The 129,380-nt window shown below is 40.3% G+C and overlaps 2 protein-coding genes across 5 annotated transcripts; one reads left to right on the forward strand and one right to left on the reverse strand.

Moving 5' to 3' along the window:
• Positions 1-28,907: 28,907 nt before the first annotated feature.
• On the reverse strand, positions 28,908-105,588 carry LOC132819728 (BRD4-interacting chromatin-remodeling complex-associated protein-like). Of its 3 annotated transcripts, XM_060831413.1 has the most exons (14): positions 105,463-105,588; positions 104,796-104,918; positions 84,344-84,502; positions 79,957-80,002; positions 70,766-70,814; positions 61,659-61,730; positions 54,654-56,642; positions 47,858-48,065; positions 45,586-45,704; positions 44,379-44,440; positions 42,446-42,594; positions 31,589-31,683; positions 31,192-31,294; positions 28,908-30,199 (listed from the first exon to the last, which is right to left on the reverse strand). In XM_060831413.1, the coding sequence occupies exons 4-14, from the start codon at positions 79,995-79,997 to the stop codon at positions 29,256-29,258; spliced, it is 3,831 nt and encodes a 1,276-aa protein (XP_060687396.1). In that variant the 5' UTR covers positions 79,998-80,002; positions 84,344-84,502; positions 104,796-104,918; positions 105,463-105,588; the 3' UTR covers positions 28,908-29,255. The 3 variants fall into 3 exon arrangements, with proteins under 3 accessions (XP_060687396.1, XP_060687395.1, XP_060687397.1); XM_060831412.1 differs by lacking the exon at positions 84,344-84,502; XM_060831414.1 differs by lacking the exons at positions 61,659-61,730; positions 70,766-70,814; positions 79,957-80,002; ... (1 more) ...; positions 104,796-104,918; positions 105,463-105,588 and adding an exon at positions 60,615-60,671.
• tbcc (tubulin folding cofactor C) lies at positions 105,547-118,828 on the forward strand. 2 transcript variants are annotated; one of them, XM_060831416.1, is made up of 3 exons: positions 105,547-105,764; positions 106,280-106,311; positions 117,518-118,828. In XM_060831416.1, exon 3 carries the CDS (start codon positions 117,665-117,667, stop codon positions 118,709-118,711), a length of 1,047 nt encoding a protein of 348 aa, XP_060687399.1. In that variant the 5' UTR covers positions 105,547-105,764; positions 106,280-106,311; positions 117,518-117,664; the 3' UTR covers positions 118,712-118,828. The 2 variants fall into 2 exon arrangements, with proteins under 2 accessions (XP_060687399.1, XP_060687398.1); XM_060831415.1 differs by lacking the exon at positions 105,547-105,764 and having other exon boundaries at positions 105,777-106,311.
• The last annotated feature ends 10,552 nt before the right edge of the window (positions 118,829-129,380 follow it).

Here is a 129,380-nt window from a genome sequence, read left to right on the forward strand (position 1 = left end):
AGTGAAACATTTCAATGTATGTTGACCTGTACAGTTGGCCTATACTGTAGTCACTGTGTCAGTGAAGTGGCAAAAAGAGTTATCATGCGCTTTGTGTTTCTATGCCTGGAAGAGAAACCCATGGCAGGTACTTTGTTTTAAGTTGGTACTCAGCATCTACTTTCATGATGCTTTACTGGATTTTGTATATGAACTCTTTCCCTGATGGTCAGGAATTATGCAGCTATGCCCATTGTTGTTGTGATCAAGTGTGGATTTAATTGAAGTGTCAGTTTTGTCTGATGTTCAAAAGGTTAATATCTTTGAGGAATATATTCCAGCTTTTATGTTTTGAACAATTTAAAAAGAAAGTTGAAATTAGATTCAGAAGTTCCCGAAGCTGAGGAAGGAGAGGTCAAATTCCAATCATCCTTTGGGAAGATTATGCTCAACCGTCACCATCAAATCCCCTACTCCACCTCTCCCAAATCACATTCCCCTCCCTAACCCTCTACCCCACAACTTCAAATGCGTTGGTCATGTGAGACCTAGAAAGTCCTGAATTTCCTGTTTCATGCCCAGGAATAACTCTAGCATAGGTCCGTCCTCTGGGACTGCCAAAAAGGCAGGAAACTGTGGCATAGCTACAGATTCTGTAGACATTGAGATCTTCTGATTGTAGAAGATTCTGATTCCAAAATGATGATTCCCCAGTGGATTCCTGCAATAGCGAATAATGTTCCACCTGAAGTATCTGCCCATCTCTTGAAGGTCCTTACAGACTCTGCAACTAGCAGGTCAGGAGACAGCCTCACCGATGGAATGCACAGACATGTCGACAAGAGATACATGGGGCAGGAGGTTAAGAACACTCACTCCCACATCATCTATCCCTCTTTCAGTAGGTGCAGCACACAACTTGCTTCCCTACCTACACCTAATCACCAGGAAAACCTGGAAATACCAGAGTACTCTGAATAATTGGCAAGTGGATGATTCAGATCTCAATCACTATTTCCTTAAATTTGCATCCAAAGTATTTAGCATTCTCTAATGGAAAGCAATGGAAAACATCACTTATATTTAATGCTCACTGCTTACAATCACCCTCCATCAAGTTTCTTTGACCTCAGGTGAATAAAGTGGGCTTATGCTTAAAAAAGTACAGGAAGAAATCACAAGAATATCAATTTAGCCTAGCTACAACATCCCTGTGTCTCACTCTCTTAAAATGGCACTTCTGTCTGTTACTCCCATCCATATTCTCCTGACAGAGACTTTCTGCAGAGAATCTTTCATTCTTACTTTTGGTCTGTTTCCTTCACTCCTCACATTAGACGGCTGCTCTTTCTTTCTGACAACATTTACTGCCTTGCCACTAAACATGATGAATGGTCAACAATTAATGCTCATGAAAGTCAACAATGAAAACAGACACCATTCAACAACCGTCAGGCATCACTGCTTCAGTCCATTCCGGCTCACAGTTGTTCTGTATAATTGCAGCAAGGTATGCGTAAGTCACATGTGATACAATATTTAAAAATGCTCAGTTGAGTCAAATAGCATCTTTTGTGAGTTTGCAATCTCCAATACAGGAGAACACACAATCTCCAAATAATTACTTTGTTTCATTATTTATCTCATTACGGTTCCCTTCTTTCAGGAATTCATTCAATTCCTTTCAGCCATCATTTATAATTTGTATTTTGTGGTGAACGTTCGTGCTCAACCTGGTGAAAGCATAAAAACCAAAAGAACTGCAGATGTTGGAAATCAGAAACAGAAACAGAAACAGAAATTGCAATCAATTGTGAGGAATGGCCACTGGACCTGAAAATGTTAACTCTGATTGTTTTCCACAGATGCTGCCAGACCTGAGTTTTTCCAGCAATGTCTGTTGATGGTGAAAGCATGTTTGTCCAATAAATAGGGTTTCTTGTACAGGTGTACACCATTCCATATTGGGAGTCAATGTATACTACACCTTGATGGACAAGTTGTCGCTGTTCTGGATGATTGGTGGCAAATACCTCACAGTCAATCCATCCAGCTGTCAAGACGAGCCTCAGATTGTGTTTGAAGCATCATATTTTTCCTCTACTGGAGTGCTGGCTGCTTGAGGGTGAGGGAACAGAATGTAGCAAGGAGCCATTTTTTCAGCCATCCAGACACAGGGCCTAGTCCATCGTATTTGATTTTGCAGGAGTTTGCCTGGATGCTTCTGGGCATGGATTCCAAAATGACATTAGCATTTGTTGATGATTGGATCTGAGGATGTGGCAGAGGCAATGTTGATAGAATTTCTCTAATGCTCTTTGTCTTCACTGATTCCTATACCTCAGTACAAGAGCATGGTGACTACAACTTCTCTTAACACAAGGACCTGAATTGACTTGACTTTGATTCAAACATCAGTTTGTAGAAGATGAGAAAAGATGTAGAAGTTTACAAAGAATATTTGAACAGATTTGATCTATCTCCATTGGAATTTACAAGAATGATATGTGATTTATTGAAAAATGTAAGATCTTGAGGGGACTGAATTAGGCGATTACCGAGAGGATGTTTCCATTTGTTGGGGAGACTAAAACTGGGGCACAATGTTTAAGAATAAGAGGTTTCTCTTTTAGGACAGGAATGTGGAGGAACTGTTTCCCTCAGTGGGTCATTAATATGTGAAACTCTTGACCATAGAAGGTATTGAGCGTTGCTCTTTAATTGTATTGAAGGCTGACTTAGATATTCAAAGGAGTCAAAACATTGGTGTTGGGGCGTTGGGGGATTTGGGGCAGAAAATTCGAGCTGGCACCATAACCAGATCAGCCATGAACTTATTGAATGGTGGATCAGTCTCAGATAGTCACATGGCCTCCTCCTGCTCCAATGTCCTGTGCACTAAGGCTGACAATTGAACTGATCCAGAATTGGATCTCCTGATCAATGATGACCTTTGAAAGAGGTGGATGCTGAAAGGTGGGAAGTGCTCCACCTCTTCCAGAGCTCCTCCTTCAACATATATGGATAGTGGAGTGTTGTGCTGACCAATCTTCAGCTGATGTGCTCAGTTTTATTTGTGGCAAAGCAGCCGCAGGGAAGGAAAGAATGTAAAGCTGTCTGGATCCCACAATCTCATGCGATAACCTTCCTCTTGTAACGAAGGCGTTTGAGTCGCTAACTTGTGGATGTTGGGCAAAACTCACAACCGTGAGCAGATAGCAACCTGAACTGCAGCCATCTGCTCAGTGCCTTTCCACAGTGGCACCATGGAGATCAGCAGCTAAATGATATGGCTGGTAACAGGCATGAGCCCTTACCCATGAGTTAGTGATGCAACCAGTACAACTTAGAATGGAACATCTTCGGTATGTCGAGTCAACTTAAAAAACCCCAAATCAGGAAACGTACAACTTGATGCAGAGAGAAGTTGCCTCTACTTTGGTGCAACATTATGCTATAAATTTCATTGCACCAATTTTGTCTTTTCTTATATATTCACTTGTGGAACATGGGCTTCGCTGACAGGCCAGCATTTATTGCCCACCCCTAGATGTTCAAGAGAAGGTGACAGCTGCTTTCTCAAACCACTGCAGTTCTATTTCCTACAACTGGGTATCCTTGCAGCTTCTCCAGATATGGGCATGTTCATGGGATGGTTTCTTGAAAACCAGCTTAAAACTTGGTGTACACATTTCTCTCAAGGTCATTTCCAGCAAAGAAAATTCATCAGTCCTAACCTGGTGATGATCAAACATGATGATAATCCATTGTGCAGTTTTCTCCTCTCTATCATATCCTGTACTCTTTCCAGCATTTCAGGGCAATTACTTTTACAGATGTTCCTTGGCTTAGGTTTGCATTTTTATTTGTAATATACAACCAACTTGGGGAAACAACTACACAAAGCTATGTTAAGGCCCAATCTCAAAATGGTTCTGGGATTGTACCCAATGTGCAGCAGGCCATGAAGTGTTGTATAAAATCTATTAACTATAAAGTTTCAGATTTCATACTGATGTGCAATTAATTCTGTTGGATACCTGAGGCCCCCTGTGTATTAAGAAAACCAAATGCAGATTAGGCAACTGCTTTGCTGATCACTTCAGTTTCCCTGCAGGTGCAGAACCTTGTGGTCCTTATCCTACTCCCATGATATCATTGTATTATTACAGAGTTAATCTTTTCCATGCCATATACTTTAATTTTCCTATAATATCACGCTCAGATTCATTGAGTTGAATTTTACACAACTCGCCCTTCCCTGAAGGTGAACTGAGCAGGCTGGGGCAGGGACAAGGGCTGTAAAACCTGCTGTCATGGTGGTATCACTGTCCTATGGCCTATCCACATCTGTTAACAGTGTACAGGTAGCAGGGAAGCACTGAGCAATTACCTGTCCTTGAGCTATTTCAGGTTTCCTGGGCTTCCTCTGACATTAGTAGCACTTTGTGTGGGGTGAGAGCTGTCTACACCATGTGGCTTGTGGGCTTTTTGCTGACTGAGGTGCAGTCCTCCTTGTCCAGGTACCCCTGTGCCTAATGGAGGCATAGCCTCTCCCATCCCCAAGCACAATATACTCAAACCTCACCACTACTCTCTCAATCCTGGGCCTCCATTCACCTCACTGGCAGACTGCTGCAACAGAATTCCCCACATTAACTTCTCAATCATCATTAAGATCTGCTTGCAGTTTCAACAGTGGTCACCAGTTCCTGTGTCTACCATCAACTGGCTGCCAACTCTTGAAATTAAAGCCTGTTTTGTTGAGGCACACACAAGTTCCCCAATATTAATCAGGATAGTCATAGTGTAAAGGGTTTACAGGGGTGGATTTCTTGAAATGCATTTTCATGTCAATGCGGAGAAGATTGAATGTTTCCAGTCCAGTGACTCTTTGTCAGAAGTGAAAGTAGCTGTGAAATGGTAATATTTATGCTGAAGGCTGAGGTGGGGATGGAAAGGAGTAAGTTCAATAGGTGGAGATGGTGGCCAGGAAGTGAGACCATAATAGGAAAAGCAGACAAAGGGATTGCTTATGATAAGCCAGGTAGTAGGTAGATGCTGAATGGGTGCTAACAGAAGAATGAACCAGGGTGTCACAGAGGGCACAGTCCCTGTGTAAAACTGACAAGGAATGGGAAGGATTCCTGCTGGAGGCAGTGGAAACAGCAGCTTATCATCCTATGGATGCAGAGGCTGGTCGGGTGAAAAGTGAGAACAAGGGGGAATTCTGTCATTATTGGATGCTCTCAGGTCACACATTGAGGATGATGTTTTTGAGTTGTAATGGTTGGTTATGAAGTAATTTCCTCAATCTGCTGTGGTTGGTGGCAAAGAAAGTGCATGGAATTGATATAAATACTATTTTCCAGTTCAGATTCAGTAATGTCCGTTTACAGATCTGAAGGAATACCTTTGTTCAATGTGGGGTTTGAAAGAAGGCAACGTACATCAGAGATGGTCACTTGGGAACTTGGCTTGTAATTGTACCCTTTGGATCTTCACAAGTAGACATCGCCCCCTTCAGCCAGAGTTTACATGCGGTCAGTATTGCTGTGGTGATGTGCTCTATTGCAGCCTGGTTGTTCAATTTGTGTTTGTCAGTAAGGATCTCTGCAAAGGCAAGAGGATCTAGCTGTATGCTGATATGCCAATCTAATGCCTACAGTATGTGCCAGCTGCCAGGACTGCAAACACATTGCACAGTTATTCAACCAAATGGTCATATCCAAAATGGGTGGAGGCAAGTCGTCAGTCCTGTCAAAGCCATTGTCAGTCAGGGTCTCCCAGCATCATCAGTCACAGTCACAGATTGCACATAGTCCAGGGGCTTGGCCACAGGCGTTTGTCCATTCACCATTCACAGTCAGGCAATATGTCTGATGACAGTCTGGGGCATGGGCACTGGTCAGGTCCATCACAAGCAATCAAGGGAACACATATTATCAATCCCAGAGCTTTAAAGAAACTGGTCAGGGGCCTGGTCAGTCACGTATTTAAGAAAGGTAGTAAAGAAAAGTCAGGGACCTATAGACCAGTGAGCCTGATATTGGTGATGGGCAAGTTGTTGGAGGGAATCCTGAGGGACCGGATTTATCTGTATTTGGAAAGGCAAGGACTGCTTAGGGATAGTCAACATGGCTTTTTGCATGGGAAATCATGTCTTACTAACGATTGAGTTTTTTTGAAGAAGTAACAAAATGATTGATGAGGGCAGAGTGATGGACGGCATCTATATCGACTTCAGTAAGACATTTGACCAGGTTCCTCATGGTAGACTGGTTAGCAAGGTTAGATCACATGCAATACAGGGAGAACGAGCCATCTGGATACAGAACTGGCTCGAAGGTAGGAGACAGAGGGTGGTGGTGGAAGGTTGTTTTTCAGACGAGGCCTAGAGCCAATGGTGTGCCACAAGGATCGATACTAGATCCACTATTTTCGTCATTTATATAAATGATTTGGATGTAAATATAGGAGGTATGGTTAGTACATTTGCAAATAATACCAAAAGTGGAGGTGTAGTGGACAGTGAAGAAGGTTACCTCAGAATACAAAGGGACCTTGATCAGATGGGCCAATGGGCTGTGGAGTGGCAGATGGAGTTTACTTTAGATAAATATGAGGTGCTGCATTTTGGAAAGGCAAATCAGGGCAGGACTTATACACTTAATGGTAAGGTCCTGGGGAGTGTTGCTGAACAAAGAGACCTTGGAATGCAGGTTCACAGCTCCTTGAAAGCAGAGTTACTGGTGGATAGGATAATGAAGAAGGCATTTGGTATGCTTGCCTTTAATGGCCAATACATTGAGTATAGGAGTTGGAAGTCGAAAAGTGTGTTGCTGGAAAAAGCACAGCTGATCAGGCAGAATCCGAGGAGCAGGAGAGTTGATGTTTCGAGCATAAGCTCTTCACCAGGATGATTCTCCTGCTTCTCGAATGCTGCCTGCCTGGCTGTGCTTTTCCAGCATCATACTTTTCTACTCTGATCTGTAGCATCTGCAGTCCTCACTTTCCCCTAGGAGTTCAGAGGTCATGTTGCAACTGCACTGGACATTGGTTAGGCCACTTTTGGAATACTGCATTGAATTCTGGTCTCCCTGCTGTAGGAAAGATGTTGTGAGACTTGAAAGGGTTCAAAACATTTCTCAACGATGTTGGGGGGTTTGAGGTATAGGGAGGAACTGAACAGACTGGGGCTATTTTCTCAGGAGGGTCGGAGACTGAGGGGTAATTTCAGAGAATTTTATAAAATCAAGAGGGGCATGGATAAGTTGAATAGCCACGGTCTTTACCCCAGGATGGGGCAGTCCAAACCTGGGGGGGGCATAGGTTTAAGATGACAGGGGAAAGATTTTAAAAGGATTTAAAAAGCATCAAACTTTTCATGCAGAGCATGGTGCACGTATGGAACAAGCTGCCAGAGGAAGTGGTGGAGGCTGGCACAATTACAACATTTAAAAGGCCTCTGGATTGCATATGAATAGGAAAGGTTGAGAGAAACATGGGCCAAATGCTGGCAAATGGAACTAGATTAATTTGGGATATCTGATCAGTATGGGTGTGTTGGAGTAAAGGATCCATTTCCATGCTGTGCAGCTCTATGACTCTCTGATTCAAACTCAGTCGAAGATTTGGGATGAATTTAGTCCTGGAGCTCTATGCATTGATCATTCAGTAGGGTGCAATGGGCTTTACTGCAAAATGAGAGGCATAGTCAAAGCTTGGGGAAGAACAGAGGCATGGGTTGAGGTGAAGACAAGATGGTGACAGAGGGATACTCGAGGTATAAAGAGAATAGGCAGGACAGAATTGGAGGGTATGCTAGGCGATTGGAAGAGGGTTATTGGCAGTGACCACCACTGTGGTGAACATAAAAGACTAACGTGAATGTATAATAGCAAGTTTTGAGAAGATTTGTAGCTCAGGTTGAGGTTCTGGATGTAGATTTTCTCGCTGAGCTGTAAGGTTCATTTTCACACATTTTGTAACATCTTCAGTGAGCCTCTGAATGAAGCACTGGTGGTGTAGCCCGCTTTCTATTTATATGTTTGAGTATCCTAGGGTTGGTGATGTTATTCCCTGTGGTAGTGTCATTTCCTGTTCTTTTTCTCAGAGGGTGGTAAATGGGATCCAAGTCAATGTGCTTGTTGATAGAGTTCTGGTTGGAATGCCATGCTTCTAGGAATTCTCGTACGCATCTCTGTTTGGCTTGTCCTAGGATGGATGTGTTGTCCCAGTTGAAGTGGTGTCCTTCCTCATCTGCATGTAAGGATACTAGTGAGAGTGGATCATACCATTTTGGTTCTTTCACCACACATTAAAATGGCAGTTAATGAACTTGAAAGATACAGACAACAAGCAAAACAAATGTCATTTACAAAATACCGTGCAAGAACTGTAACAAACACTACATTGGACAAACAGGCAGAAAACTAGCCACCAGGATACATGAACATTAAGTAGCCACAAAACAACATGACCCTCTCTCACTAGTATTCTTACATATGGATAAGGAAGGGCACCACTTCGACTGGGATAACATATCCATCCTAGGACAAGCCAAACAAAGACATGCATAAGAATTCCTACAAGCCTGGCATTTGAACCAGAACTCTATCAACAAGCACATTGACTTGGATTCCATTTACCACCCCCTGAAAAAAAGGAAATGATGTAACCACAGAAAATTACATCACTAATCCAAGGAAACTCAAACATATAAGTAGAAAGCAGGCTACACCACCAGTGCTTCATTTGGAAGCTCACTGAAGATGTTACCTGGTATGGTGATGAAACGTCTGAAAAACTAACCTTCCAACCCAGCGAGCAAACCTAGATCCATGAATATGTAATGCTGGCACTCAAGAGACATTGAGGATAATTGTGCCACAATTCAGTGTGAGGGGTATTCACAAGGTAGTGTGAGGTAAAAGCAGATATAATGGCTCTGGGTGATACCTGGTGACCAGTCACTACCCAGTGCTGATGGTGTCCATGGTGAGCTGTGCTTCCTGCCAACATTTGCCATTCTTTAGATGCTAAGTACAACTGAAAAATGGCTGAGACAATACCCAAGGTGACAGAGTCACTGGATCTCAGTCTGCTGGATACCAGGCCATTGAAGAGGCAAAGACAAGAAGCAAGCATTTGCAAACTTCTGTTATATTTAATTCCCAAACATTTCATTGCCCGTTTGCAATACATGCAGAGTGATGATGCTGATGGTTTAAATGCTGGTCAAGGTGAATTGCATCATGGTATTATTCTCGCAAATCTAAGATTGTCATCTCAGTGAAGCAAAAGTTAGCAACTACAGTTTACAATCAGACAACTGCTGGCCAGAATTAGCCCAGTACTTGCAAAGCTTCAGGTGTACTGTAGGATGAGAACAACATTACTTTATCATACATCATGTCAGTATCCTAATTGACTGTACTGAATGCAATGAGAAGTTGAGTGGTCGATGTGGCTTTGGGATGGGAAGGGGCTTGGAGTGCATTAGGCCATTCCCTTTTTCATGTAACACATTGATCACTCCTCTGGCACTGATGCTTCACCAGGTTGGTGCACGTGCTGCCATCAGGGCAGTGGAGGGCCAGACAGTGGAGCTGCTGAAGATGCAGTTCCTCTGCTTGGGCACCCTCCAGTATAATTCGGAGAGAGTGTGGGGCATCATCCTGGAGAGATGTGCTGTGCATATGTGGAGCAAGGAATGGGATGATGTGTTGGATATTGAGGAACTGGGAGCAGAATTACAAGGAGAAGGACAGGACACTGGGAAGGAGAGTTTAGCTGCATTGGCTCCAACCAGTCAGCCAGGATCAGATTGATGCCCGATTTCGGTAGATGTAAGCTGAACACAGAAAACCATCGTGGAATGTAAAATATGCTTTGGTCGTATTGCCAGCATTTCATTGGCATTGTGGATGTGAACTTCAGCCTCTGTCGGTTTTGTTGGTGTTTGCTTTTGCTGACTGTCAATAAAAGCTTGTGGTTATTGATTGTTTGCCTGGATGTGATGGCCTCCTACTGGGCAGTAACAAGCTGTGGGTGTCCATTGGCCTTTGGGGGCAGAGTAGCAGTGACGTAAGATGTTTAAACGGGATGTAGCTAAGGGCAGGTAAAGTGTGTGGCATGGCTGTTTAACAGTGACTAGGGTGACAGGATGGGTTGCATGTATGAGGAAATGTCAGCCATGCCCAGCTGTGAGCAGTGATCAATGTGTCTTTGTGGCTGCTATGCCATTGCATTGCTCACGAGTGATATCGCTGGTTTGCACAATTGCATTGTTGGTGAGAGGCATCACTGATTGTCCCATTGCATTGCTGACGAGGAGCATTGCCGGGTTGTACCATTGCACTGCTAGTGAGGACATCGTCCAATTTCACCATTGCATTGCTGGTAAGGGGCGTCACCAGATTGTCATGTATTTGGCTGCACAACAGTCTTGCAATAGGAACATCGAAGATAGGAATAGGAGTAGGCCATTTGACCCCTCGAGCATGCTCTGCCATTTGATAGGGTCATGACTGATTATCAAGCTCAATCAAACTAATCTCACCTGTCCCCATATCTTTTGATCTCTTTAGCCACAAGAGCTAAATCTACCTCCTTCTTAAAAACACATAATGTTTTGGCCTCAACTGCTTTCTGTGGTAGTGAATTTCAAAGGCTTACTACTTTCTGGATGAAGAAATTTTTCCTCATCTCAGTCCTAGATGGTTTATCCCTTACCTTAAGCTATGACCCCTGGTTCTGGACACCCCGATCAGTGTGAACACCTTTCCTCGATCTAACCTGAGTTGTCCTGTTAGAATTTTATAGGTTTCACGAGATTCCCCTCTTAATTCTCCTAAACTCTAATGAATAAAATCCTAACTTACTCAATTTCTCCTCAGGTAGCAGTCCGATAATTCCAGGAATCAATCTGGTAAACCTTTGCCGCACTCCTATAGCGAGAGAATCCTTCCATAGATAAGGAGACTAAATCTGCATATAATATTCCTGATGTGGCCTAACCAACGCCCCATATAATTGCAGCAAGATGTCCTTGTTCCTGTACTCAAATCCTCTCGCTATGAAGGCCAACATACAGTTTACCTTCTTTGCTACATTTGCACCTGCATGTTTACTTTCAGAGACTGGTGCATGAGTACAACTTTGAAATAATAATCTGCCTTCTTATTGTTGCTATCAAAGTGAATAATCTCACATTTATGCACATTATATCACATCTGCCATGTATTACCCACTCAGTCAGCCTGTTCAAACCACCCTGTAACATCTCTGCATCCTCCTCACCCTTCAACCCCAACTTTGTATCATCTGCAAATTTTGAGATATTACAATTAGTTCTGTCATCTAAATCATTAATAGCAAGAGGGACAGAACACCAGTACTTCAGCAGAGGCTCACGGATGATGTTACTTAGCATGGTGACGAAGCGTCTAGAGCAAACTCACCAGTTAAGCGAGCAAACTTACAACCTGATCCACAACCTAAGCTACAAATCTTCTCCAAAATTTCAATCATTAACATCTGTTGTGAATAGCTCGGATCCTAGTATCGATCTGCCTGGTACCCCACTCATCACTGGGATTCCTGAAGAAGGGCTCATGCCCGAAACATCGATTCTCCTGCTCCTTGGGTGCTGCCTGACCTGCTGCGCCTTTCCAGCAACACATTTTCAACCCCACTCGTCACTGCTTGTCATTCAGAATAAAAAAAAGTTATTCCTATTCTTTGTTTCCTGTCTGCTAACCAATTTTCTAACTATCTCAATACACTACACCCAATCCCATGTGATTTAATTTTGCACATTAATCTCTTACGTGGGACTTGGTCGAAATCCTTCTGAAAGACCAAATAAACCATATCCACTGGCTTTGCCAAGCAATTCTACTAGATACAGCCGCAAGGAATTCCAGTAGATTTGTCAAGCATGATTTCCCTTCTCTAAATCCAGGCTGACCATGTCTGATTCTATCTCTATTTTCTAAGTGCTCTTCTACAATATCGTGGATAATAGGCTCTAGCATCTTGCCCCTACCAATATCAGACTCACTGGACTATTGTTCCTTGTTTTCTCTCTACCGCATTTTTTAAATAGTGGGGTTACATTACTGACCCTCCAATTTGTAGGAACTGTTCCTGAGTGTAGACAATCTTGGATGATGATCACCAATGCATCCATTATTTCTTGGGCCATTTCCTTAAGTACTCTAGGATGTAGATTATCAGATCCTGAGGCTTTATCAGCCTTCAATCCCAATAATTTCTCTAATATTTTACTACAAATGCATGTTTGCTTCATTCTCTCCTTCTCATGAAACTCTGTGTCCCCCATCATGCTTGATCTATTATCCTTTGTGTCCTTTTTGTGAAGACAGAAGCAAAGTATGAATCTAGTTGGCACAGTGACGCAGTGGTTAGCACTGCTGCCTCCAAGCGCCAGGGACACAGGTTCAATTCCTGCTCGGGTGACTGTGTGGAGTTTGTACATTCCCCGTGTCTGCGTGGGTTTCCTCCGGGTGCTCCGGTTTCCTCCCACAGTCCAAAAAGATGTGCACATTAGGTGAATTGGCAATGCTAATTTACCCATAGTATTAGGTGCATTAGTTTGGGGTAAATACAGGGTAGGGGAATGGGTGTAGGTGGGTTACTCTTCAGAGGGTCGTTGTGGACTTGTTGGGCCGAAGGGCCTGTTTCCACACTGTAGGGAATCTAATCTAATCTTGTTCATCAGCCATTTCTGCTCCCAATTATAAATTCCCACATTTCTGACTATAAGGGACCTATATTAGTTTTCATCAATGTTTTTCTCTTCACATACCTGTAGAAACATTTACAATAATCCTTATAGTATCTCTCATACACTATTTTCCTGTTCTTAATCAATTCCTTGCGACACCAAGTTGGGGTGGAAGGGTGAGGAGGATGCGGAGTGATTGTATCAAGATGAGCCAGCTGGATATCATAGAATATGAGTTCCCTAATTGGGGCTGTTAATCTGGTCCAATCAGGGAGCACGAGCTGACAGATAAAGGGGGTGGGGCAACATGGGTGCTGGGGAAAAAAATAAAAAAGAAAAAAGAAAGAAAAGGGGAGAAAAAAAGGGGGTGGGGGGGCAAACCGGAGTGGGTGCAGGGGCAGGCTGCCATTGAGTGGTCGGAAGGTGGGAGGGACGGATGCCTTGCTGGAAGGGTCTGTATTCTATGCACTGTTTTTTATTTGATTGGACTGTCATATATGTATTTGTTACTGCTAATTTTGTGATGAATGAAAGTGGGATTTGAGGTTTGTCGTCATTTCCCTGAAAACTGGTTGAACTGTGGGGTTTGGGGTCTATTTTACCGCTCCTTTCCCCTGCAAATTGCTCTTTCTTGTATATAGCTGTTCATGTTAACTGTTGGTTTGTAATTTGTATTGGTTAATAAAATAAAGGAAATAAATAAATGGGGGCTGGGTGTCAGAGATACTGCCACGCTGATAGCTGACTCTGAAAAGGCATTATTAAAGTTAAAGTCTATTCATGTGTAAATGAAGGTTGACTTAGTGATGGGATGTTGAGTTATTTTACCTTGGTTCTACTTTGTTGAATTCAAAACTGTTCCCAATCCTCAGATGTACTGATTTTTCTTGCCAATTTGTTTGTCTGTTCTATGCACCTAATGCTATCTCTAACTTCCCTCCTAAGCCATGGTTTGCCCTGTGTTCCCTGTACTCTTTTTTGTAGATTAGATTAGATTACTTACAGTGTGGAAACAGGTCCTTCGGACCAACAAGTCCACACCGACCCTCCGAAGAGCAACCCACCCCTCTACATTTACCCCTTCACCTAATGCTATGGGCAATTTAGCATGGCCAATTCACCTAACTTGCACATTTTTGGACTGTGAGAGGAAACCCACGCAGACATGGGGAGAATGTGCAAACTTCACACAGACAGTTGCCTGAGGCAGGAATTGAACCTGGGTCTCTGGCGCTGTGAGGCAGCAGTGCTAACCATTGTGCCACCGTACTGCCCATATTGTGTCTTTTAAAGGGTAAACCAAACATAGTGATGTAAGTCTTTCAATGGATATCTGCTGAACAGCAAGTTGTTCCAAGTATGGCATGTGTTAAGATGGAGCTGGAATCAGACAAGAGGGATTCCATAAGGGTGGAGTAGACAGTTAATGAGATATGTCTGAACAGATATGACAAGAGGTCATGTTGGGCCTTGCTGCAGGATACCCTCCAAAAACCTCAATACAATTAACACTTAGCCAAAAGAAACATGAGATTCAGCTTTATAGACTGGTGCCTGTCATGTAACAGACTGACAGAGCACACCAGACGGACTACATGACCCAGACAGAGTGGCTGAGGGAGAGGTGGATGGATACCTTTATTCCAGAACATTTTGCGATGTTACGTAACTGTCTTACAGGTACAGTGCCTGGGTGTCTGGAATCTATGCCATAGTACAACATCCCTAGAGAGAGAGATCAAACAAGATAAAAGAGAGTGAGTAAACATGATGACATTCTGGAGGAATGTGTGGAGTGCGAGTATGTGCACTGGCAGAATCTACAGGGTCAGCACTGGGATGGATGAGTTGAGGAAAGAAATTGGCAAGGACTGTTCCCTGAGGGCATTCTTACCTAAATGTATACATCTGATGCACCATTCTTCCCTGAAATCTAGTAGAGGAATTGCTCCCTGTAAACATCCTAGGCCGATATAGCCTCCTACTGATAACCTTAATTGTTATCTTCTTCCTGCCAACCCCTCCAGCATTTTGTCCTGGCCTCTGTTTATTCTTTAAATTACATTATATTATAAACACTGTGCCTACTAGTACACCCATGTCTGAAAGCTACTGGCTTGCACCAAAGCCTTGAAGTCAGCAAAAAACAAGTTCTTCAGCACTGGCCACACCTGTAGGCTTCTGTACATTGAAACAGCTTTAGAATGAAGAAAATAATTTTTAATCATAGCAATCAGCAGAAATCCAACATCGACCAACTTGTTAATTAGTGATTTTGTAAATAGTGCATGTGTGGTGTTGGTGTAATCCTTCCTGCTGTTGAATGCATCTTCAGTTGCACAATTGAGAGCAGCAGTCAGCTCCAAAATGTCTGCACAAGCAACAGATTTTAGCATTGCATGCTGTACCACAGTACACTGCTCTACATATCTCCAATGGATGCTCACTCACTGTTGCACCATTAGTGTCTGGCACAATTCATTGCACAAACATGCGCGCGTGCACACACACAGACACATACACCATGGACACCATCTTAGAAATCCCAAAGTCACACATAGCAACCACACAGACAAATTTTAAGGATCCCTATTCCTTTTCAGTAACTATCACATCAGTTATGGAAATCTCGAAAAGTTACATGAAGGTGCACTTGCAATCTTACTTTCAGACAGGAACCATCTGCCATCTAGTGGTTGAATCAGAGTAATTTCATAGTGATTTTTTTCAACATCTGAGCCAGTCTTTCTACATTCATTTGTTTATTTAGCAATTCTTTCGTCATGTTAATAACACGAGTGCTCCTCTATACTAAATATATTTGCAAGGGTGTTTTCTATTTTGTTAGGTGTGTTTTATGATTTGTCATCAAAATAACAGCGAGGCTCATGGCATCCACCATTATTTATTTACAGGGAAAGGCAGATGCATGTTTGATTTTGAAATATTGCCATCTGAGTTGCACTGGTAAGGCTGGCACAATCCTAGAGGCCTCAGACAGTCACCACTATCATTAGCTGGTTCCCAAGGCTCCATCAGAGCCAAGAGAAAGTGAGGACTGCAGATGCTGGAGATCAGAGCTGAAAATGTGTTGCTGGAAAAGCGCAGCAGGTCAGGCAGCATCCAAGGAGCAGGAGAGTCGACGTTTCGGGCATGAGCCCTTCTTCAGAAAAGGCTGAAGCCATCAGAGCCAGGCCTCTAGCAGAGGGAATGGTTGCCAGGTCAGGATGGAAATGACAAGGACATTTCCATCTCAAGGCACCCTCTGAACATATATTGAATTTTATAAACAAATGACAATAGCATTCAGACTAGCCCTCTGGAGATGGAATGCTTCCACAGGTTGAGGACGTGGTGGCATAGTTGTTATTATTTGAATGCATTTGCAAATCTTGGCATTGCCGACCAGGTTTCGGTGCCTGTGACTTATCGACTTCAGTCTTATTTCTAGACTTCACATAATTGTTTAACTGAACTGAGTGTCTTGCTCAGACATTCCAGAGGACACTTTTGAGTCAACCACATTTCCTGGGTCTGGGCAGACAAAGTAAGGACGGCACTCCACCCTTATTGTTATTGCCTAGCACTTGTGTGATGCAAATGTTAGTTTCTACTTGTCAACTGTTGGATTTTTGAGGCTCCTAACCACAGTTAACGAATGTTGATCATTTATAAGGAATTTTCACACTGTACTCTCCGCACTCCAGCTGATGAATTAGTGTTCCTTCATGTTGAACTTGAAATGGAAAAGCATTGAGGCTAGCACTTTGTGTGGGGTCATTGATGTCCATCAGCCAATAATGACTCAATAGTACCACCACTGATCAAGCTGAAGAATATGGCAGTTTTGCCAACTTTGCAGCAGATGCTGAGGGAACTAACAAGAGAAAATAACTTACTTGATATCATATTCACCAAACTACCTGTCACAGTCATATCTGTTTATGACAACATTGATAGCAGTGACCACAATACCGTCCAATGGAAATGAGGTCCTATCCATCGCTTTGATTTGTTTTATCATGCTCGATAGGATAGACTTTGAACCAAACTAAAAACTCGAAACTAGACATCAATGAGGAGCCGTGGGTCATTAGCAACAACAGATTTGTATTTAACCATAATATGTAACCTGATAGCCTGGCATATATTCACTGTCATTACAATTAAGCTGGACAACCAATTGAGTTCAATGCAAAGTGCAGGTGGGCATGACAGGAGCAGTACCGTGTGTAATTATTAATGAGGTGCCAACCTCATGAATCTACAATGCAAATAATTTGTATGCCAAACAGCAGAAACAGCAGGCAACAGTCAGAAATAAGGGATTCCATAACCAACATATCAGATCTAACCTCAGCAATGCAGCCTCATCCAATTGTGAATAGTGATGTACAATTAAACGACCAACTGGAGGTAGAAGCTGCACAATTATCTCAACCCAAAATGGAATACATTTTGCATATGACCATCAGACTATTAGGCATCTAAGCAGAATTAGGCCATACAGCCCATTAAGTCTGCTCTAGCATTCAATCATGGCTAATGTGTTTCTCAATCCCATTCTCCTGCCTTCTCCCAGTAAGCTTTGATCCCCTTACTAATCAAGAACCTTTCTCCCCTGTCTTACATACACCAAATGATTTGGCCTTCACAGCCCCCTATAGCAATGAGTTCCATAGATTCACAGCCTCTGGCTGCAGAAATTCCTCCTCATCTCAGCTCTAAAGCATTGTCCTTTCAGTCTGAGGCTGTGCCCTCAGGTCCTAGTCTCTCCTATTACAGTTGAGGAAAAATCTTCTCCACATCCATTCTATACAGGCCTCTCAGTATTCAGTAAGTTTCAATAAGATCCTCCGCGATCCTTCTAAACTCTATCACATGTTGACCTAGAACCTTTACCCGCTCCTCACATGACAACCTCTTCATCCCCAGGATCATTCTTGTAAACCTCTACTGGAACCCTCCAATACCAGCACATCCTTCTGTGGATACAGGGCCCAAAACTCACAATATTCCAAATGCAGTTTGACCAGAACCTTACATAGCCTCAGTAGTACATCTTTGCTCTTAAATTCTAACCTCTTGGAATGAATTCTAACATTGCATTTGCCTTCCTAACTGTCAATTGAACTTGCATTTTAACTTTAAGAGATTCCTGAACAAAGATTCCTAAGTTCCTTTGCACTTCAGATTTCCAAAGCCTTTGCCCATTTAGAAAACAGTCTACACCTCGATCCTTCCTATCAATCTGCATACTCTCATACTTTTCCACATAGTAATCCATCTGCCTCTGCTTTGCCCACTCTCCTCATCAGTCCAAGCCCTTCTGAAACCTTTCTGCTTCCTCAACACTCCTTGTTCCTCCACCTCTCTTTGTGTCAGCTGCAAATGTAGCAACACTGCAGTTCCTTCATCAATATCGTAAATGTATAACATGACTAGTTATAGTCCCAACACTGACACCTGCAGAAGTCCACGAGTGGCCAGCTGCTATTCTGAAAAAGACTCCTTTATCCTCACTCTTGACTGCCAGTCAAGAAGCATGATGCTGGAAAAAGCACAGCCAGTCACGCAGCATCCGAGGAACAGGAGAGCTGACGTTTCGAGCATAAGCTCTTCATCAGGAATGAAGAGCTTATGCTCGAAACGTCGATGCTCCTGCTATTCAGATCCTGCCTGACTGGCTGTGCTTTTCCAGCACCACACATTTTGACTCTGATCTCCAGCATCTGCAGTCCTCACTTTCTCCTTCTGCTAGTCAGATAATCCTCTATCCATGCCAGAGTGCCCCTTATACCATGAGCTCTTATTTTATTTAGCAGCCTCCTGTGCAACACTTTGTCAAAGGCCTCCTGGAAATGCAAATAGATCACACCCACTGGTTCTACTTTATCTAACTTGCTCATTACCTCCTCAAAGAATTCTAATATTTTTGTCAGGAATGACCTCCCTTTGACAAAGCCATGCTGACTCAGCCATTTATACTCTGCATTTCCAGGAACTCCTCAATCTCATCCTTAATAATGGACACTAAAATCTTACCAATGACTGAGGTCAGGCTAACCAATCTACAGTTTCCTGTTTTTTACCTCCCTCCCTTCTTACATAGGGGCATTACATTAGTTATTTTCCAATCCTCTGGGACCCTCCCTGACTCCAGTGTTTTCTGAAATATCACCACCAATGCCTACACAATCTCTTCAGCTATCTCCTTCAGAACTCTGGGGTGAAGTCCATTGGTGCAGGTGCTTTATCCACATTAAGCTTTCCCAGCACCTCCCCCTTAGTGATGGCCATTATACTCACCTCTGCCCCCTGACTCTCTTGAAGTTCTAGTATGCGGCAGTTGTCTTCCACCATGAAGACGGATGCAAGTATCCATTCAGTTCCTTCATTAATTCTCTGTTCCTCATTCCTACCTCTCCAGCTTTATTTCAAGTGGTCCAATGTCTACTCTTGCCTTTTTCTTAGCTTTTATATATCTAATAAATAAAACTCTTGTAATCTTCTTTTATATTATGAGCTTGCCAGCCCTCATATTTCATCTTCTTCCCCCTTGTTATTTTTTTAAATTGTCCTCTGCTGGTATTTAAGGGCTTTCCACTAATCTTCACCATATTGTATTTTTCATTTTCTTTTATGCTGGCCCTGACTTCCCTTGTCAGCCATGCTTGTCTTGTCCTCCCCTTCACATCTTGCTTCTTCCTTGGGATGAATTTCTGTTGTGCCTCTCAAATTACCTCAGAAATTCCAGCCATTGCTCCTCCAACATCTTCCTTGCTGGGCTCCCTTTCCAATCAACTGGCCAGTTCCTCCCTCATGTCTTTGTAGTTACCTTTACTCAATTGTAATGCAGCTCCATCTGATTCCACCTTCTCTCTCTCAAACTGCAGGTTGAATTCAATTATATGATGATCACTGTCCCATAAAACTCCCTAATCAAGTCTGCCTCATTACACATCACCAAATCCAGAAATGTCTGTTCCCTACTTAGTCCACCATAAGCTGCTCCAAAACACCATCACATAGACATGCAATGAATTCCTTTTCTTGGGCCCTGCTACCAACTTGATTTACCCTATCCACCTACATATTGAAATCCACTGTGCATATAATAGTGCTTTATATGCATGCCTTTTCTATCTCCTGATTTATTTTCTGACACACATCCTGATTACTGCTAGGAGGCCTGTACACAACTCCCATCAGGATTTTCTTCCTTTGTGATTCTACCCACACAGATTCTATGCCTTCTGACTCTATATCACGTCTTGCTATTGGTTTAATTTCATCTCTTACTAGCAAGGTAAGCTCCCCCACTCTGCTTATCTGCCTTTTCTTTCAATAGGACATGTATCCTTAGATATTTAGCTCCCAGCCCTGATCCCCTTACAGCCATGTCTCTGTGATACCCACAGTATCACCTCCATCAATTTCAATCCGTGCTATAAGCTCATTTACTTTGTTTTGTATAACATACACGTACATACAACACCCTCAGTACAGAGTTGACCATCGCCCTTCTCACTGTCGTCCCCCTCATCTGCTATGCCTGAAGTTAGATTCCTGACCCTTTCCATACTCTCTGTCCAATTATTTGTTCTAGAAATTTTATTAGCTTCTGCTGAGCTACCCCCATACCCCTTTAACTTTTTCCATGATTTTCCATGTAACTGAACTCACCCCCTCCTACTATTTAGTTTAAAATCTTAGCCACCTCCCTAGTTATGTAGTTTGCAAGGACCCAGCATGATTCAGGTGAAACCCAGCCCATCAGAATAGCTCTCTCCTTCCCCAGTAGTGGTGACAATACTCCATGAATTCAAACTTGTTTCTCCCACACCAATCACTGAGCCACGCGTTTATCTCTTTAATCTTGTTGACCCTGTGCCAATTTGCTCATGGCTCAGATAGTAATTAGGAGATTATTACCTTTCTCATTCTCCTTTTTAACTTAGTCACTGGCTGCTCATATTCCCTTAGCATAACCTCTTTCCTCTTTCTACCTATATTTTTGGTACAGTGGACCATGACAACTGGACCTTTCCCTTCTTACTCCATGTACCTCTGCAGCCCAGATGAGATATCCTGCACCTGAGCACCAGGCAGGCAACACAGCTTTGGGAGATTCAATCCCAGCCACAGAGAACACTGTCCTTCCCCTGGCTATACTATCCCTGATACCAACTACATTTCTCTTTTCTCCCCTTCTTAAATGGCTCCCTGTACCACAGCACTATGGTTAGTTTGCTCATCCACCCATTAGGCCCCACTCTCATCCACACAAGGAGCAAGAGTCTCAAGTTTTTTCAACAGGCTCAAGGGCTGAGCCTCCTTCAGCACTACCTCCTGATCCCTCTACCTGCCTCATTCATAGTCACAGCCGCCCATCCCTGACCACTGACTCGATTCGAGGTAGTTAATCTAGGGGGCATGACTGCCTCCTGAAATACAGTGTCCAGGTAACTCTCACCCTCCCTGATGTGTCACAGTGTTCGAGACTCAGACTCCAGCACATCAACTCTGAGCTGGAGTTCCGCAAGCAAACACTTGCTACAGCTTTGGTGACTGTGAACCACAATGCAGTCCACCTGCTCCAACATCATGCAGTTACAACTCATCACCTGGCCCAACATCTCTATTTCATTTATTTAGTCCTTAGTTTGACTTTTATAAATTTCCTACTGGTCTTTAAGTTTGCAACCTATAAATATTTCCCCTATTTACCTTCGCCTTCTGAAAGTAACTTCTAATAGGGAGTCTAATTAGTAGCTGTCACAAACCAATGAACTTATGGTTTTCATGTTATGGCATTCTCTTTATGTTGGGACCCAATCCTGGGCTTCAGTTTATCCTGTAAAAAGACCTTACAGATTATAACCAAAGAAGCCAGCAAAAACGACCTCTTCCCTTCTACACCAAATTATATACTCACTCGGGCTGTGTCTCACTCTGGATGTGATCTCGCCTTCCAGACTATGTTCAGCTTATTGCTGAAGCATTTTTAACCACCTTCAACCAGAAATAATGATTGGACAATCTATCTCAGCCTCCTCCTGAGGTCCCCAGTGTCATAGATGTCAGTCTTCAGTCATTCTCTTTACCCAACATGACATCACAAAACAGCTGAAGGCACTGGCTATGAGGCCTGTCAACATTGTGACAGTAGTACTGAAGATATCTGCTCTTGGATGTTGTTTTCACCTAACTAAGCTGTTCCAGCACAGCTACAATGCTAGTTGTTTGTCTAACAAGTGGAAAGTTGCTCAAATATGTTCTGCCCACAATATCAGGCCAACGCCAATCTGGCCCATTATCACCCTGTCAGTCTACTACAAATAATCAGCAAAGTCATGGGAGGGGTTGTCAAGAGTACTATCAAGTGTCACATGCACAATACCTGCTCAATTTAGGTTTCAGCTGGGTCACTCAGCTCCTGGCCATAAAAAATACAGTGTGGTTCACATTTAGGCCAACTGAACAGAATTCCAGAGGTCTGACTGGCCGCTTGGCCGAGGGTGGTGTCAAGGAGACCTGACAAAACCAAAGCCAGTGGGAGACAGGGAGAAGCACTCCACTGATTGGAATCTTAGCTGGCACAAAGGAAGACGGTTGCACTTATCAGCGCTCAAAATCAGTCCCAGGACAACATTGCAGGAGCTCCTTAGGATAATATCTTAGCTTCGTCCATCTTGACTGCTCATCAATGTTCTTCCCTCCCTCATAACATCAGAGTTGTTGAACATATTAGTAACATATTTCTGGAAAAGAACCACAACCATGAGACATCAATTTGATTTCCATCTGGCATTAATAACCTGTACATGGGAATCCTCGTTATCCAATATGATTTTTAGGAAGAGACAAATGTTGATCCATTAGTGTTAAATTTATCAACAAGAGCAAAAGTAATTAAATGTGGATGAGCAGGAAGCTTTCAAAAATGTAAAAACCCAGTGGACGGATAACTGATTGCATTGTGAAAACATCCGTGTCACAGATAGGAATAAAATAATTTTCAAGAAAGATACAAAGTGAATTGACTGACTCATAAAAAGAATTATTACAATCTAGCAGGCAGTGTTAGTTATATTTTTAAAAAAGCAAGTTAGAAATAGTGACAAAACAACTGAGAAAAAGTAAATTGATTAAACAATAAAAAGTATTATTATACAACATTTTGAACTTGCAGTAAATAGACCATTCAGTTCAACTGTTCGATAGTACTTATGCTCCACACGAACTTCCTCTTACCCTCCATTATCAAACCCGATCAGGATGTCCTCCTAATCGCTTCTCCCTTATGTACTTATTTAGTTTCTCTGGAGATAGATTTATGTGATTGTCCTCATGTAATCCACTTGGTAGGAAGTTCTATTTTCTAACCATCATTAGAGTAAGTTTTTCCTGAATTTCTTACTGTATTTCTGAACATCCAGTTTTGAATACTTCAACATCTTTTCAATATCTACATTATTACATTGTTTCACTGGCATGTAGGTGTACGTAAATAAAGACTAACAATGGAATATGAACACTGCTATTTTCTGCTTCTGAATCTTAATCGATATATTAAAATCTGAACTGTAAGTATTTGGTTTTCCCTTCCTTTGGCCTATAGCCTATACTGGTTCCTCTATTAAGCATAATGTTATAGTTTTAAGAAGTCTGCAGTGATAAGTACAGGAATTAATCAAAGAGATTATATTGTAAATTCCTTGTTGATACTAGTTTAAGACTTGTGCTGCATGCTACTGTAAGTCTACACAAGTTCAGAATGAGTGGATCATTAATCTTGAAGTATCCCTTTGGCTATTATTGCAGGTCTTTAAGTGAAATTGATGTAACAATATAAATGCAGTGTTCATTCACAGCATTGATGAACAGGTCTTTTAATATTTGTCAATAAATATCTTACTTAATTCTACTCTGAGGAAAACATTACAATCTTTGTTTTTATACTGACAGCTGTCTGAAATACTCGGTTATTATTAGAATATTTAAGTAATAACACATTAATTTTCATATCATGCAACATAAAATAGAATAAAGAATTAAGCTCCTGCTAAAGCCAATTGTGGTATTACGTACTCAAAAGGTGAAAGGTACATCTAATCAGATTACTTACCCTATGTCCAATGACACTGACAATAGAGCAAGGATAGAACTATTAAAGGAAAGTCAGTTATTGTTTCCAAATAATAATGAATAGACCTGCATTTGGGAAAAGAACCAATCTCCAACTCTGATTTAATCTAATTAAACGTGATACTTCATGGTTGGCATTTATTTTATACATCTATGGGGTAAATCTTAATTTTAAGTAAAATGTGTAATACATTTGCAGTTCAATTTTACACAATTGCGTTGAGTCAAGATATGTCCTCAAGCCAAGGTCAAATGAAAACTTCAAGTTCACGACTGATAGATTCGTATTTGGCTAAAATATTAAGCCTTAATAAATAGGGATAGTAGAACCAAAGCAGGGAAATGAAATTAAAGATACAAATCAGCCCATGATTTAATAGTTCAATAGGTTTGAGGACTGAATGGTCTTCTCTTGTCTCTATTTTTACTGGAACTTGCTTTTATTATTCATTGATGGAATGTGAACATCACGGGCCAGACCAGCTTTTACTATCCATCCCTAATTGGTGCTGAGCTGCCTTCTCGAATCGATGCAGGCCGTGGGATGTCAGGACACCCACACTCCTTAATGAGGGAGCTCCACAATGTTGACCGTGCAACAGTGAATGATGATATAGCGAGGATAGTATGTGGCAAGGAGAGGAACTGCCCATCATGTTCCCATGTATCTGCTATCCTTGTCCTTCTAGTTGCTAGAGGTCATGAGCATAAAATGTACTGTTGGAAGAACCTTACTGCTGTGAATAGTGTAGATGGTACACATATCCACGTGCATTAGTAATGAAGGATTGAATATTGAAAGTGGTGGAGAGTGTCAATCAAGGTGACTTTGAGTTGAATTGTGTTGAGCTTTTCAAGTGTTTTTGGAGCCACACCCATCCAGCCAGTTGAGAATATTCCATCACACTTGCACCTTGTGCATTGGAGATGGTAAAGACATTGAGACACAAGCCAAGTTACTTTCTGCAGAATTCCTAGCCTCTGACCCGCTTTTGTAGCCACAGTATTTATATGGATAGTTCAGTTCTATTTCTGGCCAATGGAGTAGTTTGAATTATAAACATTGGCTAAAACTAATTTTATTCATAGTATCACAGGAGTTTTGTGTATCTACCTAAAAATAAAGTTTCAACTCTTCCAAAAGACATCATACAACAGTGCAATACTCCCCTCACCTGAGATGCAGTGACCCTCAGGTTAAGCCACCTCTCCAATGAGACCACATGATTGTTTAGCACTATGGAAACGTTACTTCATTACTCCTTCATTACTTCAGTGCTGCACTGAAGCCTTGGAATCAATGTGGAGCAGAATTTGAACTCATAGCCTTGGAATCAAGAGCCAAGAACATTACTACTGAAACAAATTTGACACCGTGGACTGGATTTATAAATGGATCAGGACAGAAATTAGATGCAAGCAGATTCAAACTACCAACTTCTGTTCTGCTTCCCCACAAACATCCTGATTCCAAGCAATTTCAATGAGCATGGTTTAAGGCCAAATCGACTGCCCACCACATTTCAGTGGACAGCCAATTAATGTTGATTACAAACCTTAATAAAATCCTGTTCTTATGGCAATTCAGATTTTTTGCCAGTTATATGGACAGCCTAAGTCAGGACCAGGTCTAAAGTGGTGGGAAGAAAGTGGAAAGGGAGGGGGGGGGGGAGGGAAATATTTCAAATGAAGGACTCCCATCCTATTTCATAATAAAGGTTAAGCATTTTTGTGCTGCTGGCCATATAATGAAACTGCTGTCTCTCCATGACTGAGAGTCAAAATGTGTGGTGCTGGAAAAGCACTGCAGGTCAGGCAGCATCCGAGGAGCAGGAGAGTCGGCATTTCGGGCATAAGCCTTTCAGTAGGAATGGGGAATCAGGAACCTCCAGATTGTGGCTAGGTGGATGCAAGCATTTTAAAATAAACCAGTCTCCTTTTCGGACATACCCTTTGTTGAGGTGCATTTTTGTACTTTCCATCTTGGCTTGTGGGCTGGCCAATGTGTGAATGCTGGAGGCGTTCCAATTACTCTCCAATTTCAGGAGCACATCTGCTTTTCCTAACTGAAAAATGGGCCCACTTCTTGCCATTAATTGGCTTGCAGTCCCTCAAAGTTCTGGGAGGCATGTCTGGAATATATTGCACAGAGTCGGGATGCAGAATTGAACTGGCTGGCAGTTTCAGACCCAGAAGTAAAAATCCTGGCCAGAATAAACTTCATTCTGTTATTTATAATGCAACACAATTCCTGCTCCTTTAAGCTCCTGTAGATGTTTTGAATTCTACAATGTCACAGAATCCCTTCTGCCCGGAGGTCACCCATATTTTGGATAAATATACTTAGCATTGACACTAGCGTCAGCTCTTGCCTTATTGAGAAAGCAAAAATCCCACAACCATGGTCAATACCCAAATGGAAAATCAGCTATGATTTTTTTTATATATACTGGTTTTATATCTCTTCTCCACTACTGAGCAGTTATACCTTCACTACACCCTCACTTTTTTTTTTACATTTTTTATATAGTGTGCAGATGGTAGACAGCATAATCATTTTAAAGTCTATCATAGCAACTCAAATCGCAGTATCTTAAGTATTTTTCAGAATGTATACTTTATTTGTTAATTGTGCTTATTAAGAACGTAAGAAACAGAAGTAGTAGATCATACACCCTTGCAGCCTGTTCTGCCATTAAATATGATTGTGGCTAATCATGTCCCCAACTCCACTTTGCCACCTACTACTTCCTGGAAGAACTAAAATATATCTATCTCAGTTTTCAATATACTCAACCATTGAGCAACCTTAACCCTTCAATATAAAGAATTCCAAAGATTCACAACTCTCTGAGTGAAAACATGTCTATTTATCTCTGGACAAAACGATTGATTTGTATCTTATGGTCCAATGTTCGCGATTCTCCAGTTAGGGTAAACAACTAAACAGTCCACCTTGTCGAACCCCGTCAGATTCTTACATCTTTCATTTTTTGAAGTTTTCAACATTTTAGGATACTTTACTCAACTATCATCTTAGAAATACCATATCATTCCAGGAACCAAACTAGCTAAGGGTTGACAATGCTGTTGTATAACTTTTAATTTAACTAGCAAGATATTCTGTTGCATTGCTGAATTTGCACTGCTGTTCCATCCCACCATAAATTTGGTTAACATCATTAAACTTTTTACATTAGAACCTCAATCAGCAGAGAAACCTTATTTTTGTCAATGTAACATCAAGGCTTTTAAATTAGTGTTCTGATGTGCTATAATGGTGTTTTAAGTTGATTCTAATATAAAATGATTTTCTCTAGTTACCAAAAAAACAATTTTTCTCCTCTCCTCCTCCAAGGAAGGTGATTCATTCTTCACACATATCCATAAAGATTGGCGTCTCTCCACTCATTAATTTTTGGACTGAACACAAAAAGCGACAATTGAAGGGCTATCATATAGTGAAATGAACTCCGCTTCTACTAGCCCAACATGTTTCGGCAGTAGTCACAATAAGTGCTCTAGAAACTACCTTATTTCATTAATTTTCTTGGCATGGAAGAACTGAACCCAAATGTAATACAGTCAAGAATAATTTCTGATTTGTTTTACATTAAACAAACTTGGGAATTTCTTGGTCTGTTTGGCTCAGGACCACAAATCAAGAACACAATTTATCTACTAAGCCATTAGGCACCTCAGTAGTAGTTATTATTATTCAGATTCAATTTGCTTTCTCAACACTTCTTACATTAAATTCCAAAAATATTTAACATTTTCAAAGTTCACAATCAATGAAACATGCCTTTTTCTTAGTTTATTGTCTTTAAGGCTGGGGATTCAACTCAAGGATTTTTGTTGCTGTGTGTGCATACAAATTTTTCAATTCACTAATCTTAAAAAATACATGACAAAAATTAATTAGGTTTCATCTTTGGCAGGGCAGCAATTAAATAACTATTCACAAAGCATACTTCCTTTCATAAGAAATAAATCCCACATCTCAAAATATTTTGTGCCAATCTTCTGCCATCATTTTAAGAATTCTAAGACTCTTACTGTTACTGTACTATCTAGGTATATCTATCATAGACTCAGTTACTTCTCGTGCAACGAATATCAAAATAAATAATTACAACACAATATTCAAATAAACTGTAATATTGAGAAATGGTGGCCACTAGCCTGCAGTGCTATAAATTTGAATACAGATAATCTTCAATAAATTAAGAGAAGAAAAGATCAACACAAATTGGTATTGTTGAATTCTTTGGCTCATTTGACAAGTTGATTCAGTGTTTTGTTAGCATCCAACTAAAATATTTTTTTAATAATTCATTCAGATCATGTTTTACTATGCTTTATATAGAGGTACTGAACCAACATAACAAAAATAACTTTGACATTTCCTTTTTTCTTTCTTTTTTACAAAAAATCTTTATAAATATTTTAAAAATGTGTACAAAGCATTTCTAAGGAGGACCATAGCTGGACACTACACAAATCAGAGAATTTAAAGCAAAAGGTACTGTACCATTGCGTCCATAAGTGACAGTTTCTTCTTGTGAAGTCAGTTTGTAAGGCCTCACTGATCTAATGGTGTACTTTGTGCTCCTCACTTATGCATGGAAGCTTGCTGTTGCATGTGCAAGACAAAAATAATAAGTCTGCAAACTGGGAATGCAATCGGCATCTCTTAAATCTAGAATCCAAAGGATCACAATATGGATATCCACACTGCACTTTGTACTTAGGTCTTTTAAGACCTAAGGCAGCCTTCCTTAAAAAATATCACACTTAGTGGTATTAAAAATGGAAAATGAATAACGAAGTGGGTTTTCACTTCAAAATCAACAGTTCCAGTTTTAAATTTTGATTTAAATGGGAATGTTGCTCATCAACTATTCAAAAATTAACTTATTGGCACTCGATTCTCAAAACGTCTTACATAAAATGAAAGACAAGAAGAACCAAAAAATAACACTTATACATTAATGTATGAATAAAAACATGAATTACTACCACAAACTTAAAAGCACCCTTGAAATTGAAGAGTACATTTTACACGAAATTAGAGCTTTCAAAACAAAACTCAATAAAATTAAATACCTCTTAACAACTTTAAACAAAAGACTTAATGTGCACCTGGTGCCACCATAATTATTTTCAAAGTACAAACTACAATGGATCTTCCTAAACTCAAACTAATATGCTTCAAAATAAATCTATTTCCTAGTTTCTACTCCATTTATCCTCTTTCCAGGAACTCTATGTGCCTGTTCTCAATACTGAGTAACATGCTACTTTATCCCTATAAGTTGTCAACACAGCTGACAATCTTTGTCATTTCTCTTCCTTCATGGTCACATTATCAACATTCCAAGATGCTATTCACTGCTGCTTCTAAGATGGAGTCTGTTTCTCTGATGCCCTCATTATGATCTGGGATACATTTGTCTATATAGTTCTCCACAGGAGCTAAGGCTGAAAAATGAGGAGTTTCAGGTGAGTTATTTTTGATGACAGTATTGTCAGAAGGTTTCTGAGCTTGTTGTAGATCCAAAATGCTATTAATTGCACTCTCCAAATGTTCATGGAGTGATGTGTCACATTGTGCTTCTTTTGCCTCTTTAGTCTGGACACATGTTAAGTCTTGCTGTTGAAAACTTTTAGCATTTCTGTTTAGTGGCTGGTCATGCCAAGGCAACTGTGAGTCACCCTCATTATGTTCCAATTTAATGGGATCACTAATCTTATTAATAATAGCATCCGGTGCTTTCTTCATTATACCTTCCAAAGTGACTTTATCACAAGAATTATTATGCTTTTCTTCAACATCAGACATACTTTCTTCTCCTTCACATATTTGGATAGCTTCAACAGCAGGTTCACAGACTTTTGTGCTTTGAGTTTGTGTATAACCAGATGTGGAACCAATAGTAACTTTACCATCATGGTTATCTGTGTCTGATCGCCCTTGAGTTTTTGAAGATTTACTTTGCGTTCCAGTTCCATAAGATGTCTCTGGCTTGATTGTTAGTTTTAGTGCTCTACAGCTGCTATAGGATTTACCAGCACATGGACTGCTAGTTGGAGAGTTTGTAGTTGCTTTGACTTCCCTTGTCACAGAAACAACTAAATTAATTAATCGTGAGGAGTCATTTTTCTGGTTGATAGTAGCATTCGCTGGTGAGGACTCGCTGCTACTATTGCCTAAAGATGTATGTGGCATCATATCTGCAGTTAGTGGTTGTGTTTCAGGTACAGATTTTACAGCAACTGAAGAGGAGCAACAGAAGTTTGCCAAATAGCCATCTAAAAGGAAAAAAAAGTAGAACATTAAAGTATAAAATTAAATATCCATCAGACTTTAATGAACAACGTTTTCGACTCACAACTATAGTTACAGCCCTTAAGATTAGTTAATAATAATTTAAAATGTGCATGGCTTCAATTTATAGTAGGCTTTCATCTATTCCTTTGTAATTCCAAAGTCAGATTATCATATCTTTGAAAGTGGTCTCTTTCTTTTTAGACTAAGACAACCTTTAAAAAAAAACTTATGTTACAGTGACTATATTCTTCTCCAATTGATTATTTAGCATGCGTAGCTTTTTAAGTTTTAAATACTATTCTTGCTGTCACAGCAATCCTGGACATCAAGAACACACAAGCATTCCTAGTGTTCAGCATTTTTAGGCAGGAATAATTTCATGTTTTTACATTCTGTCATCTATGTTTAGTACATCTATGTTCACCAATGCTAGTATGCTCATACATGTCCTATCACTCATGGTAAGAAATCTAGAAGTGGTAGACAGAGACAGCAGACCAATTTACTACCTTGGTCTTCTGATATATGATCAACTTTATAACTGAGCTAATCTGTTCACTGAATTTGCATTTCTTTTTATAAATGAAACACACCACGATAATAAATACACAAAACACGTTAACTAGGATGATTACCAAAAAAAATGGTATTCTGTTTGTGAAATCATTTTAATCACATCTCCATTGCTGGCTACTAATGTTATTACAATTAGAACAGCATGGCCTGTTTTGTTAAGTATGAGTTCCTTTGTCCCTCAGCCAGCACAGGACCTTCATTATGACTTTCAACCAGCAAACTTGTGACTGCGGATGAAGAAGAAAGGATGCTTTGCCTCGCTTCAATATTTAAAAAAAAATATTTTACAAATTGATCACTGCAGCAAGGTTTTATTTAAAAATACTGACAGATTTGAGTATGTTAACATACATATTTCAGGTTACTTTACAATAATCAAGACAGCCAAAATATTTACCAGAATCCTCCAAAGCAAAGCGTTTGTCCTGGATAAGGGCTGCTTTCTCATCTTGATTGAACACTCGGTCAATCATAACCATCTCAGAAGAAGGATTTACCCGCTAAAACCAAACAAATAAGGGTTACTACAACTTGTCAAAAATATTGTCACTTCTCCTTTATACATGCATATCAAAAAGTAAGCCTTCTGTATGAATGCATTTATCTCAATGTTAATCACAATGCAATTTACATTTACAATCTATTATCGGCAACATTCATAATTTACAGGTGGTTTGTACATATATCAACATTCAAAATTCTTAAATATATTTTTTTCTGATGTGATTTTCCAACTAGGATAAAATAGAATGTTAATTGCTCACTAAATGATTTCATGTTACAGTACAACTTACCATTGCATCTTCAAATAACAGACTTCTATACTTGCTGAGCATCATCTGAGTACGTTTCAGCAACTGCACTGAGACATCTTCAAATTCATTATCCACTAGTTTAAGAAAAAGATTAAAATTAGCATTCTATGCCAATGTCAATGTTTATTACAGTTTGTAAATAAAATATTGATTGTCTTTAAAAATATGGCAAGAAGTGATCCTCACGTGCTGGCTTTACTTTAGTGTATTAAAGATCTGCAATACCAGATCAACCCGATACATATCATCAATGGGAAATCAATCCTACTCTCCTTTATATATTGCAGAGAAATTCTGCAGTATCACTGGCTGATGGGAGATAACTGGAAAAGGACATACACAGTACTTTACATCACTACTATTGCAGAAAGAACATTAAAAACATTTTATGTTGAGCTGCTTTGTCACTTGTCCACATCATTAAAAATGACCATTTCAGTGTGAGTGAACTATCTGATGTTAATAGATAGATCTCCATAAAATAAATAAGACAATAGTGACCATCTATCACATTTCAACAATGTTTGATCATTTTTTCAAATAAAGGATTTGAACTTTTTTTAAAAACTTATTATGATTTGTTTTAAAGCATTGTGAATTTACACAAGCTTTATGCTAAAGTCTGCAACATCTCAAGTTTAAGACTATACTGTCATGGGAGGAACTATGCATAAATATGACAAAAATATTTTCACTGAACTGAATTGGCTCCCAGAGCAATAAATTCAAAGGAAACATAGATGGCAAGTACTAATTAAATTTCAGATAAGGTGCCTGAACCAGAGTGCTGCAGAGAATAAGTGATAGTCAATCACCAATACTTATAATAATGTTAAATTTGAACTCAAGTTCAAACTTATGGGGCACGGTGGTTCAGCAGTTAGCGCTACTGCCTCACTGCGCCAGGGACTCAGGTTCGATTCCAGCCTCAGGCGACTGTGTGTGTGGAGTTGGTACATTCTCCCCGTGTCTACGTGGATTTCCTCCAGGTGATCCAGTTTCCTTCTGTAGTCCAAAGATGCACAGGTTAGGTGAATTGGCTGTACCAAATTGCCCATAGTGTTCACGGATGTGTAGGTTGGGTGCATTAGTCAGGGGTAAATATAGGGTAGGGAGAATGGGTCTGGGTGGGTTACTCTTTGGAGGGTCAGTGTGAATTTGTTGGGCCAAAGGGCCTGTTTCCACACTGTAGGGATTCTATTCTATTCTAAGTATCACTGCCAGTTTAGGCTAGTTGATTTTTCTCTGTGATGGGATTGGAGAGTGAGGGAGCGATAAGAACTGATATTGAATTTAATGTTGTTTTAAAAACAGAACTATGAAAACTACAGGCAGTCAGGCAACAAAGAATTGCACGAAGAATAGAATTCAAGAGGAGTTCTAATTTATTTTTAAATTCAAGCATGGTTAGAAGTGGTATGGTACACTATATTCGTTGCAAATAATATAGAGACAAAAACAAATCGAATTGATGGAAATAATTAAATCAATCAGAACTGTTATTTATATTCAACTGATAAAAAAATAAAGCAGCTTAACAACTTGTATTAAGTTTCTTTTCACTAACTGTCCAGTCAGCCTTCAGAGGGGTAGGGGGTGAGAGATACAAGAATATCTGGTTCAAATCACATCTTACTAAAGTCAAGCAAACTGACTCACTGCTTGGGAGAATTGCAGCATATTCTTTAGTTTGTATTATTAAGCACAGTTAAATTGCATTGGCCGAATTCACTGTTTCCAATCTGTGTGTTCACTTAATGTGAACTAATGTAGATTATGGATTTGTATCAAACTTCACTTCATTCAGTTGGTTACTTGGTCTGCCTTCAGGGTAACTAAGTGCACATGCTGAAGTCATAAATACACAGTTCAGAATCACACAAAAAAAAAAGTCAAAAATGTAACCAACTCTACTTTCCCATAGTCTGGGATAGCACAAGATAAATCCCTACAAATAAGATCTCAAAGTGTCACTGAACTTGATAAGGTGTCCAAAACAAATTTGAATTTGAAACACTGATGCTAAGATTTATTGAAAGTAATAGGAAGCATTATCTTTCTCTGAACTGTTGACTGTCTGAATTCAACCAATTTGATCTCATACTGGTACTGCTTGTTAGAGAAGAGTTCTCAATCTGCAGATTCTAGATAAACATGAAGTGCTGCATTTTGGAAGGACATATTAGGGCAGGACTTACACATTTAATAGTAAGGTCCCGGGGCCTGTTGCTGAACAAAGATCTTGGAGTGCAGGTTCATAATTCCTTGAAAGTAGAGTTGCAGTTAGATAGGATGGTGAAGAAGGCATTTGGTACAATTTCCTTTATTGGTAAGAGCACTGAGTACACGAGTTGGGAGGTCATGTTATCGACTGTACAGGACATTGGCTAGGTCACTTTTGGAATATCGTGTGCAATTCTGGTCCCCCTCCCATAAGAAGGATGTTGTGAAACTTGAAAGGGTTCAGAAAAGATTTACAAGAATGTTGGCAGGGTGAAGTGTTTAAGCTATATAGAGAGGCTGAAGAGGTTGGGGCTGTTTTCCCTGGAGCATTGCAGGCTGAGGACTGACCTCATAGAGGTTTATAAAATCATGAGGGGCACGGATAGGGTAAATAGACAAGGTCTTTTCCTTGAGGTGAGGGAGTCCAGAACTAGAGGATAAAGGTTTAGGGTGAGAGGGGAAAGATTTAAAGGGACCTAAGGGGCAACGTTTTCTTGGAACGAGTGGTGTGTATGTGGAATGAGCTGCCGGAGGAATGGTGAAGGCTGGTACAATCACAACATTTAAAAGTCACCTGGATGGGTATATGAATAGGCAGGGTTAGAGGGATATGGGCCAAATGCTAGCAAATGGGACCAAATTAACTCAGGATATCTGGTCGGCATGGCCAAGTTGGACTGAAGGGTCTGTTTCCATGCTGTATATCTCTATGACTCTATTAGTCTATTGTCACAGAACCGGCATCAACACTCAAGAAATTGGGAAGCTGATAATGCAGTCCCAGCACAGTAGCACTAGGACCACATATTAGTTAGATACTATTTGGATTCATATTTAGTAAGGTGGGAAAATTCAAGCACACTTTTACAGCTGTCCTGCTAAAATGCAATGGATCAAAAGGAATTAACACAAAACTATGATATTCACTTAAACTGTAACCTGAAACACAGCAAACCAGCTAGGGAGTTAAGAGTCACTCAATATTGAAGAGCTGCCACATAGTAATGTGGATGGTAACAGCATAAAGAATAAATGTTGTGTCACCTGAATGAAGGTGAAAGAAAATGAATGAAAATTTATCAAAGCAGTCTTTGATAAATACTGCTCACATTTTGTATTATTTTACAGTACTGCCATACATTGCATGCTATATCTCACATGAAGCTTAGTTCAACATTACTCAGAATGCACAGCATTCTAGCATCTGTTCATTGCTTTTTTTAAGTGCACAAGGCTAGTTTGGGCCCTCCTTCAGCTGCTCAGGTCATAAACAGAACCTTACATAGCATGATGAATTCTGAGACCATTACGTGCAAACATCTACCAACTTGCAAAGTTTGAAAACAACTATAGAAAAGTCCATTATCTATTTCTATGAACTGATATTTGAAGACTAAGTGAACTGTGGAATATGCACAGAGTGAGGCCATTGCATGTTCTACTTTGTAACCCCCAGTAGCAGAGGTCTTAAATTCAATTCTCTGTTGAACATTTTAACTAGGCATTCATGTTTGCTTTTGAATATATAGCATTTTTTTCTTCCAGTTATAGTTGGGCTGAAAGAGCTATAACACTGTTTAACTCGTTTCAGTACTATTGTCTCTCCAAATAATAACTTCAAGATCAAGAAGTCAGGATCATACAAAGATCGGAAGCAAGCATATCCACAACTTTGTGCCTCCAATTCAAAGACTAATTTAGTTGTGTTAACCTTGTTTTACAGCTAGAAGTGCAGAATAAAGTAGAGGCCTATATAGTCACATAACTCCAGTATGTCGGATGGATCAGTTTTTGTCCAATGTATACAGGAGGGTTTCCTGACACAGAATGTCGAAGGGCCGACAAGAGGGAAGGCCACGCTAGATCTGGTGCTTGGTAATAAACCAGGCCAGGTATTTGATTTAGTTGTAGGTGAGCACTTTTGAGAGAGTGACCATAATTCAGTTATGTTTAGTTTAGCGATGGAAAGGGATAGGTACATGCCACAGATCAAGAGTTATCGATGGGGCAAGGGCAATTATAATGCGATTAGGCAAGAATTAGGATGCATAGAATGGAGTAGCAAAATGCAGGAAATACAGACAATGGAAATGTGGAGCTGGTTTAAGTTGCTTATCTTTGATAGGTATGTCCCTGTCAGGCAGGGAGGAAGTGATAAGGTAAGGGAACCATGGTTTACAACAGAAATTGCATCTCTTGTTACGAAGAAGAAGGTGGCTTATGTGTTGATGAGGCAGGATGATTCAGATGAGGCGATGGAGAGTTACACATCAGCTAGGAAGGATTTAAAGATAGAGTTAAGAAGAGCAAAGAGAGGACACGAGAAGTCTTTAGCAAATAGAATAGAGGAGAATCCTAAGGCGTTCTATAGGTATGTGAGGAACAAAAGAATGATTAGGGTAGGAATAGGGCCAATCAAAGACAGAAGTGGGAAGTTGAGTGTGGACCTTGTGGAGTTCGGAGAGGTGCTAAACAAACGTTTCTCATCGGTTTTCACTCAGGAAAAGGAGAATATTGTTGAGGAGAAGAATGAGGTACGAGATACTAGACTAGATAGGATCGAGGTTAGTTACAAACAAGTGTTATCAATTCTAGAAGGAGTGAAAGTAGACAAGTCCCCTGGGTCAGATGGAATTCATCCAAGGATTCTCTGGGAAGCTAGGGAGGAGATAGCAGAGCCTTTGGCTTTGATATTTGAGTTGTCATTGTCTACAGGTTTGGTACCAGAGGACTGGAGGATTGCAAATGCTGTGCCCTTGTTCAAGAAGGGCAATAGAGATGACACAGGTAATTATAGGTCAGTGAGCCTTACGTCTGTTGTAGGAAAGGTTTTAGAAAGGATTATAAGAGATAAGATTTATAAGAGATAAGATTTATAATCATCTAGCAAGCAACAATTTGATTTCAGATGGTCAACATGCTTTCGGCAAGGGCTCATGTCTCACAAACCTCATTAAGTTTTTTTGAGATGGTGACCAAACATGTAGATGAGGGTAGGGCAGTTGACGTTGTATACATGGACTTCAGTAAAGCCTTTGATAAGATTCCACATGATAGGCTGTTGGAGAAAGTGCACAGGCATGGAACTGAGGGTGATTTAGCAGTTTGGATTAGAAACTGGCTTTCTGAAAGAAGGCAGCGAGTGGGGGTTGATGGAAAATATTCAGCCTGGAGTTTGGTTACTAGTGGTGTGCCACAAGGATCTGTTTTGGGACCACTGCTGTTTGACATTTTTATAAATGATAGGCATAGGTGGATGGATTAGTAAATTTGCAGACGACACTAAAGTCGATAGAGTAGTGGACAGTATGAAAGAATGTTACAGGTTGCAGGTGGATTTGGATAAACTGCAGAATTGGGCTGAGAGGTGGCAAATGGAGTTCAATGCAGCTAAATGTGAGGTGATGCACTTTGGGAAGAATAACAGGAAGGCAGAGTACTGGGTCAATGGAAAGATTCTTGGTAGTGTGGATGTGCAGAGGGATTTTGGAGTCCATATACATAGATCCCTGAAAGTTGCCACCCAGGTGGATAGTGCTGTTTAAGAAGGTATACGGTGTGTTAGGTTTCATTTGTAGAAGGATCGAGTTCCAGAGCCGCAATATGATGCTGCAACTATACAAAGTGCTGGTGCAGCCACACTTGGAATATTGTGTACAGTTATGGTCCCCATATTTCGGGAAGGATGTGGAAGCATTGGAAAGGGTGCAGAGGAGATTCACCAGGATGTTGCCTGGTCTGGAGGGAAGGTCTTATGAGGAAAGGCTGAGAGACTTGAACCTGTTCTCATTGGCAAGAAGAAGGCTAAGATGGGATTTGATAGAGACATACAAGAAGATCAGAGGATTAGATAGGGTAGACAGTGAAATACTTTTTCCTAGGATGATAATGTCTGCATGTACAAATTGAGGGGTGATACATTTAAGACAGATGTCAGAGGCAGGTTCTTTACGCAGAGAGTGGTAAGGACGTGGAATACCCTATCTGCTAATGTAGTCAACTCAATCACATTAGGGAGATTTAAACAATCCTTAGATAAGCACATGGATGAATTTGAGATAGTGTAGGGGGATGAGCTGAGAATAATTCACAGGTTGGCGCAACATCGAGAGCCAAAGGGCCTGTTCTGTGCTGTATTGTTCTATGTTCTAAATGCATCATCAATACAGCTTTCATAATAGGAGAATGAGCAGCAGTCATCTCTCTTGCTATCTGTTTTCATTCAGAAAAAGAACAAGCTCTGCCAAGAAAGGCATCTGTCATCTACTTGGAGAAGCACTGGTTATGCAATTTGGCATATTTCCCTGCCGTTGCTAGAAAGGATCCAGTAGCATTGAAGTTAAAGGCTGTGGTTACCTCGACAGCCACTGGAAAAGCTGTTCGCACCATGAAAGTTTTATGAAGGAGATGTGAGATGTGAGATTAGAGCGAATACGGCAAGACTACCTCAGTGCCAACAGACCTCCCTCTTAAGTCTCCTCAGATCCTCTTCTTCCTTCTCTATAATCAGCACATAGACAGGTTTACCCAACAGGATATCCATCTTAAAAACTGTGTTGTTGAAATATAAATTGCAACTGCCACCAAGCCATCTCAAACAGAAAATAGGGAGCTGCTGAAAAATCAAAAAATGTAAAAACCAAGCTATGCCTGAAGCCTTCAAGGAATTGATTGAATAAGAGTGCTGCAGCAAAATAACATTATCTTTCTTTTAAACTTTTCTTTATTTTTTCAAAGGGTGTGAAGCTTGTTGCCCATTTCTAATTGCCCTTGAACTCAGGGCAGTTAAGAGTCAGACCAGGTAAGGATGGCAGATATTCTTCCCAAAGGAAATTAGTGAACCAAGTCAGTTTTTAAAACAATAGCCAGTAGTTGTCATGGCCACCATTATTGTGACTCAGTTTACAAATTCTGATTTATTAATTGAATTTAAATTACACCAGCTATTGTTATGGGATTTAAAGCAGTGTTCCCAAGGCACCAGCCTGGGACTCTGGATTATTAGTCCAATGACATTACCACTATGCCACCAAACTGCAAATGTTCAAAATGGCTGTAGTATTTGTTTCAAATCTGATGAACAACTTAATTGTGTTCCTTGTACTAGCAAAAAAGTATCAACAGGTAGTACAGGATTTTACAGTGACCATCCAGGTGTGATTTTGGCAGGTTTGGGGTATGGGAGGGGATAGGCACATAAAATATGACAGGTAGCTATCCCATGTTCCCACCCACTACCAACCCAGTGCACTGGCAAAAGTGGAAGGGCTTTTCTTTTTAAACCAAATTGATGATAATATGGAATGAAACCATGTACACCCTTGGGAGGTGACCTGTGAGCAGTAGAGCTGATGTGCCACCCGAAAAGATGTTATCTCCCATCCCATCACCTTTGTGCGTCCTTTTCCTACCTCCAATACCCTCAGCCTTTTGCTCTCCTTCCTTTCATGTCCAATTTCACCCTACCCAAAATAAGCAAACTTACCTGTCTCCTGGGTCTATGCTCTCTTCTTCAGGAAAATAACTGGAGTTTCAACTGCAGTTACTATGTAAAATCAACGCCTCAGGTGTTTAGGCTGCTGAAAGCATATTATCATTGTAGGGTACCATTTCTTTTTAATTTGTTGGTTTGCAACTGACATTTGTAAGGACGTTGGGAGCAAATTAAGTGGTCAATTAATGGCCATTTAAGGACTTCAACATGCTAACTCCTTGGCAAGTGAGAAAAGATTCCAGTTTCCTAATTGAGAACCATGGGGACATGCCGAAAAGGTTCAGGGTGGGGACAGGTGGAGGAACAGATTGGAGGGCAAAGGCTCCAAAGGTCATCCCATTTCCTTTGCCTCCAACTCCCTAACATCCCTTCTCCCTATGACCCCTCCTGTGACAAAAAGTAAAAATACTTACCTTCACATCACTGGATCCCCTGAGGAATAGGCCTTAAATGGCTGACTTTAGGATTCAGAAAATGCTGGCCTTTGTATGGTCAGTAGCTACTGGTGGCAAGAATATTTGCCCTTGCTTGCCTGTCAGCTCCTAATGAGTTGATAGGCAGGCAGTAAGGTGAATTTGACATATGCCCAACAGTTTTTATAAGAAAAGGGAAGATTTTGCTTATACTTTGGGTACTTTAGGAGAGGAAGCTGCTCAAATCCTGCTCATTGCAATGTATGTCCCCGACCTTTCTCTGCTACCAATGCACCCGAACTCATATTCAGTTTTACAAAATTTAACTATAACAGTGAGCACAAAATTGAACAAGGCTTGAAAACAAGTCAGAGGCCACAATGCAAAAGTACTTTGTGTCCACTTCTTCTGATCAGGCAGATACAAACTTCATGCCACTTCGTCATACTTGCAGCTAGCACTAAATGTGCTATTGATAAACTACATAACTGAGTAGAAGTTGCAACATCGTGAGAGGCTAGTACAAGTTAAAATACAACTTAAAGCTAAACTGCAACTCATAAATACGTTATGGCTGAAGCAGATGCTGTAAGTCACCTTGACGGTAACTCTAATGTGAGGAACACATAATAATGGCATCTCGTTCAAGAAAATGAGCTCCAGGAGTTTTCACCCTTGCAAAATGACAGCATTCATCCTTCTACCACTGCAACTCCAACAATCCATGCCAACCAGCCCAATCTATTCCCTCTCTTTCCTAAACTAGCATTCTATGCTTAAAGCTATTTACGGTTATCTTGCAAAGTTATCCGGAGTCTCTCCCACTAAAAGCCAGCTGCTGTCCACCAAACATCCAGCAGCCATTGCATACAAACACACGGACAAACAAAGGCATAGAAGCACACAGAGAATGAACAAAGATGATCAGTTGACATTTATATGCAGCATGGCATAGCTTGAAAGATAAAATTAGTTTGGAATGTTTATTTTGTGGGTGACTTTTTTTTCATAACTTACTTTGTGACTAAGTAGACTGTGTGATATCACATTGGCAAAATAGAGTTGGATGGAGGTAAATAGGAATTGGGTTACATTTCCTCACAGTGCAGTCAGATGACTTGATCAGACAATCCAACCAGAGGTGGCCTTTGTTGTTACTTCGTCATTTTCCCGTTCTACTCCTCCCCTCCTGTAGCTGGTCTCCATACGACTGGTAGCAAGAGATATCTTTTTTGTGTTGGTGAAGTTTTGATGCACACAGACCACTGTGAATCTTACTCTGCTAAATATGACAAGAATTCAGGACACCGGAATGCAACCATCTTATCAAAGGGTAGCTTTTGCCACCCAGAAGCAAAACTCTGGTCATGAGGGCCTAAATACAGATGGCGTAGTGGATGGCAATAGAATTAAGGTTTCATGGCTGCTGCTTGAACAGTTGCACACCAGTTCAACATAAGTAGTTGAAGCCTTTTCAACTGAGGTATATCTCGGAGCTGAAATGACATTCTACACGTGTGCATGCAGCAGCACCCTGCATCTTTGGAAGATTGCAATCCACATGATGCAATATACACCTGCTTCTCTCTGACAACAGAAAATAAAATGTTCTCAGCTCTCTTGGAATACAGAACATCTATGACTTGCCTCATACAAAAGGTCAGTGCAAAACTGTAAGATGTCACAATTAATACATGGTGGAAGAACCAGATGGAGAAACATTCACGGTCTTCAGAGCCAGTAACAACATTGTTCTTGTCCTGCATTGAGGCCGCAATAGCTGGCAGATTTCAGTGAAGATATCCCTAGTCAAGTGGAGACATCCAGCACACGATTTCCCCACTGAGGTTCAAGAAGAAGGGGTCCTTCTAGAGGATTGTTTGTCCACCTCTTCCCTCTTCTAGTGGCTTGCACCTCTCTGTGTTGACCCTTTTCCTCCCAATCTGACTCATGCACAAGGGAAACGCAGGCTGCTGCACCATGTCCGGGAGAAGCCATTGTGTAGAATCCTGTGTAATTGTGTAAATTAAGATCAAAGTCCTTCAACACTTATCATACTCCAATTTAAACTCCTATAAACCGTAGCTACTTAACAATCATATAAAACACCAAACACCTCTATTATCACAGAAACAGCTAACAAAAATCAGACAGCAACTAACTTAAATGTAGTTAATGATCCTTGTAAATAGCACTGATCAAGGCATTTTCAGTCTGCAAGGTTAACAGAGGGCATTATTTGTGAGTACTGAGTGCCAAAATGGAAATGCTGATCTCAAATCAGTACCAACGCTGACTGCAAGTGCAACTGCCTACCATGATTTCTTTCAGTAGATGCTCACTATGCGAGCACCTCCATAGAAGTGGCATCCAGCGCCAGAGGGGTGCACATGTGCACATTTTTGGAGGAAAATGGTACTAAACTAGTTTCTTTATTTGCACGTCACTGCCTTTGTTTAAACTTTTATCTATCTGAATACAAACAATAAAGCAAATGCTAACTGTTTCACATTTGTTGCCATAAACTCCAGAAGAACCTGACAGTTGTAGTGGGTAATTAAGCAATCAGAGCACAAAGAACTTATAAAAGGCTAGGAATAAATAATTCCTAATTATTGCAGACTGAAATATTGCTATTGAAACCACATAAAAATATGAATTATTACTTTTTATACCAAAATGGTATTTATATATTCAAATATATACCTCTCTGAAATTCCTCTTGGGAAGGCGGATTCCCTTGGAACACATGATATGGAAGAAGCCGTTGCATGGCATCCTCTAGTGAACTGAAGGGTGTTTTATAGTCAGGTTGTAGAACATTTCTTTGTTCTTCTTGTAATTGCTGAAGAATCCTTCAGTAAAAACATAAAAAGCAACGATCAAAATGAGATAACTTGTTAATTTACACTTTAAAAATAACTTGCACATTTATCTAGCCTATTTCAATGGCTAGAATCTGCGTGCCTTCCAGTAAACTACTGACTACACTAGGCATAAAATGTGGGTAGTGGGTTTAATTAGGCCCATAGCTTTTCAAATACATATTGAGGAATGATGTGGTATATATTTATATTCAAGTTATGTTTCTGTGGAGAAGATTTTCATAGCTTAATTAATCAAATTGTTAAAAGAAGGAGGCATTTAATACCACAATAGGTCAGCACTGAGACATTTGTATGAATCCAAACAGACTGATTGATTGAAGGTTTTGTCCATGCCTATTGGATATTTTTCTACAAAAAGTTACTAATATTAGTCTGACCTAGTTATGTAACTATGGACCCACAACACAAAAAACTTGAGAACTACCATCAAAAGAGAGACATGCAGTTGAAGCTTTTTGGCTTGCAGTCTCAGGAATGAAATACAAAAATACCAAATCTCAGAGGCTGCAGCAAATTAATCTACATGTGAAGAAGGTGTAGCTTAGTTAGCAAGGGGACAGATTGGGAGAAGGTTGCCATACGGAATGCAACAGGGAACAGTTAGAGTTAAGGATTTGTTTGAATCCAAACTAGGAAAACCACCTCCTTTGATTGGCCAAGGCCTTGCCATAGGGAAAGCACCAAGGATTAGCTGTGCCCCAAGCTTTTTTATAGTTGAAAAAGATGCAATGAATGAACATGCCCTTTCCAATAGCAAAGGACAGTGCTCTCCTAATGAATATAGGTTATAGCACATGTAAGTTAGCCATGCCGAGTCCACTGAACAACAAATATTCCTCTATTGCAGAATGTGTGATGCGAACATAGGCTGGTGGGTATGATCAATACTATAGCTGTTCAGAGTGCACTGACTGTGCAGAAGTAATGCATATACAAATAAATGCTTGATATGTCCTCCTTGAGCAAAAACATGGAGACACTAAGGTCAAGGACAGTCAGCATGGCAGGATGAGATGCATGGTATAATCTCCTGTTACACAAAGGTTAGAAACAAAAGGAGGCATTCAAATGACAAATGGATAGAAAATTGATAGTGAGTTAACTATTGACAATATTCTTAAGGATCATAGAAATTATGAGTTTAAAGATAGAGCTGAAACAGTTTGAGAGGTTCAAAAGCTTGAATGTTTTTCAGAATAAATTAAAAGTTCATTTGAAAGGGAGAAACAAGATCTGACAAAATGAAACAGTAAGACATTATTGACACAACTTGTAGGACTTAAATGTGAGGATCTGAGAAAGGACTGATGGGGCTGAGACCACACAGAGAGCAAGAAGACAATGGCTGGGAGGAAGTTGAATGCGATGGTGGAGAAAGGAGGTTTGTGTTTGCTCGGATAGCACTGGGTTTAGTCACAGAATACGAGTAGCAAAGTAGCTTAGTTTAGCTAAATCTGGCAGTGGACAACCAACCCAGTCAGGTGGCAGAAACACATAAGCCTAAGGCACTCAGATCTAAGGATGTAAAGATCACAAATGTGTTAGGACATCTGGGACAAGAGAGGACAATGAAGGATATGCAGGAGACAAAGCCATCAAAAGCAAAGGCAGAGATGTGATGGAGTAGAGCAACAGAAGCAATGACTTAAGAATGTGCAGTGTTGGCTCAGAAGAAAGACAGCTATAGAAAGTATCAGCTAGGAATACACATGAACAAAATGTGCAGTAAACAGTTGAACAAATATACATACAAACTTTCTTTAGTAAGTTGCTTTGAAGCAGGTCTCTTCTGTCCAACATTTTGGCCTTCGAACTACAATGAAACAAACTAATGACATAAAACTATATACATGTACATCACAAGTAATACAAGAAATATATAGCAACTTTAACAATATGTCGACAAATATAGTCTAATCTATCTCCAAAGAGATCATAATACACTTCTGGCATTGTGGAACAGTTCACACTAATTTTTGTTTGCAGAATGCCACTTCAAATTACAGCTTTCTAATCCACTTGGAAACAATCAGTCAATCAATAAATAGATTTCAGTTTGCTGAACATTAGCAAACCAAGCTGGTGTTCATTGTAAAGAAAAAGCTCCTTTCTAATATCTGAATATTAAGCATGTTTGACTGAACTAGCTAAGAAGTTATTCATGCCCCTATTAGCAAGGTAGAATTTTAGACCTGCTCAGTTTACTATGGTGTTTTGAAAAGTAAATACCAATTTATGGCAACTCAATTTGTTGAAGATATACCATTAGAGTAAATGAATATTTTCATATTGCATATAAGAAAATATTTAAAATAAATAAATAGCTTAAATTGTTAGAAAATTCACAATCATTTTAAATAGAATATCATTCTTTGCATTTTCCATGAATCTTTCTGACAACTACATTTTTACTAAACATCTTGTACAGAAAGAATTTTGCATATTTCTCACATTCAACACTACAAAAGCAGATACATACGAAAAAAAATCAAATTACTTTTTGTAATATAAGGAGAATCATTTCAATTGACATCTCATTTAATATTCTGATGCAAAGACATTGGAGCAATCCATAAAAATATTGTATTGAATGTGGCTTTGGAAAGTTTTCTTTATGAAGTAAGTTTTTAAAACTTTATTCTAATATTGACACATCAACTATTCACTACATTTTAAGCTGGTCTGCATGGACAAGTTGGACCGAAGGGTCTGTTTCTGTGCTGTACATCTCTATGACTCTAAGCTTAACTATTAAGAGAAAAATATATAAAAGTTTTATCATAATTTCACTGCTTCTTTTGGGAAGATTACTACATATTCAATAATTGTTAAAATTCATAATTGACAGCCACATTTTAAGGTACTGTATTTTGCTTAACTTATTATCAAGACAAGCTGATAGCATAACAATTGTAAAATTGCATCAGGTAGAAAAACGATACCATAAAGGCAACTTACTTGTGAAATTTTCTGCATCTCTGGCTGTCCTAACATCTTATCCTGCAGCGAATGCAGCTGTCCCAAGTGCTGTTGTAAAGTACTAGTTTTGTGAAGTTGGCTGTCATTCATTTGCGCAGCTGTAATATACAGAAAGATAGAACACAACTTTGTAAAGTACACTTAAAGAAATAGTATCATAGAGCATGTTAAATTTGCTAATTTACTAAAGAAACAAGGCTTTTGCCTTTAATTAGTTGTTCAACTTATTACTAATCTCAGGGAATTCTATTTCTGAGTTGATAAACTCTATACTGTACATCATTATAGAAAATCTCCAAGACACAATACAAAGACTTCATATATATTTTCACGCAACTAATTTTAAAAATCTTAACGAAAACCTATACTTACCTCTCTGATGGTAGTGTTCATTAAAACAAAATAAAATACATTATGTGCCTCAATTCTGCTGAAATTCAGTGTCATGACAATAAGAGTCACATAACCTTCATAGCTGTTCCTAATACACCTTATGTTTAAGAAATACTGTATAAGTGGATTTAAACAAACAGTTGCAATTCATTTGGTTCATACATGTCAAAAAGCATTCCTAAGCTTTTTAGAAACAGTTGCTTTAGTTAGATACATACATATTGTAACACGGAAGATGTTACTGCTGTAAATGGCTACATCTTTCTAAAGGCAATTTTTTAATAGATGTACTATTAGAAAGCAAGAGAAAACACTAGGAAAAGCCATTTTGTCAAACTTTTTCCTCAAATATGGATCAAAAAATGAATAATATTTCTTTTGTTTATTCACCACTAAAGGAAAGTAAAAGTCAAAAAGACCTAATTCATTTTACAAGTTACATTTAATAGAAAACTTTGACATAATACATGTGCCAAGACACCATGGGAGAAAGTACATTTTTTACTTATACATCCGACACAACATGATGTGACACTTTCAGAAAGTAAGAAGCCAAAGTATTTCACAGGAAAACCATAATCTGTCTTTATGCAGTTTTACAAGTTTCAGTTTGCTTTGACCTGATATTAGAGAGTCATAGAGTCCTACAGCACGGAGATAGACCCTTAGACCCAAACCGGTCCATACTTACCAAAATGTCCACCCACATTTCCTTGCAGTTGACCCCTTTTACTTCTAAAGCTTTCCTATCCATGTGTTTATCCAAGTACCTTTTAAATGTTGTTAATGCACCCGCCTCAAGCTCTTCTGCTGGCAGGTCATTCCATGTGCATTAACACTTTCTGTGCAATAAAGTTGCCTCTCAGGTTCCCTTTTATTCTTTCCCCTCTCAGTTACACTGATGCCCTCAAGTCCTCGATTGTCCAACCCTGGGGTAAAGACTGAATGCATTCTCGTTATCCATGCCTCTCATGATCCCATACACTTCTATAAGATCCTCACCATCATCTCCTACGCTCTAAAGAACAAAGTCTTAGCTTGTCCAACCTCTTCTTATAATAACTCAGACCATTTTGCCCTGACAACATCCTTGTAAATTTCTTCTGCACTCTTTCCAGTTGAATAACTTCCTTCCAAAGCAAGGTGGCCAAAACTGAACACAATACTCCAAGTGCAACCTCACCAACATCCTGTACAACTGCAACATAGCTTCCCAACTTCTATACTCAATGCCCTGACTGATGAAGGCCATTGTATCAAAAGTCTTCTTCACTGCCTTGTCTACCTGTGTCTCCACTTTTAGAGAACCGTGCACCTGAACTCCAAGGTCCCTCTGTTCCATGGTTTAGCTCCTGTTGATTTCAAAAGTGCCAATTATTTCCTTGACATGCTACCCCTTTGAATTACAATTGATTTGGATTTTGAATTTTATCCTAATTTCTGAAATTTCTACAATTTTTATCTTCAATCTACATTTAACAAATAATGTTTTCGTATACATTGTCTGCCCTTTTTTTTAATCTCAGTATTATTGAAAAATGTAGCCAATTTGAGATTTCATGCAGGCTTTGCAACTGAAATACTAATTCATGCTTTCTCTACTCAAATGCTTAATCATTTATTGTCTACTTCAGGCAATATGCATATTTTGCAAGTTTACAGCACTATCATTTATTTTACCCATACTTCTAGGTGCCTCATTACAACACTTTTACAGTATATTCATTCTACAAGTACACCCTGTGTAAAAAAACACAACGAAAAACAATGAAACACAAAAAAACAATGAAAATGAAAGGCAGTGGGTCTTGTTGCAATTTCCATCCATACAATTACACTGAAAATTTCCCTTACTTACCCACACATGTAGTTTTGCCATGGATCCCTGTATTGCTCAATAAGTTGGGTACAAGGGGCTGTTGTATGCCATCATTAGAAACAGAACTTGGCAGAGTCTGACTACCAAAAGGAGAAGCTGAAACTTGACTGGAGAGCTGCCCCAAGCTAGCCAAGGAGTGACTAGTGACTGATTGGTGTTTACTTGTCGCCATCATTTTCTTTGCAGCCTGCAATCATGTCGATGTATGAATAAAATCAGACACTGAATACATGTAAACATTCTGTTAAGCAGTTCATACAAACACACAACTTTGGAAAATAAATCAGCATACTAATTAATACATTTACAATTCTGATATATTAATTCATATATAAGCATTTTAGTAAATGTCTAAAACGAATTCTGGAACAGTCACAAAAAGATTTTTTAATCTAATCATGGTAATTATTTTGTTCTTGCTCCCACTCAACTTAAAAGAATAATAAATTTCAGTACATTAAAGCATAAACATACTCCCGAGAAATATTAACTTTTAAGTTTAAAAAGTCAAATCTGCTTTTGATATTTTCAAAATAATGTTTGAAAATTAATAATAGCACCACAATATATTTATAAAATTCAATAATGCCCTGAAACAGAAATTATAATGCGGAACTAACCTGTCTGGTGCTTTCAATGTACAATGCACATCAACTTAATGCTGCCCATTCATTACTAGAGTTATAGTCTACAACACTAACTAGCGAGCCTCAGCAAGGATACAAAATTGTAAGAGGCTAACGTGAGTTGAAGTTCCAATCTTCACTCGTAGGAGAGGTATTGTGGCTGGAGGAGGTACTGGATTTCATTCTGACTGAGAAGAAGATAGTGTGTCATTGCACATTTTCAAACTTTGCTACTGAAGCCTTAGGGTTGAGGAGAAATATGCAGCATCCATAGGAATTGACAAAGTCAAAACCAAAGGACTAGGATGCAGCACTGAAAAAAGTTCAATGAACTCAAACAAATGGTCACGGTCAGTGAATGCAGCTTCAAATAGCATATCTCATCAACTACACCAGACCTACAGGTTGCTGCTTGGTAACTACTAGGATATGGAGCATTAAGTAATATCCAATCATGATTCTGAGCTAAGATTCACCTGACCTTCACATGTTTAGTAAGGTTGAATTGAATTAGATTTATTGTTACATGTACTCAAATGAGTACAGTGAAAAGTTTACAAGTCGCCACTTACAGCACCATCTTAGGTAAAAATTTAAACATTAGAGCCCTTCTTACAAAAAAGGAGAAAAAAACAAAGAAACATGGTCAAAAATCTCACAGCTATATCACACAGCTTTAACACATTAGTTAGGCCACTTTTGGAATATTATGTGCTTTTCTGGTCTTTCGTCTATAGGAAGAATGTTGTGAAACTTTAAAGGATTCAGAAAAGATTTACAAGGACGTTGCCAGGGTGGAGAGTTTGAGCTATAGGGAGAGACTGAATAGGCTGGGGCTGTTTTCCCTGGAGCATCACAGGCTGAGGAATGACCTTATAGAGGCTTATAAAATCATGATGGGCATGGTTAGGTTAAATAGACAAGGCTTTTCTCCCTACAGTGGGGGAGTCTAAAGGGCATAGGTTTATGGTGAGAGGGCAAACATTTAAAAGGGACCTAAGGGGCAGAAGGTGGTGCGTGTATGGAATGAGCTGCCAGAGAAAGTGGTGGAGGCTGGTACAAACAACATTCAAAAGGCATCTGGATAGGTATAGGAATAGGAAATGTTTAAAGGGATGTGGGCCAAGTGCTGGCAAATGGGACTAGATTAATTTAGGATATCTGAGTTGGACCAAAGGATTGAGGATTGGCTGTCTGACAGAAGGGAGAGAGTTGGGATAAAAGGTTCTTTTTCGGAATGGCAGCCGGTGACAAGTGGTGTCCCGCAGGGTTCAGTGTTGGGGCACAGCTGTTCACATTATATGTTAATGATCTGGATGAAGGGACTGGGGGCATTCTAGTGAAGTTTGCCGATGATACGAAGTTAGGTGGACAGACAGGTAGTACTGAGGAAGTGGGGAGGCTGCACAAGGATCTAGACAGTTTGGGAGAGTGGTCCAGGAAATGGCTGATGGAATTCAATGTGAGCAAATGCACTTTGGAAAAAAGAATAAAAGCGTAGACTACTTTCTAAACGGTGAGAAAATTCATAAAGCCAAAGTATAAAGGGATCTGGGCATGCTAGTCAAGGATTCTCTAAAGGTAAACATGCAGATTGAGTCCGTGATTAAAAAAGCGAATGCAATGTTGTCATTTATCTCAAGAAGGTTGGAATATAAAAGCACTGTTGTGCTACTGAGACTTTATAAAGCTCTGGTTAGGCCCCATTTGGAGTACTGTGTCCAGTTTTTGTCCCCACACCTCAGGAAGGACATACTGGCACTGGAGCATGTCCAGCGGAGATTCACACAGATGATCCCTGGAATGGCAGGTCTAACATATGAGGAACGGCTGAGGATCCTGGGATTGTATTCATTGGAGTTTAGAAGATTAAGGGGAGATTTAATAGAAACTTACAAGATAATACAGGGCTTGGAAAGGGTGGACGCTAGGAAATTGTTTCCGTTAGGCAAGGAGACTAGGACCCGTGGACACAGCCTTAGAGTTAGAGGGGGTCAATTCAGAACAGAAATGCGGAGACATTTCTTCAGCGAAAGAGTGGTGGGTCCGTGGAATTCATTGCCGCAGAGTGCAGTGGAGGCCGGGACCTAAATATCTTCAAGGCAGAGATTGATAAATTCTTGATGTCACAAGGAATTAAGGGCTACGGGGAGAATGCTGGTAAGTGGAGTTGAAATGCCCATCAGCCATGATTGAATGGCGGAGTGGACTCCATGGGCCGAATGGCCTTATTTCCACTCCTATGTCTTATGGTCTTATGGTCTAAAGGGTCTGTTTCCGTGCTGTACATCTCTATGACTATTCAACTACAGCTACTTCAACTCAGCACACTGTATTTCCAGCTTTGAAGGCCTCAGCTAGAATATCATTGTGGCCGCAGGCTTTTTTTTTACTATATCTAAATGCATTTTGCACATCTTCCATTAATGCTGGTTCACCCACGGAATCTAACACAGGGTACTAAGTGATAGCCTGGATAGTATTAGCTGCTACTGTGGAATAATCATTCGTTATGAACTCTTCTTCCCTTCTGCTTTCAAAGTGTCCTGCTCGGTGTCTCCCTGTTCATTCTCCAAGCCATTGCATTATTCCAATGATAGTGCCTTACACTACACCTATGTTTGGGATTTATGGTTTCTGAAGAAGCCTTACAAGTCAGGACCAATTTCTTCAGCACCCATCACATTACTTCCTATATTATTTCACAGCTTAATAAATCTTAGGAGTCAAATTACAAAACAGAACCTTCAAGCTCAAATCCTCTGGATTACTACCTGAGCCACGGGCAAACTGGCAGAGGGTAAATTAAGTTAAATGCATGGCTTAAAGATTTATGTAGGTGGAATGAGTTTCAGTTTGTGGCACCAGTAGTAGTGTAGAAAGGGGTTGTTCCAGTGAGATGAGTTTCACTTGAACTGTGCTGGGGCCAATGTCCTGATGAATTGAATAACTAGGACTGTACAGAGTTTGCGCTAATTAGAGGAGGAAGAGTTTGAGAGAGGAGGAATGTAGCCTTACAAAATAAGAGAATATGGCAGCATTACAGGGCAGCTATTTTGACAATGACACTCAGAATTGTACAGGAAGGAATAGAATGTATAAACATAGAAAACGAGCAATAAATAGGGTCAAAAGGGGAAAACAAAATGTAAAAAGACAAAATAATTTCTCTTTATTTGAATGCTCATAGAATTTGGAGCAAAATAAATTAATTAATGGCACAAGCACAGATTAATGGATATGATTTTTTAACTATGACACAGATATGTTTACAAAGAGATCATAGCCAGGAATTACATATTTGGGGATGTGTGACTTTTGAAAAGAACAAATAGGAAGGAAAAGATAGCAGGGTAGTATTGTTGGTACGAGATCAAATAAGTACAATAGCTTGACGTGATCTTGGATCAAAAGACGTACAATCCATTTGAGTGATGGTAAGAAGTGAAAATGGGAAGACACAGTTGTGAGTAATACACAGCTCCTGTAACAGTAGCTTTTCAGTGGGACAGAGAATAAATTAGGAGATGATGAGTGCATATAACAAAGGCAGTTAATCATGGGAGACTTTAATTTTCATGTAGCTGGGATAGATTGAGAGAGGAAGACCTGAAAGAATTCACAGAGTGCATATGGAACAGTTTCCAAGAAAAATATCTTGCAGATCCAACCAGAGATCAGGCTATTTTGAATCTGGGAAAGGGACTCAGCAGCAAAAGTACTTGAAGAATAATGGTAGATGTTTAAGAAAATAATTAATGGCTCATAGCAAGATATGAATTGAGGAAGAAGGATTCTAAGAAGGCACGATGGCTCAGTGGTTTGCACTGCTGCCAAATAGCGCCAAGGACCCAGGTTCAATTCTAGCCTCAGGTGATTATCTATGTGGAGTTTGCACATTATCCCATGTCTTTGTAGGTTTCCTCCATAAACTCTGATTTCCTCCCACAGTCCAAAAATGTGAAGTTAGGTGAATTGGACAAGCTAAATTGCCCATAGTGTTCAGGGATGTGAAGATGAGGTGCATTAGTCAGGGGTAAATGTAGAGGAAGTGTACAATGGAAACCAAAGGAACTAAAAGCCAGTAAGTCCCTGGAATCTGATGGGATGTATCCCAGCATTAAAAGGAAGTAAGTGTAGAGATAGTGGATGCACTGATAGTAATCTTCCAAGAATCCTTAGAGTCTGAAAAGTTTTAAAGGAGTGGAAAACTGCCAATGTAACAATTTTAGTCAAAAAGGAAGAAAATAAATTACAGGAATTGTAGGCTAGTTAACAACTGGTATTGGGAAGGGATTTAATTGCATAGCGCAGGTCATTCTGCTATAACGCATGTTTCGTTAGCGTGAATTGGCTTTATTGTGATTGACAAATTGTGGACATTGTTTGGATAACGCAAATTTTGTACTGAATGGGTATAGCAATTTTCTATTAGAGATCTTCTACAACTTAATATTCAATAGTTTCCACAGTGGGATTTTCTACAGTATGATGTTGCAGAGAAACACAACAGTCATGTTATAGCATAACAACCTGCATTTAGAAATATATGATATGATCAAGTAGAAAGTCAACAAGATTTCATGGAAGAGAAATCATGTCTGACCAATTTACTAGAATTCTTTAAGGAAGTAAGAAGCTGGATAGATAAAGAGGAAGCAGTGGATATAATATATTTAGATTTTCAGAAGGTATGTGTCAAAAGACCATTAGGCTACTTGATAAGGGCCAATGGGCATTGGATGTAATGTATGAACATGGATAGAGGACTGACTAATCAACAGAAGTCAGCGAGTTAGCATAATAGGGGCATTTTCAGGATGACAATCTATAATTAACACAGTGCCAGAGATCAGTGCTGGGACCAAAAATATTTAGAATATATATTAACAACTTGGAAGAAGCAATGTACTATAGCCAAGTTTGCAGATGACACAAAAATAAATGGGAAAGCAAGTGGTGAGGATGACGCAAAGAGTCTGCAGAGGAAGATAGACAGGTTAAGTGAGTGGGCAAAAATGTGGCAGATGGAATATGGGAAAATGTGAGGTTATGTGCTTTGGCAGAAAGAATAGAGGAGCTGAACATTATTTAAGTGGAGAAAGCTATAGAACAAAGGAAATTGGAGTTCTCAGACATGAATCACAAAAAGCTAGCATAGAAATTCAGCAGGAGGAAGGAAGGCAAATAGAATACTGGTCTTTGTTTCAAAGAAAATGGAGTATAAAAGTAGGGAGGTTTTGCTAAAAGAATACAAAACACTAGGCAGACCATTGCTGGAATACGAAGAACATTTATGGGATCCTTGTCAAAGGAAAGATATACTGGCATTGAAGGCAGTGCAGAGAAGGTTCACGAGGCTGATGCCAGAATGGAGGGACCGTCTTAGGTTGAGTAGGTTGGGTCTGTGCTCATTGGAATTTGAAGAATGAGCGGTGACTTCATTGAAACATACAAGATTCTTAGGGGTCTTGACAGGGCAGAAGAGAGGTTATTTCCTGTTGTTGAAGAGTCTAGAACCATAGGACATTATCTCAGAATAAGGAATCGCACATTTAAACGGAAATAAGAAGCAATTTCTTCAGTAAATCTGCAGAATATTTTTGCAGAAAGCTGTTAAAGATGGATTGTGAAGTATATTCAAGGTCATGATAGATATATTTTTCATTAAGGGAATTAATGTTATCGGGAATAGGCAGGAAAATACAGCTGAGGATTATTTGAGAAAACATTGTCTAATTGAATGGCGAAGCAGACTCCATGAGATGAACGGCTGACTTCTGCTCCCTACATCTTATGGTCTTATTAAATGTTTCAAACAAGCTGTGTTTGCAACAACACACAATAATTATCACATAGTCTAATAGGTAAACATTTCACAAACACTATCAATCAGTCATCTGATAGAATGCTCATTTTTAAAAGCAAATAATTTAATAAAGCACTACATAGCTTTTGGGGTCTTTAAAAGAAAATTAAAAGATGCATGTGTGCATGTGGAATTTTGCACCAATAAAGTCAGCATATTATTGCACCTACATTGCAATGAGAATAGCTCAGGCAGCTATGAAAAAGATGCTTCCATAGTACAGTAGTATTTCATTTCTTTAAAGATTTATCATTCACAAATTAAGTAATTCATCACTTACTTGGGAGTACAGAAATTGCTGTTGATTGTTTGTTTGTGTTACTGGCATGTCCGTCCGGCTGAAAACAACCTGTCGCGAGGGCTGCATTGCACCTGCATTTTGGTGATAAGGATTGGATATCCGGTAAATTTGATTCATTCCCAATTGTTGCTGACACTGTGGTTGCTGTTGGGCAGACTGTACTGTCACAAGGGATTGCTCTCCCTGACAAACCATTACAATATTACCACTGGAACACGTTTGTGTGACATTTTCACCACCACTGCTTGCTGACATTACAGGCTGTATTGTAGACACGTAGCTGGAGCACAGAGAACTAGGTGTATTTGAAACAGCAAGTTGGTTTTGCATTGACCGTCCTCGGACTGCATTCTGCCCGGATTGCTTAAATATTCCTGTATTAATGCTTGAACCACCAGCAGTGGGTTGTACACTTTGAGTGGTTGGAAGGTTAAATACCATCTGTGAAGCCTGGTGGAGTGGAACCTGCCCAGTAACTAGATGCGATGAGCCATGGTTTGTTAGCAGCTGCCCTCCTGAAGCGTTAATAACTTGTTCCATGCCACTTTGACTAGAAACTAACTGTCCTGCAGAGTTCTGATTATTCAAGAACTGTCCTGAAAAAGACTGGGTAGTCAACATTGTACCTGAAGAATTACGATTTGTTAAAACACATTCAGAAGCTACTTGGTTGGAGACCAATTGGGTTGGTACAGTTCGATTTTGAAGAATCTGTCCATTTGCAGTCTGAAGGTGTTGAACAGTTGAATTCATATTTAATGCTAGGCTGGTAGGAATGAAAAACTGGTTCTGGGATACAAGAGGTTCATGTTGCCCAATGGGAGGATGAATTATGATGTTTCCTGTTTGATTTAAAACTTGTGATCTAGCAGACTTTCTAGTCACCTGGTGCTTTGCAATATTGACACCCAATGCTGGGCCCACTGATGAACTCTGAGAAGAGCTTGTGGAGCAAAAAGGAAGGCCATGTTGTATTTGCTGTTGTTGTAATGCAACTTCATTTTGGAGTTTGAATGCTGTCTGCAATTCCAGGTTGTTGACATTGTAAACTGTTTGTTGTTGGTTCATTTGAGCGGGCTTAGGTTGAATGCTAAGTGAAATTTTCGGCTGACTTGGTACAGGGCCTCGCTGAATGATAATATTATGCAAAGGCAGTGCTGTTTGAATGTTATTACCACTAAAGTGAACAGACATATGTTGTGGTACCTGGCCAATATTAGATGTTCCATAGTAAGTGTTTCCATTAAGTGCTGTCACACGTCTCTGAAGCAACAACCCACCAGTTTCATTTAAACCAGATGTACTCAAAGACATTTGTTGCTGGTTAGGAAGTGATGACATATTGTAACCACCTAGAGGCCCAGGGTTTAGAGCTGGTTGTTGTCCACTGCTCTTCGAGATAAACTGAGACCCGTCAAGGTGATTAAGAGTCATTACAGGCTGCTGAGTATCCAATGAACTAATCAGCTGGATTGGTCCAATACCACCAGCTTGGTTGCTGCTGGGTACATGCTGAATTGCAACACTGTTGATGCCCATTTGTTGAAAAAATCCAGGCTGTACATTAGCTTCATTATTTACAAAGGGAGTTCGTAAAACTTGCTGCAAAATGGGAGCCGGTGTTACATTCATCTGCTGCTGTGTCAGGCCTCTTACTGTTGAAGTGCCAGAAGGTAACTCTGAAACCTGAGAAAAGGATGCAGCATGATGTGGAGTTTGAGAAAAGTCCTGGGTGGAAGTAAGGCCAGCTGCCAAATCTGCTTCCTCCTGCAAGGTTTGTTGAGTGATATTAGCCTCCTGAAGAGACTTCTGCAGAATATCAAAAGGCTGGTCCCCATTTAAGTTCGAGAGAGGTGAAGAGGCATCCAGTTCCTCCAAAACATTAAGACTACTTGCTAATTGCAGTCTTGAGGATTCTTCTCCAATATGGTTATGTGTATCTTTAGTGGAAGAGGTAGGGTCAGCACTCTGAAAGATGGAAGTTGGAACATATTGTAATCATAAGTTTATCAAATTGATACAAACTTGTCTAAAACAAACAATTGCACAATTTTGTTTCTTTTGAAAAGTTAAATTTTGGACAGCTTTCAAACATTTTAGAATTAGCAAAGAGCAACATTTAATAGGATAAGACTTTCCAAAGCTGTTGGCCCATCTGTGGCAGAGTGAACGGCAGTTGTTCATGGCCAGGCATTTGCCCACATACTAAAGATGGTATCATGAACATAATTTGGACTGCAATGTGTTTGGGTAGACTGCACCTTCAAGCATACTTCAGAGACCCCTTTCCTGCTTCAGTGGAAGTCTGAAGTCTGATGGAGTGGATAAGAGCCATTCTAAGTCTGGGAAGAGAGGAATAACAGATTGATATTGCTTTTGTTATATTCCTACGGGAATACAATATACTTAAAGGGAATCAATCCCATTCTTTATCTGAGACAATTATTGAATATTTATTAAGGTCTCACTGGAATTCATGCTGGTTGATAGCTAGTGATAATTCGGCACAGTCCAGAAACTTACCCACACTCCTAAAGTAGTCTTCATTCAACTGGAATTTGGGATGAACTAGAAAAATTGTAAAAACATGGATCCTTTTCAACGTTCAACATTTCAATATTGTGAATCCATCTAAACAGCAGTGGTTCAAGAGGCAGCTCACCACCACCTTCTCGAGGCCAACGAGGAAGAGGCAATAAATACAGACCAACCAGCATCACCTACATCCCACATGTGAATTAAAGGACCTGCTCGCCAGTTGGAAATATTTCTGTCTATTCTTAAACAATACTTTAATTCCATACAATTTAAATAACACTGTCTGGGAATTCCATTTGTAACTTCACCTGACATGAAACATGCTCACAAGGTTTGTGTTGCAGAGGTCACCAAGGAAGGTTTTTGGAATTTAGGGGGGCTTCACTAGCTTCCAGATAGTTCCATGTATGCACAGTAAATTCAATACTGCTAAAATATTAAATCCATCACAGTATGCTCATGGTAAATCCGATGAGGAGAACAAGAACATGCTAACATCAATGAAACACCAGAGTCACACAAACACTTTTACTATTAGCAGGTGTTCCATGTTGCATAACGTAGACGATATGCTGTTTTCTAATCACCATGTTTAAGACCACATAATTTCTGTTAAGGAAACTATACATGATGACAGATTTTAAGAAACCACCAGGCCATTCTTCTTTTTCAGAAAATGTTGGCAATAGGACCACACAGAGTGTCCAAACGATCATATCTATGCTTCATATATCCTTTCAAGTATGAGACAGATACTTTAGTGTGACATTCGAGGTATAGCAGGCAGGAAAAGAGCATTAAAATATATTGCTTATATATTAAGGTAGATCTCTTTTGTCATTCACAATTGAGGTACTGGGATGTGGAACTGGAGCAAGGCACGTACATGCAATTGGAGAAAACTGGAAATAGATTTTTTGAAGAAATTACCTCAGAAAACTGAAATAAATATTCTTTGAACAGCAAATAGATAAACAAATAAAGTAGTCCCACATATCAGAATTAAATAAACACGTATCTATATGTAATTTGGAGTAGCAGTTCTTTATTGATATTGCCCATCTAATTAGGACCTAGCTTTTTATCGCAAATTCAAGGAATTAATCAAGTTTAAAAGGTCCTTGTTTGCACTTCTTCTGCTTTAACAATTAGCTGTGGAATCAAATTAAATGTACTTCAATTAAATCTTCTGAGTAAGCATTTAAACTCAAGTGAGTCAATTGTAAGTCTCCCTCTAACATGAATTGAATTGAATTCAACTGAATTATAGTGAATTAGCTTTACCGTCACATGTACTCACCTGATTACAGTGAAAAGTTTACAAGTCACCATTTATGGCACCATCTTAGGTACCAAGGTACCTAGGTACAGATTCTTGAGTAAATAATTATTAACAGTAATGCTGTATTCATACACAACATCAGAGGATGGATTGCATTTTCTATACAACTAACCAAGCATGGATTATTCATTCAAGAATGATTCAAAAACAACTTCAAGGTTAGCGAGTTTTGAGAAGATTTATAACTCAGGTTGAAGTTCTGGATGTATGTTTGCTCACTGAGCTAGAAGGTTCATTTCCAGACATTTCGTCACCATACTAGGTAACATTTCCAGTAAGCATCTGAATGAAGGACTGGTGGCGTAGCCCGCTTTCTATTTATAGGTTTGGGTTTCCTTGGGTTGGTGATGTAATTTCCTGTGGTAACATCATTTCTAGTGGTGATGCCATTTCCTGTTTTTTTTCCAGGAGAAACGAGACCCAAGTCAATGTGTCTGTTGGTAGAGTTGCAGTTGGAATACCATGCTTCTAGGAATTCTTGTCCATGTCCCCATTTGGCTTTCTCCAGACAGATGTGTTGTCCTTCCTCATCTATATGTAAGGACACTAGTGAGAGTGGGTCATGTCTTTTTGTGGCTACTTGATGTTCATGTATCCTGTTGGCTAGTTTTCTGCCTGTTTGTCCAATGCAGTGCTTGTTATAAGTCCAAGGTATTTTGTAGATGACATTAGTTTTACTTGTTGCCTGTATAGGGACTTTTAAGTTCATTAGCTGCTGTTTTAGTGTGTTGGTGGATTTGTGGGCTACCATGATGCCAAGGGGTCTGAGTAGTCTGGCAGTCATTTCCACCAATTTCTGAGGAACAAACCCAAACAAGCAGACAAAACACATCCAGAAACTCTAACCCCTCTCCCCTACACCAAAGGCATCTTGGAAATGACTGCCAGACTACTCAGACCCCTTGGCATCATGGTAGCCCACAAACCCACCAACACACTAAAACAGCAGCAAATGAACTTGAAAGACCCTATACAGACAACAAGCAAAACTAGTGTCAACTACAAAATATCTTGCAAGAACTGTAACAAACACTACATTGGACAAACAGGCAGAAAACTAGCCACCAGGATACATGAACATCAACTAGCCACAAAAAGACATGACCCACTATCACTAGTATCCTTATATATAGATGAGGAAGGACACCACTTCGACTGGGACAACATATCTATCCCAGGACAAGCCAAACAGAGACACGGACAAGAATTCCTAGAAGTATGGTATTCCAACCACAACTCTATCAACAGACACATCGACTTGGGTCCCATTTGCCACACCCTGAGAAAAAGAACAGGAAATAACATCACCAGAGGAAATGATATCACCACAGGAAATGATATCACCAACCCAAGGAAACCCAAACATATAAATAGAAAGCGAGCTACACCACCAGTGCTTAATTTGGAGGCTCACTGAAGATGTTACCTAGAATGGTGATGAAACATCTGGAAATGAACATTCAAACTCAGCGAGCGAACCTACATCAACGACTACAAGGTGCTTACAGCTGCATGGTTAGATCTACAAATTACTCATTGGAATCTTTTTAGCATTCCTTTGTGAACTCAAGGTTTAGGCTTTTTATATGCAGGCACCTCTGACAGAAAATTTTGTTACAGGTGTTTCAAAAGAGTAAAAATGGTTTGTAATTTATGTATTTCTGTAATTTATTAATTTATGTTTTCAGTATTTCATAGGTTTTTAAGCTTATAGGAGGAAGCAAAAGCATGATAATATAGAATTGCAAAAGTACTTGGGAAAATTTGGCTCTCCTTCTACTCCTGATTGGCCACTATTATTTCTTGAAACTATTATATGGAGATCTTCCTGCCTGCCTTGGTAAATGTTGATTGATAAGTTTAATATTGGTTCTAATCTGATTTGTCAATGCTTGTTATGAATATAAAATTTAATTCAATTAGGTATATAGTAGGTCTAATACTTCATGAGTTACATCTGTCAAAGTAACCATAATGAACTCCTGCAGTGCATCTTCTAGATTGTACATGCTGCAGACTAAACATGCCAATGGATGCAATCCAAAATAATGCAATCTGACCTGGATGTTGTCAAGCTTCTTCAATACTGTTAAATCTGCACCCATCCAGAAAATTGTTTATTGGAGATCTCTGAAATTGAGCTCTGCCCACTGTGATTAGATTTGTACAGGTAAGGTAATGAACTTCTTGTTATAAGTATCAAACTATTTTTAAGCATTTAAGCTGCTTCATCAACAAATCATCTGCTTTCTCTCCTTGGTCAAAATATTTTTGCCTAACCTAAAACAATATAAATTCTATTTGTTGTGTTAACACAAAATTGAAATTGCGTTTTTTTTTAAATGGCAGCATAGAGGTTGATTAGCCATTGAGGGAATGGCTGCACGACAGTACGGGCCACCTTTTGAATTAAACATTAAAATGAAACTCTAGCTACCCTCTCTGATAGAAACTAATAGAACCATGCAATGGTTCATTATGGACTCTTTAGATCAGCAATATTTCCTGTCAGTATTTATCAATTATCATCTCTAGCCTTGGTACAGTAGTGAGGTTGGACAATGATTTATTCAATTTTCACGAAGAAAACTTGAGGAGATTGTATCAAGCTCTGAGAACACTATGGGATTAACATCTGTATTTATTAATTGTGATTCCCATGTCACAGGATAACATCACTCATGGTAAACAAATTATAAAGTGTTTCCCACACCTGACATTCACCTTAAATGTCTCATGGTGCTGTGATAGCATCCCTATCACTGAGCCAGAAGGTCCAGACTGAAGTCCCATCTGCCGTGAAGTTATATAATCACATATCCAAACAGATTTTAAAAACTACATATCTATTAAGTGCCGTTAACAGGGAAAAATATTCTGAAGTGATTCAGAGGGCCATAATCAAGACAAAAAAGGAAAGCTATAGATGGGTAAAGGGTTGGTCAATGAAGTGAGCTGTCCAAAACAATATAGAAAATAACAGAAAACTGAAAATGAAAAGGTGTTTCATTAGAACAGATGCAGCATATCACATTTAGAATAATCTTATCGTGATTATAATCCATATATATATTGTAAAGAATTTTTTTCAATCCAGTACTTACAATGGCATCAGCAAAAAGTGAATTGGAGTTGTCAATAGTGCAGGCTGAACCAAGCAAATCATCCTCATCTATCTGTGAAAATCAAAGATCCAAGACTCAATCGTACTAAACAGCTACAAAGTGGAATTACAAAAATGCTTATATTTTGATAAACCACAGTAGTGGTTATGAAACTAAATTTGACATTGAACCACATCGAGATAAAAGGACTGAAGTGGGCATCTGGTTGACCAGCATATTGATGGTGAGTGACTCGACAATGGTAATATCATTGATTGTCATGATGGAAGTGTGCAATCTCCATTGTTCGTGATGATTACTGTCAATTTTCAATCTTATCAATCCAAACCTGGATACAATGCAAGTCGTTTTGCTTGTGGGCATGGACTGCTACAATATCTGAGAATAAAACAATCACAGTCTAGGTTTAAAGGAGGGTCTTAAATAAGACAGAGGTGAGGAACCAGAGGAGTTTAAGGAGGGAATTTTGGAACTTAGAAACTTGGCAACTAAGGGCACAACCTTCAATGATGAAGCTAAGAAAATCAGAGAGCTCAAGGGATTATAGGACAAAAGAGGGTTAGAAAGATGTCAATTCGAGCTGATCAAAAATCTTGTGACAATTGTTTGAAATGTGATGATAAGCACTGCCTAGCTGCTCTGGAGCTTCACTCTGTCATATGCGTCTCTGTCACATTTTATGCAAGATGACAATGGACTGAAAATGTTCAGGATTTACTGGTCTCTTTTTGTCTGAGCCATCATCTCCACGAGGTGAGTTTTCCATTTCTGAAATGATAACTCATGACACTAAAATAGCCCCCACACGTGCAGATAAAGTTTGTGATGTCAGCTGGTTGCAATAGACTACAGGAATCATCTGCACATACACCACTGATGGCACCATTCCTTTGCCATACTTACATCATTCTAAATTACTGCCCAACCCTCTCCAACTGCCCACAGCACAGATATAGGCCCTTTCTGGAGCCAGGTGGTCATGTCTGAGGGGTAGCTGCTCCCTCCATCTCCCAATCTGCTGCTCCTCCTCACCATCTCTTCATCCTAGTTGCAGGCTACCAATTGATGGCTGCTGGAATAGTGCTTCTGCTTGAGCATCCCTGTTTCAGCCGCCATTCAAAGCCTCCACAATCTGACCCCTGTTATTCACACTCAGTGTGTGATGTGATTCAAGCCATTGAGTCCTGGATCACAGGAACCTACCAGCAGCACTAACTTTGATACTGGTTGCAGCTTTCCAAATTTTAAGAATAATATCAGATGCCTTCTTGCACATGCATTCTTTTTGTACCACCTAGAGGTAATGGTTGCAGTAATCACATCCTTCTATGCACCAAAAAAAAGCATTAGAGGGAGAAGCAGCTTAAAGTAGAAGATGAGCTATGAAGGGCAGCATCAAATCCTATAAGATTTACAGCCATTCAAATAGGGTTCCTCCCACATCTCCAACTGTTTATTGAAGTCAGTTTATTGACTTTCTCCACCTTTGTTTCCAATAAAGCTGTTTCTTTGCCAACAGGCCTGTTGCTTTAGTGATCCCTTCATACATGCCCCTAGTATTTGTGTATTTGGACAGTCTGGCAAAGTTGCACCTAACAGTTATTGGCATTCTGTCGAACAGTCTCTCAGTCTTCTCACTCTAGGTTAGCGTGAAAACAGGCCATTTGGCTCTACAAGTCCACACCAACCCTCCAAAGAGTAATCTACCCAGACCCATTCCCCTGCATTTATCACAAACTAATGCACTTAACACCATGGGCAATTTAGCTCTCCAATTCACCTGACCTGCACATCTTTGGATTGAGGAAGGAAATCGGAGCACCCGGAGGAAATCCATGCAGGCACAGGGAGAAGGTGCAAACTCCATACAGACAGTCACCGAAGCTAGAATTGAACCCAGGTCTCTGGTGCTGAGGCAGCAGAGCTAACCACTGAGCCACTGTGCCGCCCTCTACTCTCTTTTGAAATTAATAGGAGTTAGAGCATTTGGCTTTAGTGATTGAAAACAATCCTTTTTTATAATTTTAAATTATTTTCAAAATTGCTTCTGCCTCATTGTTCTTCTCTTGAACCCAGTCTTAAATCTCCAAGTGTTCAGTATGTCAAAGTAGCAAGCAAGGTGAGTTGAGAAATAATTTAAACTGTAAAAGCTCCAGCATTTCTGAACCATTGGAGCTCGCACTTCCAACTGTTGAAGCTCCAGCTTCAGATTTAATCTAGATCTTAAATAGGAACGCAAATCCAGAAGGAAGTGGCAAAGGTTTGGTTCAGTAAGGGAGGCTACAATTTGGAGGTCAAGAAATGGGAAAGAGGCCACAACTTAGAGGTTGGGGATTGGGGAAAGACCACAATTCAAAGGGTTGGGGAATGGGGAGTTACCACAATTCGAAAGGGTTGGGGAGTGGGGAGAGGCCACAATTCAAAGTTGCAGGGTCCAAAGCATAGAGGGTCTGCAGTTACCAGTATCAGGAAGCAGGACTGTGCACAAGGAGGTACCTGTACTTAAGTAGCAAGTTAAATTTGTCTTTCTTATTTAACTTACTATCCCTTTCAAATTATTTCTTCAGGGATTTTGCAATATAAAATATTTCAACTTGAAGGCATAACATTTTAATTTTTTTCTAATAAGGCAGGATACACAGAACCTAGCTACATTAAAAGTCTTGATTTTCAGAAATGCTAACGCAACTTTAAGTGAGAACTCACTGCAAGCTCTATTTTGTTTTTGCACTTTGTGTAGAAATGCTGAAGAATGTCTACTCAATTGTGATTACTTTTTTAAAGTTGAGGAAGGCAAAATGAGTACTGTTGATATAATGGCAGCATTTTTACTTTAAAAGCAAGAAAACCTTCAAAGGTTGCATCCCAGCCTTGGTGCTAACTACCATCATCTGTATCAGTCAGTGTTGAGCCAGTATCCACCTGTATCCCATAGGTCGATGTGATCCATCTATACTGTGTGAGTGAAGAGAGTTACCATGCATTTCATGGTTTGCTTTGCATTTTTAACCTATATCCATATACACCCCTGAGAAGCAGTAGTATGAAAACAGAGGCCGAATGTTTAGGTCTCTTCCTGTCAACACAAAGCCACTCCAATGGCTAGCCCCTAGCTGTACCTCCTCATGATGGCTGATGGAAACTGGGTCCTTGCACTTATCTAAAGCTGAAGAGAAACATGGAGAAAATTGGCACCTAGACATGCAATGTGCAAGACCAGCAAAAGAATTATCACATCCCATTGGACAGCCACCACTCACACAAGGCAGACAATACCCAATTAGAAAAGTAGTGTTAATTTATCTGCTTCAGTGACTGCTTGATGTTTAGTGCCTGCTCAACAAGTGAAAGGAATCCATTACACCAAACAAACAATTAAACAAACTCCAAGAAACAAGATGCCTACTCACCAGTTGGCAAGGTGGAACATCAGGGCCATAGGCATGAAATAGACAAATTGTTTGGATCTTGCTGATAACATGTGGAAGATAGCTGCAGTCAAATGGACCTTACATGGAATTTACAAAAGCATTTGAAAAGGTCCTTCATAGTGGGCTGGTCCAAAAGATTAAGTTACATGGGATTCTGGTGATTGAGATTACATGGTTGATTCAGAAAAGTCCGCTGGGTCGGATGGGATTTATCCTAGGATCCACTGGGAAGGCAGGAAGGAGATTGCTGAGCCTTTGGCATTGATTTTTAAATCGTCATTGTCTACAGGAATAGTGCCAGAAAACTAGAGAATAGCAAATGTGGTTCTCCTGTTCAAGAAGGGGAGTAGAGACAGCCCTGGTAATTATAGACCAGTGAACCCTACTTCAGTTCTTGGTAAAGTGTTGGAAAAGGAGAAAGTGAGGACTGCAGATGCTGGAGATCAGAGCTGAAAATGCGTTGCTGGAAAAGCGCAGCAGGTCAGGCAGCATCCAAGGAGCAGGAAAGTTGACGTTTCGGGCATGAGCCCTTCTTTCAGGAATGATTCTTCATGCCTGAAACGTCGACTCTCCTGCTCCTTGGATGCTGCCTGACCTGCTGCGCTTTTCCAGCAACACATTTTCATCAAAGTGTTGGAAAAGGTTATAAGAGATAGGATTCATTATCATCTGGAAAAGAATAATTTGATTAGGGATAGTCAGCACGGTTTTGTGAAGGGTAGGTCATGCCTCACAAACCTTATTGAGTTCTTTGAGAAGGTGACCAAACAGGTAGATGAGAGTAAACTGGTTGATGTGGTGTATGTGGATTTCAGCAAGGCGTTCGATAAGGTTCCCCACAGTAGGCTATTGTACAAAATGCGGAGGAATGGGACTGTGGGAGATATAGCAGTTTGGATCAGTAACTGGCTTGCTGAAAGAAGACAGAGGGTGGTGGTTGATGGAAAATGTTCATCCTGGAGTCCAGTTACCAATGGTGTGCCGCAAGGGTCGGTGTTGGGTCCACTGCTGTTCGTCATTTTTATAAACGACGTGGATGAGGGCGTAAAAGGGTGGACTAGTAAATTTGCAGACGACACTAAGGTCGGTGGAGTTGTGGATAGTGACGAAGGATGTTGTAGGTTAGAGAGAGACATAGATAAGCTGCAGAGCTAGGCTGAGAAGTGGCAAATAGAGTTTAATGCGGACAAGTGTGAGGTGATTCACTTTGGTCGGAGTAACCGGAATGCAAAGTACTGGGCTAATGGTAAGATTCTTAGTAGTGTAGATGAGCAGAGAGATCTCAGTGTCCAGGTACACAGATCCTTGAAAGTTGCCACCCAGGTTGACAGGGGTTGTTAAGAAGGCATACAGTGTTTTAGCTTTTATTAATAGAGGGATTGAGTCCTGGAACTATGAGGTTATGCTACAGCTGTACAAAACTCTGGCGTGGCCGCACTTGGAGTATTGTATACGGTTCTGGTCACCGAATTATAAGAAGGATGTGGAAGCTTTGGAAAGGGTGCAGAGGAGATTTACTAGGGTGTTGCCTGGTATGGAGGGAAGGTCTTACAAGGAAAGGCTGAGGGACTTGAGACTGTTTTCATTAGAGAGAAGAAGGTTGAGAGGTGACTTAATAGAGACATATAAGATAATCAGAGGGTTAGATAGGGTGGACAGGGAGAGCCTTTTTCCAAGTATGGTGACAGCGAGCACAAGGGGGCATAGCTTTAAATTGAGGGGTGATAGATATAGGACTGATGTCAGAGGTAGTTTCTTTACTCAGAAAGTAGAAAGGGTATGGAATGCTTTGTCTGCAACGGTAGTAGATTCGCCAACTTTAGGTACATTTAAGTCGTCATTGGACAAGCATATGGACATACATGGAATAGTGTAGGTTAGATGGGCTTCAGATTGGTATGACAGGTCAGCGCAACATCAAGGACTGAAGGGCCTGTACTGCGCTGTAATGTTCTATGTTCTATGGTGACAAAAGAAAACCAAAGCAGTGTGGATGTTGAAAATCAAACAAAAGCAGAAATTGCTAGAAAACTCATCAGGTCTGGCAGCATCCATGGACAGAAAGCAGAGTTAACATTCTGAGTGGAGCCAGAGAAAAAGAACAACAGTAAGGCAGACAAAGGAATGGATAAAGGTCAGCTTGGGAGAATCAATAGCTGCTTATGGGGACCATTAGTGGCTGACAATGGGTTGGTTGTGGCAGCAGCCTACATAATGACAAGGTTTGGTATATGGGGGTTGAGGTAAGGACAGAGAACATGTTTAGGCCCTAAAATTATTGAACTTGATATTGAGTCCTGAAGACTGCAGGATTCCCAAGTGGAAAATGAGATGCTGTTCTTCCAACTTCCACCGACCTTCGCTGCAGCAAGTCCGAGGCAGAGATGTTGGCCAGGGAACATGTTGGTGTGTTGAAATGGCAGACAAAAGGAAACTCAGGGTAATTTTTTGCAGACAGTATGTAGGTGTTCTGCAAAGCAGTAATTCAGCCTGTGTTTCATCTCCCAATTGCACAGCAGACCATTTTGTGAGCAGTGAATACAACAGACTAGATCAAGTAAAATGCAGGTAAATCATTGCTTCCCTTGAAGGTTTGTCCAGGGCCTTGCATAGGGAGGAGTGAGGAAGTAAATGGACATGTGTTATACCTACTACAATTGCATGGGAAGGCGATGTGGGAGGCATGGGGAGGTGTTGGGAGTGGAGGAGTAGACCAAGGTGACCTGGAGGTTGTGATCCCCGTGGAATGCTGACAAAGGAGGGGAGGAAAATGTATGCATGGAGGTGGCAGCCCTGTGCAGGTGGTGGAAATGGCACCCAATGATCTTTTGGATGTGGATGCTGATGGATGGTAAATCAGGACCGGGGAGGGGGGGGTGTCATTTCAGTGTTGTGGGAGGGATGAGAGTGGGACATGGGCCGGACACAGTCGAGGGCACTGTTAACCACAGTGATAGGAAATCCTCAGTTGAGGCAGAAGGTGAACATGTCAGGGGCCCTTGGAACAGATGCAACAGAGACAGAAAATCTGGGAGAATCCAACTGAGTCTTTATAAGAAGCAGAGATTGAGCATGTATAGTGAAGACAACTGTGAAAGTCAGTGTGTTTGTAGTGCCTATCCCAAGCAATGAAAACAGAGATGTCAAGGAAAGGAGAAGTCAGAGATGGACCAAAAGAAGGGGAAGGCAGGGTGGAAACTGGAAGTGAAATTGATGAACTTTTCCAATTCTGGACAAAAGAGAGGAGCAGCGACGATGTCATCAATTAACTAGAGAAAGAGTTGTGGGTGGGAGCCCAAGTAGGATCGGAACAAGAAAAGTTCCACGTAACGCAAAGTATGAGGCATAACTGGGGCTCATACGGGTACCCATGGCCACATCTTAAACCTGAAGGAAGTTTTGTACACAGAGGGCGGTAGGTGCATGGAACCTGCATGGATAAGTTAGCAAAGTTTAACAGGCATTCAAACAGCCACATGAATGGTCAGAGAATAGAGGAATACAGATCACATGCAGGCAGATGGGATTACTTTACAGTAGCATCATGGGTAATACACATATGGTGGATCGAACAACCTGTTCCTATGCTGTACCATGTTCTATGACTTGAAAACTAGAAGAGTTGTGGATAGATTAGATTCCCTACAGTGTGGAAACAGGCCCTTCGGCCCAACCAGTCCATAACGACCCTTCAAAGAGCAACCCACCCAGACCCATTTCCCTCTGACTATGCACCTAACACTATGGCCAATTCACCTGACCTGCATATCTTTGGACAGTGGGAGGAAACCGGAGCACCCGGAGGAAACCCACGCAGACACGAAGAGAATGTGCAAATTCCACATAGACAGTCACCCGAGGCTGGAATCGATCCTGGAGCTGTGAGACAGCAGTACTAACCAATGCACCACGTGTTGTCTCATAGTGAGGAAAGTTTTCAATGAACACAACACAATATAAAGCAGCTGGAAAGTTTGACAGAGAAATGGCAGTTTAATCTGAACAGGTTAGAACTGATGCATTTTGGAAGGTCAAATGCAAGAGAAAAGTATACTGTAAATGGCAAGACTTTCGGAGTATTCATACACAACGGGATCTTGGGTGCAAATACATTGCTCCCTGCAAGTGATCACATAGTGGATGAAATAGTAAAAAGGCATACACCATGTTTGCCTTCATCAGTTAGGACATTCAGTATAAAAGTCGGCAAGTCACGTTGAAGCTGTATAAGACTTTAGTTAAGCCACGTTTGAAGTACTGCATGCAGTTCTAGTCGCCACATTATAGGAAGGATTTGGAGGCAGTGGACAGCATGCAAAAGTGATTTATCAGTTTGTTGCCTGGATTGGAGTACATTAGTTATACGGAGAGGTTGGACAAACTTGGACTATTTTCGCTAGAGCATTGGAATCTAAGGAATGAACTGAAAGAAGTATATAAAATTATGAGAAATATGGATCAGGTGAATATTTCTGTCTTTTTCCTAGGATGGAAATCTCAAACACTAGGGGACACAGGGTTAAGGTGAGAGGGGAAAAGTTTAAAGGAGATATACAAGCAAAGTTTCTTTTACACAGTGCATAGTAGCTGCCTGGAACACACATCTAGGGGAGGGAGTAGAAGCTGGTATGATCGCAATGTTTTACAGGCATTTAGACACATGTACAGGCAGGGAATAAAGGGATGTGGACCATGTGTTGATAGGGAGATTAGTTTAGAAAGGCATCATGGTTGGCTCAGACATAGTGGCTGAAGGACCACTATTCATGTGCTATGTTATTTTATGTTCTATATTGACAGGCTGAATATTGAAGTAAATTCCTTACAAGAGACCAGGCTCACCAAGCACAGATCACCTAAAGTAAAATATTACACGTTCATCTGTTTGGGCAAGATACACTTTACTCTCAATAAGTGAAGACACTTTCTAACTCCACCCCTCTCCATTCGCCCTGCAACAAAAATACAGTCAGCCCTAAGTGTATGCTCCAAATAGAGTGACAAAGTTCAGATGGTTGGGAATAAAAAAAAGAATAGTCTGCAAATGTATTGGAGTCTACAGGAGTCAGTATTTCAAGGGAAGACAATAGACAAAAGAATACCTTTGAACACACATGCAAGCCATGATTGAGTCATTCACATTTATTATGTTGAGACTGATCTGTATTGTTTTGGGCATTAAAACCAAAACTCAGGAAAACCTTTTTAGAAGCTTCATTGAAATGCAGAGTTCAGCAGTCTGTTTAATTAACACTAACTATACCAACAGCCAAATAGATTCTATCTCGTTTTGAATATTGGCAATAATATCTATCAATATTGTTATATCATAAATTTTGAGCAAGGTCACTGGACCCGAAACATTAAGTCTGATTTCTCTCCAGAGATGCTGCCACATCTGCTAAACTTTTCCTGCAATTTGTTTTTGCTTGTGGTTGTTATATCACTAATTTGACTTTAACTGTCACTATTAATATTGATCAGAAAATCACAAACATAATAAGGTGTCAATTCTTTTGCTTTAAATATTTTATATTATACTGTTCAGATAAACTTAATGTAAGACTATTTGACAAATCAATAAAATTTCATGAATGCGTTAATCACCAATCTGGAAGCATTACAATTCACAATGGTAAATATAAAAATTCTTACTTCTTGACTACCAGGTCCATGAAGAAAATCATTCAATGCCTGTACATCACTGAAAAAGAATTTTTTAAAGTAAATCAATTAAAACAATTTAATTCTTTATACATGACACAATTACAATTAATTTCCAGGATGGAAAAATGTTGACACTTGCTTTACAAAAAAAATGAACTTTATGAATACGTTTTTTGTCAATTTGATTCTATTGCAGACTATACTCAACCCAATGTAATTGTACAAATTTAAAATAAACTTTCACCTAGTTACTAATGCCGACTTAAGTCTAGTATTTTAGTTTTGCTATGAAAAGGAGGCATAATAAGTGGTCCAATGAATTCATACCATAAAAGAGTGAAGTTTTATCACAGAATTACTAATACAAATTCAGAAGTGTTTCAACCAGAGCATGTTTGTGGTTATTTTAGTAATGACAATAATACAAATTAGTACTTTAGCTATTTTTGAGATAGGTGGTTTTAGGTTAGGACCTGACATTGAGCTGAAATACAGGTTGAGATCCCACTATGTGCCAGAAACAGCAATCTGACAATGATGGCTCTGAAATTTTATAAATAGTAGCCAAAGCACATGCTCACTATTCAATTAAATAGTGGACAGATTCTCAACACTAGGCAGCCAAAGGCCCTCCAATATGGAAGGAGCTAAACACTGCTGCGACCTTTTAATAACAGGCAATTCTTCTATAATGTGATGGTTGCATTCTTGTGTGATCCCACGCTATATAAAAATTGCACAATTAAGAATAGCACTTAAAGTGTTGGCGATACAAACATGTTATAGCCAAAACCCATTTTAAAAGTTCGCGCTTTAGAAGCATCCCCTATTTGTCAATCACGTTACAGCCAATTCACATTGACAAAATATGCATTATAGCAGAACAACCTGGACTTAACTTGGCTACCCAATACTTGTTGGCAGGTCACAATTCTGCCTCTTATCCAGGAGTACTGTGTTGGAGCAGAATAATGACTGCAAATCAGCCACTGATGTGAAATCATATGCCCACCTGCCTCAGCTCCTGCCTATACATCAGGGCCAAAATCCTGCCCATGGATAGGTCAGTCGAATTTTTTTTGCAGAAAATAGATGATTGCAATGAAATTGAATGGATGTTTATCTGAAACAAGCCAGAAATGTGGCAGAATAAAGTCCAAACTTTTTTTCTACAGCACTCTGAACATTAAAGATACTTCTTTAGAGATTGCACTAGAAAAAAACTTAATGTAGAAGCAAATAAAAGGCAAAATATGAAGAGTTTGATTTTGTTTTTCAATGTTTTAAAAATCTTTCCACTCATACAACAGTGAAGGAGGCTTTGGAGATTATACCAGTTACATGCCTTTGTCTATTGAGCTGTATAATTAGCCACTATAAGTCTGAAAGAACAAAACTGGAATGTCCTCTAATTTCCCCTAACTTTTTGTCAAAAATGTCTCACCTGTGCTGTACAACTCCTCACCGCCCCAACTTAAGACTCAGAAATCAGGAATGAACTGGGGAATTTAAAGAGAACAAACCCTTATTGTGACAGATGTAATGGCACACTGATCTACTGTAATCAAGATTCCAAGAAACAAAGGTCCGAAACATACAGAAACGAATTAATGATTGGGGGCAGAATAGGACACAAAAAAAAATTGCAGGTGATAGTGTAACAAACCAGACACAAGTAAAGAAAAATTGATCGTAGAAGTTAGAGAAAAGGCAAAGAGGATCATAGAATCATAACAGCATAGAAGGAGAACATTCAGTCCACTGTGTCCATGTGCCTGCAAGAACAAGTCAGCTAGCACCACACCCTTGTCTCTTCCCCAGCGTCTTGCAAATGTATTCATCTCAGATTCCTTGATGTCACGAGGAATTATTAGGAATTAAGGGATTAAGGGCTACGGGGAGAATGTGGGTAAGTGGAGTTGAAATGCCCATCAGCCATGATTGAATGGCGGAGTGGCCTCGATGGGCCGAATGACCTTACTTCCACTCCTATGTCTTATGGTCTTATAACTGTCCAATTCTGTTATGAAAGCAGAGATTGCATCTGTCGCTACCATGTCCAGATGCACATTCTAGTTCCGAACACTCAATGTATAGAAATATTTTGTCTTATGCCACCATTTATTCTTCAACCAAAGGTAAGTTTCTAACCTGTACCTATTATGAGTTTGAAAAGGCTCTATCTAATACCCATTCAAAGTTGCCTTCTCTAAGGAGAAAAGCACAGTTTCATCAAGTTATCCACATAACTGATGTCGCTCATCACTGGAACCATTTCAGTAAATATATTCTGCACCCTTTCTCAGGATTCCACTCCTCCCTAAACTCCAGTTAGACATAATACTCCAGTTGTGAGCATGCCAATGATTTATAAAGGATCTTTATAACCTCTTGCTTTTATACTCTGCACTATTAGTTATAAAGATTTGTGGACTTTCTTGATCACTTCCTCAATCTATCCTACCATCTTCACACATACCCACAAGTTTCTGTTCTTTCACCCCTTTAGAAATGTACTTACCATTTTATATTGCTGTCCTTTCTTCTGACCAAAATGTATCAGTTTGCATTTCTTTGCATTAAATTTGACCTGTCGCGTGTCCACCAATTTCACCAGCCCAGTTACGTTCTCCTCATGTCTATCATCATTCTTAATGTTCACTAAACTTCCAATTTTAGTGTCGAGACCCAAATTAGTTATTACATTGTACCATAAAAGGCAGTAACCTTAGTATTGACACAACTGTATATTTTCTTTCAGTCCAAAAAGCAACCATTCACCACGACACCATTCCCTGTTATTTATCCACTTTCATATCCATGTTAAACTTGACCCTGTTGTTTGTAATATATATATCCCGATCTGGAGAAAAATGTAGGTGGTTTAATTAGTAAGTTTGTGGATGACACAAAGGTTGGGGAGCTGCAGATAATGAGGAGGATTGTCAAGAGCATATAGCAGGAAAAAAATAGGCTGGAGATTTGGGAAGAAAAATAGGAAACGGAATTTAATCTAGACAAATGTGAGGTGATGCAGGAGGGAAGTATTCAGTAAATAGCAGAACAGTTAGAGCACTAACATACAGTGGGACCTCGGCTTACAGGTCCATAGTTCCTTGAATAAGGTGGTCAAGTAGGTTGAGGATAGTGATGTCAGGGATAGGTTTACAAGGTCGCGAGAGGGCACCAGCAATCAGGATGTTGGTTTGAAATGTGTGTACTTCAATGCCGGGAGCATCCGGAATAAGGTCAGTGAACATGAAGCACGGGTTGGAAGCTGGGATTTTCATGTTGTGGCCATTTCAGAGACATGGCTAGAACAGGGATAGGAATGGTTGTTGCAGATTCCGGGATTTAAATGTTTCAGCAAGAACAGAGAAGATGGTAAAAGGGGCGGGGATGTGGCATTGTTAATCAAGGGTAGTATTACAGCAGCTGAGATCATGTTTCACGACTCATTTACTGAGATAGTTTGGGCTGAGGTTAGAAACAGGAAAGGAGAGGTCACCCTGTTGGGAGTTTTCTACAGGCCTCCAGGGATGTAGAGGAAAGGATAGCAAAAGGTGATTCTCGATAGGAGCTAGAATAACAGGGTAGTTGTTCTGGGAGACTTTAACTTCCCCAATATTCACTGGGAATACTATAGTTCAAGTAGTTTTGATGGGTCAGTTTTTGTTCAATGTATGCAGGAGGGTTTCTGACACAGTATGTAGATAGCCAACAAGGGGCGATGCCATATTGGATTTGGTACTGGGGAATGAACCTGGCCAGGTGTTGGATTTGGAGATAGGTGAACACTCTGGCGATAGTGACCATAATTCGGTTTTGTTTACAATAGTATTGAGCAGGCATAGGTATATATCAAAGGGAAAGAGATATAACTGGGGAAAAGGGAATTATGATGCGATTAGGCAAGATTCAGGATGCATAGGATGGGGAAGGAAACTGCAGGGGATGGACACACTTGAAATGTGGAGCTTATTCAAGGAACAGCTACTGCGGGTCCTTGATAAGTATACACCTATCAGGCAAGGAAGTAGTTGTCGAGAGAGGGAACAGTGGTTTACTAAACAAGTTGAAGTTGTCAAGAAGAAGAAGAAGGCTTATGTGAGAATGAGGCATGAAGGATCAGTTAGGGGGCTTGAGAGTTATAAGTTAGCCAGAAAAGATCTAAAGAGAGGGCTAATAAGAGCCAGAAGGGGACGTGAGAAGTTGTTGGCGGATAGGATCAAGGAAAACCCTAAAGCCTTCTATAAGTATATCAGAAATAAAAGAATGACCAGAGTAAGATTAAGGCCAATCAAAGATAGTAGTGGGAAGTTGTGTGTGGAATCTGAGGACATGGGGTAGAGCTTAATTTTCATTGTTGTTCTTTTTTTTGTTAAATGCTTGCCCTTAAAAGAAGAATAAGCTATATTACCTATTTTATAGGGACTCTTCAATCAAAGCATTCTTGACATACAGTATAAGTCAGCCACAAGTGAATAATTGTGTGCCACTGCCCCATGTCAGTTTGCTTGAGCTATTTTCCTGCCAGATTTAAAAAAAGGGAATGGCTACCTCTTCGCAAGTGGCTGGAAGTTCGAGATAATGAAAAGGCCAATTAAGGCAAATGATCAGCGGTCAGGTGAAATTTCAGTCACAGGTCACCCTACCCCTCCAATTAGAAATAAGCTGCTGTGGTCTTTTTTCATTAAAAAGCTTTTACAAGTGCTGAACAGATATCTTGCAATATCAGGCATTTGACGTTTACTTGTTTTGATAAAACACCACACCAAAAATAAAGAAAACAATTACTGGAAATAACTTGTATTTATCTACTCCTTTTCATGGCCTAAAGGGATCTTGAAGCCTTCCCAGTAATGTGCAACATTACAGACAATGTATTACAAAGGGGGCTGGTAATTTTTTCGATTAAATTAGTTTTTTTTCAATTAAATTCCCTACAGTGTGGAAACAGGCCCTTCGGCCCAACCAGTCTCCACACCGACTCTCCAAAGAGTAACCCACCCAAATCCATTTCCAGCTATCTAATGCACCTAACACAATGGGCAATTTAGCATGGCCAATTCACCTGAAATCGGAGGTGAGGAAACCCACACAGGGACAATGTGCAAACTCCACACACGACAGTTGCCCAAGGCTGGAATCGAACCTGGGACCCTGGTGCTGTGAGGCAGCAGTGCTAACCACTGATCCACCGTGCCGTCCTGATTTCCTTCCAGTTAGAATATGAATGAATGAATGATTTAATATACTGTTCTGGGGGTGTTTGTAAAGTGTGGAATGATGAAAAGAGAATGTTGGCCAGGGCCTGGGAGGAAAAATCCATCCTCTTCAAGTATTACTACAGAATCTTTAACATGTATCAAAATAATAAGATGAACTCTCAGTTTAACATCTTATCTAATAATATCGTACTCCTCCAATCTTGCACTAGAATGTCAGCCTAGGTTATGTGAACCAAATAACAAATAATAAGAATGATATGTTGTGGATGCAACCAGGGGTCAGGTTATTTTGGATCTGGTCATGTTTAATGAGGCAGCTTTAATAAACATTAACGGAGTAAAAGAATCCCTTGGAAAGAGCAGTCATAACACGATAGAATTTAGTATTCAGTTTGAGAGGGAGGAACTTGGGTTAGAAACAACTGTGCTAAGCTTAAAAGTAAGTTCAAAGGAATGGAGGCAGAGCTGGTTGTAATGGACTGGGAAAGAGGCAACAAAATCATTTGAGTATCAACAGCAGATTTTTAAGAAGAGTTCATGGCTCACACCAAATACATATTCCAATGAGGAAAGATTCTTGGAAGAGGGTAAACAAACCATGGTTAATCAGGGAAAAATTAGATTAAAAAAAACATGATATAGATTACTGTTAAATTAGAGGATTGGGTGAGTTTTAAAAATCAACAAAAGACAACCAAAAAATCAAGGAGCAAATAAAATTTTAGAGTAAACTTACGAGTAATTTCAAGATGGATGGCAAGAGGCTACTTTAAATATATAAAATGGGATAGAGAATCCAAAGTGAACAGAGGCCTCTTAGAGAATGAGGCAGAGGAAATAAAAATGGGGAAGTACATAAATACTTAGCATCAGTCTTCAGTAAGGAGATCAAGGGTTACTCGGTGAAGGCAAGAGAATGGGCTTAAGAACCATATCATCAATGATCAAATGGCAGACCAGATTCAATGGGTCAAATGGCCTAAGTCTGCTGCTACGTCTTTTGGTCTTATGGTCATATCAGTACAATACACTAATAGCTTACTAAAAATGAAAGGGGCAAAAGGATTGAAAATAATTATCACTAGAGAAAAAGTACTAGGGAAACTAGTGGGGCTAAAAATCATAGAACATAGAACATAGAAAAATACAGCGCCGTACAGGCCCTTCGGCCCTCAATGTTGCGCCGACCAAAGCCTACCTAACCTACACTAGCCCAATAACCTCCATATGCTTATCCAATGCCCGCTTAAAATGACTATAAAGAGGGAGAGTCCACCACTGCTACTGGCAGGGCATTCCATGAACTCACAACCTGCTGAGTAAAGAATCTACCCCTAACATCTGTCCTATACCTACCACCCCTTAATTTAAAGCTGTGTCCCCTAGTAACAGCTGCCTCCATTAGCAGAAAAAGGTTCTCACTGTCAACCCTATCTAAACCCCTAATCATCTTGTACACCTCTATCAAATCTCCCCTAAACCTTCTTTTCTCCAAATGAGAACAGCCCCAAGTGCCTCAGCCTTCCCTCATATGATTTTCCTACCATGCCAGGCAACATCCTGGTAAACCTCCTCTGCACTCATTCCAATGCCTCCATGTCCTTCCTATAGTATGGCGGCCAAAACTGCACACAATACTCCAGATGAGGCCGCACCAGAGTCTTATACAACTGCAACATGACCTCAGGACTCCGGAACTCAATTCCTCTTCCAATAAAGCCCAGTACACCATATGCCTTCTTCACAGCACTATTTACCTGGGTGGCAACTTTCAGAGATCTGCGTACATGGAGACCAAGATCCCTCTGCTCATCCACACTACCAAGTAGCCTACCATTAGCCCAGTAATCCATCTTCTTGTTACTCCTACCAAAATGAATGACTTCACACTTAGCTACCTTGAACTCCATTTGCCACCTTTCTGCCCAGCTCTGCAACTTATCTATATCCCGCGGTAACCTGCCACATCCTTCTTCGCTGTCCACAACTCCACCGACTTTCGTGTCATCCACAAACTTGCTCACCCAGCTTTCAAGCCCCTCCTCTAGGTCATTTATAAAAATGACCAACAGCAATGGTCCCAAAACAGATCCTTGTGGAACACCGCTAGTAACTGCACTCCAAGATGAACCTATACCATCAACTACTACCCTCTGTCTCCTTCCAGCCAGCCAATTCCTAATCCAAACCTCTAATGCACCCTCAGTGCCATATCTCCGTAGTTTTTGCATTAGCCTGCCATGGGGTACCTTATCGAATGCCTTGCTAAAATCCATATACATCACATCTACTGCTTTACCCTCGTCCACTTCCTTGGTCACCTTCTCAAAGAACTCAATAAGGTTTGTGAGGCACGACCTGCCCTTCACAAAACCATGCTGACTATCCTTGGTCACATTATTCCTATCCAGATCAATATCAATAAAAATCAAAAATCCTGGGCCTGAGGGGATGCATCCTTGGTTTTTCTTGGAATTAGCTACAGAGATAATGGATGTCTGATAGTACTTTTCCAGGAATCCTTAGGTTCAGAAAAAAGTCCCAGAGGCTTGGAAAACTGCCAATATACCATCTTTATTTAAAATGGGAAGGATACAAAAATAGGCAACAAAAGGCCGATTTACAATGTCTATTATAGGGAAATGTTAATAAAACAGCATTTAGAGCACATACTTTTATCAAGCAGACTATCATGGTTCCATGAAGGGTAAATCATGCCAGACACATTTGCATGATTTCTTTGAGGAGGTAACAAGCAAGACAGATAAAGAGAAAAAAGTAGCTGAAATGTATTTGGATTTTCAGAAGGTAATTGATAACGTACCATATATTAGGCTGCTTAATAAGATAAGAACCAATGTTGTTGGATATAATGTTTTAGCATGGATAGAGGATTGGCTACTTAATAGTAGATAGAAAGTTAAGATGGAGGAGCATTTTCAAGCTGGCACACTGAAAGTACTGGTATGCCACATGGATCAGTTGTGGAGCCACAATTAATTACAATATATTAATGCCTTCTGTCAGAAAAATGAATGTACAATTACTGTAGATATAATGTGAAGTTTTGCATTTTGGCAGAAAGAAGAGAGGGGTTGAACATTATTCGTATTAAGATAGAGTTCAGAAAGCTATAGAACAGAGGTAATTTGGAAGACCTTATTCATGAATCACATAAGGTTAGCATCCAAGTTCAGGTGGTAATAGGGAAGGCAGAAGGAATGTTGGCCCTTATTTCAAGAAATAGAATATTAAAATAGGGAGGTTTTTCAAAAACTGTACAAGGCCCTTATCAGACCATAGCTGGAATAATGTAAACATTTTTGGGGTCCTAATCTAAGGAGAGGTATACAGGCATTGGAAACAAAGAAAGTTCACTAAGCTGAAACCAGATATGGAGGGATTGGCTTATGAAAATAGATTGAGTAAATTGGACCTGTGCTCATTAGAATATGGAACAATGACTGGCAACCTGATTGAAACATAAAGAATTGTTAAAGTACTCGACAGGATGCATGCCAAAAGGTAATTTCACCTTGTGAGAAAGTATTGGAGCAGAGGCCATAATATCACAATAATGGATCACACATTTTCGACAGAAATGAGAAGGAATTTATTCTCTCCGAACAATCTGTGTAGTCCCTTACCATAGAAGACTGCTGAGGTTGGGTCATTAAGTAAATTTAAGGTTGGGTTAGACAGATCTTTAATCAGTAAGGGAAGTAAAGGTTATTGGGAATATGAAAGAAAGTGGAGTTGAGGATTATCAGATCAGCCATGATCTCAGTGAATAGCAGAGCAGACTTGTTGAGTTGAATGGCTTACTTCTGTTCATATGTCTTAAGGTAAAAACGTAGAGTAGGACTTCAAATCCCACAACCTTCTGGACCAAGCTGACACAATATTCAAATTACTTAATATATATAATTTTACAAAGAGAATACATACCCAATAACATCTCGCAGATCACGGTCATCATCATCATCCATGACAACTGGAAAAGATGCAAGATTGGAATAGTATATTTTACATTTTAGTCTTAGCAAATTATAATTCATAATCCTGCACTACCATAGATAAGCAAATTAAAGTATAGGTGAATATAAATCAGGATATCAAGGCCCCACATAAACAGTATCATACAGATTCAAAGGAAGCTGTTATGTCCAGCTATTCAGTTCAAAGCTTCTACTATCAGACAAGTTGACTCAAAGGGTTATAAACCTTTGGAATTCTCAGCTCTAAAGAGCTGTGGATGCCTATTGTTGAGTATATTCAAGGCTTGATAAGATAGATTTTTGATCATGCAGTAAATCAACAGAAATAGGAATGGGGGGAATGGTGAAGGTGAAACAGAAGATCAGCCATGATCGCATTGAAGGGCAGAGCAGGATCGAACAGCCAAACGGTTTACTCATGTTTCAATTTATTATACACTTAAATTATATTAATAAAACAGTTATTAGATAGTTTGAACTTATTTTGTTAAACAGGCATTCTACTTCTAATTCATCATAAGAAATCATTATAAGACCAGTAGCCTTTTCCTCAGTTTTCACAATATTTCCAGTCCACAATTGAAAATTACTATATTTATGCATAATAGGTAACCTGTGCAATTTATACTTTTCATCACAATAAGTAACAGAAAATTATAGCATAATTTTACTGCAACTATAAGAAAATCATTTCTCTTTACAGAAAGAATTTTAGATAACAGAATAAAAAGTTAGTATAACCATATAACATGAAAAGGATTGGCTTAGTGACCAACCCATATGTAATAAATAAATCTGCTAACATTGCCTTGGTTACAGGTGAATACAGGCTTAATCAGACCACAATCCAACTTAATCTCTTACAAACCATTAGCAGATAGTGAGATTTAAGTAAAATTACTTGTTCCTAAAAGCATTCCAAACTGTAAAAGACATTAGTCAAAAAGTTAGAAAGGCACAGCAGGTCAGGCAGCATCCGAAGAGCAGAACAGCCGATGTTTTGGGTATAAGCCCTTCACCACAGCTGAGGCCCAAAACATCAACTCTCCTGCTGCTCGGATGCTGCCTATGCTTTTCCAGCGCCACATTTTTTGACTCTGATCTCCATCATCTGCAATCCTCACTTTCACCTGTAAAAGTCATTAGGTTGATTTTTTTTTGAGCCTGCAACATCAGGAATGGAAGCAGATAAAGCTCAGGTATTATGTGACCAACGTCAGTGCCAGTCCTGTTCCAAACAGTCATTTTTATTGACATGGTTTGGAAAGCCTACCAACCCCGTGCGTAGAACAGGTAATTAGTCTCATCAATGGGCTTGTTAAAGATAGGTTGACTGGGATTTTTCCATCATCTTCAGTTTCGCATTCAACACCAGACTGAAATGCCAGCAATTCTGGCAGGTCTCAAATCCCTCCTTACCTACCTGGGAAAGGGGCTTCACCATCCCAGGCTTCTGATTTTTGGATATTTCTAATCTTATTTGGGAAAATCATTAAAAGATTATAAATTGCAAGTTTGAGATGGAATTGCGTTTCAACTTTGCTAGTTCAGCTTCAAAGTTGGTTTATTTCAACTGTCATTTGTTGTTCATTTTTAAATAGCTTTCTTATTTGATTACTTATACTGAAAAAAATGCCATTACATTCTTATTTCTCTGAATAATGTCACTTTTGCTTTTTATTTTATCTTCAAAGATTTAAGCAACTGATTCCTTACTCCAGCCAGGCCATCACTGACTATGATGTCAGGGTCTGCATCAGAATATATGTAGTTATGCAGAGTAAACGTGAACCAGATTCTGATTGGAGGAACTGTAATGAACAATGGTTCATTTTTAAGGAAAAGAAACTTTAAGTTTAGACTAAGTACACACCAGCAAGTGAAAAAGATAAAGAGATCAAAATGAGGTTTCTTGGATGAGGAAGGTGTCAGAGCTAATAATACAATAAAAAGGTATATGGCGTATATCACATGAATTCTTCAAATGAAAACCAGGTCCAATAAAGTAGATTGGGAGGTAAGATGAAGAGAAAATATGACTTGCAAAGTGGCAGTCAACATAAAGGCAACCAAAACTCTTCTACCAACTTGTAAACACTAAACAGGAAATAAGAAGTAGAGTGGACATTGTCTGGACACCAGAAAATACAGAGAATTATGTTTTCACAATACTTCTGAGTAGCAGAGCAGAAAAAAAATGGATTTGTAAGCAGCAACTGGAGGACTCGCTTTTTCTTCATGCTTATTTCTCATAATCTCAGAAGACAGTATTTGGTGAAAAAGCAAATTGGGGAAACAACCATTCACTAAGAACTCAAAATCTATCTCCAAAATTTGCCACCACTGAGATTTACCAATCAACAAATTAATAACTCTGGTCTCAGATTACAAAAAATATCAACAGTGCAACCTTAATTTTCCCTGTCTGTACCAGATACTCCGTTTTAAACTTAGAACTTGTATATTTGATGCATTTTTCTTGTTTCCTCAAGTTGTTGAGTAATAAAATTCTTCTTTCAGTCATTCATGAAAACCTTGAAACTGCCTCTCTCATTTTGTTCCAGTTAACCACACCTTTAACTAGACAAAGGAGGAGGAGGTGTTAGTAATTCTGGGAAGTGTGAAAATAGATAAATCCGCTGGGCCGGATGGGATTTATCCCAGGATTCTCTGGGAAGCCAGGGAGGAGATTGCCGAGTCTTTTGCTTTGATCGTTATGTCATCATTGTCTACATGAATAGTGCCAGAAGACTGGAGGATAGCAAATGTTGTCCCCTTGTTCAAGAAGGGGAGTAGACACAACCTTGATAATTATAGACCAGTGAGCCTTGCTTCGATTGTGGGTAAAGTGTGGGTAAAGGTAAGAAGAGATAGGACTATAATCATTAGAGAGAATAAGTTGATTATGGATAGTCAACACAGTTTTGTGAAGGGTAGGTCATACACCACAAACCTGCTTGAGTTCTTTGAGGGGATAGCAGTTGATGTGGTGTACATGGATATCAGTAAGGCGTTTGATATGGTTCCCCACAGTAGGCTATAGCACAAAATATGGAGGCACAGGATTGAGGGTGATTTAGTGGTTTGGATCAGAAATTGGCTCACTGAAAGAAGACAGAGGGTGGTAGTTGATGGGAAACATTCATCCCGGAGTTCAGTTACTAGTGGTGTATCGCAAGGATCCACTTTGTGTACACTGTTATTTCTCATTTTTATAAATGACCCCGATGAGGGCGTAGAAGGATTGGTTAGTAAATTTGCAGATGACACTAAGGCCAGTGGAGTTGTGGGCAGTGCTGAAGGATGTTGCACGGTACAGAGGTACATAGATGAGCTGCAGAGCTGAGCTGAGAGGTGGCAAATGGAGTTTGGAAAAGTGTGAGGTGATTCACTTTAGAAGAAGCAACAGGAATAAAGAGTACTGGGCTAATGGTAAGATTCTTGATAGTGTAGATGAGCAGAGAGATCTTGATATCCATGCACATAGATCCCTGAAAGTTGTCACCCAGGTTGATAGGGTTCTTAAGAAGTCATACAGTGTATTAGCTTTTACTGGTAGAGGGATTGAGTTTGGTAGCCACAATGCCATGCTGCAGCTGTATAAAACTCTGGTTCGGCCATACTTGGAGTATTGTGTACATTTCTGGTCATCACATTCCATCTTGTGGAAGCTTTGGAAAGGGCTCAGAGGAGATTTACTAGGATGTTGCCTGAAGTGGAGGGAAGTTCTTATGAGGAAAGGTTGAGGGATTTGAGGCTGTTTTCATTAGAGAGAAGAAGGTTGAGAGGTGGCTTAATTGAGACATACAAGATAATCAGAGGATTAGATAGGGTGGACAGTGAGAGGCTTTTTCCTCAGATGTCTAGCACGAGGGGACATAGCTTTAAAATGAAGGGTGATAGATATAGGACAGATGTCAGAGGTAGTTTCTTTACTCAGAGTATTAGAGGCGTGGAACGCACTACCTGCAACAGTAATAGACTCGCCAAATTTAAGGGCATTTAAATGGTCATTGGATAAACATATGGATGAAAATGGAATAGTGCAGGATAGATGGGCTTTCAGATTGGTTCCACAGGTCAGCACAACATCAAGGGTTGAAGGGCCGGTACTGTGCTGAAATTTTTTATGTTCTATAAAAGAAATAAAATACCTGTTGAAACAAACCAGAGGGATTTACAAAAGAAAGGAGCTAATATCCCCTCCTCACCTGGTCATAACATAATTCTTCTGGAGACCTTGAAAGAAAATTGTATATATCCATTAATGGAAAGATATGGCTACATCATCAAGACATAAAATCTTTTTCCCACAGGCCCATAATGAGGAAATTTACCTGAAAATACAGGAATGTTTCTCTAGCTCTCCAAATGGCTGCATGTAATTAGATAGTGTTAAGGACTTTTAAGCCCATCTGTGGTTGCTCTTGAGAAGATGGTGATCAAGTACCTTCTTGAATCACTGCAGTCCATTTCCTTAGATAGACCCACAATGCCTTTAGGAAGAGAGGATTTTTATGTAGCAACACTGAAGAAACCATGATAAATTTCCAAGTCCATCACACGTACCTGAATATTGCCTTGTAGATGGTGGGTTGGAGGCTTTGGGGAGTCAGGATGTGAGTTAGTTGTTTTAAAATTTCAAGTATCTGACCCCGCTTTGGTAGACAAACTACTTAGATGGCTAGTCCAATTCAGTTTTCAATCAATGGCAAACCCAAATACATTGATAGTGGAGGATTCAGTGATTGTGATGCCACTGATTGCCATGGGGTGGTGGTTCGATTCTCTTTTGCTGGAGATGGTCATTGCCTTGCACATGTGTGGCATAAGTATTAGTAACCACGTGTCAGCCCAAATGAGGATATTGTTTGGGTCTTGCTGCACTGTCAATTATGATGAATGACACTTAATCTTCACTGAACTCCTGAATTTGCATCTAATTGTCCTATTTCTTCCATTATATATTATAAGTATATATAATATACATATTGTATTTGGCCTATGATTATATAATTCTCTATCCAAAGTTACTATTTTTATCACATGCTGTCAGTCCTTCGATTATTTTCTGGATATAATTCCAGAAATGCTTATCTCACATCTATGTTTAGATGTGTAAGAACATGGCAATTTAAAGGAGAGGAGCAGAAGTATGCCATTTAGCATTCAGACTAGCAATGCCACATGAAAAGACGGTGTCATCAGATTGTTAGCTCAATTCCACTATCGTACCCATCTCCCGACCCCCAATGACAGTAAAAATATCGTACCAACCATAGGGCTGCTCTCTCATTAGAGAAAAACAACTGGTAGTGGTTTAATCTGAGGGTCACCACACCTCCGGGAAGGGGAGAAAATGACAAAGAGTGTTCATCATAGTAACCACAGAGGGTGTAGGAATTTAACCCACATTATTGGCATCACTCTGTATCACAAGCAGCCACAGAGCCAACTGAGCTAACCAAACCCTTACCCCAACACTTGACTCCCTTGTAAATGATTAGATTAGATTCCCTACAGTATGGAAACAGGCAAGTCAACACCGATCCTCCAAAAAGTAACCCACCCAGACCCATTCACCTACATTAAACCCCTCACTAATACACTAACACTGTGGACAATTTAGCATGGCCAATTCACCTGATCTGCACATCTTTGGACTGTGAGAGGAAACCAGAGCAACCTGAGGAAACCCACACAGACACAGGGGAAGAATGTGCAAACTTCACACAGTCACCCGAGGCCAGAATTGAACTTAGGATCCTGGTGCTGTGAGGCAACAGTGCTAACTACTTAGCCACTGTGCCAACCCAGTGATCCAACAGATCCAAACATCTATCTAAGTTTTGAATTACTGAATGATCCTGATCTCCAACTCTCTCTGCTGTAATGAAATATAAAGATTTACAAACGTCTGACATAATGAACCCCTCAGGTAGAAGAAATTCCTCAGGTGGAATTTTGTGAAAGTAACAAGCAGAATCAGTCATAGGGAGAAAGCGAAGACTGCAGATGCTGGAGATCAGAGTCAAAATGTGTGGTGCTGGAAAAGCACAGCAGGTCAGGCAGCATCCGAGGAGCAGGAGGGTCGATGTTTCGGGCATAAGCCCTTCATCAGTCATAACCGCATGGTGTGTGTGTGTGTGTGTGTGTGTGTGTGTGTGTGTGTGTGTGTGTGTGTGTGTGTGTGTGTGTGTGTGTGTGTGTGTGTGTGAGTGATGTCAACAACAACAAGGGCTTGGATTTCCACAACTTCCCCTTCCCAGTGCTGGGTTTCTTGAGAAGGTGCTGAGTGCCGTTGAACAAGGCCTCATCCTAAGAAGGATGAGGCTCTTAAATGGGCATTAACTGCTCACTTAAACATGCCAGTTGGCAACAGGCTGAAAGAATGTCCAACAGCCTTCCATCCTCAAAGATTCTAGGAAGGGAATAAGCCAAACATGGCTAATCAGGTAAATTAAGGAAACCATTAAGGATAAATTAAATTGAAAGAGAAAAACAAAGAATGTGACAAAGTTTAGTGGTAAGCAAAAGGACAGACAGAATTTTGAAAAGCAAAGATGATCAAAAAAAGGTATAAAATAAACGTTGATGGTAAGCTTGCAAGTAACATCAAACTACAAGCATGAGCTTTTTTAAAATTATAAAAAGAAAGAAAGAGCCAAAGTGAACATCGGTCACTTGGGGAATGAGGCTGGGTAAATAACAGTAGGGAACCAGCAAATGGCAGAGGATTTGAATAAATACTTTGCACCGGTCTTCACAGCATTCCAAAAATACGAAATAATCAAGGGCAAAAGATGGAGAACAAATGAATACAAGAACTATCACTGGAGAAAAAGTACTAGGGTAAATAATAGGGCTAAAAGTCATAAAGCCCCTTCGGCCTGAGTGGATGTATCTAAGGATATTAAAGGAAATAGCTATAGAGATAGTGAACGCACTGGTAGTCATCTTTCAAGAATTCCTAGATTCTGGAAAAGTTCCTGAGGCTTGGAAAATGTCAAAGTAACATCCTTATTCAAAAGGAAAGTAGACAAAAAAAAAACTGGTAACTATAGGCCAGTTAGCTTAATGTGTGTTATTGGGAATATGTGAGTGTATTATAAAGGATGTAAAAGCAGAGCACTTGGAAGCACATAATATCATCAAGCAGAGTCAGCATGGCTTCATGAAGGGGAAATCACGCCGGTCAGAATTATTACAATTCCATGGAGAGGTACAGATAAAGAGAACCCCATGGATATAATATATTTGGACTTCCAGAAGGTATTTAAAAAGGTGTTGCTTATAGTATGTTAGCATGGTTAGAAAATTGGTTAACAGAAGGCAGAGAATTAGAATAATTTCAAGATGGCAACCTGTAACTAATGGAATGCCACAGAGATCAGGGTTGGGGACACAATTATTCATAATAGGTAAGTGACTTAGATGAGGAAAGTGAACATACTACAGCCAGGTTTGCAGATGACACAAAAATAATGTCAAGTGGTAAGGACAAAGAACAAAGAAAATTACAGCACAAGAACAGGCCCTTCGGCCCTCCAAGCCTGCGTTGATCCAGATCCTCTATCTAAACGTGTCACTTATTTTCTAAGGGTCTGTATTCCTTTGCTCCCTACCCATTCATGTATTTGTCTAGATACATTTTAAATAACACTATCATGCCCGCCTCTACCACTCCGCTGGTAATGCAATCCAGGCACCAACCCTCTTCTAAATAAAAAACTTTCCACGCATATCTCTGCTGAAATTTTCCCCTCTCAATTTGAACTCGTGACCCCTAGTAATTGAGTCCCGAACTGTCGGAAAAAGCTTCTTGCTATCCACCCTGTTTATACCTCTCATGATATTGTAGACCTCAGTCAGGTCCCTCCTTAACCTCTGTCTTTCTAATGAAAATAATCCTGATCTAGTCAACCTCTCTTCATAGCTAGTGCCCTCCATACTAGGCAACATCCTAGTGAACCTCCTCTGCATCCTCATCCTTTTGGTATTGTGGCAACCAGAACTGTATGCACTATTCCAAATGTGGCCGAACCAAAGTCTTATACAACTGTAACCTGACTTCCAATTCTTGTACTCAATACCCATCCGATGAAGGACAGCATGCCATATGCCTTCTTGACCACTCTATGACCTGCGTTGCCACCTTCAGAGGACAATGGACCTGAAAACCCAGATCTCTCTGTACATCAATTTTCCCCAGCACTTTTCCATTAACTGTGTAGTTCGCTCTTGGATCTTCTAAAATGCATCACCTCACATTTACCTGGATTGAACTCCATCTGCCATTTCTCTGCCCAACTCTCCAATCTATCTATATTCTGCTACATTCTCTGACAGTCCCCTTCACTATCTGCTACTCCACCAATCTTAGTGTCATCTGCAAACTTGCTAATCAGACCACCTATACCTCCTTCCAAATCATTTATGTATATCACAAACAACAGTGGTCCCAGCACAGATCCCTGTCACAGGTCCCCATTATGAGAAACTCCTTTCCACTACTACTCTCTTTCTCCTGTTGTCCAGCCAGTTCTTTATCCATCTCGCTAGTACGCCCTGAAAACGATTTCACTTTCTCCATCAGCCTACATGGCAAACCTTACTGAAGTCCATGTATATGACATCTGCAGCCCTTCCCTCATCAATTAACTTTGTTACCTCCTCAAATAATTCTATTAAGTTGGTAAGACATGACCTTTCTTACACAAAACCATGTTGCCTATCACTGATAAGCCCATTTTCTTCCAGTTGGGAATAGATCCTATCCCTCAGAATTTTCTGTAGTAACTTCCCTATCACTGATGTCAGGCTCACCTGTATATAAGTACCTGGATTATCCCTGCTACCTTTCTTAAACAAGGGCACAACATTAACAATTCTCCAGTCCTCCGGGACCTCACTTGTGTTCAAGGATTTTGCAAAGATATCTGTTAAGGCCACAGCTATTTCCTTTCACGCTTCCCTCAGTAACTTGGGGTAGATCCCATCCGGACCTGGGGACTTGTCCACCTTAATGCCTTTAAGAATGCCCAATACTTCCTCCTTCCTTATGTCAAGTTGACCAAGAGTAATCAAATATCTATCCCGAACCTCAACATCCATCAGGTCCCTCTCCTTGGAGAATACTGATGCAAAGTACTCGTTAAGAATCTCACCCATTTCCTCTGACTCCACGTATAACTTTCCTCCACGTATAACGAACGAACTGAAAAGACCCAGTACAACTCATGGACAAAACCAACATCATCTACAAAATTCCATGCAAGGACTGCCACAAACACTACACAGGACAAACAGGAAGAAAGTTAGCCACTAGGATACACGAACACCAGCTATCCACAAAAAGACATGACCCTCTCTCCCTTGTAGCCCTACACACGGATGAAAAAAAACCCACCAATCCAACTGGGACAACACATCTATCCTGGGACAGGCTAAGCAAAGACATGCCAGAGAATTCCTAGAGGCCTGGCACTCCAACCACAATGCCATAAACAAACACATAGATCCAGATACCATCTATCAATCCCTCAGAAAACAAACAGGAAATGACATCACCACAAACCCCAGGAACCCCATCCAGGACAAACATATAAATAGAAAGTAGGAAACAACAGCTTTGCTTCACTTGGAGGTCACCACTGATGATGTTACCTAGCCAGGTAATGAAACGTCTAGATACCAAACCTCCAGCTCAGCGAGCAAACCTACACCCTAAACCTCAACCTGAGCTACAAACCTTGCAAAAATAACTTTCCTCCTTTGTCCTTGAGTAGGCCAACCTGTTCTTTAGTTACCCTCTTGCTCCTTATATTTAAGGATGACACAAAGAGTCTGTAGAGGGATACAGACAGGTTAAGCAAACAGGCAAAAAAATTCGTACATGGAATATAATGTGGGAAAGGAAAAGACATTATGCACTTTGGAAAGGAGTGCAAAGGAGCCAAATGTTAATTAAATGTAGGAAGACTGCAAAAAGCTGCTGCTTAGAGGGGTTTGGGAGTACTCCTCCATACATTAAATAAAGCTAGCATATATGTTTAGCAGGAGGTAAATGGAATGCAGGCCTTTGTTCAAAGGGAATGTAGTACAAAACAGGCAAATCTTGCTAAACTTAAACAAAACACTAGTTAGACAACACTTAGACTATTGTGATCATTTTGGTCCGCTTATCTAAGAAAAGATATACTTACATTGGAGGCAGTTTAGAAATGGTGCACTTGATTGATCCTGGGTATGGGGGATTGAATTACAAGGAAAGATTGAGTAGGTTGGGCTTATATTCATTGGCATTCAGAAGAATTGAGAGGTAATGTTATTGAAACATACAAGATTCTTACAGTGCTTGACAGGACAGATGCAGAGTGGCTGTTTCTCCTTGTGGGATAATCTAGGACCAGAGAACTGGCAAAGTAAGGAACCGCTAATTGGAAGGATGTTGTGAAACTTGAAAGGATTCAGAAAAGATTTACAAAGATTGGAGGGTTTGAGCTATAGGAAGAGGGTGAATAAACTAAAGTCTTTTCTCCAGGAATGGGGGTGTCCAAAACTAGAGGGCATAGGTTTAAGGTGAGATGGGAAAGATTTAAAAAGGACCTAAGGGGCAACTTTTTCCATGCAGAGGGTGCTGAGTGTATGGAATGAACTGCCAGAGGAAGTGGTGGAGGCTGGTACAATTGCAACATTTAAAAGGCACCTGGCTGGGTACGTGAATAGGAAGAGTTCAGAGGTATATGGGACAAATGCTGGCAAATAGGACTAGGAGCAAGTAAGGGCTGTTTGGTAGTGGCTGCTTGAAGGCTCTGTGACGTTTGTTTAACAGTTGAAATTTGAAAGTTTTTTTTAAAAGAAAGTGCGGAGTGGACCCGGAAGCTGTTGTAGCGCAAGCTTACCTGGGTAAGTTGTTTTTTCCTATAAAGACGCGCAGCTTCAAGTTCTAGGCCTCACTCTCTCAGCAGAGCAGGTAAGGGCTGTTTGGCAATGGCTGCTTGAAGGCTCGGTGACGTTTGTTTAACGGTTTAAATTTGAAAGTTTTTTTTAAAGAAAGCGCGGAGCGGACCCGGAAGCTGGTGTAGCGCAAGCTTACCAGGGTAAGTTGTTTTTTCCCTATAAAGGCGGGCAGGAGAGGAACCCGAGGCACTACCCCTGTAGTGCCTCCCACCCGCACTCCTCCTCTAACCTAATAATAAGACCCGTTGTGGTAAGCAGGTTAGTGCTGCATTTTGCTTGTTCTATTGCTTAGACCTAGTTTTTTTTTAAGGTTACTTTTAGAGGGATGGCAGCGAAGGCAGTGCAATGTTCCTCTTGCAACATGTTTGAGGTGAGGGATGCCATGGTCGTCCCTGCTGATTACACTTGCAGGAAGTGTACCCATCTCCAGCTCCTCCAAGACCGTGTTAGGGAACTGGAGCTGGAGTTGGATGAACTTAGGATCATTCCGGAGGCTTTAGGGAAGTAGTAACTCCAAAGAGTGCAGACAGATGGGTGACAGTGAGGGGAACTGGGAGGAAGCAGCCAGTGCAGGGACTCCCTGTGGCCATTCCCCTCAAGAACAAGTATACTGTTTTGGATACTTCTTGGGGGGACGACTTACCAGGGATAAGCAATGGGGTTCAGGCCTCTGGCACGAAGCCCGTCCCCATTGCTCAGAAGGGAAGGGAGGAGAAGAGCAGAGCAATAGTTATTGGAGACTCAATAGTTCGGGGCACAGATAGGCATTTTTGTGGGGGCGAGAGAGACTCACGTTTGGTATGTTGCCTCCCAGGTGCAAGGGTACATGATGTCTTCTGATCGTGTTTTCCAGGTCCTTAAGGGGGAGGGGGAGCAGCCCGAAGTCGTGGTCCACATTAGCACCAATGACATAAGTAGGAAGAGGGATGAGGATGTTAGGCAGGCTTTCAGAGAGCTAGGTTGGAAGCTCAGAGTTAGAACAAACAGATTTGTTGTCTCTGGTTTGTTACCCGTGCCACGTGATAGAGAGTCGAGGAATAGGGAGAGAGAGCAGTTAAATGCGTGGCTACAGGGATGGTGCAAGAGGGAGGGATTCCGGTATCCGGATAACTGGGGTTCTTTCTGGGGAAGGTGGGACCTCTATAAACAGGATGGTCTACACCTGAACCTGAGGGACACCAGTATCCTTGGGGGGAGGTTTGCGAGTGCTCTTGGGGGGTTTAAACTAACTCTGCAGGGGGATGGGAACCTAGACTGTAGCTTTGGGGTGCAGGACCTGGAGTGTAGGGAGGTTAGGAACGTGGCATCAATCTCGAAGGAGGATGCCTGTAAACAGGAAGGTGGCTTGAAGTGTGTATACTTCAATGCGAGAAGTATACGAAATAAAGTAGGTGAACTTGCAGCGTGGGTTGGTACCTGGGATTTCGATGTTGTGGCTATTACGGAGACATGGGTAGAACAGGGACAGGATTGGCTGTTGTAGGTTCCAGGGTTTAAATGTTTTAGTAGGGTCAGAGGTGGGGGTAAAAAAGTGGGAGGTGTGGCACTGCTTGTCAAAGATAGTATTACAGCGGTGGAAAGGACGATAGATGAAGACTCGCTATCTGAGGTAGTTTGGGCTGAGCTTAGAAATAGGAAAGGTGAGGTCACCCTGTTAGGAGTTTTCTACAGGTCTCCTAATAGTCCTAGAGACGTAGAAGAAAGGATTGCAAGGATGATTCAGGAGAAGAGTGAAAGTAATAGGGTGGTTGTTATGGGGGACTTTAACTTTCCAGATATTGACTGGGAAAGCTATAGCTCGAGTACGTTAGATGGGTCGTGTTTGTCCAATGTGTGCAGGAGGGTTTCCTGACACAATATGTCGACAGGCCAACAAGAGGTGAGGCCATACTGGATTTGGTTCTAGGTAACGAACCAGGCCAGGTGTTAGAATTGGAGGTAGGTGAGCACTTTGGGGACAGTGACCACAATTCGGTGACTTTTACTCTAGTGATGGAGAGGGATAGGTGTGCACTGCAGGGCAAGAGCTATAGCTGGGGGCAAGGAAATTATGATGCGGTGAGGCATGACTTAGGATGCGTGGCTTGGAAAAGTAGGCTTCAAGGGAAGGGTGCAATCGATATGTGGAGCTTGTTCAAGGAGCAACTATTGAGTGTCCTTGATAAGTATGTACCTGTCAGGCAGGGAGGAAAGGGTCGTGTGAGTGAGCCGTGGTTTAGTAAGGAATTGGAATCCCTTGTTAAAGGGAAGAGGGCGGCCTATGTAAAGATTAGGTGTGAAGGTTCAATTGGGGCGATTGAGAGTTATAAGGTAGCCAGGAAGGATCTAAAGGATCTAAGAGCAGCAAGGAGGGGACATGAAAAGTCCTTGGATGGTAGGATTAGGGAAAACCCAAAAGCTTTCTATAGATATGTCAGGAATAAAAGAATGACTAGGGTAGGAATAGGTCCAGTCAAGGATAGTAGTGGGAAGTTGCGTGTGGAGGCTGAAGAGATTGGGAGACACTGAATGAATACTTTTCGTCAGTATTCACTCAGGAACAGGACATTGTTGCCAATGTGAACTTTGAGTCACAATTAATTAGAATGGATGGCATTGAGGTATGTAGGGAAGAGGTGTTGGAAATTTTGGAAAGGGTGAAAATAGATAAGTCCCCTAGGCCTGATGGCATTTATCCTAGGATTCTCTGGGAAGCTAGGGAGGAGATTGCAGAGCCATTGGCCTAGATTTTTATGTCCTCGTTGTCTACAGGAATAGTGCCAGAAGACTGGAGGATAGCAAATGTGGTTCCCTTGTTCAAGAAGGGGAGTAGGGATAACCCTAGTAACTATAGGCCGGTGAGTCTCACTTCTGTTGTGGGCAAAGTCTTAGAGAGAATTGTAAGGGATAGGATTTATGAACATCTGGATAGGAATAATGTGATCAAGGATAGTCAGCATGGTTTTGCGAAGAGCAGGTCGTGCCTCAATTCTTTGAGAAGGTGACCAAGGAGGTGGATGAGGGTAAAGTGGTAGATGTGGTGTATATGGATTTTAGAAAGGCGTTTGATAAGGTTCCCCATGGTAGGCTACTGCAAAAAATACAGAGGTATGGCATTGAGGGTGAGTTGGAGGTTTGGATTAGGAATTGGCTGGCTGGAAGAAGACAGAGGGTAGTAATTGATGGTAAAGGTTCATCTTGGAGTGCAGTTACTAGCGGTGTTCCACAAGGATCTGTTTTGGGACCATTGCTGTTTGTCATTTTTACAAATGACCTGGAAGAGGGGCTAGAAGGCTGGGTGAGCAAGTTTGCGGATGATACGAACGTCGGTGGAGTTGTTGACAGTGAGGAAGGATGTGGCAGGTTACAGCGGGATAAAGATAAGCTGCAGAGCTGGGCAGAAAGGTGGCAAATGGAGTTCAATGTAGCTAAGTGTGAAGTGATTCACTTTGGTAAGAGTTACAAGAAGATGGATTACTGGGCTAATGGTCGGATACTTGGTAGTGTGGATGAGCAGAGGGATCTTGGTGTCCATGTACACAGATCTCTGAAAGTTGCCACCCAGGTAAATAGTGCTGTGAAGAAGGCATATGGCGTATTGGCTTTTATTGGTGGAGGAATTGAGTTCCGGAGTCCTGAGGTCATGTTGCAGTTGTATAAGACTCTGGTGCGGCCGCATCTGGAGTATTGTGTGCAGTTTTGGTCACCATACTATAGGAAGGATGTGGAGGCACTGGAACGGGTGCAGAGGAGGTTTACCAGGATGTTGCCTGGTATGGTAGGAAGATCGTATGAGGAAAAGCTGAGGCACTTGGGGCTGTTTTCATTGGAGAAGAGAAGGTTTAGGGGTGACTTGACAGAGGTGTACAAGATGATTAGGGGTTTAGATAGGGTTGACCATGAGAACCTTTTTCCACGTATGGAGTCAGCTATTACAAGCGGGCATAGCTTTAAATTAAGGGGTGGTAGGTATAGGACAGATGTTAGGGATAGATTCTTTACTCAGTGAGTTGTGAGTTCATGGAATGCCCTGCCAGTAGCAGTGGTGGACTCTCCCTCTTTATGGGCATTTAAACAGGCATTGGATAGACATATGGAGGATAGTGGGCTAGTATAGGTTAGGTGGGTTGGATTGGCGCAACATCGAGGGCCAAAGGGCCTGTACTGCGCTGTATTGTTCTATGTTCTATGTAGATTAACTTAGGATTTCTGGTCAGCATGGACAAATTGGACCAAAGGTTCTGTTTCCATGCTATACAGCTCTATGACTAGTTTGGACAGAGATGAGAAGGAATTTCTTTTCTTAGAGAATAATGAATCTGCAGAATCCTCTACCACAAAGGCTGGGTCAGTCAATATGTTCAAGATTTAATAAGATTTTTAATCAGCGAAGGAATCAAGGGTTATAGGGATATGGCAGGAAAGTAAAATTATCAGTCTAGCCATCATCTTTTAATTCTATGTTTTATGGACTCATTTGCAACTGGGGTGAAAGTGAAAAGGTGGCAGCGTTCCCACCTTCTCATCACGTAGATGATCCACCCTGTAGCCAATTTATCACAGAGAAGAACACAAGATTCCACCCCTAATTTCCATCTGAAGACCCCTTTATTTTGAAGTTGCGCTTCTCTGTCTCAAGATTTCACCAGAAGGGAAAACATCCTCTCAATAGCTACCCTCTGACACCCTCTCAGAATCATGTATATTCAGTAAAATTACAGCTTATTCATTCATGCAAATAAGGAGGCCAAAGCTGCATGTAGTTTTCTCCCTGGGGTCTCACCAACAATGTGAATTGTTGCAAAAGACTTCCCTATTTTTATAGTCCATTCCTCTTGCAAAAACATCTAACAACCTATATGGTTTCCTAATTATTGTTGTACATTCGTCATAACATTTGTGACTGCTGTATGATAATACACAAGTTCCTCAGTACTTCAGACTTCTGCAGTTTCTCCACTCCATTAAAATAATATTCTGCTTTACTAGCCATTCTACCTAAATGGATAACCTCACATTTTCCTTTATTATACTCCATTAGCCAAATACTTACCAAATCACTTTATCTCTATCCCTTTTCAGACTCTGATTGTTCCTCACAAATTGCTTCCCATTTGTATAACCAACAAATGTTGCTCTAATACACTGTTCTTTCATCTAGGTCATTCATACGGATTAAATTGTTGAAGCCCCTGTAGCACCCCATGAGTTGCAGTTTTCTAACCTGAAAATGATCCATTTATCCCAACACTTTGCTTCCTGATTGTTACTCCTCTTCCATGCTAATATACTCATCATGAGCTCTGAGCTTGTATAATAAAAACTTATGCCACTTTATCAAATGCCTTTGGAAATCCAAATATGTCACATGAAATATGATTTCCCTTCCATAAGACCATGTAATATGAACATGATTTGAATTCCTAAACATTGTACTATTGCTTTCTCAATTGTTGACTCCAGCAATCTCCCAATGCAACATTATCAGTCAAACTGGCCTAGTTTCTAACTATCTGACAACATCCTGGTGAATTTCATCTGCACCCTCTCTATTGCAGTCAATTCCTGCCTGTAATATGTACAGTTGTGGTTGCCACAGTACTCAAGCCAATTCCTACCTGACATATAGTGCCATCAAAACTTCTCTGCTTTTGTATTCAGTGCTTTAGCTAATAAAGGCAAGTATCCCATATGCCTTCTTAGCCACTTTATCAAAATGTCCGTTACACACAAGAATTTGTGGTCATATGTATATTGAGATTGAAAAAGTCTGTGCTAGCCACTACATTCTATTTGATTTTGAACTGATTTGCCTTTTTTAATTTCAAAAATATATTTTATTCTTAAAAAATCTGTGTTATATACGTCATCACAAATGCAGTTCTGCTCTGTACTTTATCATATCAAGGAAACAAACAAAACATTGGAGTTTGACTCTATCCAAAATAAAAGACCTCTCTCTCACACACAACACTATATTTACATACATGTGAGGTACCAGGAGGGTCCAGTAACTAAACTGACCCTCAATTAACTTCAGCAGGAAGACCTCAGACAGTAGTCTTACCCCATTGCATCTTGGCTGTAGCTGCCCCAAGCATGTCCAACACTTTTTTTTAATTTCAAACATATGCTTTATTCATTAAAAATCTCTTATGTATATACATTGTCACAAATGCAGTTTGGTTCTGTACAGTAGTCAAAGTATGGTGTTGGAAAAAGCATAGCAGGTCAGGTAGCATCCGAGGAGCAGGAAAGTCAACATTTTGGGCATTGACTGGTAACCAGTTGGCTTGATTGGTACCCCATTAATCTTTTTGACCATTCACTCCCGACATTGGTGGACAATGGTTATAGAGTGTACCACGTATAAAATACAGTGCAGTGACTCACCAAGTCTCCTTGCTACTGAATTTTTATGAATTATCCGTATGTCTTTGTGATACATTTCTTCTGGCAACCTTGGCGGAATAATGACTAAAATCTGATTGAAGATTTGTAGCTCGGGTATCCGTTGTTGTGGTTCTGCTCACCGAGCTGGAAGTTTTTGCTGCAAACGTTTCGTTCCCTGGCTAGGGAACATCATCAGTGCTGTTGGAGCCTCGTGTGAAGCGCTGCTTTGATGTTTCTTCCGGTATTTATATTGGTTTGTTCATGACACATTGACCTGGACACCATATACAAACCACTACAGCTGAAACTGACACCCGGAAACGGCAAGAACATCCATCAACAGACACATCGACCTGGACCCCACATACAAATCACTGCAGCTGAAACTGACACCCGGAAGCGGCAAGAACAAACCAATATAAACACCGGAAGAAACATCAAAGCAGCGCTTCACACAAGGCTCCAACAGCACTGATGATGTTCCCTAGCCAGGGAACGAAACATTTGCAGCAAAAACTTCCAGCTCGGCGAGCAGAACCACAACAACGGAATAATGACTTTTAAATGCGTTAGGAGGTGGCATTGATCTACAGTTAGCTCATTTTTTTGGTGAAATACTCACTCAATTTCTCACTATCACATTCTTTGGGCCACCCATCTGTGACTTGGTTGAGCACATCACTGTCCACCAGACCTTTTAAGTTTCTTCATTAATTTCGCTGACAGACACTGGCATGCTAATTGTGAATATAAAGTTATTTACACGTAACTCAGGCTAGAAATCGAGCAGTCCTCATGGGAAATCTCAATGGAATGTCTGACTAATGATCTATAATATTTGTAATCTGATGCGCCAGAAAAATCACACCTATCTCTGAAGCCACAGTGCTGCCACGAGGAATGGTAGTCCTTTCTTTAAAGCAAGTATGATTGCAAGTATGATTGCTTGGTGGTCAGTTAACAGTGAACTTCCTACTGTATAAGCATGTCTGGAATTTTAAGCTCTTTCTCAGCTTTCGGATCACCTTACTCAGACTTTGTTCAAGTGTGAAGCATTTGTTACAGACTTCTCTACATTTATTCCACATGTGAGTAACAGCACTTTTTACCTGCTCTATTTTATTGTTAATACCTAATTAATATAAAATAGCATATACATTAACTCAACGTGACTGATGAGATATGGTGCAGAAAAGGTAACTGGAATTCTTTATCAAACTAATTGACAAATGAAAAGCTGATGCTGTCAGTTCTTCATAGTGTCATCAATGTAGAAAATAGGCTTCTGTGTCAGATATCGAAGGCAATATTCTGGAATAAAGTAGTTAAAAAGCAGTGAGATTCTATATTGGAAAACTGCAGGGTCTTTCAGGTTAGGCAAGCCAGCTGAGTCAGTTTGTCATGGGACAAGAATCTGTGCCATAGGTATGTAAGAGATCCTGAGTCAAGAGTGTGGCACTGGAGAAGCACAGCAGGTCAGGCAGCATCTGAGCAGCAGGAAAATCGATGTATCAGGCAAAAGCCACATGTACGTAAATATAATATTGTATGTGTGAGAGGTTTTTTTTTGGATAGAGTCAAACTCCAATCTTTTGTTTGTTTCCTTGATATGATACTATACAGAGCAGAACTGCATTTATGAGATACATATTACATAGAGTTTTTAAGAATAAAGTATATTTTTGATATTAAAAAAGGCAAATTAGTTCAAGATCAAATAGGATGTAGTGGCTGCCACAGTGGCTGGCTGTTTCAATCTCAATATACATATGACATAAATTCTTGTGAGCAACGGGACATTTTGATAAAGTGGCTAAGAAGGCATATGGGATACTTACCTTTATTAGCTAAAGCACTGAATACAAAAGCAGAGAAGTTTTGATGGCACTATATGTCAGGTAGGAATTGGCTTGAGTACTGTGGCAACCACAACTGTACATATTACAGGCAGGAATTGACTGCAATAGAGAGGGTGCAGATGAAATTCACCAGGATGTTGCCTTGTCAGAGGTGTTCCTGCAATGCAGAAGAACTCACTGGTCTACAGCTGTTTTCCTGAGAACAGAGAAGGCTGAGGGGGAAACCTGACTGACATGTAAAAAGATATAAAGTGGCATAGGTTGGAAGAAAAAATTTTTCGAGTACAGAGATCAATAATCAAAGGGAGAGATTTAATGTAAATGACAGGATATTTAGATAGGAATTAAGAAATCCTTTTTCACCCATAGGATGCTGGGTATCTGGAACTCACCTTCTAAAAGGCTGGGGAAAAGCAAGAGCCATCACTGCATTTAAGTAGTATTTAGATAATCATTTGAGGCATCACAGGCACAAGCCAAAAGCTGGAAACTGACTAGATGGTGGTTGACGACCAGCATTAACACAATGAGTCTCTTTTCATGTTGCAAAACTGTAAAACTCTATGATGGGTGGGGTTAATACCTAGAGTTTGATGGTTGTGAACTTTACAATATTTAAATGAAAGGACCTCCTGCTTGTCCAATACTGGATGTTGAACAAGCAGCATGACAAAAGTAGATTGATCTGGGAAACTGGTGGTGTTGTTGTTAGAGATGGATGATATCAACATTCATGTGGAATGTGACATTGTGTTTTGTTATGATAAAGCATCATAACCATGAAGCACTGTGGGCATTTTAACTTGTAATTCCAACATTTGTGGCTTTGGATGTAAATTAACTGACTGTTTGGAAAGAGAAATATCAATGGAACTTAAGACCTTGTAGTGTCAAAGAAACTGCAAAAACAGACTGGACTGTGATCTGTGACTACAAAGGTAACAAAGGGCTGACAAGCCCTGGCCCAAAGAGCAGACACAATCACAGCAGTTAAAAGCCAGTTTTGACAACACTGTGAAGGGCACTAGTGGGACTGTATATTTTGGTGTGCACCAGCTTGGTTTTGAATGCATACATGCTGTGAAGGTTACAGTTAAAGAACTATTCCCAGGTTATCCTTGCACTGCAGGTACAGAATTTCCCACAGAGTGCTACAAGAGATAAAAGGAAATAGGACAATAAAAAGACACTCACCCTGAATGCTAGAATTCAAGGATAGTTGAAAAGAAATAAAACTACAGAATCTCAAATAATCTGCAAAAGGAATGTGAAATCAATTGTTCAACGAACAATAATGTCTATTGTAAGACACATTTAACTATATGTTCTTCGCTAATAATTCAAAGACTAATGCATTTTTAAAAACTTTTGTCTTTTTTTAATTCATCTCATTTCTAATGTGTGTTGCATTGCTGTTTTTTTCCTTGCATATCTTACAAATTTATTTTCATTCAAGGGAACCTAAATGAAGTGGCTGCTTTTAAAACACAAGTTCATTTCTGGGAGAAGGGTATCCATAATTGACCCTTTTTAACCAAGGCAATGGTGAATAAAGATAGGGATGCAGGTCATCCCTCATCTGGGAACTGAACAACTTGGGGTATTCTATCCAGAATTGTAATAAATGAAGGAATCTCGTGTGAGTTCTATACATAACAAGTTTCAGATAACATCATTGAAGAACTGCATGTAAATGAAAAACAGGATATGCCAAGAAAGATCTGTGAGGGAGCGCCTGGCAACCACATGGGAGAGAAGCCAAATTGGAGTGTTTCTGGCTACATCTGGGCAAATAAAAATGGAAGCAAAGATGGGCAGTCCAACCCACCTGGACATCTTAGAAAGAGTCACAGAATCATAGAGATGGACAGGTGATCCTTCGATCCAACTCTTCCACGCCAGCCAGATATCATAAATTAATCTAGTCCCATTTACCAGCACTTGGCCCATTCCTGTCTTAACTCTTACTATTCATACATCCATCCAGGAGCCTTTTATATATTGTTATTGTACCAGCCTATACCACTTCCTCTGGCAGCTCACTCCATACAAGCACTACTCTTTGCGTAAAAACATTTTTCCTTAGGTCCCTTTTAAACCTATCCCCTCTCACCCCAAACCTATACCCTCTAGTTTTGGACTCCCCAACCCAGGGAAAAGACCTTGTCTACCTACCCCATCTACGTCCCTCATGATTCTATAGACCTCTATCAGATCATCCCTCAAGTCTCAGACGCTCCAGGGAAATCAGTCTCAGTCTATTCATCCTATTCCTATAGCCTCAAATCCTCCAACCCTGGCAACATCCTTGAGATCTTTTCTAAACCCTTCCAGGTTTCATAACATCCTTCCTATAGGAGGGAGACCAGAAGTGCATGCAATATTCCAAACATAGTCTAATCAATGTCCTGTCCAGCTGCAACATGACCTCCCAACTCCTATACTCAATGCTCTGACCAAGGAAAGCATATTAAATGCCTTCTTCACTATCCTAAGTGCATGAGACTTAATTTTCAAGGAATTATGAACCTGCACTTCAGAGTCTCTGTTCAACAATATTCACCAGGACCTTACCATTAAATGTATAAGACCTGCCCTGATTTGCCTTTCCAAAATACAGCATTTTTATCTAAATTAAACTTCATCTGCCACTCAAGATCCCATTGTACTTTGAGGTAGCCTTCTTTGCTGTCCACTACACCTCCAATTTTGGTGTCACCTGCAAACTTACTAACTAAACCTCCTATGGTCACATCCAAATCATTTATATGACAAAAGATGAAAGATTGTAAGATCAACTGTGTCACAGGCTCCAGAAGGCTCGAGGTATGTGTGCCACTACCACCGGTGTCTTTGATAAAGGTTAATTGTGCTGTGACATGTGTACAAGCCAGAATGAAGTTCAAATATGTGAAATTAAGAACATTTGGAACATGCCATGTTCAAGGAACTGACAGTCAATTCATATCTCTTCCATAAGTTCATTGTCAAACCTGCCATTTGCAGAATCAAATTTGTATCCCCACTTGCTCAAGTGTTAACCTATATCTTTTATAAATGACAGTAATTTGTTTGTACTTTTTATGTCACTTTTGAAAATGCTAGGTTCAAAATAATAAACTCCTACCTCTAATGTGTGATCAATGATTTTGAAAAAATATTCTTTAGTGCCAGAATTGCATATTCAAATCCAAACATTCATTCTGAAAATGGGCCCATTTGGCAAAATGTACTGGGTTCTCCAGTCTTATTTAGATTCTTAGCCTTAACCATAATTCCTTCAAGTGAACGATGTCACAATTTTACTTGAAAGATGACATCTTTACAGCACAAGCCACCAACGTGGAATCAAAGGCCAGGTGTTTCAAGCTCAGGATTTTACATTAACACATAAATGTAGTTAAAACAATTTTTGTATATATGTTGCAAAACGGGGTATTTTTTGCAGGATCGATGACCTATTTTATAAGATGCTTAGTAGCCTTACTAATATCCACATCTCTGGGACACGTACTCTTCGAAAAAAGCTAAACTGCTTTTGTCTTAGCTTGTAATGCAAGTTAATAAAATCTTTTGAAGCCCTTGAAATTTCCACTTGTCGGTCCTTGAGCAATATTAAAACTACAATCTTTAAAGGGCCACACTGCATTCAGATAACAGAACGTTTACAAATGCCGTTCAACGAAAGCACGCAAACATTTACATTTTTATTACGTCAACACTTGTACAGTACATATCATAATCAAAAATTAAAATGTTAGAAAAATATTTTATATTAGGCCGCATTGGAAACATGAATGTTTGCCCAACTGAAATGTCCGATGAGTTCAAACAGCTATAATGGCGACGCTACAAATTTAAACTGCGCAATCAATGTTGGCACAGAGCCAGCGTGATCATTTCCCGGAGTGAAATTATGAACAAAAGCGTTTGCTATTCGAAAACTGAACTATTTATTGTCAACACAATCAATAGAAATAAGTATTTTAAAAACGTTTTGAAGGGCGAGCAAAAGATTCTGAGGCCTGCAAACTAAAAGGCAAAACCTAGCTGTCCAACGAGGAAAACTATCGAAAATACGGTTTGAAATGATAAAAATTAGGGCTATTCACTATTTCAGCTTATCTTTGAAAAAAATCGAGACCAAATTTGAACAAAACCTTCGAAATCCCGCCCACAGATGCAGCACTTTTAGATTTTTTTCCGAACAAATAGAGAAATAGGATCGTATAATTTTTTTGTCAACTTTAGATGGGCACCGAATAAAGGAAGGAAAGAAAATATTGTTTTTTTTTCAGAAGAGTGAGCATTTCCAGCGATATATTTACACGCGAAGGAAAGCCACGAAATTGAAGGATAATCGACACGAAAATAATAACCGACGGTGGGATACTGAAATACGACGATTAGTCGATTATTTTATTTTTAAAAATCCGGAATAACAGTCCAACCAGTAAACAACAATGTATTTTAAGGTTTAAATGAGGATGGGGGAGAAATATTAACATCGCATTAGTTTATTTTTTTTTAAAAACCGTCCATTCCTTAAACAAGAGTTTTAGCAAAAGCAGATGGAAATGAGTCAGAGATCATCAGAAGGGAAGAGAGAAAATAAAAGTCTGAAAATAAAACCAAAGATCGACCTCCAATCCCGCCCATCGCCATGAACGGGAGGAGCGGAGCAAACGGCTTCTTAGTTTTTTTTCCTCTTCAGAGTCGAGTTTAAGGTTTATTTTGTTTTAAGCCGCCGAGGGACAGCATCTGTTCGGTAACGCTAGTAATCCGCAGATTTGTGTGTGTTTTTAAACATCTGTAACGGAGCGCTTAGAAACAAACAAAGGCGGCGCCGACTGTCGAGTCTGGCTTCATCCATCTTTGCTCGAGTTTTTTTTTGTTCTCTCCGGTCTCTTGCCGTCTTTGAGGCGACGAAGGTGGAGAGAAGGGAGGGGGAGAGAAAAGAAAAAACATCTACTGGGAGAATCTAGAATCGCCGCTTTGAAAAATAACCCCGTGAGGTCAATTTACCAAATGGTGATACTAACAGCCGCCCGTGATTCCAGACAAAACCGCTTAGAAAGCAGGGAAAAAAAGAGGGAGGGATCTCGGACGATTATTTCTCTCCCTCGCTCCGATCTATTTTTTGTTTTTTCTTGGTTCTTAAAAAAAGACTGGTCGTGATCACGGGGGCGGAAAGAAAAAAAATATTTTCGAACGGCTTTCTCTGTACAATGACTCATTTAGTTTGGGGACAGGGTGGAGATGAAAGGGAAGGGGGTGGGGTGAGGGGTTTAGGCGAGAACGAAAACAGGGGGGGGGAGGGGGTTTAAGAGTATATTTTGTATAAAGAAGTGGGCCACTTGAATAGCTTTTTTTTTTCTTTTGGTGGTGCTGTTATCGTTGTTGGGTGATTATTATTTTTTCCCCTCGGCTTGCTGCTGCAGTTCCTAAAGATGGGGAGGTGGGTTTTTTTTCCAAAAATATATTTTCCCTTAGACCCTATTTTTTTTTCTCTTGCTTCCTCCCCCCTCCCCGAAGGAGTTGTTTTTTTTTCCTTGAAAATTTTATCACAAAATTATAATACACTGAAGGAACTCACCGTCATGAAGCGTGCCTTGTCAACGGGGTTTCCTCGCCATCAAATCAGGGGCGAGATGACCAAGAACAAAAAAAAATCCAACTCCACACACATTGAAAAGTAAGAGCTGTTCAGGGCATTTTCCTGTAAGGAAAAAAAACACGCTTTTTAAATGTAGAAAACATTACACGTCTGTCTTTATTATTTTTTAAAATCGCCTTTCTTTTTTAAAAAAAAAATCAACAAGCCACTTTGCTTTGTTTGAACATATGTTTGTTTCATGTGCCTTTTTTTCCCTCTTGGGGTGGGGGGGGCGAAAGTGGGGAGTGGGAAATGTTTGAAAACTTATTTTTATGTAAGTGCCAGGATCGTTGTTCTTTCTGTTCCGTTTGAATGTTTTACTTCCCAAATTTTTTTTGATTTCATCGAAAAACATTTCCATTGCGGGAATATTTATTTTCAAAAGGGGGAGGGAAAAAACTCGATTTCCTCGTAAGTTTTCCCCTCCCCCCTCTATATCCCCAACTCTCCAAAGCAATAAGAAACAAAGACCCTAATAAATTGTGTTTTATTGTCGAGATTGGACTGAAATTTTGTTCTTGCTGGGTCCCAGGATCACATGACACCATCGGTTTGGAAGGGCAAATAACTTGCGATTTTCAAAGATTTTGGAAGCCGGGGTTATTACTTGTATGTGATGTAGATATATTTCTTTTATTGTATTTTCCTTCAAAAGCAGAAGCGAAATGTCCTGGAATTGGTAAGGAAAGTGAACCGAGATATTTCAGCAAAGCCAACTCCCCCCCCCCCGCTGCACGAAGCGCTGCGCATGGGCCGGGGTCCTTGCCCTGAACAAACAAACGTGCGCCTTGCAACCGCCCACGGCAGCCCATTGGCCAGCGATGGAGACCCCACCCAATCCCCGAGCTGCGCCAATTGGTCACTGCTCAGTCCCCTGTCGCGGGGATGGGAGGGACAGAAGTAGCTGATGTGAGTCAGTCCTACTGCGCTTAATATATCCCAGTCTGATTTCTTTACATTTCACACATTAAATAACAACTTTTTAAAAACAAAATATCTTTATTTGGGGGAAAAGAAAAGTTAAGAGATCTGTGGTGACTATCTTTTTTTCACTTCCATGCTTACGCCACAGGGATGTCTGAGTAGGGTTTTGCAAATTTGGTGTGAACTTTTCATTGTAGAACATTGGAAATGCTGGACTCTTCTCTGGATCGAATATCCCAGTGGGGGAGTGTGGAAATATGTTGTTCTCTCTAACTCCTTTTGAGTATTTACAAAACAAAACTTCTGTTGGGATGGTTGTTGAACTGTCGTTTTCAGAAATCGGCTTATATTCATGGCAAACTTAAAACGATCAAATATTTGATGCGATTCGTTTCTGAATAGTGGGACGGAATTCCACTTTGATTGCGTAGTATGGCCAATGCTGTAACTTAAACTGTACAAAAACACTAATTCAACAACGCTATTTTATTTTGTTCAAGCATCGGGAAAAGACCAACTTTTGCAACAGTCTGTGAGTGTAATTTCATTTTATGTTGAAAGAATTTTTGATAAACCACGAATAAATTGTTTAGCTTTAGCGACCTGAGTGGAAATATCTATGTTACAGAAGTTGATCATGTATTTAATTGTAAGAATCTTTTTAAAGCATCTCTGCCTCACGAAATATAGTTAAATGCAATGATTACTTTGCACGGTTCTAAGCTCTGTCAATAATTAGTCAATTTTCTTAGTTCTATCTATATGCGAATACCTGTGTATGAAATAACTACGTATTAGGAACGAAGATGGCAGGTATTCATTCTGTTGCATATGTTTACTGGTTCTAAACGTACATGTATTTGTTTTAATGCATGTAAACATCAGGTATTAAGGTAATTTATGTTCTGCTATCTCACAATGTGTTCAATATAGAAAACACGAAAGCGTTACGATGGCGTAGTCTTTTTCACTCTGTGTTTTATACAATCTATCCCTGCCCGCACAGGAACCTCTTGAAGAAAAACATACTTGCACGATTTCCAGGACAGTACAGAAAGTACAATAGCCTTTGTTTAGAATATGGGTTCTATAAGTTGCAAAGTTTGACTTTTAATTAAGGATTACCTTGGTCAATTACAATTGTAAAAGCGTGATTATTTCCACTGACTGGGTCTGACAAATACTTTCACATACATTTGTACTGAACTTAATAATTCAGGTAAAATTTGCACCACGATTTGTTTAGAAAGTGTTGATCATAGTTTCATGCAATTGAGCAAAACTTGTTTTATTGAAAAAGTAATTCAAATACTTTGTTTAATTTAATCTTAATTTAGTTAAAAGTATATTGTAACAACCATTCTAATCTATTCCTGATATCCAAAACCAAAATTTGATAAGAATGTGAAAAGTTCGGCCTGCTTTTGACTGCCTCCCTGAAGTTAGCTGCACAATATCTCCACTATTCTACTTCAGTTGTCTACCAAACTATAATTAAGAGAGCAAGTATCTGTTGGTATTGTTTGAAAAGGTATAACAAAGAACATCTTCAGAGTCATTGCATCTGACTGTGAATTTTTATTAAATCATTCTAAAGTTTTCTGCCCCTTTATTCCAACTAAAATAATAAAAATAGAGCTGCATAACCACTGGAGAAAAGATTCCTGTCTCGATTAAGGAAAGTCTCTGGTAATTATTATTGCTCTTAGGGATTTTGGAATCATGTCTTAGCTGAGTTAGCAAGATCTTTCATACTAAGTAGCTTTCGAGAGCTGGACTTTGGGTGCAACTGTTTTCTGTCACTTAGCTGGCTCTAGGAATACTACAGCATTACTTGGAGGCTACCACTCCAGACAAGCAACAGCAGAAAAGAGCATAGCAGCTTGGACATGCTGAAGTTCAAAGATGGTAATAGAGATGTCTCCTACAAATTTAACTCCACATTGCCTTATTCTAGCTTCATTGCACAGTCTCCTATTCCTCAGAAATCCTTACCTGTTTCAAATATCATCATGCAACATGCTACACACCTACATCCTGACACATACCATACCTTCTTTCTTTCTGACAGTGGTCTAGTGTGCAATATTACCCCTATCTAACCATTAGCTCCTTGCTGCCTATGTTACTAACTTTGGGAGAAGATTTGTATCTCGGGTGCTCATTGTTGTGGTTCTGTTCGCCGAGCTGGGAATTTGTGTTGCAGACATTTCGTCCCCTGTCTCGGTGATATCCTCAGTGTTTGGGAGCCTCCTGTGAAGCACTTCTGTGATGTTTCCTCCGGCATTTATAGTGATTTTATCTGCCGCTTCCGGTTGTCAGTTCCAGCTGTCCACTGCAGTGGCCGGTATATTGGGTTCAGGTCGATGTGCTTGTTGATTGAATCAGTGGATGAGTGCCATGCCTCTAGGAGTTCCCTGGCTGTTCTCTGTTTGGTTGTCCGATAATAGTAGTGTTGTCCCAGTCGAACTCATGTTCGACTTGTCATCTTAATGTGTGGCTACTAAGGACACTGGTCATGTCGTTTTGTGGCTAGTTGGTGTTCATTGATGCGGATCGTTAGCTGTCTTCCTGTTTGTCCTATGTAGTGTTTTGTGCAGACCTTGCATGGGATTTTGTACACTACATGTACACATCAACAGATGCCTAAGGGAAAAACAACGGAATGAGGACATGCCACAACCCAAAGGACTAACCACACTACCATACATCAAAAACATTTCTGAACTGACAGCCAGACTACTGCGACCACTAGAACTCAGCAGACAAACCAACAGCCACTCTCAACAACAACTCACCAGGACGAAGGACCCGATACCCAGCATGAGCAAAACCAACGTAGTGTACAAAATCCCATGTAAGGACTGCACAAAACACCAAATAGGAATAAACAGGAAGACAGCTAACGATCCGCATCCATGAATACCAACTAGCCATGAAACAACGTGACCAGTTATCCTTAGTAGCCACACACTCAGATGACAAGCAACATGAGTTCGACTGGGACAACACTACTATTATTGGACAAGCCACCCAGAGAACAGCCAGGGAATTCCTATATGCACAGCACTTATATACTGATTCAATCAACAAGCACATCGACCTGGACCCAATATACCGACCACTGCAGCGGACAGCTGGAACTGACAACCAGAAGCGGCAGATACAAATCAATATAAATGCCAGAGGAAACATCACAGAAGCGCTTCAAAGGAGGCTCCCAAGTACTGAGAATGTCACCTAGACAGGGGACGAAACGTCTGCAACACAAATTCCCAGCTCGACGAATAGAACCACAACATATCTAACTAACTGCTAAACTCCTTGACCAGTTTCCTCAACCCTTATATCTCCAATTCTTCTTTTAGTCACCAGACCTGAAACCTGTCATGATTTTGTAATCCAGCTGGGTAGGACTTATTTGGCTGAATCCTTCCCTCTATATACATAAACAGAATATTATTTGTAAAGGCTCTTTTCCTGCTGTCACACTACCATCTCTGGTGTCTCCCAAAATTCTATCCTTAGCCACCTCCTTTTACCTACATACTACCCTTAAGTGACATTATCCAGTAACATAGCATTAGTTTTCACATGGATCTGGACAACATCCAGCTTTACCTTGTTACAACCTCTCAACTCCTCCAAAGGTGCTGAATTATCAAACTGTTTGTAGCAGCAGAGAATGACCAGAGATTTCCTCTAACTGGACTTTTAGGAAGCCCAAAACCAATGTTTTTGCTCTCTGCCACATATTCCATCCTTAGCTGCCAACTCTGTCTCCTCATGTAATTTCTGATTCCAAAGTGAGTTGCTCATATTTGTACAGCATCACCGAGGTTGACTAAATCAAACTCAATAACATCACCCAGGTCCTCCCCTGCCTCAGCACATTTGCACATCTATGGATTTGTTATATCTAGACTTGACTATTCTATTACACGTCTAGCAAAGCTCCCATATTCTATAGTGCCTAGAGACTGACCTATGTTGGCTCTTGGTCAAGCAATACTTTGAAATGCTCGTATTTGTAAACTCCTTCCATTGTCTTGCACTTCTGTAGTTCTGTAATCCCATGTATCCCCTCAATCATTTCAGATATCTGCACTTTACTAATTTTAGCCTGTGGCAAACTTCATCTTTAATCTTTGTACTCTTGGTGGCAGTATCTTTAGTTCCTTAAACTCTAAGCTCCAGAATTCCCTCCCAAAATCCCTGTGCCTCCCTACCTTTTTATTCCTTTTAAGACAGTGCTTTAAACCAGCCTCTGAGTAAGCTTTTGGCTATCTTCCTGTCATCTTCTACATCTGTGTTCTGTTCTGCTTCATAATGCTTCTGAGAAATACCTTGAATCATTCTATTACATTAAAGGCAGTTAAATGAATACAAGTCAATATAGCTCTGGTATCTACAACTTCTACACGCAGCAAGCTGAAAATACTACCTGCACCAAAACCACAGCAACACACATGATGACTGGAGCATCATGACTAAGCAGTTTCCATACCCTCACATTAGTATCGCAAATACATCTACAGCATAGAAAAAGATACTTCAGCTCATTGCAAGTCTGTGCTGGTCAAAAACAACCACCTAACTATTCCAATCTGACTTGGCCCATAGCAATGTATGCTTTGGCATCGCAAATGTACACGTAAATACTACTTCAATGTTATGAGGGTTTCTGCCTCTACCACCTTCCAGGCAGTGAGTTCCAGATTCCCAGCATTCTCTGACTGAAAACAAATTTCCTCACATCCCCTCTCTAGACGTTAAATCAATGCCCTCCAGTATTCATCCCTCCACCAAGTGGAAAAATGTATTCTCATCTCCTGTCTCTGCCCTTCATATTTTCATATATCTCAATCCTTGGAGCAGAGGAAACTATCAAAGTCTATCCAATCTCCCTTCATAACTGAAACTCTCCAGCCAAGCAACATCTTGTTCATCTCCTCTATACTCTGTCCAGTATAATCACATCCCTCCTATAATGTGGATTCCAGAACTGCACACAATACTCTAGCTATGGCCTAACAGTTTTTACAGTTTCAGCATCAATCCTCTGCTATGAAATAAATAAGATTTTCAATTTCAGCAAAAAATCCTAATAAATATCCCTCCACCCCCAACTAATTTGAACTTAAGGAAGAAAGATACCCGAGAAGAGGTGGTACACACATGAAGTTACAATCACTTTCTGAAATTTGTTCGGTCTAACCTTAAATGTGTGGCTAATTCTGGGTACCACATCTTAGGAAGGATGTCAAAGCCTTAAGGGCAAATTGGACGTTTACAAGATTGGTAACAAGGATGAAAGACTTCAGTTATGTGGAGAGATAAGAAAGACTGAGATTGTTCTCCTTACAACAGAAAAAAGTAATAATTTGATTGTGCTGTTTTATTTGAAAGTTAGTAAGGAGAAACTGTGTCCAATAGCAAAAGGGGCAATAACTAGAGAGTATTGTTAAGGTGATTAGCAAAGGGAAGTAGAGGCAACATAAGTATAACACATTCTCTGTGCAATCAATATCTGTCATCTGGAATGCATTGTATGAAGGGTTCAGCAAGCAGATTCAATAAAAACTTTCAAAAGGGAATTAGGTAAATAATTGAACAAGGAAAAAATTGCATGCTTGGAGGAAAGAGTAATGATGTGGAAAGACGAGTCTAAATGGATTGCTGCGTCAAACAGCTGACACAGACACAATGGGCTGAATGACCTCATCAATCTGTTTCTGTATTGAAATTATTGAAATCATTGTATTGTAAATAAAGATACCCATCACCTATTTTCTGGCTCGCTGAATGACTTGGTGCTATTTTCCTGCTTTTTATCCATAACACTGAATGTTGTTTCTATGTAAATAACATTCTAATATGCTTTTGAATATCTCAATTGAAACTAACTACATCACACAATCAAGCAGTGTGTTCCAAATCCTAATTACTTGCAATGATTTTTTTTTCTCATTACATTTGCCTCTTCTGAAAATTATTTAAATCTCTCTCAATATAATTTTTTCTCTTTTTTTTCCACGATCCTTTTATGATGGAACAGTTTCTCCCCATCTACTTTGTCTGCCCCACCTCATGAATTTGAAAATTTCGATCAGATCTGTGCTTACCCTTCACCTCTCCACGGAAATCTGTTCCAACTCCTCTAGTATTTCCTCACAATTGAAGTGTCTCATCTCGAGACCATTCTCATAAGTTTCTTTTGCAATCTTTCTAAAGTATTCATTTCATTCCTAAAGTCTGTCGCCCAGAACTCTATACAGTACTCCAACTGAGGTCTCACTATTACATTATAAAAGTTCAATATAATTTCTTTGCTCTTACATTCTATACCCCTATAAATAAAGCCCAGACTATTGTATTTTATCAACTGTTCGGTCTTCCTATTCTGCCATCTTTAATTTCTTGTATACATGTACACCCAGGCTGTTTTCCTGCAGACCCTCCAGGGGAGCACCCTTTATTTTATACTGCATCTCCTTCTTCATTATACCAAAATTTATCACCTCACACTTATCCGCATTTCACATCGTTTGCCATATTTATGTCCATTCCACCAACTTATAGTTTTACATTGTCATCCTCACAGTTTACAATGCTTCCAAGTTTTACATCATCTACAAACTTTGAAATTGTCCTCTGCACACCAAGATCTTGATCATTAATGTATAGAATAGAAATTTATTGTCACATGTACTTTACATGAAAGTACAGTGAAAAGTTTTATAAGCCGTCACACCACAGCAGCTATATTAATGACGGATATCATATATAATAAAAAACATTTAGACAAAGTTCGTCACAGTTCAGTTAATGGCTCCTGGGCTGGGGGGAAGCTGATTAAGGAACAATGGAATACCCTGAAGATACAGCCAGGACAAGCCTGCCATTCCGGGACGAGAATACCACACCCAGGACACACCAAGACAAGACCACTATACCCACTATACTTCACTGAATAGACAAGAGGTGCAGGAGTAGGCTATTCTGCCCTTCGAGCCAGCACCACCATTCATTATGATCATGGCTGATCATCCTCAATCAGTATCCTGTTTCTGCCTTTTCCCCATAACCCTTGATTCCACTATTCTTAAGAGCTCTATCCAACTCTTTCTTAAACAAATCCAGAGACTGGGCCACCACTGCCTTCTGGAGCAGAGCATTCCATAATCCACCACTCTCTGGGTGAAGAAGTTTCTCCTCAACTCTGTTCTAAGTGGTCTACCCCTTATTTTTAAACTGTGACCTCTGATTCGGGACTCACTCATCAGTGGAAACACGCTTCCTGCCTCCAGAGTGTCCAATCCTTTAATAATATTCTATGTCTCAATTATATCCCCTCAGCCTTCTAAACTCAAGCTTATACAAGCCCAGTTGCTCCAATCTTCAACATAAGATAGTCCGCCATTCTGGGAATTGACCTCGTGAGCCTACGCTGCACTCCCTCAATAGCCAGAATGTCTTTCCTCAAATTTGGAAACCAAAACTGCGCACAATTTTCCAGGTGCGGTCTCACCAGGGCCCTGTACAGTTGCATAAGGACCTCTTTGCTTCTATACTCATTTCCTCTTGTTATGAAGGCCAGCATGCTATTAGCTTTCTTCACTGCCTGCTGTACCTGCATGCTTGCTTTCAATGACTAATGTACAAGAACACCCAGATCTCGTTGTACCCCTTTACCGAACTTGACTCCATATAGGTAGTAATCTGCCTTCCTGTTCTTGCCACCAAAGTGGATAACCACACATTTATCCACATTAAACTGCATCTTCCATGCATCTGTCCACTCACCTAGCCTGTCCAGGTCACCTTCTATTCTCCTAACACTCTCTTCACATTTCACCCTGCCACCCAGCTTTGTGTCATCAGCAAATTTGCTAATATTACTTTTAACACCTTCATCTATATCGTTAATGTACATTGTAAAAAGCTGCGGTCCCAGCACTGATCCCTGTGGCACACCACTGGTCACCGCATGCCATTCCGAAAAGGAGCCGTTTATCACTACTCTTTGTTTCCTGTCAGCCAACCAATTTTCAATCCGTGAAGAAGACCACCATGCCAGGCTGAGACTACCATACTGGGCTGCTGGAAGCCACCTTGTTGCTGGGGGTGAGGGAAGCCTCTTGTTCCCAATCCAACACTCCTCCTGACGCTGTAGCCAATCTGCCAAGTCCTTTTTGCTGATGCTTCCGCTCCTTCAGACACCCAGGCCCACTCCGGAACTGGACCCCACCCAGTCTGAGAGTCTGAGCCAAAAGATTCAGCCCAGGACCACCTCCTCATTCGACAGGAAACCCCTGGGCTCCACCCCATCCCAGTGTTGCTGCCACTGGAGGCTTCCTCCTTCACTTGTCACTCTCCAGGCTTTAAAAAGAAAATGAAGAAAAAAGCAAGAACAAAAGTGAAAAGAAGGAAAACAATGAAAGAAAACCAATGGGAGCAGACAAGTCCTAGGTTCAGCTCCCAAGATCCACTGCCATCTTCAATCAGGAAACCAAGATTCCCAACACCGACTCCTGGGGAACTCCATTACAAACCTACTAGCCTGAAAATATCCATCAACCATTAGCCTTTCTTTCCTGTCCCTCAGCCTAACTCACATTGCAACCCCAACTCATATTCTATGAGCTATAACTTTTCTCGCAATTCTGTTATTTAGCACTGCCTTTTGGAAGAATGTATATACCATAACAACTGTGTCATCCTCACTAACTCTCTGTTATCAGTTTACAAAAGCTCCAGCAAATTAGTTAAACCTGATTTTCCCTTCAGTAAACTGAGCTGGCTCTTTCTGATCACACGTCTATCCTAAATAGTCATTTCAATCACTTTCCTCGCCAGTGAGTTTAGACTATGGTACCAACATGGACCACAACCTTTACCTATTCACCTTCTCCCAGAAAATTTTCCACAACCTTTCTGTAATATCCTTGACCTTGGCACCAGGGAAGCAACATGCTATCCTGGAGTTAGACTACAACCACAGAAATACCTATCCATTCCCCTTTCACTACTGCACTCCCCCCTCATCCTCCTTCCCTCCTGCACAACTGGGCCACATGGTGCCAAGTTTTTACTGCACTCTTCTGAGGAAGTATTACCTTTACCAGTATTAAGTATGAAAAACCCATTGGTGAGCAAGACCTTAAGGGATTTTGTACTATCTGCCTGGTTATCTTTGACTACCTGGTGGTCACCTATTCCCTTTCTAGCTGCATGCCTGTTTGTGGTGTGACCACCTCTCTGAATATGCTATCTACATAGTTATATGTCTTGCAATGAACCACAGTGACCTCAGCCACTGTTTGGCTCCTGAACTTGGATATCAAGATTGTGCAGCAATGTCACTCATTACATGTGCTTGACCAGTTCTCATCAAGTGCCCTAACTCGCCAGAAACCACCAGATGAGTATTCCACTTTGGCTGAGTTGTACTGCCATACCTTAATCTTACTTCTGTATTATTTATTATAAACTATTTTTCTTAAATTACGTTGATCTTAAAAAATAAAAAATTCTCAACTTTGAGGAATAGTTGCCATCGTTAGCTGCTCAGAAAGAAACATATACTCCTCCCTTCACAGCTCCACACACAGCAAGCTTGACCTGCATTAAAATTGACTTAAAACATTTCCTTCACCCACATGCCAAATTTCCATATTGAATCAAGTTTCCCAAGTACTCTATCTTATCCCAATCCAATGCAGTCTGATAATGCACCCCTTACTGCCCATGCTGCTTTATTTTGTAAGTAGGCTTGGTTCTAAGACTGGTAGGCACCATAGGGCATGGAATATATTTTGAACAGTCATGTTTTATCATTTATTTGTTATTTGCATTTCGTTCCTGTAATATATTTATTATTTTTCATGGTTCACAAAGTATACATTGTACAGAAATGAACAATTTAGCCCAATCAGTTCATGCTGGTACTTCATCTCCCTTAGAGACAACTGGCATCTTTTCCAATCTAACCTACCATTATAACCATCTATTCCCTTTGTCCAGTTTCCTCTTAAATACATCTACAGTGGAAGCAGAATCAGTTAAGACATTTAAAAGGGCATTGGGAAATTTTCTTTAGATTGAAATAATGTGCAAAGATGTGGAGAAGAATCATAAGACTGACACTAAGTAATAATGCTCATTTGAAGACCTGGTGTAGACACAGTGGATCAATGCCTCCTTCTATGCCATAACACCTCTGTGAAATAACTCACCTGAACCACTCCATGTGGTAACAAGTTCGACGTTCCTACCGTGCTTTGGATGAAGATTATTTATTCTGATTTTCTGAATTGGGTAGGTGCCCAAGACCACTTGTTACAATTTTATGCTCCCTTGTGGTGGAAGTTGGGCAACTCACTATCATCCCTACACCTGAAATAAAAAGTTTTTAAAATGTCCCTACCATACAAATTCACCACATCCATTGGTATGTTAAATCTTTTAGCTATTTTACCAGAAACCATTTGCTTTTTTTGTTCTTATGTTATCCTATTACATTCCCTCCCTTTGTTCTTCCTTTCCTACACCCTGCCGCCTTTACTTGCCCTAAACCTGTTACGCTTCCATCATTCTATCTCCCACAGGTGTCGCACATCCTACTTAACTATACTTTCTCACAGCTCAGTTCCTCTAATTGTTCTTCTCAACCTTCTAATGTCTTCCTTTCTCTTCAAACATTCTCAGCCCTAAAGGATTGATAGTACACTCCACTATGTTTAATCTATTATTTACAGTTCTGCTCCAAACCAACCCCTCCCTTCTAAAACTAACATAAAGTTTCCCTTGTTCTCCTTTCCATCCTACTGTATGTGTTTTGGAACAGAACACTGCCATTTTTATTACCTTTAACACAAAGCCTCCACTAATCACATCTCTCCCTGTCCTTCCCTTTTAAAATTCCAAAGGGACCCGTTACTCTACAACACCTTGAACCATTCTTCAGCTATCCCTTTCCTAGTTACCTATCCATGCCAGCATAGGAGATGCAACACCCATCAGTTTACTTCCTTTCTCACACCATTCAAAGCCTTAAACACCCTCACACCAAGACCCAAAGCACTCTTCCCAAATTAAAAAGTAATTTACTCAAAGCTACTTTAAAGTTGTGATAATGCTCACAATGTGGTCTTAAATGCAGGTTCGCGACTGCCTTATGAGCCCTTCTATTCATGCTGCAGGCATAATTGTGAGCTTTCTGTCATTTTACTTTCCCACCTTGTTTATATTCCTAAATCTTTGGTCACCAGTGAAGCTTACTGCAACCTCAAGGAACAACAGTTCAATTCTCAACTCGGTATTTTACAGCCTCCTGGACCCAGCGTTGAGATCAGTAATATCAGATCACAACATCTGTTTCCATATTGTTTCATGTTCTATTTTGTTGTTTGTTATATACTTTGAATACTAAGTGAATGGATAAACAGACTTCTGCTTTGCTGTACTCTCACAGCTCATGTGGACACATCCTTTCTTGTGATATATCCTTAAGCTTTTCTACCATGAAACTTTATCCTATTTGCTCTCTCGCATGCCACCCCATAAAATTCCTTCCTTTATATTATACATCTCCCACACCCTTTGTTTGTAACATGCTCCACATTAAATTTCCATTTTGCCTCAGTGCTAATAAATGGTCATTCCTGTGAAAGATTGCGCTGCCTCACATTACCAAGGTCTTGCCTTTTGTTTAAAAGAATGTTCCTATTGGTCAGATTTCAGCCTAGCAACGACGGAACTGCACCCATCGACCGCTGACCTATGGTACCAGCCAATCAGAGTGACCAGCACCGGGGCACGCGGCCCGGGTTTGGACCAATTAAATGGCTCGATGCTGGGAGTTCGGTTAGAAACGGTTCAAGATGGCGCTGGTCGGCGAGAGTGAGAACCGGGAGAGTTTAACGGAAGAAATCCCGGAATATGACCGGCGCAAAGAGAAAATGGTGGAGATCCTGCAGCGGAGAGACCAGGAGAGACAGCAGGGGGTGGAGAGGAGGAAAATGGCCAAAGATGTGACCACGGTGAAGGAGGAAAAGTCCAACTTTTTCAACATGGCGTTTTCGGAGGAGAGGGCGGCGATCGAGGCGCTGCTGGAAAGCTGCGAAGGCACCGACCGAAGCGCGTTGAATGCCCGCTTCGAGGAAATCTTGCAGAAGATGCAGCGGCTGCAGAAGTTTGTCAACGACAGCATGATGTTCCTGTCTGCCTACGAGCTGCGGCAGGCCCAGGACGCCGTGCAGAGGCTGCAGGGGATGGTGTCGGAGAAGAGGGAGGAGTGCCTGCCCAAGAAGAAATTCGCTTTCAAGTCCCGCAAGAAAGAAGGTGCCGCCCCCAAACAAACCAAGTCCGTCGATTCCCCGTCCGACAAGAAACCGAGCGACCCCGTCGCGATCGATGAAAACCTCTGCGGTTTTTCGGACGCCGACTCCCAAATGCTGGTCCGGCGGGCGGACGAGATCACCGGGAAGGATGTGTTGTTGACCCGGTTGACGAACTGCGTGGTCCAGCTCTTGGGTTCGCCCAACACTCTCCATGTCAAGAATGTCACTAATTCGAAGGTATTGTGCGGACCTGTCTCTACCTCCGTGTTCATTGACCAGTCCGTTGGCTGCACCTTTGCCTTCGCTTGTCAGCAGCTGCGAACCCATAACACTAAGGATGCTAATATATATTTGCATGTGACCAGCCGAGCTATCATTGAGGACTGCACTGGAGTTTCCTTTGCTCCATTTAACTGGAAGTACGAAGGCATTGAAAAGGACTTTGAGCTAGCGGGTTTAGATAGAACGAAAAACAATTGGAATGTTATAGACGATTTTAACTGGCTCGCGTCTGATCATTCCCCTAACTGGAGTATTTTGGCTGAAGAGTCTCGAATAACAGACTGGGACAAAATCTTAGCGCCGTAGATGTATCATATGTACCAGAGGTCTGTGTTTACTGAACAAGCTGACGATGTCATGACTTAATTGCACCCATTCCTGTATTTGAATTCAAGTAAAATAAATGCTGTGGACAGAAAAATTAAATAATGTTGGGGTCCTGTTTATAGGATATAATTGTGTTTTTATAAATATTTTTATTGCAAGATTTTGTTTAGATTCCCTACCGTATGGAAACAGGCCTTTCGGTCCAACAAGTCCAAACTGACCGTCTGAAGAGCAACCCACACCTGTTCCCCTACATTGCCCCCTAACTAATGCACCTAATACTATGGGCAATTTAGCATGACCAATTCACCTGACCTGTGCATGTTTTGGATTGTGGGAGGAAGTTGACACTGACGTGAGGAGAATGTGGAAATTTGACATAGACAGTAACCCAAGGCTGGAATCAAACCCAGGTCCCTGTTACTCTGAGGCAACAATGCTAAGTGCTGAACCTCTGTACCACCCCAAAAACTTTTATAAAATTACAACACCAACAAAACATTAGTGTATATGTATATAACAATGAGGGAAAAAAAGCACCACTATACTCATGTAAAATAAAAACAGTAAGGGAATAATAAATAAAACAGCTCAACACAACAAAACATTAGCTCCTGCCCTTCAAGTGAATTGAGTATTACACATGAATTTATTCAAAATTCTTCCTTCGAGGACATCAAGTATGCTGGATCAAGCTGTCATGGCTACACAAAAGCCCTTGTTAAGATGGCAGATAAATTTACATCCAGATAGTCTAAAAAGGTTTGCCATATCCTATAAAAAATTCCAGTTTTCCAGTGTACCATATTTGTAAAAATGTCCAGAGGACTATGTTCCATGATAAACCTATGCCAACCTGACAGACCCATGGGGTTTTCAGAAACCCCACATTAGAATATTTTTCCTTGCACAAAAAGTGAGAATGTTAAAAAAATTTTTTGTCCCATGAGTGTCCAGAGAAGAAAGATTGAATAGGCCCAGAAGAAGAGAGATAGGATCCATTTTAACCTCGGTCTCCAAGAACCCTCTATAACTCCTGCCACAGCACTCAAATATGCACGGAGTCTGCAGCAAGACCATAAACAATGAGTGAGAGTACTGATATTTACTTTACACTTAGGACATAATGAAAATACTCCCACCTTGTATTTTGAGAGATGGTGTGGGCCCAAATGGATCCTATGCAGAATCTATAACTGCATAGTATAGGTCCTATTACAGATCAAAATCTTCCTCGCATTCTAGCAAATGTTCTCCCACGTCTCCATAGAAATCTCAACCCCTCGTTCTCTCTCCCAGACCCCACTAAGTCGTTCAATGCCATCTGAAAGATCACCTTCTAACAAATGATGAAAAGTACTAATAGAGAGAGTACTTTTAGCATGAAACACCCTCTTCTCCAAAACAGATCTGTAGGGATCCATCAAAAGCGTGGTCCCTTTTTTAATAAAATTCCTGACTTAAAAAAAGCAAAAAAGGTCTCTGCTAGCGCAACCATACTTATGAGTTATTTGGTCAAAGGACATCATTATTTCACCTTCAAATAAATCACCCAAACAGGAGATTTCCCTAGCTGCCCAAAGCTTAAATCTGGGGTTCATTACCCCAGCTGAAAGCCCAGCATACTAGCTATAGGGGTAAGAAAGGACATTTTGGATATATTAACCTCACTCTGCCACATTGCCCTACATCCCTTAACAGTATTAATAATTATTGGATTACTGAAGAACAACAGGCTAATGAGGGGACACTTTGCCTGAGAGGGCTCAATATCTAGCCATATTAACACTGGATCCTCACAAGCCCAGTCTCTAACAAAAGATAGATGGTCACTTGATTGATATCTTTTAATATCCAGGTAGTCCACTCCCCTCAATCCATGAGACAACTATAATTTAGCCAGCTTGATAAGGTTAGCGTCAAATAAAGGAGCAAAACCATCCGTTAAGTCTCCGGAATGTTTGCCGAGGAAAAATAAAAGGAAGCATTTGTATAGAATATAACAAATGGGGAGAACGTTCACTTTAATAAGAGTTACCCAGCCTAGCCAGGATATTGAAAGCACCTCCCATCGCTGACGACCTTGCTTAATCCTGTTGAGCAAATGGGCAAAATTGGCCTTAAACAACTGATCAAAGACTGGAGTAACAAAGATGTCTAAATAAAGAAAACCCTCCTGTGACTATTTGAAGGAGAACATGATTCACTGTCTACCTCAGAGATTCTCCTAAGGCACCCCACCCCCCACCCTCATAGACATGGCCCCGATTTTGAGAAATTAAACTTATAACCCAAAAAGAAGCCAAATGAATTGATACATTGTATCAAATTGGATACCAAGACCACTGTATTTGACGAAAAAACAAGAACATCATCTCCGTATAATGTGATGTTATGCGATTTAGATCCTACATCCGGAGCAGCTATATTAGGGTCCCTACGGATCGCCTCTGCCAGCAGCTCAATCACCAATGTGAAAAGTCAAGGGTTCAAGGGTAGAGAAGAGGTACGGCCAGTCGACCCCATCAAATGCCTTTTCAGCATCTCGAAATCACTAATCCCTGAACCGACTGCTTCTGACAAGCTTAAATCATATTCAGCAACCTCCTGATATTATTAGAGGATCTACCGCCACTCATAAAACCATCTGGTCATCCTTGACAATGGAAGGCAGCACAGTTTCCAATCTTAATGCAAAAAACTTAGCAGTTTAAAATCAGAATTTAAAGTGAGATGGGTCTTTAGGAGGCATATTCCTTTGGAGTCTTGTCTTTATTAAGAATGAGAGAAATATTAGCCTCTCTCAGGGATGGTGGGAGGCGATTGTGGCTATGCAAGTAATTATATTTGTCTAACATTGGTCCCAACAGTATACTTATAAATTCTTTGTAAAACTCAGTAGGGGAAACCGTTGGGGCCAGGCGCCTTCCGACTTTGCATCTGCTTCACAACCTCCTGTGTCTCTTGTTCTGTTAAAGGGGCATTAAGGAAAAAACAGCTGTTCAGAGGTAACAACTGGAAGTTCCAGCTTCTTAGAGAAAGACTCCATCTTGGCCCATCCATCCTCACAATGTTCAGACTGGTATAGTTCAAAGTAAAACTTCCAAAATGCATCATTGATCTTTTCGGAGATGCAAGTGACTATCCCAGTCCCATCCCTATTTGAGGTAATGGATTGGGGGCATTCTTTCTCCTGGCAAGATATGTCAGGTACCTGACCGACTTGTCACCATATTCAAACAGTCTTTGTTTCGTGAAGAAAAGTTCCTTTCTTGCTGCCTGTGTAAGCATGGAATTCAAGGTGGACCAAAGAGCTGTAACCTGCTGCAGCTTAGCCACTGATGGCTTATCAAAATACATCTTTTTAAGCGGTCTTTAACCATGCCTTGAGCAGGTGCTGTTGCTTCCCCATCGGTCACTTCTGACTGGCAGAGTAAGAAATAATTATCCCCCCCCCCTCGCATGAGCCTTAGCAGTCTCCCAAAGAATGGACAGGTTACTGGCTGTATCCGAATTGGTAGCTAAAAACATCTTAAACTCATTGAGGAAATATTCGACAAACTTTCTGTCCTTAGGAATAAAGGGATGCAACATCATCCTTAATCTCATTGTCTAAATATACTGCAGCATGATCTGAAATAGTGATATTTCCAATTATACAGGATGTTACCAAATCCAAGGATAATGCAGGGGGGTAAGGAAAAGATCAGTCCTAATATGAGACTTGTGCAGATTAGAAAAGCAGGTAAAGTCCCTACCCATGGGATGAAGACGCCTCCACACATCCACCAAACCCAATTCCACACATGTCCACTAGTTGATTAGGTTGTGAAGAACATGTTGAGGGGCCTCTAGGCATTTTATGCATGAGGATCCTTGAGGCAATTAAAGTCTCACCCCATAATAATCTGCCATGGTGTAAGAGTCATCAGTTTGGAGAATGTATTGATCAAAAATTTAAGGGGGTGCACTGGTGACAATAAGCATTAAAATATCATACTCTTCTTCATGTATTGGGGCTTTAAGAATGACAATACGCTCATACTCATCTTTAATCTGATTTAACAACTTTCATGAAAGATTATTCCGAAGGAGTATGGCCACTTCCCTGTTCCTAGTATCAAAGGAGAAGTATATCAGATCAAACCACCTGCTACAATTTCAGATGTTCCTTATCGTCAAGGTGAGCCTCCTGCATAAGGGAAACGTCCATCCTCTTCTTTCTAAGACTAGAAAGCACCTTTTTCTTCTTAACTGGAAAATGGCTCCCTCTAATATCCCAGGTACACCATTTGAGGACACACTTAGCCATGACTCTCTATAACATCATTTAATCTCCAAAAAGGGAGAACAAGGAAGAACTCGATTTATCAACTGCTGAGTATAAACAAAAAAAAGACTCATGAAACCTAAAAAAAACTTGAAGTAAAACTACTACACCTATCATATGAACAACTACATAAACAAAAAACCAACAAACTAAACCAAATACAAAACACTTAATGAGAGGCTCTATCCCCTGCCCACAGGGGGCACTTACATATCCCAAAAACACCTTCCAACTTGAGTCACATCCTAGACTCAGGCCAAAAAAAAAAGAGAAAAAAAGATATTAACAAGGAAATTAAAAGTAGAGTCTCTACCCATCCCCAAATATGATTTGGAGATGCCGGTGTTAGACTGGGGTATACAAAGTTAAAAATCACACAACACCAGGTTATAGTCCAACAGGTTTAATTGGAAGCACACTAGCTTTCGGAGCGACGCTCCTTCATCAGGTGGTAGTGGAGGGCTCAATCCTAACACACAGAATTTATAGCAAACATTTACAGTGTGATATAACTGAAATTATACATTGAAAAATTGATTGTCTGTTTAATTTCAGTTACGTCACACTGTAAATTTTTGCTATAAATTCTGTGTGTTAGGATTGAGCCCTCCACTACCACCTGATGAAGGAGCATCGCTCTGAAAGCTAGTATGCTTCCAATTAAACCTGTTGGACGAGAGATCCAAGATGGCGGCGACTCAGCAAGTCTGAGTTTACAGTGCTCTTCCCAAAACCTGGGTAAAGTGAGTTACTCACCCCCACCACACTTACCAAACCACCCAAAAAAATTTTCTAACCTTAATTAGCTTCTTACTATTATATTTAAGCAGTTTAATATTAAGTGGATAATGAGTAAACCAAAGGGATCCCGCAGCTCCCAGAAAACAAAGACCCCTCCCCCACCCTCCTCTCCTCCTCCTGCTGCAGCTGATGTAAAAACAGGCCTTGAAGAGATGATTGCCAGGCTGGAAACGACACTCGTCAATTTCATTGCAGAATCCAGACACAGATGGAACTCATTCGAAGAAAAGTTACAAAAGCACAGCCAGGCTATTGAGGAATTACAGGGCCGAGTGAAGGGGGCGGAGCTAAAGGCCACGACCTCCAAGGCTGCAGCACAAACAGCTGCAGAACAGGTGCGAGCTCTGGAGCAGAGAGTCCGGGCCTTTGAAATCTACATGGATGACCTGGATAATAGAAATCGGAGAAAGAATATCCGTCTTCTGGGCCTCCCTGAACAAGAAGAGAAAGGACAGTTAGTAGTATTTCTGGAGCGATGGCTGCCCCAGCTTTTAAACCTGGGGGCTGAAACTGATCGGGTAAGGGTGGAGTGGACCTACCGGGTCGCAGTACGCAGATCTGGCCCAAACCAGCGCCCACGCCCGGTCCTGTTCCGGCTGCAGAGTTATAGGGAGAGGCAGATACTCCTGGATGCCTCCAGAAATCTTGGAAAGGATCCTAAAGCCATGATCCATGAAGGATCCAAGATTATGTTATTTCAGGACTTCTCCCCGGCTTTGGCATGAAGAAGGAAGACGTTTGATGAGGTGAAGAAATGTCTAAGGAACTTAAATATTCAATACACCTTACGCTACCCAGCGACGTTATGCTTTACCCACGAAGGATCCGAGTATAATTTTAGATCACCAGAAGAGGCTAAGGAACTTTTAGACTCGTTTAAATAAATCGTAAGAGACAATTTATGTTGGCTTGCCTCTTCCACACTCCGTGGGGAGAAGTGGATACTTTATTCTACTTTACTTTTGTTTCTGGGAGCAGGGTTGTTTTCCCTTGCTATTTTATGTTATTATACTTAACTGTAATTTGTTGGAGTTGTAATTTTATAGTTATGTGTGTTTGTACGTGGCATTGATGCTATCAGATATACTCAGGTATGGGTGGGGAGGGGTGGGGGTGGGGCGCTCACTGTTAACTCTAGCTCGGTATTATATCTAAATCCTATTAAGGAGCGCCCGGGTCAAGGGTGGGACACTGTTTGGGAGAGGATATGGTGGACCTTTAGAAAGGAAGTAAGGCCCCCTGAGAACAAGGGGGAGGATCTCCATTCAAACATGTTTTACTTTTTTTTGTTCTTATTGTTTGGAAATAGTTTCCTTTTTATTATACTGTTATGAGTGTATTAGAGAACATTTTCTCTTGTTTGAAGGATGTAAGTGACTCAACTATACACTCTGGATAATTGTGGATTAGATTAGTAGTTAACTGAGTTTCATTGTTTTTCATTCTTCTTTAGTATCATTCCTTTGAATTTTGATGATTATATATTTAAGATCTATTTTTATATTAATGTTCGTGCTTGAAAGTTCTGTTTATTTTTGTAAATGTCAAAATATTAAATTTCTAATAAAAATATCTTTAAAAAAAAACCTGTTGGACTATAACCTGTTGTTGTGTGATTTTTAACTTTGTACATCCCCAAATATACATTAATGCCCATTAATATCAGAAAAAATCAGTAACATTTTCTTAAAGAAAGGAGAGAGAAAAAGGAAAAAGAAACACTTTTGTCCACATCCTTTAACTTATCTGATCTATTTTAAAGTGTCCATAAAATTTTTCACTTTTTCCTAAAAGTCAAAAGAGCACACAGACCCATCATAAGTGAAGTGAAGCACTGCCGGATACCTCAGGGAATACTGGATATCAAGATCTCTCAGTCATCTCTTGGCTTCATCAAAGGTCTTCCTTTTATGAATTACAGCTGCAGAGAGATCCTGAAAGAACATTATCTCGGAACCTTCATAAGTTAAGGCCTGTGGATCCTTTGCCTTTATTCTGAAGGCTTCCATAACTTTAAACTTTGACCCTGCAGTTGTGAAGTCGCACTAGGACCAAGCGAGGGTACTGGTCCAAACCAGGCCTGAGCACCACAACTTCATGGGCCCTTTCGACTTTCACCCGGTCTGACGCGGCCTCCAGACCAAGAAATCACGGCAGCCAGCTTTCAAAGAAGTTTACTGGCTGGTCGCCTTCCACTCCCCCTGGCAGCCCCACAACACGAACGTTTTATTGCCTACCTCTATTCTTGAGGTCATCAACTTGCTCCTGTAAGGTAAGGACCTGCTTTTTCAGTACTCAAATTCATTTAGTTGAAGAGTCAATCATGGTTTCCAAAGCTGTGGTCCTTCTTTCAACCTCCACCATTCGGCTTCCAAGGCCTTCCACCTGCTCCTTGTGCTTGTGGAGCATGGCCACAATTTAAGTCCAGTCCAGCACAGAAATTTCCCTCAATCGACACTCAATCATGTCTTGCAGTTTCGCAATCTCCATAGTCAGGGCCTGGTGAATGAGCAACTCCGATGAACTAGCTACAGCAGTGGAAGTGTCCAACTTCTCAGATGTGTGTCCCATGTGTTGGGACTTGCTGGAACCTTTACCTTTTGTCATGTTTCTGTAATAATCAGATTTTATAAAACGTTTATATAAGTTCTAGAACTCTTTAAATGCTGAATTTTCATAGAAATAACTTAAGTAGGGAGACGAGAGTGCTAATCTTGCCTGAACTGAGATGCAGAGCTCAGCAAAGCAGACCTCTCAGATTGCCACCATCTTGGATGCCCCCATTAGTATGTGTTAACCCAAGTTTGCATGTTCTACTGTAAAGTATCTTGTCATCATTTTGTTCTCGTGTGTTGAGTTTCTTAAATGTTAGTTATACTGTTGGAATATAGTTCATAAAGAAGCATTGAAACTAATATGAGAATGCAGAACAGTAATGGATGAAATTAAAGTAAGTCTTCTGTTATTTGGTGTTTTCGATCATCTTTAACTAGCTTAAGTTTGATTTTCTATTGGGTCAAATTTACTTAAATCAGAAACCAAGACTTGCTGACCCAAACTACAAGGATGAAATAGAATTGCATTGAGTCTCCATGCCTGGTTTTCAAATTTAAAATGTGGGTGAGATGGGAAGTCAAATTCTGTCTGAACTGAAGTGAAATAATTATGACGTAAATCTGTTTCTGCTAATAGTTGAATAACCAGAAACTGCCCTATGCAAACTCTACCGATGACAGTCTTTTCAATTCTGCAGCAGTCCAATCCATTATATGAAAAAGAAATAGTTGAAGGCTAAAATGTATTAAGTTTTGACGACTATGATGTTGAGCTATAGAAGGGACAATGATTGGACTACTAACAACCTTAGGCTAGCTTCAGTCCAATTGCCTTAACTGTAGGCAGCAGGCTTGAAATCAATTTCTACTTGTTCTTCACATATTGTCAAATCAATTAAAATGAAGTCCAATATCATACTAGATAACTAATTTTGGTATTGGCTTCCAGTTTTCCAGGTCTGGTTCACTTTGTCTTTCTGGATGTGAGTAAGTGAATAAATGAATTTAAATCATATTGTAGCTTAAACTGCTGCAAGTTTAGGTAAGTTGTCTGGTCAGTTTTGAGATTGAAATTGTGCTTGGATGGGGGGTGAAGAGGAAAGCAAAATATTCATTTCCCCATAAGACTCTTCCAAGGACTGTACTATCAATATACTAATCTTATATTATGAAAATAAATACAGTAAATTCTGCTAAAACACAGTCATTCCATTCTCATGCAATCTTGGTGTTATAAGAAAATTGTGTAATAGCAGCACCATTGAAACTAATGGGGTCAGGATCACATTATAACCAAGACATCTCTAAAGCATGAAGTTTTAAGAACAGTGTCTCCAATTCGTCAATTGTGTGATTGCAAATTTGTATTAACGAAACACACATTATATAAGAATGACTTGTACAGTACTTATGTTTTATATGCTTCATTCTTATCCCATTTTTACTAGTCTATATTTCATCCTTTGTTTTCTTGTCTGCTTTACTAGCCTGTTCCACTTTGGAAGAGCTATTCCAAACTGTGAATCACCTCTTAAATGTAGCTTGTTTAAGTCAGTCAAATGGTAAACCTTACCTGATGTGCCTGACAATCTTTGTTTCCCTTTATCAACATGTTAGAATCAAAAGAGAAGTAAAGTTCAGGATTAAAATGGCACCTTTCATATTCAAGAGAAATCCACAACTTCATAAAGAAATCTTCAGCAGCTTATTCTTGTTGAAACAGTACATTTTAACTGTCTCTTGAACTAATTTTACTTTGTCTTTGGTTCAGAACATTGGTGTAGACCTATGCATTCTGCATCAGTGACAATCTTTAATAAGTGATGTACACTACAATTTAAAATATTTCAAACTTGATTTGGACAGTTGGCATCCCTTGCAAGATGCTTGCTAGATTTGTTTCACCATGCTGAGAAGGTCAGAAACATTACTGAAGCAGTTTCTTCAAATTTGAACTTTGTTACCTTGTGTAGTTCTAATATTGACCACACAGATTTTGTAGGATAATCGAACCTTGTTTGGGGAGCAAAGAAAAATGTCAGTGAAACCAGTCATTGAGTACTAATTAGAGTTTTGGTCAGCTATTTAGAGGTGACAACAGTTGCAATGGACAGTTCAGAGAAATGATCACTTGGTTAATTTCTTGGCTGAATGGGTTGTTTTTATGAGGGAAAATAGGTAAGTTGGGCTTGTGATCATTGGCATTTAGAAGAATGAGAGCTGATCTTATTGAAACATACAAGCTTCTAGCTCTGCTTCACAAGGGAATATTTCCACTTAGTGGGGAATCCAGAACTGGGTCACAGTTTTAAAATTTTAGCTCAAATTGGCTGCCAATTCCACAGAGGTGAGCAGTTGATTTGATGAAATGAACGCTCATTTAGAAGCATCACTGGGATCTTCCTGCCAGGTAGAGTCACCGTGTACCAACTGAAAAGCTATCAGTTCATTGGAGGCACCAGCCCAGGGGTTCATCAAAGCCATGTTAGGACACTCTTGACCAACCTGCTTTTGTAGTGACCACATTTGGCGGAGTGGCTGATCCTTGGAAACTGCAAGCCCTTCAGGCTCAGGGAACTGTTGTTGAGTATACCCAATGAAAGGTGTAAATTTTGGCCAAAGGTGTGTATTGCAATATTGCATAAATAATAATAACATGCTAGAGAGTATCTGTGGAGAGCGAAAAGCTAAGTTGACTTTTTTGTTTCATGATCATTTCACAGGCTCATGACCAACTTAACCTCATTCTCTCTGGGGGAAAACTAAAGAGAAACTGGGCCAATGCGGGTTGAAGAATCTTTGACCAATCATTACAGTAATTCTCCATGGTATTCAATTGCATTATCATTGTCAAATTCCCCCATAAAGAGGGGTTCTCAATTAACCAGTCTGATGTTATAACATCAATTGCTTGGATGCGAGAAGGGTGAGGCATTCAGTTTAATCTGCCTCTGCCTCAAAG

The sequence above is a fragment of the Hemiscyllium ocellatum genome, chromosome 10, assembly GCF_020745735.1.
Source record: "Hemiscyllium ocellatum isolate sHemOce1 chromosome 10, sHemOce1.pat.X.cur, whole genome shotgun sequence".
Classification (NCBI taxonomy): Eukaryota; Metazoa; Chordata; class Chondrichthyes; order Orectolobiformes; family Hemiscylliidae; genus Hemiscyllium; species Hemiscyllium ocellatum.

Bases quoted from the DNA above. Each gene is read 5' to 3' on its own strand.
- LOC132819728 (XM_060831412.1), bottom strand. From the start codon at position 79,997: ATGGATGATGATGATGACCGTGATCTGCGAGATGTTATTGG. The intron at 42,595-44,378 runs GTATGTATATTT...TTTTTACTGAAG, and splicing joins CAACTTACTAAAGAAAGTTT to GATTCTTCAGCAATTACAAG. The intron at 30,200-31,191 runs GTAAATATTTTG...TTTTCCTTTTAG, and splicing joins CTTTGCTTTGGAGGATTCTG to ATGGCTATTTGGCAAACTTC.
- tbcc (XM_060831416.1), top strand. From the start codon at position 117,665: ATGGCGCTGGTCGGCGAGAGTGAGAACCGGGAGAGTTTAACGGAAGAA.